This window comes from Ovis canadensis, chromosome 14 (genome assembly GCF_042477335.2).
Source record: "Ovis canadensis isolate MfBH-ARS-UI-01 breed Bighorn chromosome 14, ARS-UI_OviCan_v2, whole genome shotgun sequence".
NCBI lineage: Eukaryota > Metazoa > Chordata > Mammalia > Artiodactyla > Bovidae > Ovis > Ovis canadensis.
Window position 1 is genome coordinate 32,312,942 of NC_091258.1, and position 144,179 is coordinate 32,457,120.

The 144,179-nt window shown below is 42.2% G+C and overlaps 1 protein-coding gene and 1 pseudogene across 16 annotated transcripts; one reads left to right on the top strand and one right to left on the bottom strand.

The window, feature by feature from the left end:
• Nucleotides 1–6,100: 6,100 nt before the first annotated feature.
• On the top strand, nucleotides 6,101–72,996 carry CYLD (CYLD lysine 63 deubiquitinase). 16 transcript variants are annotated; one of them, XM_069552767.1, is made up of 19 exons: nucleotides 6,111–6,182; nucleotides 6,810–6,890; nucleotides 8,897–9,001; nucleotides 12,583–13,234; nucleotides 14,373–14,675; nucleotides 16,848–16,953; nucleotides 41,963–42,061; nucleotides 43,778–43,894; nucleotides 47,245–47,624; nucleotides 48,527–48,692; nucleotides 49,701–49,842; nucleotides 51,809–51,931; nucleotides 54,341–54,432; nucleotides 55,248–55,314; nucleotides 63,421–63,553; nucleotides 64,492–64,600; nucleotides 65,679–65,797; nucleotides 66,071–66,287; nucleotides 67,929–72,996. In XM_069552767.1, exons 4-19 carry the CDS (start codon nucleotides 12,731–12,733, stop codon nucleotides 68,111–68,113), a joined length of 2,862 nt encoding a protein of 953 aa, XP_069408868.1. In that variant the 5' UTR covers nucleotides 6,111–6,182; nucleotides 6,810–6,890; nucleotides 8,897–9,001; nucleotides 12,583–12,730; the 3' UTR covers nucleotides 68,114–72,996. The 16 variants fall into 16 exon arrangements, with proteins under 16 accessions (XP_069408879.1, XP_069408868.1, XP_069408871.1 ...); XM_069552772.1 differs by having other exon boundaries at nucleotides 6,122–6,182; nucleotides 6,810–6,870; XM_069552771.1 differs by having other exon boundaries at nucleotides 6,174–6,660.
• Nucleotides 72,997–103,895: 30,899 nt separating this feature from the next.
• Nucleotides 103,896–105,187, bottom strand: LOC138418707 (protein ABHD18 pseudogene; annotated as a pseudogene).
• Nucleotides 105,188–144,179: the final 38,992 nt, after the last annotated feature.

Genomic DNA, 144,179 nt, shown 5'->3' on the forward strand with positions numbered 1-144,179 from the left:
TGGCCTCACCCCGGTTACTCACACCCCTGTTCTCTGCACTCCAGCCACAATGGCCTGTCAACTGTTTCCTGACAATGCCAAGTGCACTGCGGGTCCCAGACCTTCACGCTTGCCTTTTCCCCACCATGGGAACATTCTTCCCTAGACAGCAACATGGCTGCCTTATTTACTTCTTGTCTTTGTTCACATGCCACTTTATCAAGGGAGCTGTTCCCTGAACAATTCACCAAAAATAGCAGTCCCCGACCTCCTCTTCTCCCCTGTTCTGCTTAACCCTGTCTTCTCAGCACGACCAGCTCATCGCCGTGGTTTCTTCCTTCCTCTAGGATGTCAGCTCCGTGAGAACTCAGGCCATGCTCACTGCAGCGTCCTCAGAATCCAGAATGATGGCTAGTACATTGCAGGTGCTCAGATATTTCGTTTATTTCTGGCTGTGCTGGGTCTTCGTTGCTGTGTTCGGGCTTTCTCTAGTTGCAGCGAGTGTGGCCTACTCGCTAGTTGCAGCGCGAGGGTTTCTCACTGCGGTGGCTTCTCTTGTCGTGGAGCACGGGCTCTAGGGCAATCAGGCTTCAGAAGCTGTGGCATGTGGGCTGTAGTTGCGACTCTCGGGCTCTAGGGCATGGGCTCAATAGTTGTAGCACATGGGCTTAGCTGTTCTGTGGCATGTGGGGATCTTCCTGGCCCAGGGATGGAACCCACGTCTCCTGCATTGGCAGGTGATTCTTTACCACTCAGCCACCGGGGAGGTCCTCAAATACTTGTTGAATGAGGGGAGAATTCATTTGCTGGAAAGAAGCAGAAATAGAAGGCAGATCATAATAATGAGTCACTTTCCCCATCGACACTTCTACTATCTCCTTCCTGAGGGAGGAAGGCTGCCTGGGACCTGGGATTATTCCTGATGTGTCTGCTGCTCAAAATGAGATTCCAGTTACAGCACGAAGATCTCAGTGGGAAGCATGAAACTTTCACTCTGTGTGTGCTTTCTAAATCACACAGAACTCATTTGTTATCAATAACAGCAAATAACTCTGATGGGAAGCATGGATTTATAGTTCGGTTGGATTCACTTAAAGATGATTAAAGCATTTTAATCTCTTTTATTTTATGAGAGAGCTTTAAGGTAATGGGAGTAAAAGCCCCCAGACGGAATGTTCAGTTGCAGCGGTCCCCAACCGTTTTTGGCACCAGGGACTAGTTTTGTGGGAGATATTTCCACAGACTGGAGTGGTGGGGGCTGGTTTCAGGATGATTCCAGGGCATTACATTTATTGTGTACTTTATTTCTATTATTATTACTACACTGTGATATATAATGAAATAATGACACACCTCACCATACTGCAGAATCAGTGGGAACCCTGGGCTTGGTTTTCCTGCAACTAGACGGTCCCACCTGGGGGTGATGGGAGACAGTGACACCCTAAGTCCAGATGAAGCTTTGCTTGCTCTCCCACTGCTCATCTGCTGCTGTGGGGCCCAGTTCCTAACAGGCCACAGGCCTGTACTGGGGTTGGGGACCTCTACTCTGTTATGTCTAGAGTCTGCCCTCACTAAGAGAGAAGCACATCCCTGAGATGGAGGGCTCTCGACTCAGCCATGATTGCAACACCATGCCGGTTTATCATGGAAAAAGCACTGGTAGGGTGTCTTTGCCTGTGCAGACACCTCATCCCACTTAGCCTCACGGTTTGTGGCTGTTGCTGTTCCGTCACTTAGTCATGTCCGACTCTTTGTGACCCCATGGACTGCAGCACGCCAGGCTTTTCTGTCCTTCAGTATCTCCTGAGGTTTGCTCAAACTCATGTCCATTGAGTCGGGAATGCCATCCAACCATCTCATCCTCTGTTGTCCACTTCTTCTCTTGCCCTCAACCTTTCCCAGCATCAGGATTTATTCCAATGAGTCAGCTCTTTGCATCAGGTGGCCAAAGTATTGGAGTGTCAGCTTCAGCATCAGTCCTTCCAGTGAATACTCAGGGTTGATTTCCTTTAGGATGGACTGCTTTGATCTCCTTGCAGTCCAAGGGACTCTCAAGAGTCTTCTCCAACACCACAGTTCAAAAGCATCAGTTCTTCAGTGCTCAGCTTTCTTTATGGTCCAACTCTTACATCCATACATGACTACTGGAAAAACCATAGCTTCGACTATATGGGCCTTTGTTGGCAAAGTGATGTCTCTTGCACATGTTCACAGGAGTAGTGGGGAAATGACTAGACCCATGGGAGGCTGGACAAAAAACTGGCAGTTTCCATTTACTGAGATGGGGGAGATGGAAGGGTTACTGTGGCACTGCAGAATATCAAGAGGTCGCCTTGGGTTGTGCAGATAGGCTGTAAAGTTTACCCTGGACTTGGTGAGGCTGGAAGTAGAGGGTAGCCTGTGGGCAGCAATTTGGGGCAGGTCTCATGATCACCATGACCAGTGCCATGAGAAGGTTTTGTTGAGTCCTGACTGGATGTTACTGTTAGTCACAGGTCCCTACCTGGTGACCGGGAGGGTCCCAGCTCCTGGGGGAGAGAGCTCCATTCAATTCAATGCTTTTGTTGGGTCCTGCTGTGTGCAGTAGAGAAGTGTGCAAGATAGTGTAGAATTACAGTAGTTGTTCAATTGCTAAGTCATGTCTGACTCTTTGTGACCCCATACATTGTAGCATGCCAGGCTTTCCTGTCCTTCACTATCTCTCAGAGCTTGTTCAAACTCATGTCCATTGAATCGGTGATGCCCTCCAACTATCTTATCCTTTGTCGTCCCCTTTTTCTGCCTTCAGTCTTTCGCAGCATCAGGGTCTTTTCCAGTTACAGTTACCACCCTGTTTAACACCCTTCAGAGGGCGCCCAATGCCCTTGAGTTAAAGACTAGCTTCCCCTTGCTCGTGGCTCACTAGGTCCTGCCTGACTGGCTCTTTCTTGTCCACACTTTCGGTGCTCGGCCTCCCCTTCCCCAGTTCCTCTAATATGTCATGTACCATGGTCCCTTTGCTTGGGGTGCTCCCCTCACCTTGACTACCAGTCACCATTCCTACTTTATCTTTTTAAAATTGTTTATTTATTTTTGGCTACACTGGTCTTTGTTGCGATGTGGGGGCTTCTCATTGTGGGGGCTTCTCTTGTTGCAGAGCACAGGCTGTAGTCCCGGGGGCTTCAGTAGTTGCAGCTTTCGGGCTCTAGAACGTGGGCTCAGTAGTGTGGCACACGGGTGTAGTTGCCCTGCTGTCTGTGGACTCTTCCTGGAAGAAGAATCCGTGTCCGCTGCATTGGCAGGCGGAGTCTTACCCACTGCGCCACCAGGAAAGTCCCCCACCTCGTCTTAAAGATGACTTCCTCAAACAGGTCTTCCCTGAGTGCCCAGTCACCTTTGACGTGTGCTTAGAGCAGTTCTCCTTCTGAGGTTTCCTCTAGTCTCCCTAATTAAGTGATTGTGTAATTATCTCTTTAAGGTCTGTCTTCCTTGCCAAGGGGCGAGCGAGGCTGGCATCTCTCTCTTACACTGCTGTGTCTCCTGCTACCGGCTCAGTAACTCAACCACCAGTTGCCTGAAGCCAGGGCCAGGCTGAGTGGAAGAGGCTGTGGGTGGTGGGTAGATGACAGAGGGGATCAGTGGGGCCTGGAGCCATTGGCAAAGACTCTGGGAAGCAGGTGGATTCTGACTAAGCCTTAAATGAAGGAGGGTTTGGAAGGCAGAGAGGATGGGCATGTCAGCTGGAGAATCCATTTAGAGATAGAAAGAGCCCTGGCTTGCAATTAGGAGGATCAGGGTCCCAGTTCATCTCATGGGTGACTGTTGACATGTTGTTTTCTCCCATTTGCAAAATGAGAGGCTGGCTTACCAAGGACTGCAAATAACAGCACCATGACACTATTCTCCACTTCATCCCCTGGCGGCCTTTCTCTTCCCTGTGAGCCTGAATACAGCTTAAGAATTATTTTCAACACAATATTCTAGGGGTCATTACCAATTGATGGGAAATGGTAACTGGGATAAGCCCTATTTATCTGGTCTGGCTTAGAAGACTGTCTCTTGGATGAATTTGAGCTCTGCCAGTGTCTGATTCAGGGAATCTGTGATCGGAGCGCTGACCACTGCTGGTAGGGAAGAAAGCCTTCCTGAAGCCTCCTACGGCTCAGCAGCATCAGCAGCCATCATCAGGATGTGAAGGGCTTCCCTGATGGCTCAGTGGTTAAAAAATTCACCTGCCAATTCAGGAGACACGAGTTTGATCCCTGGTAGGGCATACCCACTTGTCAAAGAACAACTAAACCCTTGCGCCACAACTATTGAGCCTGTGTTCTAAAGTCCAGGAGCTGCAGCTGCTGAGACTGGCATGCCCTAGAGCCCATGCTCCACAACAAAAGAGGCCACCACAGTGAGAAACTTGTGTACCGCAACTAGAGAGTAGCCCCTGCTCTCTGCAACTAGAGGAAAGCCCACACAGCAATGTAGAATTTGCACAGCCAAAAATAAACACAATTTTTAAAAAAAGGACACAAATGTTCTAGGCCAGGAGCAGCAAATCCAAATGCCTTTAGGAGCTGGCAGACAATGTAAGTGCCAGCAGGATCAAATAGGGAGTGGTGAGGAGTGTGGCAAACTAGAGAAAGTGAGAGTGCTTGTCCTGTCTAAAAGGATTCAGTCTTTCTCCCCACTCCACTGCCTCCTTCTCACTGTATGGTAAAGCAAAAACAGCCCTCAGGCTGTTCTTTTCTTCCAGACAGCCAGACTGTGATTTCTGAATCCTATTGACTTTTTCTTTTCTTTCTTTCTTTTTTTTTTTGAGAATCTCTATCTAGGGAACAGTGTTGCCTTAAGCCACACTTAAGAGTTAAACCTCTTGATTTCCATTTGATTGCTTTCTCCTTCAGTGTGATCATGTGGACATATAAGGATGGACCAAGGAGGGACAAGAGTGGATTGAGGTTTTCAAAAGATGTCCATTTCATTCTGGGTGTTTATGGCAAGAGAGATGGGTGGCCTGCTTGCCAGTACTGTTAGTAATCACTCATGTGACTTCTTTTAGGGACTAACTGGTTTAAATTCCCCAGACCTTCAGAAATGTCACTTTCCATTGAGGAAATTTTCCCTCTCATCATTAAACACACACACACACAAATACACACCCCACATGTCTTCCTTCCTCAGTATTAATCACCTTCTCCTATAATTGGTACTTAAAATGTCAAAGGAGAAGAAATTAATTAACAGGAGTATCCTGTACAGCAAGGCATGCTGCAAAGCTCTGGGACTGATTATAAAAAGCACTTCCTTAAATATTTTGAGCACTTTTGGGATTCAGAAACCTCCCTTCTAATTGAAGGATCTTTAACTACACCCCAAGTCCTGGCTGGTGGCCAGGGGTGCAGAGCCACAGGAGGCCGCGTGTGGAAATTCTTTCTCCACCTCAGGGAGACCTCCCTCCATACTAGGATAGGTGGCAACGGAGGTTCAGAAACAGCAGGGGCCGCAGGCAGAATCTGAGAGGAAAAGGTTTAACATTACTGAGTTACTGCTGTGTCAGGAACTTTACATACGATTTTTCACAACCATCCTGTAAGACAGGCAATCCGATTATCTCCATTTTACAGATGGGGAAATTGAGGCTCAGAGTGGTTGTGAGTTCCCCAAATCAAGCGGCTACTAACTGGAAGCGCAAAGGATTCAAACTTAGGTCTCGAAATAAAGCTTTGCTTTTTCATGGAATCTTGAAAGCGGCTTCCCACTCCAGCTACAAACTCTCAACCTTTAGGAGTTTTGACAGCTAAGCCAAAGACAAGACCCATACCTGGGAGGTGGAGCCGGGAGATGCCCAGCGCCCCGCCCGGCTCCAGTGTCAGCCAATGGTGCTGCAGCCTCCGCAGCCTTTCGTCCAATCAGTCAGAGGTCCCCGCCCCCATCCCCCTCTCTTCTCTTCCCCGCCCCTCCACTTTCCCTTTGGCTCGACCGAGCTTGACGGAGCGGAAAGTCCCTTCAGTCCGCTCCGGGCCGGCAGCCATTGGAGGAAGGTCTATCATAGGGCGGCCCAATCAGGGCGTGCGCAGGAATGCAGTACGGGCTGCGATTGGTTGGAGCGGCTGTTGCCCCTCCGCCCCCGCTCACTCTCTCCCTCCCTGGGCGGTTCAGAGGCGGGGCAAGTGGGGGCGGGCCCAGGTAGCAGGTTTGGCTGCGCGGGGGCTCTCGCGTCTGAGGTAAATACTAGGGCGGTGGGTGTGGGACGGCAGGGCCAGCCGGGGAAGCGGGCTAGAGAGACTGGGGAGGGGGCGACGCCCCGCCCCGCGAGGTGAGTGAGTGAGCGAATGAGCGAGCGGCCAAGCGGGCGAGCGACGGGTGACCCGGCCCCTCGGGCGTCCCTCGCCGGCCTCTGGGCGCCTCGAGCTGCCACCGCGGCCGTCGGGCCCTGGTCGCCGACCCGTTACCTGCCCCGGCCCTTAGCCGGCCAGGCCCGCGGGGTGCTGAGCCAGCTGACGTCAGCCTGGGCTTCCCCACCCCCGGGGCTTCCCCACCTCCCCAGGCCTTCCTGAAAGGGCTCTGAGTCGTGGAAGCGTGGTCACCGCCGCCGGGACCTCTCGAGAAGCGAGGACTTCGTGTGGGAGCAACGCAGGAATCTGTCTCTCCTTTTGAGCCCCTCATTTACAGATCGGGAAACTGAGGCATCCGACGGCCCGGGTTGGCATCGAGAGCGCGGGGTTGTAATCTTACCATCGGTGCCTTGGGGGTGTATCGGTCGATCGGTTTTGGAGTGTTTGTGGCTCCCGTCCAGGAAGGGCAGTAGGGGTTCTGGCCTCGTTAATGGCGTGTTATGCTTTTTCTTTCAGTTTCCCCCTTTCCAGGGTGAGAATGCTTTTACACAGCAACCTGGAGTTCTTTAGTTGAAAGGTGCGCTCTGTTGAAGCAAGGTATTCATTCTTTTCCTCCTCCTCCCCAGCCGCCCACCGCCCCACCCCTCTTTATTGTCATTTAAACGATCTCTGGGGAAATCGTGAAGTCCTGACGGAAGATGGTGTTCCTGGGTTTGGTTCTCAGCCGGGTCAGCTGCCCACTTATTCATGTACTTGGCATCTTTTCTATTCCGCCCCGTGGCATTTGCATGTTTTAGGATGATTGTCGTCTTCCAGCCACCAAGCCTTTCAGTCTCTCAGCCCCCATCACGCCTGCCCCCATCCTCTCCCCATGCTCCCTGGAAAGTTACATGGTTAGCTTAACTAAGGAGCATTGCCTGCCTTGCTTTTGATTTAGAGCTAATAGGGATCTTAATAAGATTGTCCCTTTTGCAGTCATTGGCTCCTGGAGAAAAATCCAGGCCTTGAGAGAGGGTGTTCATTCAAGCGTTGGTTTTCTGCACACCCCCTCACGCCCCGAGGAGACTGAATGGTTTAAGAATTTAGCTTGCTAGTTCCCTACTGGGTAGTGGGTGGATTTGAACTAGCACAATATTAGGTGAAAATGATTTGCTGGAAATTTTTGTGGAAATTCATATACTGTGAATGTTGATAATACCCAGAACATTCTCCAATGTTCGGCTACAAAATTTTACAGTACTCTTTGGAAGAAGCCTTTCTTTGGAGGGTAACTTTTGTGAAGAGCTGGTAAGATCAGGGCGCTTGTTATATAAAACAGCAGACATGCTGCAGGAATGATTTCTTGTGATCTGGACTGCTTGAGCTGTGATTTTGTTTAAGGAAGTCTACATAAGAAGACAAGAGTAATTATTCTATTCATCAAACTTTCAGTGTTTTGTTCCTTGTTTTCACTAGGTGATCTTAAATTTGTCAGGGTATTTGGTTTTATAGAATTGTACAACCACACGTAGACATCCAGATATGATGTGAGGATCTAGGAACCCAATTTCAAATGAACCTCAAAACAAGTTCTCCTATTTGTGAAATTGTCCTTATTTATTTCCACTTAAGTGTATAACAATGAAGTGGCATAAAGACTGACCATTCATTCGTTGAGTCAGAGAATTAGAATTATTATTTATCTAGGAGATTAGGTAAAAACTGTTAAATACTCAACTCCTGAGTCTTCTTTTAAAAGAAGCTTTTAATCACTTAAATGATTAGGATGAGGAAATAGAAAATTTGACTTTCACTATTATCACCTGAGTTAACCAATCATTCATTCATTTCTCCTGTACTGAATGTCTAACATACTGTCAGGCCCTTGTTTGGGCAGTGGAAATATAAAGATGAAGGACTTAGGGAATTCACAGTTTCGAAGTGCAGTGGCCAGGTTTAACTCTGGTAAGACCAGAGTGTTCCTGGTTCTTTTGACATGAATATGTAGATGTGGGAGCCAGACTTTGTTTTAAACCTCATAAATCCCACTTGTTTTAGGGACTGAATATGTGTGTTCTTGGGTCACAAGTTATTATGAGGAAAACTGACTCTTTTCTGGCCTGGTCGCTTTTCTGGAATCTCTGCTGTTTAGGACTGTACAAGCTTGTTCTTTCAGTGAGAAATATTCTCTTTTAAAATGATAATTATTCTAGTTATCTAGAAGAATTTGGAAAAAGTCCTGTATATCTTCTTTTTTGGAGGGTATTCACACTAACCTCCATACTTCTTTGCCATTTATAATTATGGGCAGCTTTTGGTATTATAATTTTTATTCTGATGTATATAGCCCCTTGTTTTTAAAACAAGACCAGGTATCTCAGGAGATGCAGAATGTTATTGAATTGTATGTTTTTGTTTTCTTTAGTGGAGTTCTTTGAACAGTAACCTGATAACTTGAGACTCAAAATGATATTGTTTCTTCTAGATAAATTAGCTGTTGTCAGTTTTATGTAGTTAATGTTGTTCATCTGTGCTGTATATTATCTTTTAGAACTAATTTGGAACTTTAGTATTTTCATGTAAAACATATTTCTTGATCATCTTCTTTTCATTGCCTTTGATAGGAAACTGATATTTGTGCCTTTCCACCATCATCTTGGTTTAATGACTTTATTGTAATACAATTAAATTCTCCTCTACTCAGGATCCTGGCCCATCAACAAGCTTAGGTAACCACATATATTTTCAAATCTGTGTGACCTGAACCTCTTCTGAAATGTCAAAAGAAAGTCCTATTCAGCATGGCTTCAGGGTTAAAAATACTACTGTATTACAACTCTTTGAGAATGTTCATGCAGCACTTATAGTATTACTCAGTTTTCCAGCCTGAAATAAGTACAATGGTATTAAGATGAATTGTTTCAAAGTAAAGTACAGTATATTGTTAGAGGTAATTTTTAAACAGTTAGGCCTGAAAAGTAATAAGAGAACAAAAATGAGGGCAGCCGACATATCTTACATCTTCTGTATTTTTCAGTTTCGACCGCTGTGCTGAGTGCATAAAAATACTAAGCTAACAAACCTTGATTGATAAAGAACTCACTGACAGTGTGATTTAAATCTTATGTGGTCTTGAGTCAGTTTTTACTGCTTGGGGTTCTTAAGACTTAAGTGTTGTGCTTGTCCCAGTGAAAGAAGAATGTTGGCATCATATTCATTTCTTCAGTGGGAGAACAGTCTTTTATTAGCATATTCTGCTGTAATGCCAGTATCATGCTCCTGCTCAGTTGTGTCTGACTCTTTGTGATATCCCATAGACCGCAGTCTGCCAGACTCCTCTGTCCATGGGATTTCCCAGGAAAGAATTCTGGAGTGGGTTGCCATTTCCTTCTTCAGTAATGCCAGTTTACTGAGATATTAATGATCATTAAATTTGTCTTATATATCTCTAGTAGAGCCATGAAATTTCCTGTTTAACTTTATCAGTTAAAATCAGGAGAATCAGTTTTTAATATGATAGTTCCAAACCTATTCTTTTTTCATGTATCCTTTAAAAGAGGAAAAACCACATTTTTGGGTAATGTGGTTATACAAAATGTGGTTTTTATTTTTGGATAATGCTTTTTAAATATTTTGCAACTTTCATTTTGGCTGGTCTGGTTGTCTAACATGACAACTATTAATGAGTTTGTTCACTCTTACTTATGCTAATATAAGTCAGAAAAAAGTTACTGCTCCTTGTGTAGTTCACTTTAAAATATGGTTCATAATAACTGTTGTTAAATTGCCCACAACCTTCTTATAAACCAAAGTAGTTGGTTTAACTGTGTACTGGCTCTGAAATGATTTGCAAAACTTTTGTAATCAAATTGATTTGAAATAGGGTGTCCTAATGCCTTCCACATAGTAGTTTAGTTTTGTCTTGGAATATTCCAGTAGCACTGGTAGTTTTTGTTTTAAATTGTGACATGGATTATGAAGCTGGAGAATCAATCCAGCAAGAATTGTTGGCATATACTAATTATTAAGATTCAAAGAATTTTTTAATTTTAATATTTGAAGGCATAATTTGTTGGAACTAAAAAAAATTCTTTTCAAAACAGAATTGCCATACTTTAAAAATAATTTTGACCAAAAATATTTAAAAACATTTGAAAAAGAACAATGCAACTTCACTTTTTTAGGAGTTGCTTTTTGACCATCTCATCCTACCTGGAGCAACAGAAATAATGCCTGTGAAATAAAGCCTATGCGCTTTACTCCTAAAGACCTGTTCAGAATTTATGTATTCCTCTTTTTGTTATTGTTTTATCTTTTTAACACACAACCATATTTCATTACCTGGCTTCTCAGAACTGATTAGAAATAGTAAGCTGGAAAGCTGTAAAAGAAGTCAAGTGCATGTTGCAGGAAACCACAGAAAATGGCTGATGGCAAGGGAAAATGGTAGAGTGTAAATCTAGAGAAGGAAGATGCAAGAACTCAGAAAAACCATAATATAAAACCTCTTAAAAGACAAACATCTTTTCATAGTGACAGCCACATACAGTGATTTAAATATATGTCAGTAACTCAGTGCTCAAGATAAAATTGAGACTATTTCCTTGTTGAAAAATGCTGACATTTAAGAAGAATTTTAGTCTGCAATGACAAAGACTGTATTTGGAAACTTTTAAGGAATAGAGCCAAATTAAGGTTTGGGTCACTGTTTGGGTAGCTCACCGCAGGAGTTTTGTTTATATGGTGCCAAGATAAGGGTTTCCACAGGTGTCTTATATAAGTAGCAAATGTAAATTGGTCCTGTTTCTGCTGAAGTAGTGCCCTCAAGTGGAATTAAGACAAACACGTTATAGAAAAAGAGAAAATCACTTTACGCTACCTGCCTTCACTAAATGTTGTGCATATACTTCAGTGATGTTGATTTAAAGAACAGCAAAGCCCTTTACCCTGGCTAGGGCAGTCTTCATGTCTCATTCTAGCTTGTAGAGGGCCTTTTTGTTAATAAAAACTTTACATTATAGAAAAACCTCATTAACTACCGATGTGTTGTAAAAGAAATACTATTCTGTGTGTAGATTTGCCAGGTTTTGATTTAATCATTAAGTTAAATGGCTAAACTTAAAATTTGGTTCTTTAGTTTTAGGAATATTTATTTTTTAACTCCAAGAATAAAATAGATGAATATGATATTGCTGTCACCTGCTGCCCTTATCCTGAATAATGGAAATGAATATCACCTCCTCACAGGAGGATGGAATAAATACTGTATTTAGAAACCAAATAGCCACATGCATGTGACAGAGAATACCTAAGGACCATCATTCTCAGTAAGATAATGAATTAACATAACGAATTAAAGTCTTTACTTGAATTGATGAAATTGTATAGTTTAAACCTGTGATTCAAGTAGGGTTGAGAAGGCTATTTTAATTGTGAAAGATGAGTATCCTTGTAAAAATTTCAAATGAAAATTTGAAAGTGAGAAAAAACAATCTTTTCTTCCTTGTCTACATAGTTAGACTTGTGATATAAAAACATTTTATGCTTGATACTATACTGCAGTTATATTTCTTCCTTATGTAGTAGTCCAAGTTTTGATGGCTACAGAATTGGTTTTTTAAGACATTGTTCATATAAGCAGATTTATAATATCTGATCTTTATGATTGAGAGAGATTAAATGATAGCTATGATTAATATGATTAACATTTGCTTATTAAGGACAAAATGTGTAAGATAAGAAAATGAAGCTGAGTTAGAATGTTCCATTATCAAAATATGGCACACAGATAAATGAATTGTGGTTGAAGTTTTAGAATGTGATTTGATGATATTTTTATTGATAAAAATGTTCAACATAATTGTGATGGGTAACTTTTTACTTAAACTACTTGTATAGAAATAATAGCCTTTTTGATTTGTGTGTTTTGTCCAAATACAGCAGCTTATTCATTTAAGTTAGGCAGAGGCTATTAATTTTACTTTTTAAAGTTTAAAAATGTCAGAATATTTATATAAGATTATATTTTACTAGAATCTGAGTTCATAAATTTCAGTGCCTTGGAAACAAATATTATTGTCTTGTCTTTGGAGATAATTTACAATTGAATCTCCTTTATTAAATATGCAAGATTACAGTAGATACAAGTAATATAGTATGTCTTTTAACCTCTCAAGATATTTTTGAAAGTATATCATTCTGTGTATGTGTGTGTGTTTTTAGTAGCTGAATGAAGAATTTAAAAAGTCTTTGACCTTAATTTTAGCTCATGTAGAGTGAAGTGTAAAGTTTCTCTTTGCTTGTCCTCCAGGCATTTTGATTTGCTGTCTTTTTTCAGCATGGACACCAAATTGCTAAAAACATGCTTTGGGACTGCCAATGAATTTGTCTTTTGTGGTTTTACTACACACTTAGTAATTCCCTTTTTTTTGAGTTAATATTTTGGAGTTAATATCACAATGAGTTCGGGCTTATGGAGCCAAGAAAAAGTTACTTCACCCTACTGGGAAGAGCGGATTTTTTATTTGCTTCTTCAAGAATGCAGTGTTACAGACAAACAAACACAAAAACTCCTTAAAGTACCAAAGGGAAGTATAGGACAGTATATCCAAGACCGTTCTGTGGGGCTCTCGAGGATTCCTTCTGCCAAAGGCAAGAAAAATCAGATTGGATTAAAAATTCTAGAGCAACCACATGCAGTTCTGTTTGTTGATGAAAAGGATGTTGTAGAAATAAATGAGAAATTCACAGAGTTACTTTTGGCAATTACCAATTGTGAAGAGAGGTTCAGCTTGTTTAAAAACAGAAACAGACTAAGTAAAGGCCTCCAAATAGATGTGGGCTGCCCTGTGAAAGTCCAGCTGAGATCTGGGGAAGAAAAATTTCCTGGAGTTGTGCGCTTCAGAGGACCTTTATTAGCAGAGAGGACAGTATCGGGAATATTCTTTGGAGTAGAATTACTGGTAAGTTTGATAAGTCATCTTAGTGGGCTGTGTATTTATGTGTGTCTGTGTCTGTGTGCACATACATTTTTCTTTTTCCTTTTTTGAATACAAAATAAGTTTTCCCAGAATTCTATATTTTTTAATGTTCGTAATCCTGAGGATTTCCTTTCTAATGGTAGAGTAAGATGATACAAAGATGATGCTTTGAAAACTTTGAAAAGCTACGTATAGTAGGAAATATGCAAATAGATCATGTAGTTATTGAAGACTTTGATATCTTTGAATGTTAAAAATGAACTCTTAGCAATTGTAAACAAATTACTTAAAATTGTTAATTATCCTGTGACATTATCTGTAGGTTTCTTAGCTTTTCTTAAAGTATACTATTAAGTAACAAAATTTGGATATATAAGTTGTAGCAATTGCAACTGGCTTATATTTGTCCCTGATAATATATGTGAAATCATGTTGACATTTGTTTGCACTGAAAAGAAAACCAAGAACTCAGTGATAATGTTTCCAAAATTAATATTCTCAAGAATTTAAGTGTTAGTTACATTTTGACATTCTTGCAAATACAATTTCATGCCTTGTTTGCTTTTTAAGTTTTTTAAGCAGAGATTGTAAAACAATTGGAGAATTGAATCCCAGCTATGCCATTTACTAGCTGAGTTACCGGGTTATTTAACCAAACTGCTCTCTAAATCTGCATCCTCATCTGTGAAATAGTGATATTAATACACAACTTGCAGTGTTTTTGTGATATATTGATTCAGGATTTAACATGGTGACTGGCACATAGTATGTGCTCAATAAATGGAGATAACACTACTGTTAAAGTAAGTTTTTCTTTTTATGACAAAATTTTTGTTAAAACCACAATGTAAAATCCAGCCCAAGCCCAAGCTCTCTCACAGTAGAGTTATTATTTAAAATTATCATGTAATTTTATTTCAGCATCCGATACAGTTTCTTCCTTATTTTTTGAATGCCCTATATTCAATGGCAACTGCTAATAATTATATTTCTTATATGTGTTGCTTAGAATTTGTTCAGTGATTTCTCTGAAGTCCACAGAGTGCATCTTTTTTCTTAGGGATCATCTTTCTCTATCAGTCACTCATTTTTTTTTTTCTCTCTCTCATTTAAAAACTAGGAAGAAGGTCGTGGCCAAGGTTTCACTGATGGGGTATATCAAGGGAAGCAGCTTTTTCAGTGTGATGAAGATTGTGGAGTATTTGTTGCGTTGGACAAGCTAGAACTCATAGAAGATGATGACACTGGATTGGAAAGTGATTATGCAGGTCCAGTGGATACAATGCAAGTTGAACTACCCCCCCTGGAAATAAACTCCAGAGTTTCTTTGAAGCTTGGAGAAACTATAGAATCTGGAACAGTTATATTCTGTGATGTTTTGCCAGGCAAAGAAAGCTTAGGATATTTTGTTGGTGTGGACATGGTAAGAAATTTTGAATTATATTGTCTTTGTTGTATACATCTGTTAGTTTTATAACCAATTTAGGTACAGCTTAAACACTTTGAATACTTGAAATAGACTAATTTGTAGTAATTTTAAGAGCGTGTTCTCATTTATCTTTAGTAAAGGAATGTTGATATGGGATAGGAGTCTAGTTGTAGAATTATAGTTACTCATTTTTCCAGTCTGAATAAATGGAAATAATGTTTTCAGGCTTTAAATTTGCTGTGTAATAAACAGAAAAAAACCCCACCAGAATATATTGCATTATGTCTTAGTTTTCTTTATTTTGAAAAGGTTTTTTTTTTTTTTGTAATCTGTGTTTCTCTTTTTATAATATTTTGCTGAATTTTACTGACCTGATTTTAATGATTTAGTATAAAAGTCACTTATGGAAAATGCCTGAATAGAGGAAAGGCACATTGCTTTAGAGGAAAACACAATTCAGTGCCTTCATAGGGTGTATTTCACTCAAAAAAGTTTTTTGTTTTAATTGTAAAATTTATGAAACATAAAGTTTACCAATTAGCCATTTTAAAGTGACATTAAGTACATTCACATTGTTGTGCACCCGTCACTGCTGTTCATCTCCAGAACATTTTCTTCCACCCAAAATGAGACTCTGTACTTACTAAACAATAACACCCCGTTACTCACTCCTCTCAGCCAGTGTTCTTCTGACAACTAGAATTCTTTCTGCCTTGGTGTATTTGCTTATTCTCTTTGCCTCATATAAGTGGAATCATACAGTATTTGTCTTTTCATTTGTGTCACTCATTGTTAATGTTACCTTACAGTCATAATTGTTAATAATGAATACATCTCAATGTGGCAAATTGGACAGTACATGTGGGATTAAGAGAAGGAGAAGAAAAAGGCTTGAGAACATTTTTTATCATAGATTGAAAATATGGACAAAAATTTGTTAGGTATAATGAAGAAAATTCATGCGGAATTATTAAACACCAGCAAGAATTGGGAGAGGTTGTGAGTAATAGACTTTTGTACTCATGGTGCTTTTAGTGATTATTTTTGTCTATTCAGTTATACTTTGGGTAGGATATGAATGCTCTAGTGTAAATTTCTCTTACACTTTGCTTGGAAATCCAAGGAAATTCTATTTGATACCCATCAGTTAAACAAACCTCACTCTGTCGTTTAGATAAACACTTACTGAACATTTACTATGTGAAAAGTTAGAGCCAGAGTTAAATACATAGGTCCCTTGGAATAGCTAGAAATATAACACATTTTAAACCATTAATCTTTAAATATTCAGAACTTGTTTAGAAAAGAGAGTGTGGGCTGAGCAGGGGGAAGGTTGGAGAAAGAGGGCCGTAGGTCATTGGAGTTAGTTTCCTTTTGCTTTAGGTCATTTAGGCCTCAAACTTGGCAAAAGCCATTTAGGCCTTTCTCTCCTTAGATGGCAGTGTAGGTAGCATCTTGTTTACTTGGGGCATCTGCTGAGCCGTTGCACCATCAGCTTCTCCCCCTGCCTCTGTCTGTCTTCCAGTTGGCTTGTGCAAACATTCGTTCCAAACCCCCCTAGTGCAGTCCTTGAAAGGAAAGTTCTGGCTAACGCAATAGTGTTCATCTCCTTCTATTTCCAGTGCTATTTAGAATGCTGTCCACATTGGTGCTCAGGGAAGTTGTCTGACTGGCCTGTCTTCCTAATCTAGCTCCATGAACAGCACTGGACAAGTTGGTGCTACACTGGAATATAAAGTAATTAATATAAAGATCTCCATTTGGAAGGGAATTCTTGCAAACTCATAAAATGACAAAGAACAATTGAAAAAATAGACTTTGTGTCTACAGAAAAAATTCCTATCTATATAGGAAATCAAATTGAACATTTATGTAAGTGCGCAGGGAATGTGAAGGAGTGATTAGAGCAAGCTAGGGTTAATTAGGGGCAGCTTTCTGGGTGAAACGGTGTATGATTACGGCATCTACCAGTGTAGATGTATGTCATATAGACTATTTATTGTCTAGTCAAGTATGATGAACACTTTTGATCCTTTGCTCACCAGGTGGGTTTCTGTGGCTTGATTATTCTTGGATCTCATCTTTTAGAGGATCCTCTTGTGGAAAATATGCTTTCATATTTGTTTTACTGAGGAGGATTTTAAAGTTTATTCTGTTGATTTCTAGGATAATCCTATTGGCAACTGGGATGGAAGATTTGATGGAGTGCAGCTTTGTAGTTTTGCAAGTGTTGAAAGTACAATTCTCTTGCATATCAATGACATCATCCCAGGTATGTTTTCTTTGTGTTTTATATATTGTTAAGGCAGAGCTTCTAAGACATACTCAGTTATGAGGATATAAATATAAGCTTCAAGATGCATTTTTGGAACTTGACCTTTATATTATGGAATTGTTATTACATAGGATATCTTTCCTTACCCCCAGATAAAAATACTTAAATATTTTCATTTCTGAAAGTATGTCAATATGGGGTACCTTTTATTTGTTATCATTCACTTTTTCATTGCTTGTTTATTTTAACCCTTTCTGATAATTGCAAGAGTCAGAAAATATAATAAACTGCTACCTGTTTGAGTGAGAGCCTGGTTTCAACTAGAAGCCTTTTAGTAGAAGTTGGTCATTTAAGTATAATCTGATATATTGTGGAGAGGATTCTTGCTGGATACCTCATGAGATCTCTTCCAGTTTCAAGGTGGTATAATTGATCTGACTTCGTGACTCTGTAATCAGAAACAGATCACTCAGCTTTTACATCTTAAAAATAATCTTCAGTTCAATTCAGTTCAGTCGCTCATTTGTGTCCAGCTCTTTGCAGCCCCATGAACCGCAGCATGCCAGGCCTCCCTGTCCATCACCAACTCCTGGAGTTCACTCAAACTCATCGAGTCGGTGATGCCATCCAGCCATCTCATTCTCTGTTGTCCCCTTCTCCTCCTGCCCCCAATCTCTCCCAGCATCAGAGTCTTTTCCAGTGAGTCAACTCTTCACATGAGGTGGCCAAGTACTGGAGTTTCAGCTTTAGCACCATTCCTTCCAAAGAAATCCCAGGGCTGATCTCCTTCAAAATGGACTGGTTGGATCTCCTTGCAGTCCAAGGGACTCTCAAGAGTCTTCTTCAACACCACAGTTCAAAAGCATCAATTCTTCGGCGCTCAGCTTTCTTCATAGTCCAGACATGACCACTTTCTTTCACATCCATACATGACACTGGAAAAACCATAGCCTTGACTAGACAGACCTTAGTCGGCAAAGTAATGTCTCTGCTTTTGAATATGCTATCTAGGTTGGTCATAACTTTTCTTCCAAGGAGTAAGTGTCTTTTAATTTCATGGCTGCAGTCACCATCTGCAGTGATTTTGGAGCCCCCCAAAATAAAGTTATCTCAAAGAAGTAGCACCTAATGGCTGATGTCAACTAATTAGTAAATTCTTATAGTTAGCAGCATCAGCATCACCTTCTCCCTGCTCTTAGTGGAATTCTAGTTAGAAGCTAGTCTACTAGTAGTATGTTAATCATGAAACATACAGAGGCAATCAAAGTTGGCGATTCTCATTAAACATTATGCAGCTATGAATTGTCAGAAAGCCTGCATTCAATAGCCACGAATTATGAATTTCTTGGATGACTTCTACATTCTTGACAGAGTTATTAAGGTAGGTCTTCAGTTTAGTTCAGTCGCTCAGTCGTGTCCAACTGTTGGCGACTCCTGGAGTCCACCCAAACTCATGTCCATTGTGTTGGTGATTTCATCCAACCATCTCATCCTCTGTCGTCCCCTTCTCCTCCTGCCCTCAGTCTTTCCCAGCATCAGGGTCTTTTCCAGTGAGTCAGCTCTCTGCATCAGGTGGCCAAAGTATTGGAGTTTCAGCTTCAACATCAGTCCCTCCAATGAACACCCAGGACTGATCTCCTTTAGGATGTTCTGGTTGGATCTCCTTGCAGTCCAAAGGACTCTCAAGAGTCATCTTCAGTGTCACAGTTCAGAAGCATCAATTCTTTGGCACTCAGCTTTCTTTATAGTCCAACTCACATCCATACATGACTACTGGAAAAACCATAACCTTGACTAGATGGACCTTTGTTGGCAAAGTAATGTCTCTGCTTTCTAATATGCTGTCTAGGTTGGTTATAACTTTCCTTCCAAGGAGTAAGCGTCTTTTAATTTCATGGCTGCAGTCACCATCTGCAGTGATTTTGGAGCCCAGAAAAATAAAGTCAGCCACTGTTTCCATTGTTTCCCCATCTATTTGCCAAGAAGTGATGGGACCAGATGCCATGATCTTAGTTTTCTGAATGTCGAGCTTTAAGCCAACTTTTTCACTCTCCTCTTTTACCTTCATCGAGAGGCTCTTTAGTTCCTCTTCTCTTTCTGCCATGAGGGTGGTGTCATTTGCATATCTGAGGTTATTGATATTTTTCCCAGCAATCTTGATTCCAGCTTGTGCTTCCCCCAGCCAGCCCTAAGGTAGGTCTTAATTATCCCCATTTTGCTGATGAAAAAAAACCTGGGGCTTAGATAGGGATAAGATTTGCTAGGATCAACTAAGATCCTACTTGATTTTGGTAGAGCCAGAATTCAAATCCAGGCTTGTCTGATTATAAAGCTCTGCTCTTTTCAGTACCTCCTCACCCCAAGTCCTGTGTGTTTACTTGGGATATGAAGACCTGTATAGAAGAACATACTTGTCAGCTTCACATGTATACTTGCGAATATTGTTTCTATGGAGATGTATTTTGTCTCTGAGTCTTTAAAAGCTGACTTTTGCTATATCAAGAATCAGAACTGAACAAAATGGTTTGGGGTTTTTTTGCTATCAGTGTTATTGATGATTTTGACATAGGACACTTTTGAGTACCCCACAGGTCATTTCAGGTCCTCAGTTTCGTTTTTTGTAAAAATGAAAGGGTTAATTAATACTAGATGATTCTTGAGATTCCTTCTAGCCTGTATTCTTTGCCGTTCCTAATTCCTTGTTGACTGGGCAAGTAATAAATGCTTGTATTGCTGAGTTAGAAAATGCTTTCTACGTTAGCTTTTAGCCTTGCAGCAAGAATACATTAATTAGTTGGAGAAATGAGATTCAAATGATAAATTTGTTTCAATTTTGCTTTGTAAAAGTCTGACATACTTTATTTTCCTTGATTTCTTTAAAATCAGGTTTTAATTTCTTACATATTGGGTTCTTAGCTATTTGTTTGCTTCCCTTTGGAAATGAATGCTTTATATTCAAGGGGGAGCATACATGTGCTTGATATTTTATCTAGTAATATTTAATTTACCTTTTCATGCCTGCTTGTGGAAAAACATAGTTTGTGATATTATAAATTGAAATGCCTTTTGATGTTACAATAAATGTTTATTGTCTAAAAAGCAGTTTTCCAAAGGCTTGTTCCTTCATCAAATGTTATTAAACCCTTACTTAGGGTTTTTTTTGGGGGGGGGGAGTGTTGAGGATATAGTAGGAAACAAAACAGATAAAAGTTCAGAAATGGAGCTTTTATTCTAGAGAGTGAAGACAGATAATGAATGAGATATATGGTCCATTAGGAGCTTTCCAGGTGGCTCAATGGTAAAGAGTCCACCTGCAAATGCAGGAAATGCTGGAGACGTGGATCCCATGGCTGGGTCAGGAAGATCCCCTGGAGAAGGAAATGGCAACCCACTCAAGTATCCTTGCCTGGGAAATCCCATGGACAGAGGAGCCTGGTGGGCTACGGTCGATGGGGTCACAAAGTTTCGGACATGACTTAGCGACTAAATAACTGCAGTGGTCAATTAGATGCTGATTGAGTGGAGAATGGTAAGCAATGTAAGGGGAAAGGATCTGCTAGGATGTGAAGGGTGGGATTTTGTTTTGACTTTATGTAGAGTAGTCCCTTGGACGTGGGGTATCTCTTTATGGCTGCTCCAGCAAAGGGCAGCCACTGCTCCTTACCTTGGACGTGGGATATCTCCTCATGGCCTTCGTTCCTGACCTTGGACCAAAGAAAAGCAAGGAGAGATAAGAAAGCCTTCCTCAGTGATCAGTGCAAAGAAATAGAGGAAAATAATAGAATGAGAAAGACTGGAGATCTCTTCAGGAAAATTAGAGATACCAGAGGAACATTTCATGCAAAGATGGGTTCAATAAAGGACAGAAATGGTATGGACCTAGCAGAAGCAGAAGATATTAAGAAGAGGTGGCAAAAATACACAGAAGAACTGTACGAAAAAGATATTCATGATTCAGATAATCACAATGGTGTGATCACTCACCTAGAGCCAGACATCCTGGAATGTGAAGTCAAGTGGGCTTTAGGAAGCATCACTACAAACAAAGCTAGTGGAGGTGATAGAATTCCAGTTGAGCTATTTCAAATCCTAAAAGATGATGCTGTGAAAGTGCCACACTCAACATGCCAGCAAATTTGGAAAACTCAGCAGTAGCCACAGGACTGGAAAAAGTCAGTTTTCATTCAAATCTCAAAGAAAGGCAATGCCAAAGAATGCTCAAACTATCACACAATTGCACTCATCTCACAGACTAGTAAAGTAATGCTCAAAATTCTCCACGCCAGGCTTCAGCAGTACATGAACTGTGAACTTCCAGATGTTTGAGCTGGTTTTAGAAAAGGCAGAGGAACCAGAGAACAAATTGCCAACATCCACTGGATCATTGAAAAAGCAAGAGAGTTCCAGAAAAACTATGCCAAAGCTTTTGACTGTGTGGATCACAATAAACTGTGGAAAATTCTGAAAGAGATAGGAATACCAGACCACCTCACCTGCCTCTTGAGAAATCTTTATGCAGGTCAGGAAGCAACAGTTAGAACTGGACATGGAACAACAGACTGGTTACAAATAGGAAAAGGAGTACATCAAGGCTGTATATTATCACCCTGTTTATTTAACTTATATGCAGAGTACATCATGAGAAATGCTGGACTGGATGAAGCACAAGCTGGAATCAAGATTGCCGGGAGAAATATCAATAACCTCAGATATGCAGATGACACCACCCTTATGGCAGAAAGTGAAGAAGAACTAAAGAGCCTCTTGATGAAAGTGAAAGAGGAGAGTGAAAAAGCTGGCTTAAAGATCAACATTCAGAAAACTAAGATCATGGCATCTGGTCCCATCACTTCATGGCAAGTAGATGGGGAAACAATGGAAACAGTGGCTGACTTTATTTTTCTGGGCTCCAAAATCACTGCAGATGGTGACTGCAGCCATGAAATTAAAAGACGCTTACTCCTTGGAAGGAAAGTTATGACCAACCTAGACAGCATATTAAGAAGCAGAGATGTTACTTTGCCAACAAAGGTCCATCTAGTCAAGGCTATGGTTTTTCCAGTAGTCATGTATGGATGTGAGAGTTGGACTGTAAAGAAAGCTGAGCAGCAAAGAATTGATGCTTCTGAACTGTGGTGTTGGAGAAGACTCTTGAGAGTCCCTTGGACTGCAAGAGATCCAACCAGAACATCCTAAAGGAGATCAGTCCTGGGTGTTCATTGGAGGGACTGATGTTGAAGCTGAAACTCCAATACTTTGGCCACCTGATGCAGAGAGCTGACTCATTGGAAAAGACCCTGATGCTGGGAGGGATTGGGAGCAGGAGGAGAAGGGGACAACAGAGGATGAGATGGTTGGATGGCATCACTGACACAATGGACGTGAGTTTGGGTAAACTCTGGGACTTGGTGATGGACAGAGAGGCCTGGTGTGTTTTAGTCCATGAGTCGCAGAGTCGGACACAAGTGAGAAACTGAACTGAACGGAACTGAGGGAAGTCCCAGTGAGCTTCTCTAATATGTTGACATTTGAGCTCTTCACATGAAGGTGATTTGAGGGCTTGGCCAGCTTGAGGAATAGCAAGGGGTTCATTGTAGCTTGAGTGAGGGACAGTGATAGGAGAGGTAGTGAAGCTAGACCATGCAGGGCCAAATGGGCTGGTGTATGGATTCTTGGCTTTACTCTAGGGAGCTGGGGAGCTAACGTGGATTTTGCACAAAGGACAACTTATGTAACTTCCATTTGAAAATGATGGCCCTGGCTGCAATTTAGAAGGCAGAGACAAGGAAATCAGGAGGGGGACTGTTGCAGTTATCCATATGAGAGACAGAAGATGGTGGCTTGGATTGGATTGGTGTGTAATAGCTTGTTTAGTTTAGCCTGTTTTAAAACTTACAATAAATAAAATCATAGTGGTTGTATTCTCTAATGATTGCATTATTTACTTAAAGTATATTTTGAGATTCTTTGTGGTGAATAATGGTATTAGTAGGCTGTTTATCTTATTGCTTCATAGTATATTTCATTGTGTGAATACTTCATGATTTAATAACTCATTCTAATGTCAATGGTTGTTCAGGTTTTGAGTATTTCCATATCCTCATCAACACTTGGTACCCATTAAAATTTTTGCCAATCTGATACCTTTGAGAAATGGTATTTCAGGGTGGTTTTAATCGTAGTTCCCTCATCACAAGTAGGGTTGAATAATTTTCATATGTTTATGGAAAATTTATGTCCTCTAATAAATACCTGGTTATGTCTTTCCTCAGTTTTTTGTTGATTTGTCTATTTATTGATTTGTGAATTCTTTATTTTAAAATTTTAATAAAATATTTTTCAGCATTTTATTATGCAATTTCAAACATAGAAAAGTTGGAAGAATTTTATACTGAACATCCCTATTCCTACCACCTAGTTTCTATAATTAACAATGTATAATACTTGCTTTATCATATTTATCCATCCCTCTATCCATGCACATCTCCATCTTTTTTTTGGTAATGCATTGCAAAATAAGTTACAGACCTCAGTACACTTCATCCTAAATACTTCAGTATGCGTATAATTAACTAGAGATAAGTATTTAAGGTTTTCTTCCTTTTGAGATGAAAGACCATATGGTAATAAAATATACGTTGTATTGTTGGAATTTTGACCAATGCAAAAACCCTTGAGTTTAGTAACTATCATGTTACTCAAATAGTTTTTAATAAGAAATGTATTTGCATATCTCAAATCAAAATAATGAAACAGTATAGTAGGATGTCTTGTTTCCATTCTATCTCCTCTGCTCTAGTTGCCCCCTCACTCCACTCCTTGCCACCCACCAGTGGGTGAGTTATTAGTTTCTTGAGTTAGTTAGTTATTAGTTTCTTGTATATCTTTTTAGAGTTTCTTCATACAGTATAAGTACATATTCTTTCTTCCCTTTTTAGGCATGAAGGATAATATTTATTCTGCACGTGCTTTATTCTCTTTACTTTTTATCTTGGAAGTCTTTGTATATCTGAGGGTCTCATTATTTATAGTACATATTTTCCATTGGTATTGTGGTTCCCTAATTTATTGATTCTTATTAATAGATATTTGTATTGTTTCTAAATTTTTACTATGCACAATGCTGCACTAACCTCATACATATATATTTTCTACATGTGCTAGCTTACCTGTAGGATAAATTCCCAGAAGTGGGTTTGTTTGGTGAAAAGCTGCATGCATTTGTTTTGTTCTCAGTTCAGTTCAGTCACTCAGTCGTATCCGACTCTTTGCGACCCCATGAATCACAGCATGCCGGGCCTCCCTGTCCATCACCAACTCCCGGAGTTCACTCAGACATACATCCATCGAGTCAGTGATGCCATCCAGCCATCTCATTCTCTGTCGTCCCCTTCTCCTCCTGCTCCCAATCCCTCCCAGCTTCAGAGTCTTGTCCAGTGAGTCAGCTCTTCACATGAGGTAGCCAAAGTACTGGAGTTTCAGCTTTAGCATCATTCCTTCCAAAGAAATCCCAGGGCTGATCTCCTTCAGAATGGACTGGTTGGATCTCCTTGCAGTCCAAGGGACTCTCAAGAGTCTTCTCCAACACCACAGTTCAAAAGCGTCAATTCTTCAGCGCTCAGTCTGTTTTGTTCTAGATACTGCTAAATTGCTTTTGGTAGTCGATGTAACAATTTGTATTTCTGCCAGCAGAGTGTAAGGCTGATTTATTTTTTATTTTGCTTTTTATTTATTTATTTTTTACTGAATAGTTGATTTATAGTGTTGTGTTTCTGGAGTACAGCAAATGATTCAGTTTTGCATGTGTTTGTGTGTGTGTGTGTGTGTGTGTGTATATGTAGACACTCATATTCTTCTCATTATGTATTATTATAGGATAATAAACATAGTTCCCTGTGCTCTACAGTAGGACCTCGTTGTTTATCTGTTTTATGTAGTAGTATGTCCCAAACTCCTAATTTATCCCTTTCTCACGGCCTTTCCCCTTTGGGAACCATAAGTTTGTTTTGCATGTCTGTGGGTCTGTTTCTGTTTTGCAAGTAAATTCATTTGTGTCATATTTTAGATTCTGTGTTTCAGTGATACCATTATCACAGGTGTCTTTTTCTTTCTGATTTGTTAGGTTGATACAAAAGTAATTGAGGTTTCATACTGTGAATTTCAAGTCATTATAACTAGCCTCAAACACATCTCTATTAGTCAAAGTAGGAACCTTTACAATAAACACATTTTTGCCAACAAGAAGTAAGTTTTTTTATTCCTGTAGCATAAAAATCTGAGCTTCAGGATTTGAGGAACTCTTGGAAAGCATTTTCTATCTCTTGCTGGTTGTGGAAGCATTCTGTCTGCAAAAAGTTGTCGAGATGATTGAAAAAGTGGTAGTCAGTTGGCGAGAAGTGAATATGGCAGATGAGGCAAAACTTCGTAGCCCAGTTGGTTCAACTTTTGAAGCATTGGTTGTGTGACATGCGGTCAGGTGTTGTCGTGGAGAAGAACTGGGCCCTTTCTGTTGACCAGTGCTGGCTGCAGACATTGTATTTTTTGGTGCATCTCATTGATTTGCTGAGCATACTTCTCAGATATAATGGTTTTGCTGGGATTCAGAAAGCTGTAGTGGATCAGACCCATAGCAGACCACCAAACATTGACCTTGACTTTTTTTTGGGTGCAATTTGGCTTTGCAAAGTGCTTTGAGGCTTTTTCTTGGTCTAACCACTGAGCTGTACTTTCTATTCTGTCTGTTAATGCTTCAGCACCACATTGTTTTAATGATTCTTTGTATTTTCATTACTCTTTTTAGTTTTCTAGATTGTCTCCTAAAAGTTTAATAATTTTTCTTTTCACATTTCAGTTGATAAAATAGCTAGATATGATCTTGTGTAGGATATGAAGTTTGTATTCCTAATTTTCTCTACCATGCTTGCTGAGTATAAATGAAGTTTGTCATGTATATATGTGGATCTTTCTGTGTCATAGCTTTAGAAGAAATCTAATAGCTGTAAGAGTACATTTCTCTTTTTGTTTCTTTTCTTAATGAGTGTCTTCATTTTTTTAGTCCTTGAGTCTTCAGTGTAAATTTAACAATCAGCTTCTCAAATATTATAAGAGAGTTCTGTTGGGATTTCGATTGGAGTTGCACTTAAACTGTGGAACAATTTGAGGAAAATTGACATTTCTGTTATATTGAAACTTGATACATGAACATTGTATAGCCTTTCATTTATTTAATCTTTCTGGTAAAAATTTTCTCCATTTCTTGCATGTATGCTGATACATTATCAAGTAAAACATATTTTCTAATAGTTTTTTGCTGATATGTAGAAATTAGTTATAAAAACGGTTGTATTGAGATATAATTCACTAGTTTAAACCATACAACTCAGCATATTTTAGTGTATTTACAGATGTGTGCAGTTATCATAGCAATGAATAAGGGAACATTTTCATCAGCTTACAAAGAAACCTTGTACATTTTAGCTATAATTCCCTTATCTCTCCATCCTCCGCTGTCCTAAGCAACTGCCAGTCTGCTTTCTGTCTTGTATGTTTGGCTATTGTAGACATTTCGTATAACAGAATAACTTAAGATGTGCTCTTATGTTAACATAAGATGTGACTTTGTTCACTTAGCATAATATTTTCAGGGTTCATCCATGTTATAGTATATATCAGTATTTCATTCTTCTTAATGCCTGAGTAATATTCCATTGTATTAATATATCACAGTTTATCCATTTATCTGTCAGTGGACATTTGGGTTCCCTCCATGTTTTGGCTATAATGTATTGGTATAATGTTGCCACACACATTCCTGTACAGGTTTTTGTGTGGATGTATGCTTTTATTTCTCCTAGGTATATATCTAGGAATGGAATTGCTGGGTCATGCGTAGCTCATGTTTAATCATGTATGTACATGCCAGACTGTTTTCCAAAGTGGCAACACCATTATACAATTTACAGTGTTGTATGAAGATTCTGCATAATGGCTTCCCTGGTGGCTCAGTCATTAAAGAATTTGCCTGCAGTGTGGGAGACCTGGGTTTGATCCCTGTGTTGGGAAGATCCCCTTGTGGAGGGCATGCAGCCCTCTCCAGTATTCTTGCCTGGAGAATCCCCATGGACAGAGGAGCCTGGTGGGCTGCAGTCCATGGGGTCACAAAGAATCGGACACAATTGAACGACTAAGCACAGCACACAGGAGGATTCTGATTTCTTCACGTCTTTGTTATTATTTGACCTTTTGATTCTAGCCATCCCATTGGTTGTGAAGTAGTATCTCAGATGATTTTTGTTTGCAGAATTTTGTTATAAACAATCTTATCAAGATCTTTTTTTCACAATTTATCTGTAAATTAATTTTTTAGTAGTAAGTCATCTGCAAATACTGTTTTACCTCTTCCTTTTAATCCTTATATCTTTCATTTTTAAAATGTGGTTTGTTATTCTAGTATCCCTGTCAATACAGTATTGAATGGCATCTTCACCTTGCTCTTGATCTTAAAGTGAATGCTTCCAGCATTTCGCTATGAAGTATGATGCTTATCACAGGATTTTATTGTTGTTACTGTCATTTATCAGGTTATAGAAGTTACCCATGATTCCCCAAGAGTTTTATGATGAGGGGATACTGAATTTTATCAAACTTTTTTCTTTATCTATTGAGATAGTCCTGTGTTTCTTTTCTTTTAATCAGCTAATTTCCAGTTTGCTAATTTTTATATGCTTTAAAATATTTAAAATATTTGCATTGCATGTTTAAAACTTTTTTTACATAGTGCCATGGAATAGGCCTGTGCCAAGAAGGACCTGTTCCTTGGAAAGTGTTGGGGTAAAATTTAAAAAAAATTAAAAATGCACATTTAAATTAAAATAATTTTTTGTTTGATAAAATACATATAACATAAAATTACCATCTTAACCATTTTTACCTGTACAGTTCAGTGGTATTAAATGCATTCATAATTTTGTGTAACAGTTATCACCATCTGTCTCCTTAACCTTTTTCATCTTGTAAAACTCTATGCCCATTAAACAATAGACCCCCATCTCTCCCTTACCCTTAGCCTCTGGCAGCTGCTTTTCTTCTTTCTGTCTCTATGATTTGGACTTCTCTTAAGTACCCCTCATTTAAGTGGAATCATACAGAATTTGTCTTTTAATGATTGGTCACTCCACCCTCCCACTCTGTGGTAACTACCGCTCTACTCTCTGTTTTCCTTAGTTTGTCCTTTTCAGATTCCATATATAAATGAAATCCTCTTCAAAAAGTTAAAAATAGAATTACCATACAGTCCAGCAAGCCCACTTCTAGAGGTATAGCTGAAGGAAATGAAACAGAATCTCAAAACAATAATTACACTTCTGTATTCATTACAACATTATTCACAGTAGACAAGATTTGGAAACAACCTAAATGTTCATCAGCAGATAAATGGATGAAGAAGATGTTGTGGAATATTACTTGGTCAGAAGAAGGAAGGAAATCCTGCTGTTTAGGACAATGCGAATGGACTGTTGAGGGCATTATGCTAAGTGAATTAAGTCAGAGAAAAAAGTCTTAATGGAGGATTCTCACTAGCATTTACTCAAAAAGCCATGTTTTGCCAGACCCCCCAGCCACTGCCACTTCCAAGTGGCCACTGTGGCAACTGCCACAGCACGTGGGCAGAACCCCCTCTCCCTCTCCTTGGCAGGAGGGAGTGTACCCAGCCTGCACTGGGGCCAAGAGCGGCTCCTTGGGGGCTTCCCTGGTGGCTCACATGGTAAATATTCTGCCAGCAATGCAGGAGACCTGGGTTCAATCCCTGGGTTGAGAAGATCCTCTGGAGAAGAGAATGGCAACCCACTCCAGTATTCTTGCCTAAAGAATTCCATGGACAGAGGAGCCTGGTGGGCTACACAGTACATGGTGTCACAAAGAGCTGGACATGACTGAGCGACTGACACTTTCACTTTCAATCCTTTCTAGATATATTAATTTTCCATTTTAGTAGTTAAAAAATTATTTTTTCTTTGACTTTTTGTGGATTTATTCAATTTTTTAAACCATTAATTCATATGCTTAGCTTATTAATTTTTAGTATAAAGCATCTAAGGCGATAGATTCCATAAAATTTGATATGTAGTTATCTTGTTACCATTAAAATTGAAGTATTTTGTAATTTCCTTCATGATTTTTTAATGTAATTCATGAACTCTTTTAAAATGTACTGTAAAAATTTTCAAATGTCTTGCTTTTTATTTTCATTGTTATTCATTTGCAATTTGATTGCATATGGTAAGAGAAAATGATACCAATACTTTGGCATTTGTTGAGGCTGACTTTATGGACTGGTACATGATCCCAAGCTTCAGAAATGTTCTCTGTGTACTTGAAAAGAATGTGTTTTCTTCAATTGTAGTTGAATGTATTTCATGCATATTTTATGTGTCCCTTAGGTCAAGCTAATTTATTATGCCATTCAAATTTTATGTTTCATTACTGAGTTTTTAATTGTGAAGTCTAACAGTTACAGAACAAGGCACGTTAAAACGTCTAAATATGATGATGGATTTGTTAATTTCCTCTTGATTCTGAGTGTTTGCTTTAGTTTTGAAATTGTTATTAGCTGCATACAAGTTGAGGATTTGTAGGTACCTAGAATTTAGAATTTTTATACCTTCCAGGTAATTTGAGCTATTTCTCATTATGTGGTTACTATTTCCATCTCTAGTAAGTTTTGTTTTTGACTTAAATTCTGTTTTGTGTGATATAGATAGGTTTTCTTTTGGTGAGTATTTTCCAGATATGTTCCTTTTTTTTGGTATGTCTCTTACTACCACATATAGTTGATTCCTTAATATAGTTTGACCGTTTTTATATTTTAACTGAAGATTTTAATCTATTAATATTTATCATCATGACAATTGGATTTATTTCTACTGTCTTGTGTGTTTTGTGTTGGTCCTACTTTATCTGCCCTATCCCTAACATGTTTTTTTTTGATCAAGATGTTTCCCCCTCCCCACCTTCTTTACTTCATTTTCCCACTGTATCCCACTTGGTTGGTTTTTATGCCTGTCATTTTTTTAAAAAATCCAGTCTGATGATCTCTGTCTTTTCATTGTTGTGGTTAATCTATTAACACTTAAAGTAATTATTGTTGTTATGGGTTTCAAAACCCAGTAATATTTTATTATCTGTTTTCTGTTTGTCCCCCTATTTTTCATTCTTTTCATATAGTAATTTTCTACCTTTTTAGTAGATTATTTGAAAAATTTTAAGAATTACACGATATTTAATCTATTGGCCTATAAGCTATACTTCATTGTCATATTGCTTTTAGTGGTTTCTCCAAGGATTATAATATATATTCTTAATGTTTAAGTCTAGTTACAGGTAATATTGTGTCACTTATATATACTTACATAAGATGTAGAAACCTTGTAACAATGTAAATCTAATTACTTCTTATTCTTTGTGTTACTAATCATCATGTACATTATATCTATGTACTTAAAAAATGCTCAGGAAACAGTTTTTGTTGAAATAATCACTTATATTTTAAACAGTTAAAGATGCGTATCTGTTTGTCATTTTCATTCATCCTGAGGAACTTCTTTGTGGTGTTTGTTGAAGTGAAGTTTTCTAGAAATGAATTTTTCTTAATTTTCTTTTGTCTGAGAATGTGTTTATCTTGCCTTCATATTGAATGATATTTTGAGTATATATAGAATTCTGGTTTAAATTTGATTTTCTAGCCTCCACAGTTTCAGATGAAAATCATCAATAGCTTGAATCATTGTGCCTCTGTATGTAATATAGTATTTTATTTTTCTCTGGGTATTCTGAAGACTTTATATTTGGTTTACAGTATTTAACTGTGATGTGCCTAGCATGGTTTTATTCATCTTTATTCTGGTTGGCATTTGCTAAACTTCTTAGATTTGTAAATTTATATTTTTTAACAAAGTAGAAAACATCTAGCCATTTTTCCTTCAAATGTTTTTTTCTGTTCCTTTCACTCCTCTTCCTTTCTGTACCTTCAGTTAGATATATGTCATAATTTTTGATACTGACCCTTATGCTTGAGTTTCTGTTAATTTTTTTTTCAAATTTTAGTCCCTCTGTTCTACCTTCAGTTTTATTCAGTTCCCCTTCTTTTATCCCCATTGTTTTCCAGCATATTCAATACATTATTTATTGAGACACTTGTATTTTTAAGTTTTTAAAAGTATTTTAAGGCTTTTCCATCCAGTTCCTTGTTTTAGTTCTCTGATGAGATAGTCCTGTCTTCTCCTTCACTGTAAGCATATTTTTCATGGTTTTAATAGCCTCTTTAAGATTCTTTTCTGCCAGTTCCAACATCAGAATCATCTATGGATTAGTATCCATTGCAGTTTTTTTCTTTTGAGACTGTCATGGGTTCCTCCCCCCCCCGCCTCCCCCCCCCCCCAGTATATTAAGTAATTTTTAAAGATTTTTGTTTTACTTTTAGCGTTAGTACAGAGCTTTCACCTCCAGAAGACATTTTGCTCTGTCTGGAGGCATGTATGGTCGTCACATCTGGAGTAGGAATGCTGCTTGAATCTAGAGGGCAGGGACAGAGACGCTGCCAAACATCCTACGATGCAGAGAGCAGCACCTCTGATCCTCACAAAAAAGGTCTGGTCCAAAAAGTCAGCTTTGCTCAGGATGAGAAACCCTGTCCTAAAGAAATTCATTGAGTGATGCTAATTTTATAATGTTAGCTTTCTGAATAGCTAAGGGGAATCCCTTGTAAAATCCATTTTCTTTCATTGTTTATTCGTACAGGGATAACCAATTCTCTGCTAATATTGTTGTTCCAGAACCACATGGATAAATGTAATTTAAACTTGTCTTACCAAAGCAAATATCTCCATAGGTTTTCTTCTTTCTTCCTTTTTTTCTTTTTATTTCCAAAGATTACATTTGAGAGCTCAAAATCATATTAGTATAACCATCCTTTTTACCTACTTTATTGAATTTCTTTGAATTTTACGTTTTACAACTAAATATAATCCAGTAAATCAAGTAAGTTGGGAGGCTGGGGAAATCATTAGTTTAGTATTATAATTTAAGGAAGAAAAAGTACCTGAAATATGACATTACCTTATGTATAATTGATTGTGTTTTTCTGTTTGCTGTAGAATAAAGATTAGAAATGCCCCCACCCCCTTTTTTTAAACTCTAGAGCATTCTTTCTGTATACTTTTTCCATATCTCGATTTGGTTTGAAATGTAAATGAACTTGGGTTCTATAGTAACACTGAAGAAGAAAAGAAAAGAAAAAGCCACCATTTCTATTTTTCATGTGATGGAATTATGTATAAGCTGACAAAGAATTAATCTTTAGTAGTATTTATCTTCAAAAGCATTTACAATTATATTTTATTTAATTAGTGATGTAGGATTAAAATAATCAAAATTGCTTACATAAATCTCTTGGAAATCACTTGTCAGGCAAACTGTAATCTTACAGATCAGTGGCTATCATTGTCATTGTTACTGGCTCTCAGAGCAGTGACAAGCAAGGCAAATAATGCTTTTTTCCCCTTTTAAAGCTTGGTTTTCATGAACCCTGAATAGAAGATAATTAAGAATGATACCAGCTTTTATTACATAATACACCAATTATACTTTTTTGCCAACAAAATAAAGCCTGCGAATAGACTTTAAAAAGCAAAGTTGGCTAAATGAGAATTAGTTTCATTTATTTAAATAGGTCTTCATCTGTATTTCATGTCATCGTTAACACCCATTTCTTTAGAGAGAAAAAAATAGTTATAATGTCTCATTTAGTTCCTTATTTTTTTCTTGTCCAATTACCTTCAGTTGTAGGACAAAGTTATTTTCAGCCTTAAAAAAAGTTTTTGGAAGCAGTTTTACAGTTTATGAGATTGGGAAAGAATTCATCCTGTTCAATTGCTTGTTACAGTAGGCTTCTGAAAAAATATGTTTGACTAAAAATGCAGGCATCTTCAACTTGTAGAGCTTTTCCTCTCCCTGTTATTGTTTTAAAATGTTATTGTTTTAAAGGTTATGTTAAAAACCTCTAACATATCTAATTTGACTTTATATTCAGGTTCTTAAATCTGTTGTGATAAAGCATATCAATTAGTTCAGTTCAGTCTAGCTGCTCAGTCATGTCCGACTCTTTGCCACTCCATGGACTGCAGCATGCCAGGCTTCCCTGTCCATCACCAACTCCCAGAGCTTGCTCAAACTCATGTCCATAGAGTTGGTGCTGCCATCCAACCATCTCATCCTCTGTTATCCCCTTTCTCCTCTTGCCTTCAGTCTTTCCCAGCATCAGGATCTTTTCCAGTGAGTTAGTTCTTCACATCAGGTGGCCAAAGTATTGGAGTTTCAGCTTCAACATCAGTCCTTCCAGTGAATATTCAGGACTGATTTCATTTAGGATGGACTGGTTGGATCTCCTTGCAGTCCAAGGGACTCTTAAGAGTCTTCTCCAACACCACAGTTCAAAAGCATCAATTTCTTTGGCACTCTTTATAGTCTTTCTTTATAGCTTTCTTTATAGTCCAACTCTCACATCCATACATGACTACTGGGAAAATCAGTAGTTTTGACTAGATTGACCTTTGTTGGCAAGGTAATGACTGCTTTTTAATATGCTGTCTAGGTTGGTCATAGTATTTTTTTCCAACAAGCAAGTGTCTTTTAATTTCATGGCTGAAGTCACCATCTGCAGTGATTTTGGAGCCCCCCAAAATGAAGTCTGTCACTGTTTCCATTGTTTCCCCATCGTTTGCCATGAAGTGATGGGATCAGATGCCATGATCTTAGTTTTTTAAATGTTGAGTTTTAAGCCAGCTTTTTCACTCTCCTCTTTTGCTTTCATCAAGAGGCTCTTTAGTTCTTCTTTGTCTTCTGCCATAACAGTGGTGTCATCTGCGTATCTGAGGTTATTGATATTTCCCTTGACAGTCTTGATTCCAGCTTGTGCTTATCCAGTCCGGCATTTCGCATGATGCACTCTGCATATAAGTTAAATAAGCAGGGTGACAGTATACAGCCTTGATGTACTCTTTTCCCAATTTGGAACCAGTCTGTTTTTCTATGTCTGGTTCTAAGTGTATCAGTCAGTTAGTGCTAATCAATATCAATTAGAGCTTCCTCTAAATTTCTGCTTTTTTTAGTCTAGTCTGTGTTGTCTTCTTTAGTTTTGGGGGTTGGGAATGTAAGGCTAATTTTATTTTTTAGATTATGTACTACATTCACATTTGCACAGAATTTTCAAAGGGTGTATAAAACTTTTTCCTCTTAACATTGCCCCCCAACTACCTATTTTTCTTCTGTATCGTTCTTGGTTAATTTGTTTCTTTGTTGTTCAGTGTTTGCATGTTTTATGCATTTTGGGTACCTTGTTTTTATTATCTTAACAAATTTAATGAGTTTTAATTGACATAAAGTGCACATACTTTAAGTATATAGTTTGATATGTTTTTTCTATGTCTGGACCTGTGAGACCTTTACCACAATCAAGATAGTGAGCATGTCCATCACCCCAAGGTACCCCTTTGCTTCCTCCCTCCTCTGCCTGTTCCCTCCTCCAAAATTCATGTAATCATAGGATCTGCTTTCTGTTGGTATGCATTTGTCACATTTCCTAGAATTTTATATGATGGAGAATTCAGGATGTTCTCTCTCTCTCTCTCTCTCTCTTTTTTTTTTTTTTTGGTCTGACATTTCATTCAGTGCAATTATGTATTGACTCATCCATATGTCTTTCTTGTTGCTGAGAAGTATTCCATTCTATGATGTAAAATAGTATGTATATATTTTTCTGGGCCCCTGATTCTTGCTAATGTTTGGTCTTTGACCCAGGTTCCTTACACAGAGCTCCTAAAGCTCCTGTAATTTCCTGAGTGGTAGGAGTGTCTGACACAGAGCTTCTAAAATCCTTTGGAATTTCCTGGGTGATAGAAGTGTCTTTTGTTCTTATGAAGTGATTTTTGGTGGGCTTCTAGAAGGGGGACTGGTCACTGCAGAGATGAAGCTGTGTTTAGAACTTTCAGCCAGAACCCCATCCTCTGGAGAGGGGAGATGAGCTGGAAACTGAGTAAACAATCAGGCGTGCCTATCTGGTGAAGTCTCTGCAAGCATCCCCATACTATGAGGTTTTGAGAGCTTGTCGGTTACTGAACCCATAGAGGTCTGGGAGGGTGGCATGCCTAAATAGGGCATGGCAGCTTTCTGCCTCTTCCCTATTTTTTGTCTGTGTGTATCTTCATCTGGCTGTTTACCTATATCATTTATTATACCCTTTATAATAAACTGATGAATGTGTTTCCCAACCCAGGGATCGAACCCAGGTCTCCTACATTGTAGGTGGATTCTTTCCTGGTGGACTGAGCCACCAGGGAAGCCCAAGATTACTGGAGTGAATAACCTATCCCTTCTCCAGGGGATCTTCCTGACTCAGGAATTGAACTGGGGTCTCCTGCATTGCAGGTGGATTCTTTACCAGCTGAGCTACCTGGGAAGCCATATCGTTCATTAGATTCTTTTTAATAAACTGGTGAATGTATTTTCCTGAGTTCTGTGACCCATTCTAGTAAATTGTTGAACTCAGGGAAGGGGTTATGGGAACCCTGATTTATAGCTGGTGGGTCAGTATTACTGGGGACAATGTGTTACTTGCAATGTGTCTGAATTGGGGGCAGTCTTCTGGGATTGAGTCCTTAACTTGTGGGATTTGCTACTAATGTAAAGAATCTGCCTGCAATGTGGGAGACGTGGGAAGATACGCTGGAGGAGGGCATGGCAACCCACTCCAGTATTCTTGCCTGAAGGATCCCTATGGACAGAGGAACCTGGCTGGCTACAGTTCATAGGGTCGCAAAGAGTTGGACACACTGAGTAAGCAGCAGGTGGATCTTGTCAGAACCAGATTGAATTGTAGAACACCCAGCTGGTGTCACACCTTAGTGTGGGGAAACTCCTCATATATTTGGTGGCCAAAAGTGTCAAAATTGTTGTGAGAGTGAGAGCAAAAGGAAAGATGATATGTTTTCCCTAATAGCATAAGGATATGCCAATTTGTTTCTTCATTCACTTGTTGATGGATATTTGGCTTGTTTATAGTTTGTGGCTATTGTAAATAATGCTGCTATGAAAATTCACATGTAAGTCTTTGTATGGACATAGTTATACATTTTTCTTGGGTAAATATCCAGATGTGGAATGGCTGATACTATCCTAGGTGATTGTTTAACTTTAAAAATAAAACGAAACAACAGCAACCTGCCAAACCTTCTTTCCGAAGTGGTTGTACTATTTTATATGCCTAGCGGCAGTGTATGAGAATTCCAGCTTTGGTATGTCCTTGCCAGCACTTGGTATGGCCAGTTTTATAAATTTTAGCTATTCTAATAGTTGTGTAGTGGCACTAATTGTAGCTTTAATTTGCATTTTCCTGATGACAAGTGATGTTGAACTTCTTTTCATGTACTTGTTTGTCATTTGTTTATCTTCCTTGGTAGAATACCTATGCAAATCTTTGACCAATTTCTTATTTATTTAATTTTGGGGTTTTGAGAATTCTTATACATCAGAATATAAGCCCTTTGTCAGATATATGATTTGAAAATATTTCAGATTATTATAGATTTGCATTTCAGATTATTACAGATTTACATGCAGTTTTAAGACATAATACGGAAGGATCTTGTGTACCCCTTACACAGTTTTCCCCAAAGGTAACATTTTATAGAATTAGAGATCACAACCAGGGTGTTGACACTGATGTAGTCAAGATACAGAGCATTCTCATTACCACAAGGATCCTTTATGTTGCTTTTTTATTGTCACTCTGTCTCTCTTGTCTCCATCCTCTCCTTAATTCTGGCATCCGCTAATTTGTTCTTCATTTCTACAGTTCTGTCAATTCCAAGAATATTACATAAATAGAGTTGTACAGTATTAACCTTTTGAGATTGGCTTTTTTCACTCAGCATAATTTTCTAGAGATTCAGCCATGTTGTGGGTATCACTGACTTACTCCTTTTTATTGCTGAATTATATTCCATGTTATGGCTATGCCACTGTTTATTTAACAGTTTTCATATTGAAGAACATCTGAATTGTTTCCAGTTATTAGCAGTTATAAATAATGTTTATAAATACTTGTGTAGAGGGAACACAGTAAACATAAAGTCTTCATTTCTCTTGTATGGTGTCCAGGTGTGCAGCTACTGGTCGTGTGGTATTTGCATGTGGTTTTTTTTTTTTTTTTTCCTAGCGTGCCTGTACCATTTCACATCCAACAAGCTATGAGTTATCCAGTTTTTCATGAGTGTTTGGTGTTGTCACTGTTTTTTGTTTTAGCTATTCTGAGATGTGTGTAATCATATCTCACTGTGGTTTTAATTGGATGGCTTATGATTGTTGATTATCTACTTTCCTGTATCAGTTGCTGTCTATGTATCTTTAGTGAATTGTGTTTTCATCTCTTGTCCATGTTTTCATTGGATTTTTGCCTTTTCACTGTTGAATTTTGAGACTACTTTATATATTCTAGATACTGGTTCTTTGTTGGATATGTGGTTTGCAAGTATATTTTTCCCCAGTCTGTAGCTTATCTCTTCATCCTCTTAGTAGAGTCTTTCACAAAGCAAAAGATTTTGATTTCTATGAGGTCTGATGTTTCTGGCTGTTATTTTAATTTCTTCCCTGTTCCCTTCTTCTTCTCTTGCTCTCTTCCTTTGGGGTTTGATGACTTTGCTTAATGGTATGGTAATATTCCTTTCTATTTGTCTTTGTATAAAGAGGTTTCTGTTTTTCATTTTTTTCGCCAAGTGTGTTTGTAATTTCTTATTGAAGCATTTATATCATGATTGCTTTACAGATCTTTGTCAGATGATCATCTGTCATCTCAGTGTTGGGTTTTATCTTCTTGACATCTTCCTGTTTCTTGATATATTGAATGATTTTTAGTCGAAACTTTGACAGTTGGGTAGTATATTCTGAGTGCCTAGATCATATTTCAGAGAAAGCAATGGCACCCCACTCCAGTACTCTTGCCTGGAAAATCCCATGGATGGAGGAGCCTGGAAGGCTGCAGTCCATGGGGTCTCTAAGAGTCCGGCATGACTGAGCGACTTTACTTTCACTTTTCACTTTCATGCATTGTAGAAGGAAATGGCAACCCACTCCAGTGTTCTTGTCTGGAGAATCCCAGGGACGGAGGAGCCTGGTGGGCTGCCGTCTCTGGGGTCACACAGAGTCGGACACGACTGAAGTGACTTAGCAGCAGTAGCAGTAGAAGATCATATTTAATCTTTGATTTTGCTGTTTCAGGTTACACGTGTCTTCTTATAGTCAGGTAGAGGCAGAAGTCCAGATTCCTCACGTGGCCTTTGTTGGAGTGGGTGGGGCCACTGTATTTGGCTGCAGTGCAGTGATTACTGTCTATAAGTTTCTGTCTTACTAGGATTTGTCTTTTCTTATTCTTTGACTAATGGGAGTACATCTTTGTTGGTTTTTGTTTTTTTTTTTTTGGTCTGTGCCTCTTGGCATTTCCAGGTTGCTGGCTTCTTCAGCTCTAAGTCTGAGTTGTATGAGACAATAAGAAAACCCAAGGAAATCTCGTGTCATTTCTTAGGTCCTGTGCTGCCTAGCTGATCTGCCTTCTCTTCTTCACCTTTCAGAGTCTTCTCAGTTTTGTTTTATATGTTACATCCAGAGTTTTTAGTTGTACTTATCAGGAGAAATAGAAAAAAGTCCATCTACTTATCTTTCCAGAAGATCAAATTGCACCTTAAAGAAAAAGAGCTCTAACAGTAGAATTTAGGGATGATTTCATATTAGTGTATCAATTGCATGCTTAATATTTTGCTTAAATTATTGCATTGTATTTCATTTTATAAATGTATCATAATTTTTTAACCAGTCCCCTCCTGATGGACATTAATGCTGTTTTCAGTCTTTTGCTTGTATAAATAGTGCTTCAGTGAATAATGTCGTATGTATATCACATATATGTATCAGATTTCATGTATCCACTATAGCTATAAGACAACTCATCATCCATATCATCTTAGGAAGCTATGTGTTCATTTGATAGAAGAGTCACTTTTTCCTGGAGGGAATTAGAGTTTTTCATTTTAGACAGGTCTCAGTGTAAAAAAGTCACCCTTGTATGATACATGCTACATCTGTCTTCCTACAATTTCCCTGGTGAATTCTAGTTCTAACTGGGGATGAAGTTAGGACAAATCCAGCTCTCTTTCCTTATAACAGCCCTCAGATATTCAAAGATGAATGTCTTTGACACCTATATCTTCTGTTCTCCAGCCTAAATTGAAGATACCCTCCGTCACACTTGGACAGCTAGAGGTGAACAAACTATCATCATCTGTATGTGGACTGATCGTTGCAGTAGAACAGGACTTATGCAGAAAGATTCGGGGACAGCCCCATCATAGTTTGAATTATATTTTCAGATGTAACCATAGTGCCTTCCTTGCCTGGAGTTGGTAGCATTTCTTAACTGAATGAATGTCTTATAAACTAATGAGTTAATGATTCCTGAACTTATGCTTAACTTAAATCCCCAGTTTTTTTCACATTTACTTCTGCTTCTGATTCTATACTTGTTTGTTTACTTTGGGGGATAGATGACAGGACTTTACATTTGTCCCTGTTTGACTTCATGTCATTAGAGCTATCCAGCTATCCAGTCTTCCAACATTTTCAGATTGTTTCGGATACTAATTCTGTTCTTTCGTGTTTTGTCTCTCAGTATCATGTCATCTGTAGTGCTTGTGTGCTGCCAATATACTTATCTGAGTATTTAAATGGGATATGTTATATTTAGATTTACATAAAAATATTCATAAAATCTTTAAAAAAGAGAATTTCCTGGAAGTAAACTTGCCTGGATCTGAGGGTATATGTACTTTACATTTGATAGTTGTTGCTAAGTAGCATTCTGTAGAAATTGTCAGTCTGAATCATCCTGAATGTTGTCTGCACAGGCAGGACTCCTCTCATATGAGACAAATAGAGCCCGAAAGGTTATTTTGAAGCACTAGATCATAGCATGCAACTCTGATGTTATTTTATGGACCTTCCAGGATTTCAAGAACATTTTTTGTAAAAAATTATTTAAAGTATAAGGAAAATATAATCTTACCTTAAGAAAATTTTTGTATAGTTGCTGTGTATGGTATTTGTTAATATGTTTGGTAATTGGGTTTTATAGTTCTTCATTCTACCCAAGTAAACTTAGATTTTCTTCAGTAGACTTTTCTGTCTATATTAAATTCTCATTTGGGTTTAAATTATGCTCTTGTGGCTGCTGATGTTAAGCAGTACATCAGTTGAGCAGTTTTTCTCAATTTAGTGGGTCATTCAAATTTGCAGACATTTCTTGTGCTTTGGTTGTTATTGTTCACTAGTTATTTGTTATGATTTTCAACCCAAGTTTCCCCCAAGGGATTTTTTCTTTTTCTGATAAATCAACAAGAGTGATAGGCAGGCTACTAATTTTATCATTCTGAATGCAGTCCTGCTGTCCATGCATGTACACACACACACACACATGCACACGCACACGCACACACACACATATAAAATGGGTACTTTTGGCTTCATTTCTTTTCTCAATGCAATGTCCATGTTGTTGTGTATTCTTTTTATTGCTGTGTAACATCCCACTGTGTGAACAGACTAGTTTATTCTTCTACAGAATGCATTGTTCCAGTTTTAGGTCATTATGAATAAGGCTGCTATGAACATTTTATACATGCCATTTGGTGAACATATTGTTTTATCTCTTCTAATATCTTTTAATCAAGATTATATTAATCTCTCAAAATTGTCTGCCAAATTTATTCCTCACTTTACCTTTTCATACTTACCTTTTCCTGAGATGATAATCTCTTAAAATTTATATAAAGTAAATGGCTGGATCATTAATATAAATGTGACAAGTCAGAATTTGTTGTTTGTTGTTCATTTGCTCAGTTGTGTCCGACTCTTTGTGACCTCGTGGACTGCACCATGCCAGGCTTCCTTGTGCTTCACTATCCTTCAGAGTTTGCTCAGACTCACATCCACTGAGTAGGTGATGCCATCCAACCATCTCATCCTCTTGTTGCCCCCTTCTCCTCTGGTGTTCACTCTTCCAGCATCAGAGTCTTTTTCAGTGAGTCAGCTCCTCACATCAGGTGGCCAAAGTATTGGAGCTTCAGTATCAAACCTTCCAGTGAATATTCAGGGTTGATTTCCTTTAGGATGGACTGGTTGGATCTCCTTGCTGTCCAAGAGACTCTCAAGAGTCCTCTCCAACACCACAGTTCGAAGGCATCAGTTCTTCAGCACTCAGCCTTCTTTTGGAGAAGGAAATGGCAACCCATTCCAGTATTCTTGCCTGGAAAATCCCAGGGATGGGGGAGCCTGATGGGCTACCGTCTGTGGGATCGCACAGAGTCGGACACGACTGAAGTGACTCAACAGCAGCAGCAGCAGCCTTCTTTATGGTCAAACTCTCACATCCGTACATGACAACTAGAAGAACCTATAGCTTTGACCATATGGACCTTTGTTGGCAAAGTGATGTCTCTGCTTTTTACTGCACTGTCTAGGTTTGTCATAGCTTTTCTTCCAAGGAGCAAGTATCTTTTAATTTCATGGCTTCAGTCACCATATGCAGTGATTTTGGAGCCCAAGGAAATAAAGTCTGTCACTGTATCCATTGTTTCCCCATCTGTTTGTCATGAAGTGATGAGACCGGATGCCATGATCTTAGTTTTTTGAATGTTGAGTTTTAAGCCAGCTTTTCATTCTTCTCTTTCACTTTCATCAAGAGGCTTTCTACTTTCTATAGCCTTAATGAATTTGTAAGACTACTATGAAAATGCTACTTTTTTGTTGGAAAGGGATTGTTGTTATTACTGTCATTATTTGCTTGATTGTTTCTCTTTTATAAGAATTTCCTTTTATCTTTTTTAAAAAAATATGTTTACTGTTTCAGAGAGCGTGACACAGGAAAGGAGGCCTCCCAAACTTGCATTTATGTCAAGAGGTGTTGGGGACAAAGGTTCATTCAGTCATAATAAACCAAAGGCTACAGGTACGGGTTAATAAAATACAGGTCTTATTTATATGATTTTTGATTTGCCATAGATTAAAAAATGTTGAAAAGTATTACTCCTTAATGTATATATATATTTTCTTCTTTCAGATATTTTTAGTAGTTTACTAAACAAGTTTATAGATGGTGTTGCTTAAGCCAAGACTTCCCAACCTTTTTTAATTAATGAAAATTTTCCTGTGAGGACCTGTGTCTTTTTCTGGTCCATATAAGCTGATTTTTGGAATCCCCTACTTGCAACATTTGTATATATAGCTTATGTGTGACTCAGTCACTTAGTCGTGTCTGACTCTTTGCAACCCTTATGGACTGTAGCCCTCCAGGTTTCTCTGTGCATGGAATTCTTCAGGCAAGAGTACATTCCCTTCTCCAGGGGATCTTTCTGACCCAGGGATCAAACCCCGGTCTCCTGCATTGCAGGTGGTTCTTTACTGTTTGAGCCTCCAGGGAAGCCCCTATATATAGTTTATAGTTGCACTGTACAAAATAATCTTTTATGGGTAATGTTATATAGGATAAAGTATACTAGAGATTATGTGAACTTTGCTAATAGAAGTGGCACAAGTTAAATTCCAAACTGCTAAGCAAAATTTTTGTCTTTCTCCCAGAAACTCCCTCACAGTACATGTAGAGTTCTTAGTTGTTTTTTGTTTCGCTTCCACATAGGTCATAGATTTATTAGGTGATAGTTATGTAAGCCAAACAGCTCATTTAAAAGGTGGCAAGAACTGTTCTAAACCCATATATAGATTAGGAAAAGATTATTTTTCCCTTGGTTTCAGTTCATTAAAAAGAAATTGTACTCTAAGAAATATTTTATGTGGCATTGGACCCTGAGAGACTTTGAATTAAATAAAATACATAGGCTGTAGTATTTTTTATGTTAACCTATGAATCTAGATAGATAGTTCAACTTGCTGCTCTCACTTAAATATAAATAGCCTAAAGATTTTAAGACACGTGTGCTACTTTTGTTGCAGCAGATTTTAGTTATAGGAATGAAGTATAGAGTTATCTGCTTTAAATTGAAAAAGAAATCAGATGTATATGGGTTCTAAAGACACCACTGCTCTCAACTATAGCATGTCCTCTTAGTACTAGGACAGGGGAATGTCTTGCCCTATCTGTAATATAGCTACGCTAATGTTTTCTTACATTTAATAAGTCTAGTGCATAAGAATACTGCTTCACTTTTCCAGAGACATGAAGAAACCCAGCAAGGAATTTGTTAACTAACAATTCCAAAATAGTTAAACTTTAAATCTTTTAAACTTAATAAGTAAAATTGATTTATATACATTTGAAGAACTTTTGAGGGCAGCTGTTTTAGAGTAAGAGGTTAAATTTGTGAACGAAGAGATTTGTCAGATGAAACTGGGGAATGATGATTTTTGACATTTGGAAAAAAGCCATAGTACATGAGGTGATTATTTTTTAAGTAGTTTTTTTTTTAAAGGTAGGCTTTTCTTTTATATTGTCTACTCTTATATTGTCTCTTGCACTGAACAATCTTTTTGATGTTGCAAAAATGGTTACCAAATTTTTCAAAGCTGAAGACACAAATAAAATATATTGTGTTTGCATACATCTGTTGGTTCTATAATTGTGATACCATATGCATATTAATTTCTCTTATGGAAAAACTTTCACATCATATTGGCTTTATTTTTAAAAGAAATTCTTCTTGTTCCATAGGATCTACCTCAGACCCTGGAACTAGAAACAGATCTGAATTATTTTATACCTTAAATGGGTCTTCTGTTGACTCACAACCACAATCCAAATCAAAAAATTCATGGTACATTGATGAAGGTAATCTGTAATTTTAGTGTTTTTTTTTTTTTAATAATGATTCTGTCCTTTTAACTTACCAGAGAGAAAAATAGCTTTTCATCAGTGTATGTAGTTTTTGGGAACAAAATGAGTAGACCATAAAACTTTCTTTATTGATAGTGCTGAATTAAAATATTGTAGACAGTTTGAATGACACTGCTATAAAGGTTATTGCAATATTTAGAAAATGTATCAGCAGCTTGTTTTTTTCACTTCATTCATCTGCTTAAGGTAGAAGATCTCTAGAATCAATTGAATTGTTTAAAGACTTCTTGCTCTCTTGATATCCTTAAACACTGCTTTTAAAAAACCCTACTTTCCCTTGGTTCCAGGATATCACTTTCTTCTGGTTTATTCTTTTTTTGTTGTTGTTGTTGTGCATCTGTTCAACAAATATTTATTGAATGCTTTCTGTGTTCCAGAAACAGATGTAGAATTTCAATCTTGATGAGCATAATAAAAGCATATGATGCATCCTTAAATTAGAAAATAGAAATAATTTAGTTGTAAAAGAACATTGTTTCTATCATTGTTTTGCTTATATAGTTTAAAAGCTATTCTCTGCAACATTTGATTCATTTATTTTAAAAAAAAAAAAAGCAAATACTGAGTATTTTCTTAGTGGCTGTGAATCCAGCCATGGAAAAGACTAACGAAGTTCCCAGTTATAGGCAGCTTATATTCTAGTTGGTATGATAGACAATAAATGTATAGACACATAAGATGATAATCAACTGTGACATGTGCCATGAAGGAGACACACAAGGTGATAGCAGCTGGTAGGAAGCCGGCTCCCAGAGGGTGGTTTGGAAAAGGTTCTTTGAGGAAATGATATTTATGTGAGATCTGGATGGTATGAATGAACCTACCAGAGAAAGAGCTTGAGAAGAGCATTCTAGGCAGAGGAAATAGCAAAGAACCTGAAGTGAGAAATTTTTATATCTGCGGAACAGGAAGTAGGGGCAGGCCAGAGTGACTGCAGCAGGGTAAGCAAGAAGAGGTGTATGAAACGAATCTGGAGAGGCAGGCAGGAGCCAGATCATCTAGAACCTAATAAGTATTGGTGAGAAGCTTAGTATTTATTGAAAGAATACTGGAAAGCCATTGAAGGTTTTAAACAGGGGAATGACACAAGATCACGTAAGATCTTTAAATTTTAAAAAGATCTCACTAGTTGTTGTGTGGTAATTAGATTGGCAAGTAGAGGGCGGAGAGACCAGGTGTCACTGGCTGCAGTGTGAGGGATGATGGTGGCCTCGACTGTGGAGATAATGGTAGAGGGTAAGAGTGTTGGACACATTGGGGATATATTTTGGAGACAGAAACAAGACTTTGCTTTATGGAACTGAGTGTTGGGCTTGGAGGGTTGAGAGTTTGGAAAAGAAAAGAATTAACTTTAAAATAGATCAAATATGAGTAAAGAATCTTAAATGAGTTAAAGTGTTAAGTATAGTAAATACCCTTGTAGTCACTACTCACTTTAAGAAAAAGAACACATTATCATTCCCTTTGAAATCCCCTTGGCACCTCTTCCTAGTGTCACCCCCTGCACTCTCCTCTGAGCTACCATCATCTTTAATTTAGTATTTATCATTCTCTTGGTTTTCATGATCTCTTTATGAGTTTGTCTATCTAAATAGCATACTGTTAGTTTTGCATGGTTTTGAGTTTTATATGCAAGGAATCAGACTGCATGGATATCGTGTTACTGTCTTCCTCAACATTATGTTCTTAAGAGTCATCCAAATTGTAGTATGTGATTATGATTTATTAATTTTCATTGCTGTATATCATTCCATTCCATTTCATTGCTGTGAAATATTTAAATATACCACAATGTAATTGTCTCTTCAGCCATTGATGGACTTTTGGATTGATTTTATTTTCTTGCTATTATTGACAACTCTGCTGTTAACATTCTTATCCATGTCTAGAGTATGTTCCTAGGAGTGGAACATAGGAGTAGGAACATGTTCCTACTATATGTGCATGGAATATGCACATCTCTCCTTTACTACATAGTGCCAAAGTGTTTCCCAGCATAGTTATGCCAGTTCACACTCACATCAGCTTTGTGTAAGGGTATCATTTACTTGTCATTCTCACCAATAGTTAATGTTCTAAGATCTTTGCCTTTTGAAGTGATATCTCATGTTGGTTTTGACTTTCTTTTATTGTGTTTCCTAATGAGGACAAAAATATTTTCATTGATTTGTTGGTGATTTATGTTTCTTTTTCTATGAGTTGCCTTTATGAGTCTCTCTTGGAAAGAGAAATTTTTTTCTGGTCTTTCTTAAAAACTTGATTTATAGACCCTTTTCAAATACTAATCCTTTGTCAGAAATAAGGATTACAAATATTTTCTCCTTATTTGTGGCTCTTATTTTTATTCTTGCTACAATGCTTTTTAGTGAACAAGTAGCTCTCAATATTATTGTGGTCATACTTGTCAGACTTTTCCTTTATGATTGTATACTCACGTTTAAGATATTTTCTCTACCCTAAAGTCACAAAGACCATTCTTCTTTATTCTCTTCCCAAATTTGTAGTTTTGCATTTGATGTCTTTAAGCCATTTGGAAATGGTTTTTTTGTAGAGTATGACAGAAGAGTTTCAATTTAATTAAAAAAATATAGATAATTGATTATCCCAGCACTGTTTATTAAGACGTTTGTTCTTTCAATGCTGATTGGCAGTGCCTGCTTGGCAATTATGTTAGTTATTTTAATGAAGCAGCTTTTGAATTTGGTCTCTTAATTCACTGATTCCTGTTTTTGTGTTTATTCTTTCTCCTTGACTACTTTTTGGGAGGTTATTCTGTTGTTTTTCTAACTTATTAAGTTCTATGCTGAGTTTATTAAAATTACCTTACCTTTTTGCTAAAATAAACTACAAAGTTTATACATTTCATTTATAAGTATTACTTTAGTTGTATTCCACCAGTGTTCATTTTTTCTCTTCCTTTTTTTCCTTTATTTTAAAAACTTACTTTATTATTTCTTCTTTGATTCATTAGTTAGAAGTGTCTTTCTTAAATTTTTTGCTGTCTTTTTTATATTAGTTTTTGTAACTTGATTGTATTTTGGACAAAGAATGTAACTTATACAGTTCCAATCAATGCTATATTTTTTTGGTTTGAGTAATTGGGAGCCATTCACTGAGGCAGAAAAATTTGGAAGTGGGGAAGGAGAATCAAGAGTGCTGACTTGGAGACAGTAAGTTTGCAGTGCTTATGAGAATCATACTAGAAGAGGTCTGGTGGGCAGTTGGACTTATGTATGTACATTATTCTTGGATATGTTTATCTAATTAAGAATAATTTTTTATAGTTGCTGAAGACCCTGCAAAATCACTTACAGAGATTCCTCCAGACTTTGGACACGCTTCACCACCACTGCAACCTCCTTCCATGAACTCACTCTCCAGCGAGAACAGATTTCATTCTTTACCATTTAGTCTGACAAAGATGCCCAACACCAATGGAAGTATTAGCCACAGTCCACTCTCTCTGTCAGTTCAATCTGTGATGGGTGAGCTGAACAATGCCCCTGTGCAGGAGAGTCCACCCTTGGCCGTATCTTCTGGTAACTCACATGGCCTGGAAGTGGGCTCGTTGGCTGAGGTCAAGGAGAATCCTCCTTTCTATGGGGTAATCCGCTGGATTGGTCAGCCACCAGGCCTCAATGAAGTATTAGCTGGACTGGAACTGGTAATTAATTTGACCTAAAAATTGTATTTCTTTTCCATCTGGGGTTTTGTACAGAATTTTCCTTATTATATTTTTTTGGTGAAATATTTTATTTGTCAAAAAGCCATCACTAGAGAAAAATTTTATTACGAATTGCCTGACTTCCTTTGCCACCAGTTAAGCATATGATCCTCTTGTTCGTGATGTTAGTTTGATGTATGTTCAAGGAATGAAAATAGATGTTTAGGCTAATGTGTTTAGGCTCATTATATTAAACAGAATACGGTAAGGAAAGCAAATTTTTTTTATCAGTTTTTCTTTTTCTTTTTTTTTCTTAACCTTCCTTCTACAATCAGTTCCAATGTTTATATCATTGACTTTAAGATTAATCACCATTTTAAGTGACATTTTGAAATCTTTCATTGTGGGAAAGATTTTGGAAATTAGAATATTGCTTGACATTTCATAATCAGGAAAGAGAATTTGAGTACACTTAGGTTTTATTTAAAAATGTTTCTTATCTTTTAATTTGTTGGTTTGCAGGCTATGGAATGCTAATTTTTCTTTTTGAGTGGTTAAAATAAATAGCTTTGTTTGCCCTTCTCTCCCTACTAGTTTTAATGCTTTTGGAAATGGTGCAGAAAAGTCAGTGAACCAGGGAAGGTTTAAGCATGTATTCAAAAGGGAAATACACTGAGGATTTTATGCTGAAATAAGGCATTAATTTCTCAAATTGTTAGTCATGGGCAGAAACACTAATTAGTCAACCCCCTTTTTCTGATGAAGTTCTCAGGACAGGTGTGACAAGGGAGTTCTAAGAAAAGGTTAACTTAGTTAACCCTAAGATAAACAGGTCTTAGTTCTTTGTATATGTCTTTGCAAGATGCAGAATAATGCATGTCTAAGCTTCTTTTTTTTTTCAGGAAGATGAATGTGCGGGTTGTACAGATGGAACATTCAGGGGCACTCGCTATTTCACCTGTGCCCTTAAGAAGGCGCTGTTTGTTAAACTGAAGAGCTGCAGACCCGACTCGAGGTTTGCGTCCCTGCAGCCAGTTTCCAATCAGATCGAACGCTGTAATTCTTTAGGTATTTGCCTGCCTTTCATTTATTTACCAATCTGAAATGATTCTAGTTCTAATCTCATGTCATTTTGCAGTAGATAGTAGTAACAGTGTTTCTTTCTTTCTTGCCAGTGTTCATCAGGCTTTTAAATCAGGAAAAAAAAAAGATTATTTGGTCCATAAGAAAGTTACATTTATTCTAAGAGGGGCCATTTAAGAAAAAGTAATAGCCAGGAAACTGTGCTTGAGACCTTAAAAATTGAGAAATAGTGGGATTTATTTTTCCCTTTCTGTTTCTTACAGACATTTAATTTTCAACAACATTTAATATTCAACAACTCAGGAGGTAGAGATGGAAATATGGCCTTTTTTGTATGGCACTGATTTTCATCTCTTTGTATTGTTCAAGTACGTTAGTCAGCATATCTTATCAAGAATGACTTTCTTCTCAGTGTATTGTCTAAGTACCTCAATAAGCATATCTTATCAAGAAGTCAGCATTATTAGAAGAAGTAGTTTTAACTGCTTGATGAAGGGCTGATCCTTTCATCACTTATAGTAGGTGGCAGTTTCCTGATACTGACCCTTTCCAGTTTTGTATCGTCATGGTGAAGCATCTTGAGGGTTAAACAGGTAAAAATAGGAAAATTATTTTTATGAAAAACATGTTTTCTTACAGTAGAAATAGTGCTTTAAAACTTTTTGTTTTCTTTTCCAACTTGAAAAATGAAACATCTTCAGACAAAATATTTGGGAAACAAAATAGTTTGCTTGGCAAAGATGCTTTTTTACATTGCTCAATATTCTAAAGTGTTTTTTAAATTGTGGAAGAAGTAAGGTTGAAAATGAATGTTAGCTTTTTTTTATAAGCCAGGCTGAATAACAATTAACCAAAACCTACCTTTAATTTAGTTTTAAATTGAGTAATAAATTGTGTGTCAAAATACAAAAAGATATTTTTAAGTGAGGAAATATGTATGGGAATATATACTAGATTAGCTTAAAAGAGTTGTTTTCGTTTTTATCTTTGCAGCATTTGGAGGGTACTTAAGTGAAGTAGTAGAAGAAAATACTCCACCAAAAATGGAAAAAGAAGGTTTAGAGATAATGATTGGAAAGAAGAAAGGTATCCAGGGTCATTACAATTCTTGTTACTTAGACTCCACCTTATTCTGGTAAGTTTAAAATTAATGCACTAGGAATATAATACCACGGGGGCAGGTATGTGTGTGTGTGAGAGAGGGAGGGAGAAGGAGGGAGAGAGATGGAGGAACTGCCAGCTGGCTCTGAATGGAGAAACTGGGGGCTCGGGTTCAGGAAAGACAGGGAGAAGGAGATCAGCCCTGGGATTTCTTTGGAAGGAATGATGCTAAAGCCGAAACTCCAGTACTTTGGCCACCTCATGTGAAGAGTTGACTCATTGGAAAAGACCCTGATGCTGGGAGGGATTGGGGGCAGGAGGAAAAGGGGACGACAGAGGATGAGATGGCTGGATGGCATCACCGACTCGATGGACGTGAGTTTGAGTGAACTCCGGGAGATGGTGATGGACAGGGAGGCCTGGCGTGCTGTGATTCATGGGGTCGCAAAGAGTCGGACACGACTGAGCGACTGAACTGAACTGAACTGAACTGAACTGATATGCTCCTGGGAAACTACTGAGTATTGTTTTCTGTGCCTGTATCCGAAAAATGAGTACAAGAAGTCATGCACTGAATGATGGATAAGAGGAAATGGTGGTGTTACAGGTGGAACAGATATTCTGAGTGTATGTGGGAAGGCAAAGGACTGAAAAGAATAAGTACAGGATCTTTGTGCACAAATCAAATAACAGGACTTTCCATAAGTCATTGACTGATTTGGGTGTTTGTTTTACTAGGTAGAGGCAATCATAAATCTGCTTTAAAGAATTATTTTCAGTAGAAGCAGTTGCCCTTGTTTATGTAGTTTATTCCAAAGTTGAACAATTTAACATGGCAAAAATTTTTATGCTCTGAAGATTGAACCAAGTATAGTGCTAGTTAAATTGAGCATAACCTGCCAGCTTGGTACAGCCATGTTGTAAGAAGTAGGAAGTTAATAAGATGTTAAAATTTCAAAGGCAGGAAGAAGAATAAGTGGAGGGCCATTTTGGGGGCAGAATATTTTCAGTCTCTCTGAAGTGTTGACAAAAGCAAGAATTGATGTAGTATTCTTCAGATTTTATGATAAAACTGTGTTAGCCAAATTTTCTTTTTTCTTTGATGTTAGCATGTAACTGCTGTTAGTCCCAATTGATTTAAAGTAATTTAGGTCTCTGCAAGAGGGTGTGATGAGAAAGAAGTATAATATCTAGAATGGGTTGCGTATTGGCAATGTTTTTACCTTGGGAGGTTAGTTTCCAGACTTTCTTCTCTGTTGTCTATTTGTTAACTCAGATCTGTAGGCTTTCTTTCAGTTTTGGCAAAGAACTTTTTACCCAATAGGTATATTTTTATCCTTTAACACTGTCAATCAACAGTTTACCTTCTTCTTCTCTCTCTCTTTTTTTAAAATAAACTAAGCAGCAGTATTTCTTTATTAAAGATTTACTTATTTATTTTATATTTTGGCTGTAGTGGGTCTTTGTTGCTGCATGCAGGTTTTCTCTAGTTGTGACAAGCAGGGGCTCATTGCAGTGCATGGGTTTCTCATTGTGGTGGCTTCTCTTGTTGTGGAGTGCAGACTCTAGATGCACAGGCTTCTGTAGTTGCAGTGTGTGTGCTCAGTAGCATTGGCTTGAGGGCTCTAGAGTACAGGCTCAAGAGTTGTGGCAGAGTGGCTTAGTTATTCCACCGCATGTGGGATCCTCCTAGACCACGGGCCAGACCGGCATCCCCTGCACCGCAAGGTGGATTCTGAACTACTGGACCACAAGGGAAGCACTGTAGTTTACCTTCTTGATATTAATATTCTCCTTATCATGGGAGGATTTCTGGGCCCTAATGAGTGAGCCATAGGAAACCTGACAGGGGTTTTGGTTGCCTGTATTAATGAAAAACACTGATTTGTATGTTATGTGTTCTCTCTCGTGATTTTTCTCTTCATATTCTTTTTAGTATGTGTTTCTCAAAAACGAGTGTACTTCCAGCATGAGGGAAAGTATTCTTTTTTATTTTTCAGCTTATTTGCTTTTAGTTCCGTTCTGGATACTGTGTTACTTAGACCTAAAGAAAAGAATGACGTAGAATACTATAGTGAAACTCAAGAACTCCTAAGGACAGAAATCGTTAATCCTCTGAGAATGTAAGTAAAAGATATGTAGTTATTTTTCCCTTTAGATGGTGTCTTATTGGCTGCCTCTTGGTACAGTAATTAACTTATTCTCTGCTTTCATTTAATGCGAAATGGGAGAGAATTACTTCTCTTGGTGAAGTATTAACTTTTAAAAAAACTTTTGGCCCTTGTACTACTTTAACATCTGACCAAAGTGTGGCACATAGGGCATGCCATGAAATGTTGAAACCATTTGGTAGCATACACTCAGAATAGCTGATATAAAGTACTTGGGACTTCTACCTTCTCCAACGCAATTCCTAAAATGTTCCCTGATAGCTCAGCTGGTGAAGAATCTATCTGCAATGTAGGAGACCCTGGTTCAATTCGTGGGTTGGGAAGATCCCCTGAAGGGATAGGCTTCCCACTCCAGCATTCCTGGGCTTTCCTGGTGGCTCAGACGGTAAAGAATTCGACTGCAGTGCAGGAGACATGGGTTTGATCTCTGGGTTGGGAAGGTCCCCTGAAGGAGGGCATGGCAACCCACTCTAGTATTCTTGTCTGGAGAATCTCCACTGACAGAGGAGCCTGGTGGGCTATAGTCCATGGGATTGCACAGAGTCAGACACAACTGAATGACTGAGCACAATCATGCTTATTAGCCTACTTGGTATGATCTGGTTTCTTAAACTTAATTTTATCTGAATGAATAGCAGCAAGGGAAATTTTTTATTTATGCAGTAGTGAATATTTAATAGTTTTGTATTAGAAATAGATGAGATATATTTTACTGACATATTTCTTGGTTAAAGGAAGATATTTGGGTCTCCTTCCACCTCCCTTAAAAAGGTGATGATTTTGGTCATTTCCTAGTTTAAGAATTTAAAATATGTCTTTCTTTGGCCACAGAGAGCAATTTGTAGTGGTAGAAGTACAAGACATCTGGTAAGAGCTTTTGAAAGTGGTGGGAGGAATATGGGATGATGTCACATTATAAAATTTAAACTATGAAGAGTCAGGGCTGTAGATCACAAAATAAATCCGTTCTTTCAGGAACACAGAGAGAAAGCTATGTAAAGTCCATATTAAACTAAACTTAAATTTTGTGACATATTTTTTAACAATGGAAATTAATAAATATCTTGATATAAGATTGCAAAATGCAGAACACTGAAATATAATGAGCATTCAGAAAGACCTATTATATAACATGACTAGGAAAGTATATTTATAGGTGAATAATTTTTCCACTTGTATCTTTTCTTTACCTTAAATTCTATTAGTGATGAAAAAACTATAGTTTTCACTTAAGATAATTATGAGTCTTGATTTTTACATCAATTATTTTATATTATATTTGTATAAATACAAATTTTTAAAATACTATCTATTCCTCCCCCCAGTGATTGATACTAGAACAAGACAAATTAAATCCAAAACTAAGGCATGTGACCACTTCCTTATTTCCTTATTTCCTTCTCAGTTCAGTTCAATTCAGTTGCTCACTAAAACACCATAAATCCATTAATAAACATTCTTCGAATATTGTTGTCCAACCCGTTAAGAATCATGGTTAATCAGACTTTGTCATCCTGTCCACAGCAAGAAACTTACCAAATGCCCTGTTTTGATCAAGATTCTTTTTGTCTACAGCAGTCATATCTAGGTTATAGCTGACTAGTTTTACATGGGACTGAATCTGTGCCTTCTCCATTTCAAGCTTCTCACAGGCAGATACCCTGTTTTTTTAACCTTACTCATATTTGTATTCCTGGTGACCAAAAGGTTAGATTACTGTGTAAGTGGTACGTGTTCAATATATGTTGGCTGCAAAGAGCTAATGAGTGAGTAAATAGTAGATAGGAAAAATGGTTATAAGATTATCTGGTACTGACTTGCCTTTATTAAGCCCATGGTGGCCTCTAAGGTGTCTTCTGAAGCCATTTTTAGAATTAGAATTTTGTCAAAGATTGAGTTTCCTGTATTCAGACAAAGATGAGAGAAAATGTAATTATGATAATTGGTTTGACTGCAGATTTTAGAATTTCACTTTCTTATGACTGCCCTTTCCCATTTCCCTTGGTAGCTATTTCATCCTTTAATATTAAAAGGACTTTCTCTCAAAATTGTATATTCTATTTTGTAAAGTAAATGTTTTAAATCCTTAAGGACATAGAGAAAACAGTCATCATAAATTAAAATTATTTTTTTCTTTTATTACTGTATAATAGTTATTTCAAAATTTTTAAACCTCAAGAAGCTTATAATTGTATTTTAAAAAATACTTATAAGCATATTGATTTATGACACTAGATTTATGTAAGAAATAACATGATTATTAAAAAATGTGTTATGCTCATTGTAAACCAACTATATACTTCAGTAAAATATTATGTTAATTTAATATGTATGCTAGAATTAATAGTTTTTTACTAACAGATATGGATATGTATGTGCAACAAAGATTATGAAACTGAGGAAGATACTTGAAAAAGTTGAGGCTGCATCAGGATTTACCTCTGAAGAAAAAGGTGACTTTTGATTTATAGGATTTGCTTTAAAAATAACTTGAAGGCATAAATGCTAATTTATTGGCTGAAATGTTATATCTGTGTAGTTTTGGGGGTTTTATTTTAAAATATAATTTTTCCTTTGTGATGTGCAATTTTCTTCCCTTTTTATAAATACTTTCTCTCTTCTAAAATGAGTGATATGTGAAATAATGAACCCCTTTAAGAAGCTGACTGGTTTTAGTATATTATGAATACATAAGGAGAATTTCCATCCAGCAATGATACTCAGAGGTGTTTTCTTTACTCTGGTGAAGAGTTGCGCTGAATTTCCCACAATTCCCACTTTGCTTTCCTTGTTATTAGGTGAGTTACAAATGACTGATTAGGATTTAAGATTATGGTCAGAGACAATGTTTAATCTGTTCATTAGCTAATGAATTTCCTCAGAGGTTCAACTCCTGACTTTGAATGTGTTAACAGTATATTGTAACCAACTTTAATATTTACAGTCTTGATAATTATTTAAATAACAGAAAAAATAAGGTCATACTTAAGGTTAAGTTCTTCCCCCCAAATTAAAATTATTTCCCTATATATGAATTATTATTTAAAATGCAATGAAGTTATAACAAACTTGGCACATAATACTTTCTCATAACATTTAAATATCCTTTGTATTTTTTTTTGTTAGGAAAACTTGAGAACTATTCTTTTCATTGAAATAATATTGATTATGAAATTGAATTCTATATAGGAATATGACTGTTTTAAATAAAAATAGAATGGTTTAAAAATTTTGTCTGTGATTTATTTGATTTTTTATCTTCTCCTAGATCCTGAAGAATTCCTGAATATCCTGTTTCATCATATTTTAAGAGTAGAACCATTGTTAAAAATCAGGTAATTTTAAATTGTTACATAAGCATTGGAAAAAAAGACAATCCTCATTTCCACTGCCATCATTCAGTAGAATTGATTTTCTTAGTGATTACTTAATATTGTGTTTGTTTAATGATCCTAATATTTAGGTTCCTACACTGCAAATTAATTTAAATCAGTCTTCTCCATAGTATCATACTTAACTGGAAGATCAAATCCAATATAAATTTATGCTTTTAATTTTAACCCCAGTAATAAATACTATTGTAAGTCATTTTCTTATTATACTGTATATAAATATATTTGTAATTTAAATTAATGAATCCTTTAAAGAGAATCTTATTTGAATTCAGTCAGACATGATGGGAGCACTGTTTCTGGCTACACCACTCAATTAATTTAGCTTTAAATTAGCTCTTTTATTTCCAGTTTTATAGCTTGGTCTTTTCCCTGTCAACTTGAATGAAAGTCTTGAATTTCATGCAGTGAAGTTCTTCATGAGATATTCTAAGTGGATGAATTTTCCAGGTTGAATGCTGGACCTTTTTACATTTTAGTGTGGGTTATTTTGCTGAAGAATCTTGCTAATATGCTATTTTGTTGTTCTTGTTCAGTTGCTAAGTCATGTCTGACTCTGCAACCCCATAACTGCAGCACACTAGGCTTCCCTGTCCCCCACTATCTCCTGGAGTGTGTTCAAATTCACGTCCTTTGAGTTGGTGGTGCTGTCTAACCATCTCTCTGCTGCCCCCTTCTCCTTTTGCCTCAGTCTTTCCCAGCCTCAGGGTCTTTTCCAGTGACTCGGCTCTTCTCATCAGGTGGTCAAAATATTGGAGTTTCAGCTTCAGCATCAGTCCTTCCAGTGAATATTCAGGGTTGATTTCCTTTAGAATTGACTGTTTTGATCTCTTTGCTGTCCAGGGGACTCTTTAGGAGTCTTCTTAGCACCACAGTTCAAAATCATCTCAAAAGCATCAATTCCTCAGCACTCAGCTTTCTTTGTGGTCCAGATTTCACATCTGTACCTGACTGTTGGAAAAACCATAACTTTGTTTGAACCACTGTCAGCAAAGTGATGTCTCTGCTTTTCATTACACTGTCTAGGTTTGTCATAGCTTTCCTTCAGGGAACAAGTATCTTTTACTTTCATGGTTGCAGTCACCATCTGCAGTGGTTTTAGAGCCCAAGAAAAGAAAATCTGTAACAGCTTCCACATTTTCCCCTCGGTTTGCTATGAAGTGATGGGATTAGATGCCATGATCTTAGTTTTTTGAATATTGAGTTTTAAGCCAGCTTTTTCACTCTCCTGTTTCACCTTCATCAAAAGAGTCTTTAGTTCCTCATTACATTCTGTCAATAGATTGGTATTACCTGCATATCTGAGGTTGTTGATTGATGCTTTTGAACTGTGGTGTTGGAGAAGTCTCTTGAGAGTCCCTTGGACTGCAAGGAGATCCAACCAGTCCATCCTAAAGGAAATCAGTCTTGACTGTTCGTTGGAAGGACTGATGCTGAAGCTGAAACTCCAATACTTTGGCCACCTGATGAAGAGAACTGATTCATTTAAAAATACCTTGATGCTGGGAAAGATTGGAGGCAGGAGGAAAAGGGGGCAACAGAGGATGAGATAGTTGGATGGCATCACCTACTCAATGGACATGAATTTGAGTAAGCTCCAGGAGTTGGTGATGGACAGGGAGGCCTGGCATGCTACAGTCCCTGGGGTTGCAGAATCGGACACTACTGAGCGACTGAACTGAACTGAAGTTGTTGATACCTCTCCTGACAATCTTGATTCCAACTTGTGATTCATCCAGCTCAGTATTTCACATAATGTACTCTGCATATAAGTTAAATAAGTAGGGGACAATATACAGCCTTCTCGTACTCCTTTCTCTATTTTGAACCAGTCAGTTGTTCCATATTCAGTTCTAACTGTTGCTTCTTGACCTGCATACAAGTTTCTCAGGAGATGGGTAAAGTGGTCTGGAATATCCATCTGTTAGAGAATTTTTCAGTTTGTTGTGATCCACATAGTCACAAGCTTTAGCATGGTCAATGAAGCAAACATAAATGTTTTTCTGGAATTCCCTTGCTTTCTCTATGAGCCGACAAATGTCGGCATTTTGATCTCTGATTCTTCTGCCTTTTCTAAATCCAGCTTGTACATGTTGAAGTTCTTGGTTCACATACTGTTGAAACTGCTTGAAGGATTTTGAGTGTAACCTTACCAGATGTGAAATGAGTGCAATTGTACAGTAGTTTGAATGTTTTTTGGCATTGCCTTTCTTTGGGACTTGCTGGGGTCCTGCCCTGGTGGATCCAGGGAATTCGAAGGGGAGACGGCGTAGGTGAGGAAAACTTATTTATTTAATTAGAAATATAAACAGAGATTAGGAAGAAATAGTGTAGTAGGAAAATTTAGTGGAGAAAAGAGGCTGAATAATTTGGTTTACATGGAGAACCAATAAAATCTCAGGACAAGAGATTTACACCATCTACGTTAGGCTACTGGCGCCCGTTTGAATATCGGAGAGTGCCCCACCTTGGGCTCCTTCTCTCACAGATCTTAGAAGCTGGGGCAAGTAAGTAGACATGGCAAGCCTCCACGCCCCAGATGGGAATTCAGCCAGAAAATAGAGTAAGAAAAGAAGACATGGGGTAAACCAGTCTTTCCAATGACTGGCCCCACCTCTATTATCTGGAAAGGCCTTTTATACCTTTTTTTGTACATAGAGATCAATGGATAATATAAAATTATGCAGCATCAGCAGCCCTCACTCTTATCGAGACCAGGCTTTCTCTTTGCATACCTAGTTGTATACACAAGTTTTAGGTGATTTACATCATCTTCTGGCCAAAAGGCCAATTAACATTTTACGGCCCTTTTCTGATAAGGGTTTGTCAACCAGAAGACTTATTTTTGTTGTTCTTCCCAAAGTCTGGTGCCACTCTCAGAAAGCACTAAATAAAGTTACATTATTACATAGCAAGAATACAACAATTTATAACAAGTAAAAGGAGTACAGTGATTTATAACAAAGAGAAAATTAATTAACTCAAAAGTCTAGTATTGCTAACATCAAAACTACTATATTCCTGTTTCTGCATCCGTTTACATTAATATCCTCCCAGGTGCCTAAAAGATAAAGGATATGGAGGCCTGGTGGCAAACATTAACTCAACAAACTCTTCACAAAACTAATTCTTAGCTCCAAAAGGCTCTATATCTTTAAGATGTTTTAAGCTTCGTGCCTCTCACGGTTGGGGGCTGTAAACAATCCACAAGTTTAAAGCAGACCGGTCAGATAGATTAGAAGGCCATCAAAGGGGTTTTAAGCCGAAACATTCTTTTTATATGCAGGAGACTGTTAACTGGAGCTTTGAATTAACTCTTTCCAGAGAAAAGGTGGTAATGTCAGAAGAGTATAGTATAGCAGACAGTTAACAGACAGATTTTGGTTTTGGGGTAGATGCTCAGGAAAACCCAGGGGAACCCCTGAAGCCTGACTTCCCTTGCCCATCAGGCCTTTCCGCATGACCTTGTCATGGGTGGGATCTCCCATGCTGGCTCCTGGCAGGGACCAGAATGAAAACTGACCTTTTCCAGTCCTGTGGCCACTGCTGAATTTTCCAAATTTGCTGGCATATTGAGTGCAGCGCTTTAACAGCATCATCCTGTGGGATTTGAAATAGCTCACCTGGAATCCATCAACTCTATTAGCTTTGATTGTACAAACACTACCTAAGACCCACATGATTCCACACTCCAGATGTCTGGCTATAGGTGAGTCATCACACCGTCTTGGTTGTCCAGGTCATTGAGACCTTTTTGTATAGTTCTTTAGGATGGTTTTGGTCACCGCTTCTTGTACAGTGTTACGAACTTCTGTCCACAGGTCTTCAGGCACTCTGTTTACCAGATCTAATCCCTTGAATCATCATCTCCACTATATAGTCATAATGGATTTGACTTAGGTCATACTTGAATGGCCTAGTGGTTTTCCCTACTTTTCTTCAGTTTAAGCCTGAATTTTGCAATAAGGAGCTGGTGATCGGAGCCATAGTCAGCTCCAGATCTTGTTTTTGCTGACAGCATAGAGCTTCTCCATCTTCGGCTGCAAAGAATTTAATCAGTCTGATTTTGGTATTGACCATCTGGTGATGTCCATGTGTAGAGTCATCTCTTGTGTTGTTGGCAAAGGGTGTTTGCTATAACTAGTATGTTCTCTTGACAAAACTCTGTTAGCCTTTGCCTTGCTTCATCTTGTACCCTAATGCCAAACTCGCCTGTTAACTCTAAGCTATCTCTTGACTTTCTCCTTTTGCATTCCAATTGCCTATGATGAAAAGGACATCTTTTTTTGGCGTTAGTTCTAGAAGGTCTTGTAGGTCTTCATAGAACCGTTTGACTTCAGCTTCTTTGGCATTACTGCTTAGGGCATAGACTTGGATTAAAATGATGATGTTAAATAGTTTGCCTTGGAAACAGCTGAGATCATTCTGTCATTTTTGAGGTTGCACTTCCTTAAAAGCTAACACAGACAAGGATTCTTACTCATCTCAGTGTCTCAAGTGATTTTCTTTGATGCCAATGTTGAGTTAATGAGTAAAAAGAAAGGAAGGAAGGGTTGATGGACAATACTGCAGTTATAATTTGATAATGTTTTGGAAGTTCTGGCTAATGAAATAAGACAATATATTTATCATCTCTTCAAATATGGTGATAACTATATGTATACCTGGGCTTCCCAGGTGGTACTAGTGGTAAAGAACTTGCCTGCCAATGCAGAAGATATAAGAGATGCAGATTTGATCCCTGGGTTGGGAAGATTCCCTGGAGGCGGACATGGCAACCCACTCCAGTATTCTTGCCTGGAGAATCTCATGGACAGAGGAGCCTGGCAGACTAGAGTCCCTAAGGTCACAGGAGTAGGACATGACTGAAGTGACTTAGCATGCACATATGTATACCTAGAAAATCCTAGAGAATTGAAGAAATTGTAGTATTAATACAAAAATTTGTAATTTGGCCATGTAGAATAAAATCATGGAGAAATCAATTGTATTTGTTAATCACTAGCAAATATGAAGAAGGGATAATTCCATGCTTCATGAAAGTATAAAATTCTAAGGAATCAATTTTATTGAGATAGATTTTTTAAAAAGTTGTCCATAGCTAAAAAGTGATTTGATTAATTAATGAGAAAGATTATATTTAAGTAGAAAGATTAAATACGTTTAACATGTTAATTTTTATAAAATAATTTGTACATAATCAAGATCTTAACTTTTTCCCCCCTTTGGAATGCTGTAAAACAATTTTAGAAATCTCTATAAGATGTGAAAACATTGTAGTGTTTTTTAAAAACAATTCTATTATAAGCTATAAAGATAGCACAACAGACATTAAAGCAGTGTGATACCAGTACACAATTAGAAACTGAATAGAAAGAACTGAATACAATAATAGTATAGCCATATAGATATGGCTGGGAGAGGATACCTCACTGAAGGCAGTATGCACAACTAAAGAGAGAACTGCTCATTTAGAAGATAGATCTGAAGAACTTACCTAGAATGTAGCCCAAAGGGACAGAGTTATAAAAAGTAAAGGATAAAAACAAAGAAAAGAGACATGAAAGACAAATTCCAATTGTAGTTCTCAGAGGAATCACTAGAGATTAGGGAAGCAGCAACAGCTTGAGAGATAATAACTGAAGATTTTACAGAACTTTTGACACACTTAAATTCTAAGAAAAAAGATGCACAAAATTCCTGAGCAGAAAGAAACAGGACTAAATTACCAGTCAGAGACTTATTACAAGGTATGCTTTAGTAACATAAAACCAAATTTAGAATAAGGGAATGTTATGCAAGAAACAAGGAAGTCAAGCAAGAAATTGGTAAAGGTAGGTATATCAAGCTTTCATACTTAAAAACAGTAGCAACGACTAATTGTGTGGGGGGTGCTAGAGTGAAACTGAAGTTATAGCCACCAAGGGGAGAATCTAGTGGATAGAGGTGAAGCCCTCCAGGAAAAATAATGGAAAAAATCAGCATCAGGAAGCAGATATAAGGGAATCTTCAGGTTGTACTATTGAGTACCTCTTACTATAGAACCATAGAACTGGGGATTCTTCTTTTATTTTTTAAATGTTTGATTGAAGTATAATTGCTTTACAGTGTTGTGTTGGTTTCTGCCATACAGCGTGAGTCAACTGCGTGTGTGCCCTAAGTTGCTCAGTCATGTCTGACTCTTTGTGATCCTATGGACTGTAGCCCACCAGGCTCCTCTGTCCATGGGATTCTCCAGGCAAGAATACAGGAGTGGGTTGCCATGTCCTCCTCCAGGGGATCGTCCTATATAATCAGCTATATGTATACATATATCCTCTTCTTCTTGAGCCTCCCTCCCACTCCCTCCACCACCACCCACCCCTCTTGGTCATCACAGAACATCAGGTTGAGCTCTCTGTATTATACAGCAACTTCCGAACTGGGAATTCTTATTACATGGATATGTTATATTCCATATTACTAGATAATCCAGAATCTGTAAAAAATTTGAGTCAACTACCCACTATGGTCTGTGTTACAAAGATAGACCTACAAACCTGTGAATACTTTTATCTCCTCCCTAGACATCTGTTTTCTTTTAAAGTTAATACAACATTTGTATCCTTCTGCTCTTAGGTTTTTTTTGGGGGGTGGTGATAAACAGAAATGTAAGGTGTGTGGTTTTGTACAATACCATCAATTTTGCTCTAATTCTTATATATGTGTTTCTCAGTGATGAGCTAATCACCCTAGGATATTATTAATCTTCTAGAACTTCAGTTATGAGGTGTGAGTAGTTGCCGCTCCCCTCCCCCTCTCATTTTCTGTCCAAATATCACAAAGCTGTTGGTATTACATCCTCATTTTTGATTCCCATCTCATGGTTGCCTCTCTGTGCTCCCTCCAACCACCATCCCTCTCGTTTATTACTATTAATATTTCTGAGTTTTGTAACTGCTCACCTCTACTACTTCTGCTTTCTTTGTTTCCAGTCTTATTTTTTCTGTTACCTGTTGATTCTTTTTAATGCTTTTTGACTCTCACAGAAAAATGCTGGCATTTTATTGTCATCAATAATAGATTAAAATATTGGTACAGCATAACCTTCAGATTTCTTGGTTATCTTTTTTTTTTTTTTTTTTGTCGTGGAGTCTCAACAATTTCTACTTTGTTACCAAATAAGTTGTCTTTATTTCAGGGTATAAGTTGCTTTGGGAAACAGGGTTTCTGAGATTAGTGTGTATGTTAATATTTTTCCCTAAAAATCTTGAAATCTACTTATAAATCTGATTATAAACTGCCTGATTCTATGCCCAGAAATTCTGCTAAAAAGGGTAAGTAGTAAATTTAAAGATTATTGATTCTTTTGGTACAGTTAGTCTTGAATTTTCATGCATTCTAGTAAAAATATTTAGAAGGGAAAATATGTAAGGTAACACTGAGATTTGCATACAGTGGGTCCTAACTTGGTGCTTGTTGAATTAATGAGTGACCATCTAATAGTGCAGAGAAGAGTGAGCGGTTGTTTTACCTGGGTTTTACACCTGGCTCTGCTTTTGACTTGCTGGGAAGGATGATCCTTCACCTGATCTCAGGGCCTTCATTTTAGAAATTAAAAATTTCTAAAGGTCTAGAAGGTCTTTAGACCATCTGGAAGGTCTCTAAGGGTTTGTCCCATTCAGCCATGTATGAACTGACTTTCCTGTTAAAGGCATTAAATGCAATTTACTGTTTTCTAGCTTTGAACAGTAAAGTTGAACCAATGATATTAGCTTCTGGTTATCATTATTCACAAGTGCTTTTTGATTGCAGATGTTATTACATTATTTTTTTCCTAATCACTAAGGAAACTTTCAGTATGAAAACTAAAAAAAATAATTTGTAAGTTCTTATGCACAAGTACATTTAATTATTTTATCTAAATGATTGTCTTTATCCCTGTTGTTCTGTCAGAGTTGCAGATTTCTGTTCTCAATAGTTTTTGTGTTCTCAAATGCCCCTAGAACCACTTCACTTTCTGATGCATTTCATAAGGAAATTATCTGGCTTTTTCCTGCATATTTTTAGATCAGCAGGTCAAAAAGTACAAGATTGTTACTTCTATCAAATTTTTATGGAAAAAAATGAGAAAGTTGGAGTTCCTACAATTCAGCAGTTATTAGAATGGTCTTTTATCAACAGTAACCTGAAATTTGCTGAGGTATGTGATAATTACTTACTATATTTTATATTCAAGTCCTTAGGCTTCTTAAGAAAACCATTACTTCAATAACTATTACTTTTAACACACTGAGAACAGTTATAAACACAAACTGTTAACATAAATTTAAAAATTATGCCATGCTTCAACTTTGTCCTTGTAGAAAATACTTTAAATTGAACTTAGTAGACAATACTAAGATTGAACTTTTTAGATTTTTGGTGCCAAAGAAAATATCAATCTGATTTGTAACTTGAAAACATTTAAGTAGCTTAGAGCAAAAAAGATTGTGAGGGTTTCTGTTGTCATTTCACTCAATTTCACATTTTATCCAATTTAATAGTTTGCTCAAGCATATCATCCAAAGGAAGGTTTACTTTTCCTCTGTCAATGAAAGACAAAACTCACTTATTGTAAATGAATAAGTAATATAATTTACTTTTCTTTTACTGACTATCTTCATGATCTTAGTAGCACACACTGTGGCTCATTTTCATTGTATCCATTTTTAAAGGGTTGTTCTGATAAAACCTTAATAGCTACCATTATTTATTTGTTGAAATATAAGGAATAGTGTCCTTCAGTGATGAATTTCTTAATTATACTTGCAAAAACAATTTTTCTGAAACCTTTTGAAAAATATAAACCCAAAGTAGAATGTTACTCTGCACAGTCATCATATTCTTTGAGACCCCAGGTGGTTGAACTGCCGGACCTGTGTGTCCATGTGTCCATACATCTTGGACTACTTGAGGCTTGTGACTCTTTGGTGCTCTGCCTTTATACTCTGTGTTCACATGCAGATCCCATTTTACAGGCCATCCATGTTATGTTGGAACCACTGCTTGGTTTGACAACCATGACTATTTTGGGGGAATTTCAGGGAAATTTATCAGTGTTTTGATTCTAAAATTATATATATCCTTTTTTTTTTTAAGGCACCATCATGTCTGATTATTCAGATGCCTCGATTTGGAAAAGACTTTAAACTATTTAAAAAAATTTTTCCTTCTCTGGAACTAAATATAACAGATTTACTTGAAGACAGTAAGTATAAGATTTTTTAGTTTGTTTTTCAACAATAGTCTATCAGGTCATTCACATTAATTGTGAATATGAGTCTGCTAACTGCTGCTAAGTTGCTTCAGTCGTGTCCGACTCTGTGCGACCCCATAGACGGCAGCTCACCAGGCTCTGCCGTCCCTGGGATTCTCCAGGCAAGAACACTGGAGTGGGTTGCCATTTCCTTTTCCAATGCATGAAGGTGAAAAGTGAAAGTGAAGTCGCTTAGCTGTGTCCGACTCTTAGCGACTCCTTGAACTGCAGCCTACCAGGCTCCTCCTTCCATGGGATTTTCCAGGCAAGAGTACTGGAGTGGGGTGCCATTGTCTTCTCCGGAATGAGTCTAACAGGATACAAGTTTTCTTAAAGACAGTTTGCTGTCTGAAGAGCTTGGAAATATTACACTAGAAATTTGTTCTGAAAAAAATCAGACACGTAAATCAAGATTTCGTATGCAAATATATTTATGAATAAGAAATTAGAAGCACTCTATATGTTAACTAAAGGAGAGTGGTTAAGTGAATTACAGTGTATCTGTACAGCACAAGTACTGCTATTCAAATTCATGTTTTTGAAGACCAGTTTTATATGAAAGTGGTCATGATGTAATGTTAAGTGAAAAAGTATGTTGATATTGTCTACAAGAGGAGCTACACACACACACACACACACACACACACACACACTGAGTTATGTTAAGTATGCAGATATAAAGTTATAAGAGAAATTACAAGAGTGGTTATCTCTTGCTAACTGAAATTGTAGATGCTTTCAGTTTTCTTCTGTATGTTCTCTTGTGTCTTAGCACATTCATCAGTAGAAGTTTTATAATCAGGGGAACACTCTAGAGTTGTTTTTTTTTTTAAGTCATTTGGTCAGAGAAAATGTCTTTAAAAATATTCTGAATCCTAGGAAATCCAATTTATACTTTATGGGGAGGGATAGACTTTATTGAGTCCATGAGCATTATCCTTTTTAAAACTTAATTTTTCTTTTTAATCTTTTAAAATAAAAGAATGCATTGTAAAAGACCCCTTAACTCCCCCCACCCCACCCTTTTCAGCCCCCAGGCAGTGCCGGATATGTGGAGGGCTTGCGATGTATGAGTGTAGAGAATGCTATGATGACCCTGACATCTCAGCTGGCAAAATCAAGCAGTTTTGTAAAACCTGCAATGCTCAAGTAAGTTTGACTTCACTTAATGGATATTCTCTTAATAAATAATAAATCATTTGTAGTTGAACCAGATTTCAGGTTTTGAAAAGTTTTCAAAATCATAATTAACTTTAAAAAATTCATAATTAAGGGGTATGCTTCTTCTGTTTATTTGATGGATTTCCATGGGGTACTCAGTTGCCATTTATAGGGACATATTCCATTAGAGTAAGTGAAGTCCATTCCCTTCAAACATTGAGTTTGGCTCCTTAATGGCTTTCTTTTCATTTTCTGCTATAGGTCCACCTTCATCCCAAGAGGCTGAATCATAAATACAACCCAGTGTCACTTCCCAAAGATCTGCCTGACTGGGACTGGAGACACGGCTGCATCCCCTGCCAGAAGATGGAGTTATTCGCTGTCCTCTGCATAGAAACAAGCCACTATGTCGCTTTTGTGAAGTACGGGAAAGACGACTCTGCCTGGCTATTCTTCGACAGCATGGCTGATCGGGATGGTACTTTACAGACCTTTCTTCCACACGTGGCTATATTTGAGTTTGTAGTGGGATAGTTGTAGTGGGCTAGCCTGTTCTGAGTAACAAAACAGCGTTCAGGATTATCTTGGTGATGCATTAGCAGCCTTGCTACGAAACTAAGGAATAGTATTGTTGTGATAATTTGACATGCATAGAGTCTTTAAAAAAAAAAAAAAGAATCAGATTTTTTTCCTTTAAGGCTGAGAGTTTTTATTTCTACTTTGTTGTCCTTGACTTTTGAGCTCCTCTCATTTTCTATACTATAGTCATCATTTCTTAAGTACTTCTGTGCCAAGCTCTCTGGAAGGGACTTTAGGTCATTTACCTAAATCCTTGCAGAATGGGAGTGGTTCCTGTTTTTGTCTTACTAAAGCTGAGATTTAAGGTGCCTAAGGTCTCAGAGCATGTATTTAATTCAGTCTTTCTAAATTCAGTGCTTATGTTCTTTTATATACTAAACCATGTGTCTTCTAAATGACAAAGCTAAGAATAGAAGTAAATGTCTTCTTTGGAAAAATAAGCTTATTCTATGTATAATGTCTTTTCCTGAACTGGGGAATATACTGCACCTTCTAGGCTGCTTTCTAGGATGTTTAGTCATTATTTAACAAATACCTAATGAGTGCATGTGAAGTGCCCAGGGCTCTAGTAGGTTTCAAAAATGAAGCAGTTGTCAAAACAGCTGTACTCCTGCCTGTATGGAGTTTACAGATTAGGATCAGCCCTAGGCAAAGTTGTGGGAATATGACTTCCATATCCCTCCAGTTCTTCCATACCCCGTTTTTCCTTTAGCCACTCTCACACTCCAGGACCCAAGTCTTCTGGTGTGGTCCCCTAGTGACCTAGGACATCCCCTTGTGGCCGCCTCTTGATCAGATGCCCAAGCTCTGCCTCATGGGTTCTCAACATTTTCTCAGCATTCAGACATTTGATATAGCACAGCTCCATCTGTAAATATGTCCCTAGCCCAGTTAAAATTTGCATTTAAGCATGAAATTCAAAAGCACAGGGGTTCCAGATATTTTTAGAAAAGCCATTGGGAGGCTAAAGCAGAAGAACCTTTCCTGGGGTCCCTAAAACCATGCCTTATATCCTCATGCTGTCTAGTGAAACGTGAAACAGAACCTTGATAGAGTTACACAAATATGTTTTTTAAACTTAGGGGAATAAAATAGTATTCATTTTACTAGATGTACTTTAAGCTACTAGATCTGCTCTAAACTGGCCAGGCTTATGGTAAAGCAAACAGGGGTGCTTGTGTCCAGGAAGGGGTTTGGGAATGTGAGGAGTTGAATGTGTGTGCACATGTGTAGGTGACATTATTGCTTGACTGAATGCACCGAGAAACCTGGGAAGTAAATTTTGGACTTTGCTCAGGATATATATCTTTTGACCAATTATATTCACTGTTGGTCCCAGAATCCTTTCAGAAACCAAGAAGTGAGAGTGTCAAGAATTAAACAGAGGACTTCTAGAAATCAGAAGTAAAATGAGGTTTTTCTGATCCTGGAAATTAGCGTTAACTAAATTACAGAATTTTAAAGTTACTTTGGTGGGGCAGGGCAGCGAAAGTGTTTGTAACTTCACTGCCCTCAATACGGCTCTTCCTTTTCTCTATAGGTGGTCAGAATGGCTTCAACATTCCTCAAGTTACCCCATGCCCAGAAGTAGGAGAGTACTTGAAAATGTCTCTCGATGATCTGCATTCCTTGGACTCCAGAAGAATCCAAGGCTGTGCACGAAGACTTCTCTGTGATGCATACATGTGCATGTACCAGAGTCCAACCATGAGTCTGTACAAATAAACAGGGTCATCTGGACGGGTGCAGAAATCAGATACACAGTTTCCACGTTGCGTCTCACTTGAGCTGGCAGTTCTGTTCAGCGTCCATTGCCGGCAATGGATGTCTTTGTGGTGATGATCCTTCAACGCAGGATTCCTGCGTTTAAAAATAAATTGCTTTTGTGTTACTAAAGTATTTAATAAGCATTTTGCACTCTAGAAAGTATGTTTGTGTTGGTTTTTTAAGAAGTCTAAATGAAGTTATTAATACCTGAAGCTTTAAGTTAAGTGCATTGATCATAAGATATTTTTGGAAGCATAAAATTTTAATTGTGACAGTTTAAAACCTCTTTTAGTCCATTGAGAATGTAAATAAATGTGTCTTCTTTATGGACCAAGATTATGAAATCATTTTTCCTTTGTAGCTAATTGCTGCCTTGAGGAGGATATACTTTGGTTTTATTGAGTCTACTTTCAATCCAGCGATTAAAGTTGTTTTGAGTTTGATTTGTTAATTCTTCCCTTTCTAGTGCCGATTCCTGCATGTCTGCAACCTGAGTTTCTGTGTTTCTGTGGTAGTGGTCACAAAAGTATTTAAATTTCCTCAGTGGTGTTTTCTATTTGTTCTGGTTTTGAGATAAATGAGTGATTTTTGTCATGAAATGTCCATTTTTGATGTAGTTTTCCTGGGGTATTCACATATACAGCAATTGAAGCTCTCCATTCATAGTAGGAACTGTCAGCTAACAGCTTTCTTTTCTTTTTTAAAGACTCTATTATGAGTGGGGTACAGTAAATTTTATTAAAGAGTTTGGGTGATAAATATATTCCTATACAAATATAAGGTTAATAGGAAAATGAATTGGTCATATAGAATCACTCATTGGAATTTCTCTGAAGAGATGTATTGGCTGTCTCAACCTCTACTATCTTAGATAAGACCATCTAGAACTTAGATCAGTCCCTGCATTAAGTTCAGTCTGATATCCCTTGAGATAATGACAGTTAAGAACCAGATATTTTATTGAAATGTTAGCAGCAGCTTTGCCTTCCTCCTGATTCAATAAGTAGAAAATGGATGTTTTTGTAGCTAATACCTGTAGTGTGTATCTGTTGTACACTAGCAGCATAGGTTGTCCGTGTCAGTGCTGTGGGACGTGTTGTGTGGCGATGGTGTCTCTGTGGAATGACTTCCTAATTGCATGGAAAGGCAGAGGTTGTCATGTGTGTCTAGCATATGACTTCATAAAACACTGAATGTCCAAAAGAAGAGAAAGAATCTTTGCAAACCCTGCAATTATTTCTTTTTAAAGTCGCATTTACCCTTTGGTTTTGTCATTCCATTTTCCTAGTATTTATTAGCTAGGATTCATTGTTATGAATCATAATGTACAGAAAATTTTGTCATACTTTTTTCATTATGAAAAAAGTACATAACTTTTGCATGAAGTTTTGCTCAGTACCTGGGTGACTGGTGATCTGGATACTAGGTCCAGAGAGATTGGGACCAGCCCCACCCCATCACCCTGGGGTTAATGAGGCGCCTGGGGGGCAAGATGCCTAAGGTTCTCTCTAGCCCTGACTTTCCACAAGTCCAGTCACCCCTTAATCAGTACGTGTTGGATGAATACATGGATGTAGGAGCTTATCAATGTGATTTTAAAAGGCTCTCTAGAGAAATGATTAGGACTCTATATCTAGGTAAGACTGGATTTAACAGTTAAGAGAAGACAGTTCCTTTCCTGTAAAAATTAAAACACAAGTTGAAGGTTAGTCCTGCTCAGCTCCTCGTGGCAGAAGACTTGAAGAGGACTTGTGGGGTTGTACGCTTATTTCCCGTGGGTAGGGTGTGGAGGCACTTTCTAGTGGGAGGGACCTCTTCCATAAACCATTTCTAGGACAGTTTCTTCAAGCAGAGCTTCCTGTTCTTTTAATATTAGCTGGGGAGGGAGCACCCAGTAAAGGGATGCAGGGCCCACTATGATGGTTCCTCTAGAGGTAAGGGTCCTTCCAGGCCCTGGTGTCCCCTCTCCAGCACCGCCCCCCACACCCCATCAGCAGTCCTTTCTTGTTGCTGCTCCCGCAGAGCCCTGTGTGTCAGGTGGGCACAGGCAGGGCTGGGCTGTGTGGCACCAGTGACTCATGTGCCTGTCGACTTACTTAATTTTTAGCCTTAAATTTTCTTTCATATTTTTCTATTGGTCTTTTAAATGTTTCTGTTATCCTTTCTTCCATATCCTATGTACAATCAAGATGGCAATATAGTAAAATCATCTTATTTATAAAACAAGTCATGTTCCCCCACCTCCATTGAATACACACGTGTGTGTTTGTGTGTGAGAATTTATATATATGGGAGGGGGGGAGGGAGGGCATCCATTTCGTAATGTGTTCAGCACATTGCTATCAGCTTTATGAAGGAGTTTGACTCCAACCACAAAAGAATGTTTTGTAAAACTGGAAATACACATTGCAAACCAAGAGAGACAGAAACAAAACTCAATAATGTAAAATTGTTACAATTGCTAAGGATAATTTCCTTAGAATAGTTGAGGATTTTTGTAATTCATATTTGCCAAAAGTTGTAGGTAAATAGCTTCTTTCTATCCCATGGATTCACTTTTTTTTTTCTTTTCACCTAATTGACATAATTCAGGAACAGGGAAAGACGTAATTATCTTATGCATTGTCATTCAGATTCCTGTTGTGGGAACATGGCACCTTCATAAATTCAGAGATGTTACTGTTGTCTTCTGATGGATCTCGATATCCAGCTAGATGACCTTGCATCTGTGTCGATGATTATAGGCCGAGGTGTGAGAGAAGACAGAATTAGGCCTTAGCTGAGGGACTGCCTGCCAATAAGTATTTCTTAGATGCTTGTCACCTAAGATTGTGTCAAAAGGAACATGAGACATGGCACCTGTCCTCGAGCAGATCACCACCTGCTTCCAACAGCAGAGTGTCTCCTAAAGGCTTCTTGGCCTAAGTGTAAGGGCGCCGGGGTGGGGGGCTCTGGGAGGCAGTGAGATGCGACAGAAGTGGTGGACGAGGGGACAAGAACTGGTCCAGCCCTTTCTCTGTTTCTTGGGCAATGTCTTGACTTCTCTGGGCCTCAGTGTCTTCCTCTGTATGGCAAGGGGGTGGGACTATTGAATCTTACAGGAAAGAAAGACAAATTTCTGGGTCCTCGGCCATGCCTGCTGGATCTGACTTCACAAACGGTAGACCCTATTTCCTAGACCCCAAATGTCCATCCACCCCCACCCGCCCCACCACAGGTGACCCTGAGAGTGATCATCAGCCAGATTTGGAAAACACTGAACTGAAAGATCTCGAAAATACCTTTTCTTTATGTGATTGTGTGGTCATAGAATGTTGTTGTATTAATTACTCCACATACATGTGGGTAATTGTATATTTGTCATATTGTTTCTCTGTTTTTACATGTGAATTCATATTAGAAGTGCATTTTAGGATCAATGCCTCAGCCCACTGTTTCCTAGAGGTTTTAGCCATCTTAGGAACCCTCTTGAGACTGAAGAGGATGTTACGTACCTGGACATTTACCCTTCACTTAATTTCTGTAGGGGAAATTGAGGCTCTGGAAACCAAAGAAATGGAAAAATTAAATTGTTATGCAAAGTTAAAGAAAAAAAAGTAGACTTAACTAGCTGCTACTTTATGATGAAAATTTTAACCCTAATATGGGAAGATTTTTTTGTCATAAAGTAAAATGTCCTTGTTCAAGTAGGGGGACTGTAGGTTCATAGTGAAAAATAAGACTGCGTTTTCTAGGGGGATGGTGATGTTAACACACCCACAATTCTTCAATGAAAATAATACTTGAATTCCCCAAGGCAAGTGAGGGTGGAGAAGGAGGAGAGCATATTAAGATGGAAATATTCATATGAATACTAAGATGCAAGAGAGGGTGGAGGATGGAAGGCCATCCTGAGAGCAGGTGTGGTACCTGCTGGGGCTGTAAAGGTGGGTTCTCCTCTGCCTCCCAGGCTGTGTCACTGCTCGGAGACTGGGACTTCATAGAGCCAGGCTTCTTGCAGCAAGTCAGCGTTGCATTGTCTAGTTTCCTTTCAGAAGCTTTATTGGAGGAAAAAGAGGGGAAAAAAAAGACTCTTCATCTTAGTCTAAATCCTGAAACAGCCGAAGGGTCTCTCTTGAGTTTGAAAGTGGTGGTAAAAAGCTAACCAGCACATATGGCCAAGGATAATGAAAAGAGGGAAAAGAAAGACATCCCTTCTTCCTGCTCGCAATAAATGTCAGTATTTGGAGCAGGTCATTCAAGAAATCCATTTGCCTTCCTGACTGTCTTGTCAGTGATGCCATTTTTGTTTACTGTATTTGAAAGTCTTCTTATAATACAGGTTGCGGGGAAAGGCCAGGTCCAGAGGCATCCTCCTTTGGAGCTCCACAGACTCAGATGTAATTCTCTTGCACTTTAAAACCCTGTCCACTTCTGCTTTTTATTTTTTCAAGAGATTGTGTGGGAGACTCAACTGTTCTTGGTTTCATTTTTTAAAATGGCCTGTAGTACTCCAGAAAGTATTAGTATCCTGTCATAAACATTCATTAAAAGAAAAAAATCCTGTTTGGAACTTCCCGGGGGAGTCATGGTTGTTAGGAAGTTGGTATAAAGGAGCACATTTTATATTGCATTTCCCATATTTGGTATCTTGTTCATTTTTTTTTTTTTTGCCTGATGAACATTCTATATTTATGAAGACATTCTTTAAAAGTAAAACCACATAAAATATCCCTTTATTATCAGATTGCTCTGATTTAGCCTTAATTTTGTTAAATTTTTTAGAGATGATTGAAGTGCTGCTGTGGAAAGAAATGTACTATATACTATTTCTGTATCATTAAAATTAAATTTTTATGGTTGTTTTTCCTTGATTTCTTTGGGGAAGGGTTTTGGGTTATGGGAAGACTGGAATAGAGGAACATTGCTTTAGGAAAATGCAGTACCAGGCACACCTGTGTCTTCATCAAATCTCTGTCATCATTGTGCTTGTTTTAGAAAACAGACTTTTCCTGGGAGATGTGCCAGTGGTCTCTGGGTTCCCTCCTGGCATCATGATTTTGTGTAGTTTCTTGAAATAACTTGGCACCACCAAGCTCTGATCCTAATTAAAGCTCAGTTCTGCCAGTCTCTAATCCAACCAAGAGTTGTTCATCTCTTAAACTGGGCCAAAGCTGTTGACTATAGAATAGTGTGTCTTGATCCCTCACAGCTGCCAAGGAGACAATTAAAAACACTACTTTTCTGTATAATCCAGAGAGATGATTACATGATGCTATATTAGGTAACTGATATAATAAGTTTTCTTCAGGAATTACTGCTTATAGAGTTTCAGTCCCTTGTTATGCCAAGGTAGGAAAGCTAGAATGGTCCGAGCTGGCAATATTTGTATTAATACAATACATTCAAGAACTTTCCTACTTAGAAACCCACAGCCAAATGACGTATTGGTGATAATGAAACTTGGCCATTTGAACATCATTCTGATTTTCCTTTGTTCATACTCAAGGGTTGGCATGCTTTTTCATAGATCCCATCCCTTCTAATTCTCTGTGGGTGTGCTAGTGCCACAGTGATTGTTCAGATACTTGTGCCCACCTGTGGGTGTGGGCAATCAAGACCAGACCTTGTTGGAGGCGGGCTGACAGGCTGGCAGAGGACGATTGCCTCTCTAGGCCTCTTCTCCTGGGGCCTGGTCCCTGCTCCTTTCCTGACTTGCTGAGGCCAATTGTCCCTCGTCTTCCTGAGGAAGGGATGCGTGGCCTCCAGCAGCATTTCTCGGTTCTGGCTGCACACTGAATTCATTCATGGATCGAGGCTTTTCAGATGCCTCAAGCATGTGCCCACCCAAGCCACTAGGATCTGCAGATGGTGCTCCCGAATCCAAGTTCCTGTGCCTGATGCACAGTGAGGCCAAACAAACCGAAAAACAGGAGTTTGGAGCAGAAAAAAGTTCATTGCAGGGCCATGCAAGGAGAATGGGTGGCTTGTGCTCCCACAAAACCCCAAACTCCTGGAAGTGTTTCAGCAAAGCAATTTAAAAAGCCACGTAAGGTAGGGGCAGGTCACAGGGTGTGCGATCAGTTCATGTACAATTCTCTGACTGGGTGACAGGGAGGATTACATCATCAGTCTTTAGGCACCAGAAGGTCTGGGGGCTATGTGCTCATGAGCATCAAGCAGTGATTTTTTTTTCACTTGGCAGTGGTTTTAGCATCTGAAAAACTCAAAGTCTGCATCAGATACTGTTATCTGAGTACTTCATAGAGGAGCTAAAGCAGAGGAAATGGGGAGGGGGCTGTCCCAGGAAGTTTCCACAGGGTCCTAGTCAGTGACACCACCACCAGGCACATGGTCTTTTTCACAGCTCCTTATGTTAGTCCAACATGCCGCTGGGCCCTGCAGCCACTTGTCAGGGCCAGTGGAGGTTTCTGAGGAAACATAACCCACTTGTCATTCTCCGATGAAACCTCTGCTCTGATAAAGGGGATTATGGACGTGGACAAGCTCCAAAGAGGAAGGAGGAAATCTGTTCCAAAGCTCCTGACCTAGACTGTTGAGGAAGAGCCTTGGGACTCTACGTGGGACATATTCTGAAGGCCAGAGAAAGGATTCAGAAACAGGGTGAACCTCACTATACCTGAAGAGGGCTTGAACGAAGATATACTTCAAGAGGCATAAGGAAGATGCCGTTCTGCTCAGGAAGTATTCAAGGTGTCTATAAGTGTAAATGTTATAAAAAAGAAAACCCACCAGTCTGATTAGGTAGGAGGCTGAGTTCTTGGAAAGGGATTCAGTTTTTTTGGGGGGGATGAGGTGGGTACTATTTTCCAGTAGTCATGTATGGATGTGAGAGTTGGACTGCGAAGAAGGCTGAGCGCCAAAGAATTGATGCGTTTGAGCTGTGGTCTTGGAGAAGACTCTTGAGAGTCCCTTGGACTGCAAGGAGATCCAACCAGTCCATTCTGAAGGAGATCAGCCCTGGGATATCTTTGGAAGAAATGATGCTAAAGCTGAAACTTCGGTACTTTGGCCACCTCATGTGAAGAGTTGTCTCACTGGAAAAGACTCTGAAGCTGGGAGGGATTGGGGCAGGAGGAGAAGGGGACGACAGAGGATGAGATGGCTGGATGGCATCACTGACTCGATGGACGTGAGTCTGAGTGAACTCCAGGAGTTGGTGATGGACAGGGAGGCCCGGTGTGCTGCGATTCATGGGGTCGCAAGAGTCGGACACGACTGAGTAACTGAACTGAACTGGGGTGGGTACTGCCTTCACACTGTGGACAGTCAGGTCTATGTGAGTTGCCACTTTTGAAGGGATGGATTTTATTGGAAGGGGGAGTAGTCTGAGATCCAACTGAAGTAATTCAGTGTGTGAATATTGAACTGGACATCATAAACATGGAGTAATTCACCCAGCAGTGACCTCCATCTCAAAAGCGCCACTGAAATTTGCAGGGTGGGTCCAACTGCTTTACCCCTTCCCTAGGAGTTTATGAGAACCCTCAATTCTATGCATCAAACCACTCCCTTAGAACTAGGTCTCAGGTTTGTTTCAAATACTGCATTTTCCAAAGCAATTTGAGGTTGAACTCAGGTTTTAAGAGTTGGATGGAAACTGACTTCCCCAGGGAGGACTCCCGAGTTCCTCTCTGCCATCCACCCTACTTGTGAGACACTGAATGTGACCTCCGAGGTCAAACCTTGCAGGTCCCATTTGAGGCAGGCACAGTCTCCCCAGCCTGTGGAATAAATGAGGCCAGGCCTTGGGCCATGATGTATGGCTTCTTGGCTGTGTGTCCTACACACTTGAAGACAGACAGGTGAGGCTGCTCCATAGAGTGTGCCTTGATGGGGTTATTGATATTGGAATCTCTATATTTCATTTGTTTAAATATAATTTTTAATTGGAGGATAATAACTTTACAATCCCAAAGAAAGGCAATGCCAAAGAATGCTTAAACTACCACACAACTGCACTCATCTCACATGCTAGCACGGAGAAAGCAATGGCACCCCACTCCAGTGCTCTTGCCTGGAAAATCCCATGGATGGAGGAACCTGGTAGGCTGCAGTCTATGGGGTCGCTAAGAGTCAGACATGACTGAGCGACTTCACTTTCACTTTTCCCTTTCATGCATTGCAGAAGAAAATGGCAACCCACTCCAGTGTTCTTGCCTGAAGAATCCCAGGAACGGGGGAGCCTAGTGGGCTGCCGTCTATGGGGTCGCACAGAGTCAGACACGATTGAAGTGACTTAGCAGCAGCAGCGGCAGCAGCAGCACATGCTAGCAAAGTAATGCTCAAAATTCTCCAAGCCACACTCCAACAGTACGTGAACTGTGAACTTCCAAATGTTCAGGCTGGATTTAGAAAAGGCAGAGGAACCAGATATCAAATTGCCAACATCTGCTGGATCTTCGAAAAAGCGAGAGAGTTCCAGAAAAACATCTACTTCTGCATGATTGACTATGCCAAAGCCTTTTTCTGTGTAGATTGCAACAAACTGTGGAAAATTCTTAAAGAAATGGGAATACCAGACCAGCTGACCTGCCTCCTGAAAAATCTGTGTGTAGGTCAAGAAGCAACAGGTAGAACTGGACATGGAACAACAGACTGATTCCAAATAGGAAAAGGAGTACGTCAATGCTATATATTGTCACCCTGCTTATTTAACTTATATGCAGAGTACATCATGAGAAACACTGGGCTGGAGGAAGCACAAGCTAGAATCAAGATTTCTGGGAGAAATATCAATAATCTCAGATATGCAGATGACACCACCCTTATGGCAGAAAGTGAAGAGGACCTAGAGAGCCTCTTGATGAAAGTGAAAAAGTTGGCTTAAAGCTCAACATTCAGAAAACTAAGATCATGGCATCCAGTCCCATCACTTCATGGCAAATAGATGGGGTAACAGTGGAAACAGTGGCAGACTTTCTTTTTTGGGGCTCCAAAATCACTGCAGATGGTGATTGCAGCCATGAAATTAAAAGACGCTTACTCCTTGGAAGGAAAGTTATGACTAACCTAGATAGCATATTAAAAAGAAGAGAAGTTACTTTGTCAGCAAAGGTCCATCTAGTCAAGGCAATGGTTTTTCCAGTAGTCATGTATGGATGTGAGAGTTGGACTATAAAGAAAGCTGAGCGCCGAAGAATTGATGCTTCTGAACTGTGGTGTTGGAGAAGACTCTTGAGAGTCCCTTGGGCTGCAAGGAGATCCAACCAGTCCATCCTAAAGGAGACCAACCCTGGGTGTTCACTGGAAGCACTGATGCTTAATCTGGAACTCCAGTACTTTGGTCACCTGATAAAAAGAACTGACTCATTTGAAAAGACCCTGATGCTGGTAGGGATTGAAGGTGGGAGGAGAAGGGGACAACAGAGGATGAGATGGTTCGATGACATCACCAACTCAATGGACATGAGTTTGAGTAAACTCCAGGAGTTGGTGATGGACAGGGAGGCCTGGTGTGCTGCAGTCCATAGGGTGGCAAAGAGTCAGACACGACTTAGCGGCGGAAGTGAACTGAACTTTACAATGTGTGGGAGTTTCTGCCATACACTAACATGAAGCAGCCATAGGTATACACATGTCATTTCCCCTTTAAACCTCCTTCCCACCTCCCTCCCCATCCCATCCCTCTAGGTTGTCACAGAGAACACCTCTGGGTTCCCTGCCTCAAACAGCAAATTCCCACTGGCCATCTATTTTACATATGGTAATGTATACGCTCAATACTACTCCCTCAAGCTATCTCACCCTCTCCCTCCCTCACCTGTTCTTTGTCTGTGCCTCCTTGCTGCCCCGCAAATAGAATTATCAGTACTTTCTTTCTAGATTCCATGTATATGTATTAATATACAGTATTTGCTTTCTCTTTCTGACTTACTTCAGTCTGTATAATAGGCTCTAGGTTCATCCAGCAGAACTGATTCAAATGTGTTCTTTTTTATAGTTGAGTAATGGAATCTCTGTATTTTAAACAAGTGTGTGTTTTATTCTTTCTGGCCTCTGCGAAATGTAGACTGTTTTGCTGAGATCTACTTCCAAGCTACGCCCTGTATGTTACCCCTGGGGGGTGGGATAGGCAGCCGCAGGAAAGACTTAAGTCCCGTTTCAGGTTCCTGTGCAAGAGGTCACGTCCCCAGAGAGGCCTTCTCAGACCACACTGGCCTCTGGTGTGCTGGTAAGTGTTTAACAGCCAGCTCTCCAGGGAGAAAGCAAGCCTGGATCTGTAGTGTTTGCCAATTTTGAGGTGTAAATACTCTCAGTGTGGCTGACTGCAAGCTGCCAGTGACATCCCTGAAGGTGGTGCTTAGAAGAGATGCAGCTGGGATTAGCACACAAGTACATAGCGCTTCCACCGTGCAGACAGAAACAGCTGAGCGCAGACCTCAGTTCATACCGCTGAGTATGGCGGGGGCGACCAAACCCAGCTCCTTGCTTGTACTTTTTCCTGGCTGTGCTAGATCTCTGTGGCTGCTCGGGCTGTTCTCTAGTTGCTGCAGGTGGAGGCTGCTCCCTAGCTGCGGTGTGCTGGCTTCTCAATGCTGTGGCTTCTCTTGTTGCGGAGCAGGGTCTCTAGGGTACTTGGACGTCAGCAGTTGCAGCATGTGGACTCAGTAGTTGTGGCTTCCGGGCTCTGGAGAACAGGCTCAATAGTTGTGGCTCAGGTGGTTAGCTGCAGGTGGGATCTTCCTGGATGAAGGATCAGACCCATGTCTCCTGCACTGGCAGGCAGACTCTCACTGCTGAGCCACCAGGGAAGTTCCCATCGCTTGTTTCTGATAACATTTTATTTCAAGACAGTCATGCCCATTCATATGACATACTTCTGGCTGTGTTCATGCGCCAGTGGCAGAGTTCAGTAGTTATGATAGGCCCTGTATGCCTCGTAGAGTCTGAAATATTTACTATCTGGTCCTTTAGGGAAGAAGTGTATTTATCAATAGATAACTGTTACATGTAAAATAATTAGGAAGGAATGAGTTTTAAATAAGACTTAATGGTAACTTTAAAATATAACTTAATTGTAAGTTTATATAATTTAACACTAATAATGGGTGTTTTAGGAGAGGGTGATATGTATGCGGAGAGTAACATGGAAACTTACAATACCATATGTAAAACACATAGCCAATGGGAATTAGCTGTATGACTCAGGGAACTCAAACAGGGGCTCTGTATCAACCTAGAGAGGTGGTATGGGCAGGGAAATGGGAGGGAAGTTCAAGAGAGAGGGGATATTTATATTCCTATGGCTGATTCATGTTGATGTTTGACAGGAAATAAAATTCTGTAAATCAACTCTCCTTCAATTAAAAAATAAATTAAAAAAAAAAAGAATTGACTCATGGAATTCCTGAAAATTGAAGGACTGGTTTTGTGGGCCGGTGGGACCCAGGTCCAGCTCAGCACCAACATCCTCTAAAATGCCCCTGCGGGCACTTTTTGCCCCTGAGGCACCTCTCCTGGGACCTAGTGGTTTATCAAGGTCTGTTTTTGCACTAGAAGCAGGGTTTTTCCTTCAGTTCCTTCAGTTCTCTTTCCTTAGCACCTTGAACAGGGCATGGCACGAGTAGGTACTCAGCTATTTGCTCAATGAAAGAAGGAACTTTCTACAGCTTTTTATGTATAGAAGCCATGCCATTCACTATTGTTGATGTGGTCAGAATCAGATCAGTGTCTTCGTCTCTTTTGAGAAAATACAAGAGGTCTCGGCTTCTGGTTCCCCACATAATGCTTCCTCTCAGAAGTGGAGACATCGTGAAACTTCCCTCATAAGGCCTGATGAACTCGAAACTGTATACATTCAGACGGCCTATCACAGCCTGGTACGCGGTAACCCCTCAGTAAACGGCAGCCGCTGGTAGCAGCAGCTGTAGTGATGATTGTCATAATAGAGAACTTGAGAGACAAGTTGCAATCTAACCAACATGTCTCTTCCTCTCTTTGCCCTCCACGATCTTATTTTCACGACATATTCTCCAGTCTCTTTACTGCCTTTTAAGATTTAACTGTTCCTATGCCTCTGGTCCTCCTGGTGCAGCACCGCCATCTTGTGGTCATAGTAGGTTATGTGACCGTCCTAGGTCTTAACTCCCAGCTAACAAGAGTTTGGGTGAACTCCGGGAGTTGGTGATGGACAGGGAGGCCTGGCGTGCTGCAATTCATGGGGTCGCAAAGAGTCGGACACGACTGAGCGACTGAACTGAACTGAACCCCGCAGCCAGCTCCCAGGTTTGGGAAGCAGCAGGTGATTTTTTGTTTAAACAAATGTGTCAGTCAAGGCTACAAATTACACCCAGGAAGGTCTAAGCTCTCTGTGATGTTTCTTCTTGTGACTGTCCTCTGTCTCGGTCTTTCCTTTACTCTTCTCTCCATCTGTGTTGAGCGTTCAGTCTCCTTTTACAAACGGTATTTAAAATGAGTTAGTGCCATCTGCTGGGGGAACGACGTAAGGTCTGGTGTGAGCGCTTCTCTAGGGGACCTGCCACGAAAATAGCCTACCAATCAATCCCTAGCTTAATGGGAAGAAAGTAAGTAAATCATAGGGTCCTGATGTCAAGCCCCTAGATTGGTATGTGTTTCTCTTTTTGTTGTTGCTGCTGCTGCGTCGCTTCAGTTGTATCCGACTCTGTGCGACCCCATAGACGGCAGCCCACCAGGCTCCCCCGTCCCTGGAATTCTCTAGGCAAGAACACTGGAGTGGGTTGCCATTTCCTTCTCCAGTGCATGAAAGTGAAAAGTGAAAGGGAAATTGCTCGGTCATGTCCGATTCTTAGCGACCCCACGGACCACAGCCTGCCAGGCTCCTCCGAACAAGGGATTTCCCCCGCAAGAGTACTGGAGTGGGGTGCCATCGGCCTTCTCCGTCTCTGTGTTAGAAACATTCTTCTCTGGGGGTCCGGAGTGCAGAGGAAAGACTCTCAGGGTGAGCTGCACAGCTACTGAACTAACTTTGCGACAGTGGAAGTTGTCAGGGTCTCAGCATGAAAATCAACCAGACTCTCATCGGTGTTTCCCAAGAGTGGTTTGTGGACCACTGCATCGGAGTCATCCGGGGCCTTAAGAATGCAGAGGGCCCGCACAGAACTACAGGATCACGTCTCAGCGGGCAGCCCTGGCAGCGCACTCTGAACACCTCCCCCTCCGCCCCACTGAATGAGTCTTGCACTCGCTTTGCGTGTGTTTGAGAAACGCCACCCTAGATCCTGCCTCTGTGGAAAAGACCTTTTTTCCCCAGCAAAATCCAGAAAGGGTTTGCATTTAGGTGACGTCTTGCATAAACTGCTTTTTGTGTGAGCGAGAGGGGGAATTGCTTGCAAAATTGCGGCTCCTTCCTTCACTCCGTTTGTCGTGTGGGTTTAGTGGGGGCAGACCCAAAGGCCTGGACCAACTCGCGGCATGCTGCCGCAAGTCCCATCTCCCCAGCTCGCACCCACCGTCTCCCCAGCTCTGCTTGCCAGGTGGGATAAGACCGGTCCACACTCCCTCACTCAGGTGCAGCCCTGCAGCCTGGACCTGCTGTTCCCTAGCGGGGTCACTTCACAGAAAGCCCAGGGCTGTGTTGGAAAGATTCCAGACCCAGGGGTCGCCCCCTCCCTGGTTGCCTTTCTCTGGCCTGCTTCTCCATTCCTCAACATAGTCTCTGCTGTCCTCTGGCACTCAGGGGCTCTGCCACGTTCCAAGCCGCACCCCCACACTCACCTCTAAGGATGTCTAGGCCTGCTGCACGCACAAATCTCTCCTCAGCCCAGTGACTTCTTCTGCTTTATTTCCTCTTCAGTTCCCTGGCTCTGAACAGTTACACACAGGTTGTGAGTCATGTGGGGGTTCCATCCACGTGCACAATTTTTCAAAAGCCTGAATGTTTTCCTTCTACCTGGCAATGCTATTGCTCCGCCATTTTTCTCAGGATGTGATTACCAGGATGCCCAAGATTCGCTGTAAGACCACAAATGCTCTGCTTATAGTGTGGCTACACTTGAGACGCTTAAGTGTGTAGGGCTCTGATCAATTTCTGGTATAGATGTTTGGAGTATTTGGTGGTCGTTGATGATACTTCTGGAACATTTTTTTTTTAGTGACATGAGCCAAATTCCACAATGTATTAGGAGAAAAAAGTAGATGATGAAACACGCTTTGTAATAGATCTAATTTTGTTCATACAAAAGTCTGTATAAATGTACTAAAAGTTAGCAGTGAATATACTGACTGCATAGATTACTGTGACCACAAAAGATTCTGACATTTTCATCTTTTTCTTTTATCAGTATCATACACATCAAAACCCGTGTTTGACTGAGTGACAGGATACGCAGGGAGGTGGCTAGGAAGGGCCACATATCAGGAGATAACAGGAGTGACAACGTCTGTGAGCTGTCAATCAGATACTGCTGGGGCATTTGGGAGCTTGGGTGGTGATTCTGGAAGTTATTGGCTCAGTGGTAAAGAATCTGCCTGCAATGCCAGAGACATGCAGGAGACATGAGTTTGATTTCTGGGTCGGGAAGATCCTCTGGAGTAGGAAATGGCAACCCGCTTCTGTGTTCTTGCCTGTAAAATTCTACGGACAGAGGAGGCTGGTGGGCTACATACAGTCCATAGGGTTGCAAAAAGTTGGACACGACTGAGAACACGCATGTAGCGTGATGAAGATACTTGTGTGTCCACCAGTTTTCAAGTTCTCTTCTGGCAGTCCTGGAGAGAAAAGACTGCTCTTGGGGAACGGGAAGGGAGACTGGAGGGGCCATGGAGGTCTGAAGGCATTAGGACCCCACAGTGTGTGAGGCAGCAACAGGCCAATGACCGGATCAAAACAGAAGCTATTCCCAGACCAGGAGGACCATTCTGGGCGAGGGGATCTTGAAGGGAAGACAAGGAACTGCGAGGATCACACTGGGGACACCGAGGCAGCCACTCAGGCATTAGGTGGCCAAGGAAGAAAACAGTGTTCAGGTTGGCTTGGTGTAAGCAGGCTTGGCTGAAATCGGGCCCCGCCCTTTTCACTCCATTCTCCGCTTGGTGTTGTCCTTCGTGCTGTTGCCAGGACACTCACAGCCTTCATCTTCATTCCCTAAACGCATAGGATGGAGAGGTTCGCAACCCACTCCAGTACTCTTGCCTGGAAAATCCCATGGATGGAGGAGCCTGGTAGGCTACAGTCCATGGGGTCGCTAAGAGTCGGACACGACTGAATGACTTCACTTTCACTTTTCACTTTCATGCATTGGAGAAGGAAATGGCAACCCACTCCAGTGTTCTTTTCTGGAGAATTCCAGGGACGGTGGAGCCTGGTGGGCTGCTGTCTAGGGGTTCGCACAGAGTCGGACACGACTGATGCAACTTAGCAGCAAAAGGTTAAAGTAGGCGTCTACTGTGGTGCTCCTGAAAATATAAGCTGGCTTCTCCCAGGGCCTGCAGGAGAAAGTGCCAGCGGGCTGGGTCCCTCCGCAGAGCCTGCTGCCTGCTCAAGTTGGGGAAGGGGGAGGGAACAAGGGAGCCTCGCCCTCCCCAAAGCCACGCCCCTTCCAGCCTCCTGAACAGGGGGTCTGGACCAGCAGGGCTGGGGAGGCTGGGGGAGGCTGAGATAGGGTCGTTTGGGCCAACGCAAAGGGCAGTGGTGGGCGGGAAAGAACCACAAGGACTGGACGTGTCCTTGTGGGTGTCAGAACAGGCTGGGGGCAGTTGGGGCTGGAGGAGGAGCCGCCACAGAGCTCTGCAGCCATGGGGTCTGGACACCCCCATCGAGACGAGTCTGTCTGCTCCCTGAGTCTCAGTTTCCCCATCTGGTGAACATCAGGTCCTGGGTTAGGTGCTTCCTATCGGTACTCTCCCATTCTTACAAGAATCTTACCCCTAGTTCCCAAATGAGGAAACTGAGGCCCAGACAGAGCCAGTGGGACTTGAATTCAGGGCTGCCTGGCTTCGGAGGCAGGAGTGGCCCAGTGTTTGGAGTCCTGCTCCAGCCTGCCTGCAGAGAGGATGCCATCGTCCCCGCCACAGAGGGGTGCTTGGGGGCACGGCGCTGAGATATAGGATTTATCCGAGGATCTGATGATGGAGGGAGGCTGAGGACACCCTGCCCACCGTGGGCATGACTGCATCTGGCTGTGGCCTTTTTTCTTCTTTCTTATTGAGATGCACCTTGTTTAAGCACATGTCTTCTGTTCAGGGTTCCATGGATTTCAAGCATCCCTACAGGCGTCGGGTCAGCCTCCCAGGTTTTCTAGCGTTTGGCCCCTTTGCTCCTCCCAGGCAGTTCCTGCCCACTTGCCCAGCAACAATCACTGTTTTAACTTCTGTCACCCTGATTCGTTTTGCCGGGTTTGGGGCTCCACCTAAAGGGAGACAGGATCCTGTACACTCAGTGCAGCGCCTGTGATTCTCACCCATTTGCGTGTATCCGTGGTTCTGTCATGGCCCTGTAGGGCTCTTTGTGTAAATACACCATAATTTGTTTATTGGTTCTCCTGCTCCCGGATGTTTGGGTTGCTTCCAATTTGGGGCTGCTGTGAATAATGCTTCTGTGAGCCTCTTGAGCATGTTTTTGGTGTGTGCTTGGAAGCCCTTCTCCTGGGAACACCTAGGAGCAAGCCTGCTGGTTTATAAGAGAGGTGCGAGCTGAACTTCAGACTGTTTCCAAAGCAGTTTTGATTTCTACTCCCTCCTTGTTTTCTTTATAAAACCAGAGTAAATGTAATTAAACAAGGAGGCCATTGGTCTGGGGCGGCTCTTCTACCTTGGTACCTAAACAAATCTAAGCCAGAGTGGTGAGCTCTAAGTCAGAAGATGAACGCCAAGGACGACCAATCACAAACAACCAACAAGGACCACCAATCACAAACAGCCAACAAGGACAACCAATCAAAAATAGCCAATGAGCTTGGCTTTCCCAAACAAGGCACCTGTGATGCTGTCGTCAATCAAATCATTTCTTTGCTTCCTTGGCTTCTCTGTAGAATCCTGTTCTCAGCTTCTAACCCCTTTTGGTTTGATGCTGATTCCAATGCTCAAATAAGCTGAAATTTTTTTTCACATGCCTTAGTTTGCTCTTAAAACCACTTTCACTGAAGTCTAATTTACATACAAAACTTTCAGTAAACACTTGGATGAGTTTTGACAAACATTTTTTCATTAAAGTTCAGTAACTTTAATAGTCACCTCCAGCTCAAAAGAAGTGTGTGTGTGTGTGTGTGTGTGTGTGCACTGCGCTTCTTTTTGAAACTCAGGCCTAATGTAGAATAAGAAAACCCTCCACAAGTTCAGGGAGAAGGCGATGGCACCCCACTCCAGTGCTCTTGCCTGGAAAATCCCATGGATGGAGGAACTTGGAAGACTGCAGTCCATGGGGTCACTAAGAGTCAGACATGACCGAGTGACTTCACTTTCACTTTTCACTTTCATGCATTGGAGAAGGAAATGGCAACCCAGTCCAGTGTTCTTGCCTGGAGAATCCCAGGGACTGGGGAGCCTGGTGGGCTGCCATCTACGGAGCCACACAGAGTTGGACATGACTGAAGCAACTTAGCAGCAGCAGCCACAGGGTCAAGTCTGCAAGCAGGCCTTTCCTGCAGTCTGCTGGACACAGGGACCACCTGGGTCACTGGCGTGATGAGGAATGGATCAGACCCTTCATTTTGTAGCTGGATGCCCTGAAGCCTTCAAAGAAAGGGCATGCCCAGGGTCATGTGATAAATTAGGACAGAGCTGGGTTGGACCCCAGGTCTGGGCCAGTCTTCCTCCTACCCCCTGGGTAGGCCACTGTCTGCCCACTGTCTGCTGAGCTGAGCTGAGGTGTGGGGAGCAGCTGAGTGGGGGTTGTGCTGGGTCCCCAGCCCTGCAGACCTTGGGGGATGTGGGCTTGTTCCTGCCGTGCATGCTGGGCCTTCCCCAACTTGCAGGGAGTGTGTGTGTGTGTGTGTGTGTGTGTGTGTGTGTGAGTCACTCAGTCATGTCTGACTCTTTGTGACGCCATGACCTGCCTATGAAATTATCTAGGTAAGAATGCTGGAGTGGATGGCCGTTTCCTTCTCCAGCAGATCTTCCCAACCCAGAGATTGAACCTGGGTCTCCTGCATTGCAGGCAGGTTCTTTACCATCTAAACCACCAGGGAAGCTCTGGTCAGGGAGTGGGTTGGTCCAAAGGCTGACCTTTTGACAGAAGCAGCCTCAGATGCTCACCTCTAGCTCCTGGGTTGTTGTGTGAGGCTTCTCAGTTTCCCCACCAACAAGGACTCTGAGGCCTGAGACCTACCTTATTCCTTCCTCTCACTCCTCACCCACCTACCACTTCCTGCCTCAGGTTGGCACAGGAAGAATTCAAGACTTTCCCTACGGGAATGCTCTTCTCACCTGCCTGAGTGCAGAGGAAGGCCGGGCCTCAGAGCTTTTTCCTCTCTTATTGTCAAGGGGCCCCCTCCTCAGGCATACCCAAGACTCCTGGGACTTAGCCAAGCTTTGTTCTCATCTGTTGGCTCCAGTAGGAGGGCGACCAGAGGGCGACAGGCTTCTTGTCCCTGCCCTCTCATTGTCCCTCCCAGGAGGACCCAATGGGAGGCACGTTACGTCCCCTGGAGGGTTGGATGGTTCACATGAGGTTATTTTCACAGGCATCTCCAAGCTGACTGTTCTTTTGTACACATGCTGTTTTAGTTGTCAGAACTTTTCTCTTCTGGTCCCCTCAAATGTCAGGGTTAGGAAGAATTTCCCCCACCCTTCCCCAGCTCCACCAGAAGAATCTGGGATTAGCGGGACTTGTCCTGTGGTTTCCCATTGCAAACATCCAACATGGTGGTGTTGGCGCATCTAGTCTATAGCAGGGAGAGGGTCCACTCAGGGACAGGTCCACTGACCTCGGGCCCCAGGCTCGCCTAGATGCGTGTGAAACCAGCCACACCCAGCCTGCTGGGAGCCTGGTCACCATGTGCTCCTTGATGACCTGTCCCTCTGGGCTTCAGTTTTTTCACCTATAGAATGGGAGAGCTCTCCTAGACCTTGGCAGTCAAGTGCACTGCCTATAGGGACCAGACAGGTAATGAAAGAAGTGTTGAGGTGATAAAGGGGATGGGAGAAGCAGGCCCAGAGAATTCCGATTTTTCTCAAAGTCGGGAATTTCCAAGAGAAGTGAGATTTCCCAAATTTGTTAAAATCTGGCCACCAATTCGTTAGCTCTGGCTAAGACATCCTATTCCAGATCCTCTATTCTGCCACTCCGAGTCTCCATTCCCTCTGCGCGGGGCGTTGGCTGGCGGTAGCGGGGTGGGAAGCCCAAGCTCTGGGGACCGAGTTTCTGACTGCCTGCATCTCCCCCCTCCCCAGCACACCAGCTGTCATATCACAGGCACCCTTTGTAGGAAGATCGCCTTCCTTTTGGGGCGCCCAAGCTAGCATATGAATTTTTGATCAGATTGCCTTTTGAATGAGTTGACTGTCATGAATAGTAGGGCAAAGGGCGCCAGCATTGTGTCTTAACTATAACTGTTCCAATTAATTATGGGTTTAATTAGCATACATCGAGAGCAGCCTGGAAAATAATACTTCATGGGTTACAGATGCCCCGGCAGCTGTTACATGAAGTGTGATACCGGGTTGGGGTAGAGATAGTTATTAATAAATTACTCCCATTGTCAGAGACCCTTATTTATACAAATTAGCAGGGGATACATAATCAAGTTTAACTGTATAATTTATAATAATTGATTTCATTTTGACTGACCACTAGTCGCTCACCAAATACCCTCGGAAGAAAAATTGCTCTATTAGGGTAAGTTTAATCCTAAACATAGCTAATGAATCCTATTACTTTAAGGTCATATTTGAAGCTTTTGTTAATTGTCAGAACCATTTTAAATTGATTAGAGTTAAATTAAATCAATGTAATGTTTAGAAAAACAATATTTCTAATGGATGAGGCCGGGCTGACCTCGAATAAACATATTTATCAACCGATTCTCGGTGACGAGCAGGGGAACAGCTGGGCCCATAATTCACACTTGTCTATAATATGGGAAATGTCACCAGGCAATTAGTTATGTCAGGTAATGAATAGGGAGCAGGGGGATGCCCCTCTGGCAGCTGGGGTGGACAGGGGTAGAATGTTCTGGACGGTAAGCGGCGACTCACCATCTCACGGCTTCCCTTTCCCCAGCCTGAGCACAGGGCTCCCCAGCTGCCTCAGTCACCCACTCTGGGAATTCACCTGGCTCACTGGCACTTGGGCCCCTCCAGCTCCCTCTCTCAGGCCCTTGGACTTCCTCCAGGAGCTGGGAGGCTGGCCCTTGGCCTGCTCTTCACCTACTCACCCTCAGGTTTCATTTAAGTAGGGGAGACATCCCTTGATCCCGTCCCCCCAGCCACCAGGCTCCACCAAGTCCCCCAAGTATGGGTTCTTGGGACAACAAGGTACCTGCCCCAGCCGTCATTTTATACCACGTGACACTGATGGTAGCTGATTCCTTGCAAGCTCTGTGGGAACCATAGTATTGTTTTGCAGTGGGTTCCCAGAGTCTCATCCAGAACAGGAACTCCAGGAGGACTTGCTGAATGAACGGAGGGATGGATGATGCAGGACAAGGTCGCACTAGCCTGTGAGTTCTGCTAGAAGGAGAGGGGAGTACTGTCTACCACTTTCTGAACACTTACCAAAGCCAAGTGCTTTATATACATCCAGCTAGTTTTGGGGATATTCCCACAAGGTGGGCAGTGGTACCTCCATTTCACAAAGCAGGTAATTCACCCAAGGTGTCTCAGCTAAGCAATACGGAACCTGAATTCAAACTCAAGTCCAAGAGAATCCAGGGTCCTTGCTGGAATTTTCATCTGGTCAGGAGGGCTTCCTGTAGGAGGGAGTGTGGAGAGCCTTGAAGAAGTGTTTGGACTCCTGGAGGGGGCTGGGCAGATGCTCTAGGCTAACTGCCGAGGGAATGAGATCAGGACAGGAACAGATGTGGAGGAAAGTGGTGGTGGCCTCCTGCTACTTTCCAAGCCCAGAGTGATGATGACGGTGGTGAGATGATGGGCAGGGTAGAATTCCTGGGGAAGGTCTAGACCTGCTGCAGGTCCTTGGTTGGAAATGCATTCATCATGCTGATGCGGGCAGTTCACTCTGGCCTCAGTGTCCAGGGCTGTGAAATGGGTTCCTAGCCACGCAGCACTCAGAGGAAGGGCCTGGAAGGCAGCCCTGCCTCTGTCACCCTGGCCAGGCAGGTCAAGGGAATTCAGTGTGGGCAATGGAGATCTTGCACTTTAGCTGCTGCTTGGGACCCTGGGGGCAGGGCAGAGGAGGCAGGCAAACTGGGGTCTTTCAAGCCTGCTGAAGCCTGAAAGAGGACTGCCTTGAAAAGGCTAAGGTGCCCAGGCTAGGAAAAGCATCAATTGGATCCCTGCCTGGGGAGACAGCTTGGAGATTCAACAGTATGCAAGTTCATCAGGTCCCCTGAACTCGGCAGTTTCTAAAGCTGTTGGGTATCCGCCACTGAGAAAGGCAGTCCAGCTTCATGAGGCCCTTCCCCAAAGATGAGAAAACTCAGGCCTAGAGGGGCGACACAGCTTGTCCCCAGCAGCAGAGCTGGAGGTGGGCTACACTGGAAATCAGGTCTCCTGCCTCTGACCCTTCCATCTCTGCCAGGCCTTTCCCCTCCCACTGCATCTGGCTGGCCCTCTGCCCACTGCTGTTGACGACCTGGACTGCTGGTGTGGCGGTGGGGGGAGTACACAGGGACCCCAACCCCGACCCCCCCCAGCACCCCACACTGTGCCAATGGCAACCACAGCTGATGGTTATTGCCTGCTTTACTGGTGTCAAGCAACATTCTGAATGCGTCCCAGGCCCTGTTGTAATTGATCTTCACAAAATTAGGGAACATTATATAGCACAATCATCCCAGTCTTGGGGTATTTCACCTAAGGCACAGAGAGGTTAACCTCCTGCCAGAAGCTGCACAGCTCCTAAGTGTCAGAGCTGGGATTTGAACCCTGGTCTCACTCTGGGGCCTGAACTCGTCATGCTTGCCCAGGACTTCCCCCTCTGCCATGGAAGATTGAGACCTGGGAATAATTTCTCATGATCTCATGCAACCTTATCCTTGATCACAGACTCTTAAAATGACTATGAGTTTTTATCATCAAAAACCATTAAAAAACAAATGTAACCCAAACTGGAATAATTTGGATGATAAAATAAATAGCTGCAGTATTGGATTATAATCCCCCAAATGAAATAAATATACATGAATCCACAGTGATACAAATAAATGACTGACTACATTAAAACATGGGGGGAAGGGACAAGTCTCTTAGAAAATGCCAAATAACACGTGTGGCTGCTGGCAGCTCTGGAGCGGAGCGTCTCCTCTCCCTGTGTGCGGGCTGGACTCTGGGACTCCCATCAGAAGAACAGAGTATGAACAGGAAAGAACAACCATGCTAGCAGGGAACTGGAAGACAGACTGACCAGCTGACCAAGGCTGACCTCACCAGGGGTAAACGTCGTATCATGGAACCTGATGTGGTGTGACAAGTGGGGCATGTCACCTCCAGGCCATTTGTCCCCCACACCGACAACCCAGACTGACCACGAGGAAACAGAGGAAACCCAAACTGAGGGCCGCTGGACAGGATAGCTGACCACAATTCTTCAAAAACGCTCCCGTTCATGAAGACAAGGTAAGTCTGAGAAATTGTCACACACTGAATCTAAGGAGACGTGATGCCTAATGTGACAGGGACCTTGGATGGGAACCTGGATCAGAAAGAGGACATTTCTCTAAAGATCAGTGGAATCTAAATAAAGTCTATGAGATGGTCCCACTGGCAGTCTTTTAGCTTGGACGAATGTACCATAGTTACGTGGACCTTAAGGGGAACTGTGTCTTCTTTGCAAATCTGTCAATCTAAAAATATTTTCAAATGAAAACTTTGTTTAAAAGAATCACTAATATAACCGTAAGGTTAAGCTTCATGCATGTTCAGTCATGTCTGACTCTTTGTGACCCTATGGACTATAGCTTTCCAGGCGCCTCTATCCATGAGATTTTCCCAGCAAGAATACTGGAGTGGGTTGCCATTTCCTCCTCCAGGGGACCTTCCCGACCCAGGGATCTAACCCATGTCTCCTGCATCTCCTGCACTGGCAGACAGATTCCTTATCAGTGAGCCACCTGGGAAGCGCACCATAATGCTAAAAAGACGCCAAACAGTATAAAAGTGAAAGACAAGCTTCCCTTCTCCTGTGCCTCCTTGCTGCCCATCCCCTTCCCTAGTGTTGAGCATTTTTGCCAGTTTCTTATCTCCTTCCAGAAGTATCTTGTCATGCGTCTACACAGGCAGCTCATGCATCAGCAAACATCACCACTTTGGGGTCGTAAATGGGACACACTCTGAACGTGGTCCCTTGCGTTTCCTTCTTCGTGGAACTATCTAATGGGCCTCCTGATTTTCCCACACAGCTGCAGGGTGCTCTGTTGTCTGTCTGTGCCATCATTAGTTAGCATTAGGGTGGTTTCCAGTCTGTAGCTTTTTCTTCTCCTTCCTTTTTAAAAACCATTATTTAGTTATTTTAAATATTTATTTATTTGGCTGCATCTGGTCTTAGGTGGGATATTTTGTTGTGGCATGTAGGAGCTAGTTCCCTGACCGGGGATCGATCTGGGCCCCCTGAATTGGGAGCTTGGAGTCTCAGCCACTGGACCACGAAGGAATTTCCCTCCCCCGCCAACCCCACTTTCTTTCTGTTTTTAGAGATTGGAATATGGCAAGAAAGAAACCACTTTCTAGTGTTTGATAATGTAATACACTCCTTCCAGGCAGTCTGGAAAGCCTGGCCAGTTGCCAAGTGGTCATCAAGGGGAAGAGCTTTTCTTTATGAACTCCGAGTCCTTCCACGCCGCTCACCTCTGTCATCGGAGGGACACGTGTGTCGCTCTGAGCAGAGGTGGCTGAGGTGGGTGGGAGCATAGCTGGGAGAGCGGCTTCCAGGCAGGTGGGCAGCTGGCAGGGCAGCGGGGCCACAGGGGAGAGAATCCCGCTTGTTACGGTGGCCCCTGTATTGATCTGTGTCTCCAACAGAGAAAGGGCTCTTTGGTCGACATTCTCCAGAGGCAGAAAGAGTGGGCTCTGACATCTCCCTACTGGGAGAGAGGGTCTGGGCAGCGGCAGTGGATATACGAGCATGTATCTGAGAACTGAGGAGGCTCTGCTGGGCGTGGACTGTGGGCCCAGGTGGTGTGGGGATGGGCTGGTCTTTAAGGATGAAGTTGGTCTGTGTCTCGGGAAACTCTCCCCTGGCGAAAGGATTTGATGGCAACCGTAAACTGCAGCCTTTTCTCTGCTGTGTAGAGGTGGTAAACTCAAAGTCTGCGTGTTTGAAAATGAATGTGAAAAGTTGTCTGTGTTCCAAAAAATGGAAACTTTCTCATGTTATCTGGACCTCCAGCTTTTCTTGAAAAACTGGGAACTCTGGATATTTAAGTGGAAGGGCAACCAAGGGCTGGAGCTGAGCACCTAGGACAAGCTCTGTGCTCTGCCCCAAACTGATCACATTCCCCAAGGCCTGGTCACCAAAGATAATTGAGTTTGTAACCCTTGGCATAAAGAGAGTGGTTGCCAGGGTCCACAGGCCTGTCCTATCTCCCAGGAAAGATGAACACCAGTCTCACTTTAAGGAAAAGGAAATCTCAGAGCCTAGTGTACTAAAGTACTTAACAGGAAGAGAAGGGAGCACAGAAGGGGAATTTTCTGAGCCAATCACCATACAGGACCCTTCATGGACACACAACGAATTTTGCCAACAGCCCATTTTACAGATGGGAAAACGGAGGCTCAGACAGATCAAGACAGTATACCTGCTATCTGGGACAGGGTCTGGCTCCTTAATAGATATTTTTCAGGATGAATGCATGAGTAAATGAATGAATGAATGAATTCCTGAGTGACTGAGTGTGAATTGTGTGACGGTTGAACACATGACTATCAAACTCTGTGAGTGGGGAGGGGGTGTGCCGTGTGGAGTGGGCAAGTTTGCTCTTGAGTCTTAACCAGAACTCTTCCAGCCTAAATAGCCCTCTCCCCATACTGGTTTCCCACCCTCCTTGGGCTTTGGTGGGTTGCCAGGTAATCTGATGTTGTTGAGGTGTTAATGGTGATTCTGGCTCCTTGGGTCCTCTGCCAGCTGAAGGATTTGCCTTTTTGATTTGCCTTTGCTTTAAACATTGTTGTGGAAATAGTTGTAGGTTAGACAACTATAAAAAATGAGGAGAAAATATCATAGAAATCTAGGTTTGTGTATTCAGATTGTTCCACAGGTGTCTTTAAGTCTCACCACACCTGTTCATGGTAACCAAGACATGTAAGCAGCCTAAATGTCCATCAGCAGATAAATGGATAAAGAAGATGGTGATGGCTTCTGACTCCCATAGTTCAAGTTTAAAGGGTTGGGCATTTCAGACAAGGGGAAACTCCGATTCCTGTCCAGTGAAGAAGCAGTAACTGGATAAGTCTTTGCCCTATTAATAATGCTTTACACATAATTCTCATTTTGTATACGTCATCATTCTATGAGCCAGGTATGATTAATATCATTTTGCAGTTGAGGAAACTGGGTCCCAGAAATTAACTACTTGACTGTCTCTTGTTCACATTTGTAATTAGTAAGGTTGGAGCAGAAACCTCATAACCAGATGTATTTGACCCCATAGTTAATATTGTTAATCATTTTGCTAATAAGGGTGTGGAGATGGAGATGGCACGAAGGAGATGGCAATGGCAACCCACTCCGGTGTTCTTCCCTGGAGAATCCCAGGGATGGGGAGGCTGGTGGGCTGCTATCTCTGGGGTCACACAGAGTTGGACATGACTGAAGCGACTTAGCAGCAGCAGCAGCAGCAGGACCATGAAAGATGGAAGATTATTTTCCTTTTTTTTAAGGATAGGTAGTGTGTTAGGGTGTTCCTGGTGACTCAGTGGTAAAGAATGAGCTGGCCAATGAAGGTGACCTGGGTTCAATCCCTGGGTTGGAAGATGCCTTGGAGAAGGGAAATGGCAACCCACTCCAGTATTCTTAACTGGGAAATCCCATGGACAGAGGAGCCTGGAAGGCTACAGTCCATGGGTTCACAAAGAGTGGGATAAGACTAAGCGACTTGAGCATGGAGCCTGAGTGTGTTAATTAGCTTGGGCTGCGATGGCCCCCCACTCCAGTGCTCTTGCCTAGAAAATCCCATGGACGGAGGAGGCTGTTGGGCTGCAGTCCATGGGGGTCGTGAAGAGTTGGACATGACTGAGAGACTTCACTTTCACTTTTCACTTTCATGCATTGGAGAAGGAAATGGCAAGCCCCTACAGTGTTCTTGCCTGGAGAATCCCAGGGAGGGGGGAGCCTGGTGGGCTGCCATCTATGGGGTCGCGCAGAGTTGGACACGACTGAAGCGACTTAGCAGCAGCAGGAGCAGCCATAACAAAGTATCATTTCTGATTTAGGCCTTCATTCTGCTTGGTTCAACTTTGTTCCCTCTGCTTGGAATGTACCTGACCACAGATAGATAGTTCCTCTGAGTCACCACAGACCCTGAAATTCTACTATAAAACCCTTTAGGAAGGGCTGGGAGGGGTAAATCCTACAGTGGTTACAGCTCAGCACTGTCTTTTGTAAATGGCATTCGTGATGAATTGGCTATTTTCAATTTCAGTTTCTAAAGGTGCAGAGAGACTTTTTAAAAATTGAAGTATAGTTGACTTACAATGTTGCGTTAACTTCTGCTGTACAGCAAAGTGATTCAGTCATACGTACGTATGTATTCTTTTTCATATCTTTTCCGTTGTAGTTTATCACAGAATATTGAATATCATTCCCTGTGCCATACAGTCGGACCTTGTCATTTATCTGCCCTATAGACAATTGCTTACATCTGCTAATCCCAACCTCCCACTCCATCCCTCCCCCAATGCCTTCCCCTTTGGCAAGCGTAAGTCTGCTCTCTATTTCTGTGAGACTGTTGTCTTGTAAATACGCTCATTTGTGTCCTGTTTTAGATTCCATTGGAGAAGGAAATGGCAACCCACTCTAGTATTCTTGCCTGGAGAATCCCACGGACAGAGGAGCTCGGTGGGCTACAGTCCACGGGTCGCAAAGAGTCGGACATGACTGAGCGACTTCACTTTCACTTTAGATTCCACATATAAGTGATACCATACGATATTTGTCTTTGACATTTCGCTTATTGTTATAGTCTCTAGTTGCATCTCTGTGGCTGCAAGTGTCATTATCCACTCCTTTTTACGACTGAGTAATATTCCATTGGATGTGCACCATGTCTTCTTTATCCATTCATCTGTTGATGAACATTTAGGCCGCTCCCTTGTCTTGGTTATCATGAACAGTCAGTGCAGAGAGGCTTAAAGGCACTTGTGGAGTGATCTGAATATGAAAACCTAGATTTCTATGATATCTTATCTTCATTTTTCACAATTGCCTTACCTACACACCTATTTCTACAACAATGTTTAAAGCAAACTACTGTCACAGAATCTTCAAATTAGATACATTCACATTACTTGAAAAATTTTTTCCTGCTCAAATTTCATGGGTTGACTAATACTTAACGCCTATTACAGCAACTTGGGCATACATGTGTGGGAGAATATACACAGTCGTCACCATCCAACTCAATCTGTGATCAGACTTGAAGCTTCTCAAGTGTTTATAGGCACAGGAATGATCTGGAGTCTGGTGGAAATGCAGGTTCTGACTCTGCAGCCCTGAGCTGGGGTATGTGCAGGTGTGTGTATACGTCTGTGTGTGTACATCTGTGGCTCAGTCATGTCTATTTGTGACTACTGTAGCCTACCAGGCTCCCCCGTCCATGGGATTTTCCAGGCAAGAATACTGGAATGGGTGGCCATTTTCCTCCTGCAGGGATCTTCCTGACCCAGGGATTGAACCTGTGTCTCCTGCATTGCAAGCAGATTCTTTATCTGCTGAGCCATCAGGAAGTCCAGGCTGGGGTGTGAGATCCTGCATTTCTAACATCGTTCCCCCCAGCCCTCCTTGGTTCCCAACAGGCAATGCTGAGCCTGCTGGTCTGGGGACCACACGCTGGGGAACCAGGCAGACAGAGCAGCCTTTCAGCTGCGGCCAACAGTCACTAAATTGTACAGTGTGGAGAGAGGCTTAGGAGAGGTGCCTGGAGGGACAGCTGCGCTGAGCTGGTTTCTGCATTCCTCGCCCTCTCCCAGCTGCTCAGTCCAGTGCTGGGCTTGGGACCCTGCAGAGTAAATCGCTAAGTGACCATAAGCTTTGTGAGAAGAGTGTCTGCTCAATGCTTGGCAAGCAGTTGAAACTCCTTAAATGTTTTATTTTTGTCAGTTTTATTGAGGTGTAATTTACATAGAGTAAAAAATCACTTTAAAAAGTGCACAGTTCGATGAGTTTTGACAATATACACAGTCATGCCATAGGCACAATCAGGATATAGAATGTTTTCTGGATCAAAAAACTTCCTTTATGTTCCTTTTAGTCATTTTCCTTCTGACCCCCTAGTCGCTGGCAACCACTGAGTTATTTCTGTTCTTATAGTTTTGCCTTTTCTTGAATATCAGATAAATGAAAATGGGTCTGGCTTCTTTCACCTACCATGATGCTTTTGAGATTCATTTGTATTGTTGCCCATATTAGTGATTCATTCTTTTTCTTGATAAGCAGTATTGCATCACATCTATTCACTGGCTAATAGATATTTGGTTGTTTCTAGTTTAGTCTAACATAAATAAGGCAGCCACAACACTGGAATGTAGGGCCTTGTGCTCAAATAAATTATTTCCACCTAGGAGTGGAACGGCTGGATCCGAAGGTGAGTATATGTTATGATTTTATCAAAGACTGGCAAAATGTCTTCCAAGAGAGTTCTGGCTGTGTCCCATTTTCACCATCACTTGGATTTTTAATCTTTTTTAAAAATTTAGTTATTCTTATGCTGATGTATTAGTATCTCGTTGTGGTTTTAATTTGAATTTCTTTAATGACTAATAAGGCTTCCCAGGTGACTTGGGGTAAAGAATCCCCCTGCCAAATCAGGGGCCACAGCACACACAGGTTCGATCCCTGGGTTGGGAAGAGCCCCTTGAGGAGTAAATGACAACCCACTCCAGTATTCTTGCCTGGAAAATTCCAGGAACAAAGGAGCCTGGTGGTAAAGAGTCAGACATGACTTTGCATGCGTGCATACAATGAGCAATTATGTCGAACATCTTTCCACGGCTTATTTGCTATCCATATACCTTCTTGATGTAGTTCTGATTTTTGCCCAACTAAAAAAATGGATTCTATGTCTTATAACTGATTTGGAAGAGACTTTTTATGTATTCTAGATACAAACATTTTATCCAGCATTTTTCAATATGTATTTTTGAATATTACCCTTCTCCCAACCCTGGAGTCTTTTCGTACATTTTCCCCTCACGCCTGCACCCCGACCCCATGAAATTTAATGCCAAGGATATACTGCATATCTGTTTATGCCCCATTGCTCTTTGGAGGGACACATTATGATATTTAAAAGGTTTTTAGCCCCCTAAGAACAAATTTTGCCCCCTTTAGGGTGATATAGCCTTCACTGCGGAGAAGGCAATGGCACCCCACTCCAGTACTCTTGCCTGGAAAATCCCATGGATGGAGGAGCCTGGAAGGCTGCAGTCCATGGGGTCACTGAGGGTTGGACATGACTGAGCGACTTCACTTTCACTTTTCACCTTCATGTATTGGAGAAGGAAATGGCAACCCACTCCAGTGTTCTTGCCTGGAGAATCCCAGGGACAGGAGAGCCTGGTGGGTTGCCGTCTATCGGGTCGCACAGAGTCGGACACAACTGAAGTGACTTAGCAGCAGCAGCAGCAGCAGCCTCACTGAGACTGTATACTTTAATCAGATAAGTATTTTACAAATATTTGCTCTCCATTTGTGGCATGACTTTACATTTTCTTAACACTATCTTTTGTAGAGCAGAGTTTTAAATTTTGATGAAATCTGTTTCTTTTACAGTTTGAGCCTTTTCTTTTCTATCTAAAAAGTATTTGTCTAAACCCGGGTCAAAAATGTTTCTCCTATATTTTCTTCCAGAATTCTTATGTGTTCATCTTTTACATCTAGGTTTATGATCCATTTCAAGTTACATTTTTGTATATGGTACAACATAATAGTCAAGGATCTTTGCTTTTGAGATGGATGTCCACATTTCAGGCATCATATGTTGAAAATGGGCTTCCCAGATGGCACTAGTGGTAAAGAACCCACGTGCTAATGCAGAGATGTGGGTTCAATCCCTGGGTCGGGAAGATCCCCTGGAGGAGGGCATGGCAACCCACTCCAGTATTCTTGCCTGGAGAAGCCCCATGGACAGAGGAGCCTGGCAGGCTACAGTCCATAGGGTCACAAAAAGTTGGACCTGACTAAAGCAACTTAGCACACAAGCATGAAATTTGAAAATACTATTATTTCCCTATTTCATTACCTCTGATCCTTTGTCAAAAGTAAATTGATTATTTTGTGTGGGTCTATTTCTGGACTCTTAATTCTGTTCCACTGATCTATCTGATATCATTATGCAAATACTATGTCATCTTGATTATAGTAGATAGCTTTGTAGTAAGTCTGAAATGACCATGATTCCTCCAGGCTTGCTTTTCTTTTTCAAGGCTGTTTTGGTGATTCTAGGTCCTTCATTTTATATCTCTTGATGAAAGTGAAAGAGGAGCGTGAAAAAGTTGGCTTAAAGCTCAACATTCAGAAAATGAAGATCATGGCATCTGGTCCCATCACTTCATGGCAAATAGACGGGGAAACAATGAAACAGTGGCAGAATTTATTGTCGGGGGGCTCCAAAATCACTGCAGATGGTGACTGCAGCCATGAAATTAAAAGATGCTTACTCCTAGGAAGAAAAGTTATGACCAACCTAGACAGCATATAAAAAAGCAGAGACATTCCTTTGTCAACAAAGGTCCATCTAGTCACGGCTATGGTTTTTCCAGTGGTAATGTATGGATGTGAGAGGTGGACTATAAAGAATGCTGAGCACTGAAGAATTGATGCTTTTGAACTGTGGTATTAGAGAAAACCCTTGAGAGTCCCTTAGACTGCAAGAGATCCAGCCAGTACATCCTAAAGGAAATCAGTCCTGAATATTCACTGGAAGGACTGATGTTGAAGCTGAAACTCCAATACTTTGGCCACCTGATGCAAAGAGCTGATTTCATTTGAAAAGACCTTGATGCTGGGAAAGATTGAAAGCAGGAGGAGAAGGGGATGACAGAGGATGAGATGGTTGGATGGCATCACCGACTCAGTGGACATGAGTTTGAGTAAACTCTGGGAGTTGGTGATGGACAAGGAGTCCTGACATGCTGCAGTCCATGGGGTTGCAAAGATTCGGACATGAATAAGTGACTGAACTGAACTGAACTGATGACAGAAATCAGAGCTACCATTTTCCAGGGCCAGAATCAAAATATGTGCTATTTTCCGCTGGATGTACAGGCATCCTCATTTGTGATGGGTAGGTGTCATGGGTTGAATGGTGGTCCCTTTCTGCCCCTGCCCAAAAGATACATCCACTTGGAACCTAGGTACATGACCTCATTTGGAATAAGGATCTTTGCAGATATAATTAAAGTTTCAAGATAGGATCATTTTGGTTTAGGGTGGGCCCTAAAGCCAAAGGTAAGTGTCCTGAGATAAGAAGGGAAGACACATTAGGGAGAAGGCGACGTGAAGATGGAGGCAGCGGTTGAGGTGATGTGCCTGCAAGCCAAGGATTGCTGGCAGCTACCAGAAACTGGAAGAGGTGAGGAAGCTTCCTCCCTGAAGCTCTCAAAGTGAGCACAGCCCTGCTAACACCTCGAGTTCAGACCTCTCTCCCCCAGGACTGTGAGTGAACAAGTTTCTATTCTTTCAAGCCACCAACTTTGTGACAAATTGTTAGGGCAGCCCCAGGAAACTAACATCCTGTGGAAAGGGTGATGATGGAGGAGATATTTTGCTAGATCAGAGAGTGCAAGCCATGTACATGACACTGTGGTAAGCTGCCCTAGTAAATACTGCATTTCAGCTATTCCTTGGTTGAGTTTTTCTCCCACCATCTGGAAAGAGAGTTCTGGCATCTCTACTTCATTTAATGTGAGCCATCAGTTTTTCTGAGCTTTTAAGAAAATTTTAAATTTGTATTTATTTATTTATTGGCTGTGCTGGGTCTTTGTTGCTGCCTGCCAGCTTTCTCTAGTTGCCGTGAGCAGAAGCTGGGGCTACTCTTTGTCGCTGCAGGCTTCTCTTTGCGGTGGCTTCTCTTGCTGCGGAGCACGGGTTCTAGGTGCACGGGTTTTCAGTAGCTGCGGCTTGTGGGCTCTAGAGCACAAGAGCACTAGGGCTCTAGAGCTCTAGCAGTTGTGACCCCCGGGCTTTAGTGGCTCCCAGGTATGTGGGATCTTCCCAGACCAGGGATCGAACCTGCGTCCTCTGCATTGGCAGGCAGATTCTTAACCACTGGACCACCAGGGAAGTCTCTTTCTGAGCTTTCTGATGCTTTAATGGAAAGTCCCATTTCCTGTGTCAAAGGAGAGAGTTCACTTATCAACAAATATTCCCTCTATATCCAGCTTTATCTTCTGTGTGTTCCTCCCAGCATTGTGACCAGCATCCCCCGGACCCATTCCTGGGCACCCTCTGCCAGTCCTGCGGGGACCTGTTCATGGGCTCCTGCAGCTCCTTTAGCTTTTCAACCCCACGGGCCCTTTGCAGGCTTGGCGCAGTTGACTCACGATCAGATCCGACCCTAGAAGTTTTCTGGTGGTCAGTGAAGGAGGTGGTAGCAGACTGTGAAGAGGACCAGCACTGTCTTACAAGCCCCATTTAAGAGAGGCTTTTCCCATAATCTCCTCATCACTATCCAGGGAGTGGGCCACTTCTGCAGACTCAGAGGCTTCAAAATTTTCTGGTGCATGTATCCCGATGACCCTCGCCCAAGTTTCAGAGTCCTACGCCATCCTCACCAGGGTCCCGACTCGGTGCAGAAATCTTGCTTAGGTTGGCAGTTGAGATTTCTCTGCGGTTTGGTTCCTGGTGGTCAGCTCCTTCTGCCTGTGATGCTGTCATGAGGGCTCTCGCTGTCTCATGGTGTGCTCCACCTTGTGACTGGTCCCCCCGAGCCTGGTTTTTCCTGGAAGGCATTGATGGTGTTCATCAATGGGCTCCCAGTCCCGCAGTCTAAGTCCATCTTACCCCCATACCACTCCAACCTCAGAACTCTCGCATGAGGCAGTGCACGCGCCATCCACATGGATCCTAGCCCCAGGAGCCCCGCAGGTGGGCGCCTTGGTAACTGCTGATACTACATGTCCCAGACGGTTGAAGACTCCCAGTGGGGTTGTCATGCTAGCTGGCTAGCAAATTTAGAATTGCATTCCCTAAGTCTGTTTCCAAGGACGACTCAGTCCCAATTCTGTCAGTTCAGGTTCCCTAGAAGCAGAGCCTGAGATGAGAACTCAGGAGCACAGGATTAACAGAGAGGGTTCTCTTCTGGAAAATCCTGTAGGGGAGGGGATCAAGTAGGAGAAGCTGAGAGAAAGAGCTGCACGAGGAGGTACCCTCAGAAAACTCAGCCTTGTCTGAGACACGGTGATGGGTGGGAGCTCTGGGCATAAACCACGCTGCAGCTGTCCCTCCTCAGGGCTATGGGCTGCCTTTGCTGCGTGCTGCGGTTTAACTTCCGGGGCAAAGGACCCGCCATCAGCTGAGGACAATTCTCCAGAAAATGGGCTGCTGGGGGCCATTCCCAGCCTACTTCATAACAGCTGGGGTCCAGAAAGGGGCTCTGGGAGAGCACCAAAGCATCCCAGAGAGCTCAGCTAATTCAGAGTTAGCATAATTCAAGATGAATTGTTTTGTGAGGTGGATATACTGTCTTCTGGAGTGCAACTCTATCACGATAGTGAATTTTTTTCCAGCAATATTTCCCATAGTTTACAGAGCACACACTCCTAAGTTAGTAGCACATCATAGTAATTGTTTGGTCCTCAAAATACTTTTATTGCCTCTGTTCTCTACCCCAGAGTTTTCTATGTTTATGTGTATGTATGTTGGGGGTATTTTAGCTACAAACATAGTGCTACCACTCTAATAATGCTTGGAGGATTTCGTCAAGAGATTAAACTATATAATTTTTTGCAGTAATTAAAAAAAATCTTTATCGGATTTGTTATAATATTGGTTCTGGTTTTCTTGGGGCGGTGGCCATAAGGCATGTGGCATTAGTCATCAAACTTACTGTTGGCAGTTGTGACGGGAGAACCGCTGCTCAGATTGCAACAGTATTGACAAAGGACAGCGGGTCCTTTTTTCCACCTGCTGAAGAGGCTGCGCCATGTTGTATTCATGTAAGTGTAGTTTCAGTTTACTTTGCCCTAGTTTTGAGATTCTACCATTTCTGATTAGTTTTTGGGCTGCACCCCACAGACCTGCAGGGTTTGTAAATGCCCAGTCTGTAGACCAAAGAGAGTCCAGAAACAGGGACAGAGGCAGCAAAAGTTTATTTAACAGGGTGTCTGAAGCAGGGCTCCTGTCCTGGAGCCACGCCCTACCATGCACAGCAGACAGCAGGCAGAACGTGGCAGCAATCTTTACTGCCCCCGGGGAGAAGGGGTAGTATTTATATTCCCCATTTATAGGGGGATCTGACGTCAGGTTGGCTCATCAGTTACCATGGAAACTAGAGGCTGGGGCAGGGGCAAGCAAATAGGCAGTTACTGATGAAGCCCTATAATTAAGAGGATTAGAGAGTTCTGTGAGTGAAGCAGGGCCTGGCCGAGCAGGGGGTATACAGAGAGCAAGAGAACAGACATCTTGAGTGGCCTGACCATACAATTGTTTCACATGAGGGCAATTTCAAATTTTGTGTGTAGAATTTTTTATATTACATGATTTCAAAATGACATCATTCTGTGGTAAAGAATGTGGTAAAGAACCTGCCTGCCAATGCAGGAGACGTAAGAGACACGGGTTTGATCCCTGGGTCAGGAAGATGCTCTGGAGGAGGGCATGGCAACCCACTCCCAGTATTCTTGCCTGGAGAATCCCATGGACAGAGGAGCCTGACGGGCTACAGTCCATTGGGTCATTCTGCTGCTACTGCTGCTAAGTCACTTCAGTCGTGTCTGACTCTGTGCGATCCCAGAGATGGCAGCCTACCAGGCTCCCCCGACCCTGGGATTCTCCAGGCAAGAACACTGGAGTGGGTTGCCATTTCCTTCTCCCATGCATGAAAATGAAATTGAAGTCGCTCAGTTGTGTCTGTATTCAAATGTATTTAAAGATAATAGTTGACTGATTTGTAATACTGAATTCCAGGCTCAGTTGACAGCAGGTAGAGTGTACAGTATTGGAGAAGGAAATGGCAGCCCACTCCGGTGTTCTTGCCTGGAGAATCCCAGGGACAGGGGAGCCTGGTGGGCTGCTGTCTATGGGGTCGTACAGAGTCGGACACGACTGAAGTGACTTAGCAGCAGCAGCAGCAGAGTGTCTAGTGCTGTCTGCTTGTTCTTCACATCGTCAAAGAATGAAGCTCCTTTTGTAAGAAACATGATGGCTCCACTGGCTACATACAGTGATCCCATTAGTTGGTGTATTTATGGAGGAAGCATTCAAATGCATCATAGATGGCTCACCTGAAAAGTCCTTGTTTAAAAAGATAAGTACTAATATGACCCCCTTCTAGATATCCGATTTCACAACCAGGCCAAATCTCTTGTAGACTTTGAACTCCTGTTGTGGAATATAGGCATCTTCTATGATGAGGCTTGGGTCAACTGGAACTGAGAAATTTGCTACATGAGTACATTCCTCCGTAACTCCTTTCATAAATATTAAAGATTCTTTCTGAAGATCCTTTCTCCTTTGTTCTTTACTGAGTAGGTGGCATGACTGAGGACTGCAGCTTGTGTAGCTACTTTTGTTGGTTGAAAGTGTGTGATTGAAGCAGTCCATCTTGGAGGCATCTTGTAATAAGAGCCCTTCTGATGTGGCACTGATAGGTGTTTTACTAGATTTATGGCACTCAATGGATTTTGGGGACACAACTTGGTCCGTCACATCTAAATTTAAAGTTCTAGAAGCCAGATCAAGGTTAGTTAGCTTGTCTGCACTGCTAGGGAAGCATTTCACGAACTCTTGTCCCATTTTAAAAGAACCTTTTCCACAGTATTCAAGCATGTGAATAATTTCTTCTTCATAAACTGTCTGTGTATAATATTGCTTTTCTAGTTCCCTCCAATTAATTGATTTACTTAGCATGCCCGTATTGAAGAACCCAGATGCTGTGGACCAAGACAGACATGGAATCAATGGCATGGGCTTAGGCCAGTTGGATACAGCTAAGGAAGCCCTGTGTCCTCCCATGGATATTCCGGTCATTCCTAGAGGTCCATAAGCCTCCCTCTGTAGCCAGTGCAAGAGAGCTGCAGATTCTAAAACAAGAGCTCCTCCCATCACAAAAAGGTCAGACATGTTTTTTAAGCTGGACCTTATCTGGTCCTTGGGTTTCCTGTAGCCATAATAAGGGTTTTCTAACAGCAAAGAGGCCATTCGGGCTTCTTTAATCATAGGACGAGCCGTCAGTGTTTGAAGTCTCCAGTAATGATGATCTCCTGTTCCAGCAAGATGAATGCATACAGGTCTGTATTTGCTGTTCCACTCTTTAGGCACAATAAATTAGAACCTAGCAGTAACAGATTCAATTGGCATGATATCAGGCACATAATGGGCCATGGGGGAAACAAAGTGTCCATCTAGGATCTTACAATCTGATTGCTCTTCAATCTTATCGATGTACACTGGATAATCTCTTGAAACCAGATTCTGACATCTTTCTTGATTTCCAATAAACTTTCTGAATTCAAAGAGCCTTTTGAGATCCTCTGGCCTTCCCCATCCTCTGATAAAAAGTTTTGTAAGGAGCAGTCTCTGGTATAGAATATCTAACTTGTCACACCCATCAGTAGCAAACAAACATTCAGTGGCCGCTTGGCGGACGCCTGCCGTCCAGCTGGCAGAGACTCCCAGCCCCGCAGCTCCCTAGGCTCCTGGGACTCGCCGTCCTCCTGAGCCCCAAAGGCAGTGACAACAGTCTCCCCAGGAACTGAGAAGTGAGAGGTACTCAGTTTTGAATTACAATTAGAATTGGGTCATTCTAATTCACATCAAATACAACACGTGGTATTGCCTAATGCTTTTCTGCATTTGTCTTTCGTGTCTTAATCTGGTAAGAGTTTACTTTTATACATGATGTGAGGTAGGGATCTGACTTTTTTCCTCCTTCAAATGAAGAACCGGATATCATATCTTGCCGGGGTCCAGCCCCGGTGGATCCAGGGTGATTCGAAGGTGGGGACGGAGTCGGCGTCTTTGGAAAAATACATATTTAATCACAGATATAGAGAGATTAGAAATGGATAGTGTAGTAGGAAGATCAGTGGAGAAAAAGAGGCTGAATAACTTGGATTACGTGGAATAACATCCATGCTCCAGATGGGAATTCAGCCAGAAAAACGGGAGCAAGAAAGAAGCGACATGGGGGAATCAGTCTTTCCGGAAACTGATCCGATTTCTTTATTTTTGGGTTTGCTTATATACCTTTTGTTACACATAGGGATGAATACAGAGTCACGTGGGGGTCAGCAGTCCTGACCTTTATCAAAATCAGGTGCTTCACATAAATATATTTAAAAAAGGTCTTAGGGATATTACATCATCTTCTGGCCATGAGTGAGACCTGCTGGCATTTTATGATCCTTTCTTTCTGATAACCAAAAAAACTTATTTCTTCCAAGGGTGTTTTTTCTTAAACCAGGCACCACCCTCCAAATAAAGTTACATTCCTATAGGGTGAGGGTGTAGTGAGTTACAATCAAGAAAGGAATTTATTCAACCCAAGGTTAACATGATTAGTCTTAAAGGTTAATACTTATTTCTTCCTATATGCTAGTTATATTCATTATAAGGGTAGGGAACATGGAGATTTAGCAGCAAACATCAACCCAACAAATGAAAATCCTTTCACCAATGCTCCCCTTAAGATCTATTTAGTCTTAAGATATGATAAAGTTACATTCTTACACAGCAAGGACACAGTGATATATAACAAAGTACAGTGATCTATTACAAAAGAGAAAATCCATTAACTCAAAAAGTCTAGTATTGCTAACATCAAAAACTACCATATTTCCTTTGCTATATTCCAAATACATTGATTAATATATTCCCAGGTGCCTAAGGATATGGAGGCCTGGCGGCAATCATTGACTCAACAAGAAAGTCCTACGCTAATTAAGACTCTCAAAATACTCCAAAACTCTCTGTGCTGTTTATGGTTGAGAGGTAGTAAACAGTCATGTGCCTAGTGGCGGCAGTAAGGATAATCCTGTCACACAAGCTAGTCTGTCAGCAGAGAGGTTTGACCTGAGACATCCTTGTCCCACCCAGAGCAGGGAATCAGCAGCAATTATTGACACAATAAATGAAGAGACCCTTCACCAATATAATTCCTAACCAACTATACTAATAATTTCTAACTCCCCAAAAGAATTTGTCTTTAGTAAGTCTAAAACATCTCGTGCCTCTCAGGTTGGGAGGCTGTAAACAATCACATGTGGCCGGACAAACCTATACAGGGGGGCTAGATAACCTTCAGAGGAGTCCATAAGCTGAAACACTCTTGTCACGCCCAAGAATTTTTATTGCCTTGGAGCTGCACGTTTACTCCTTCTCAGAGAGAAACGGTTATGGGGGAGAGCCCCCCGTAAAGTCAGAGGTGTAGGTGAGAGCGTAAAACAGACTCTGGTTTTGGGGTTAGATGCTCGGGAACAGGGGGTTTCCTGAGGCTTGATCACGCCTTTGCGTATGCCAAGCCTCCTTCCTCATGACCTTTGCCATGGGCGGAATTCCTCACGCTGGCCCCCAGCAATATCTCATTCATTTGAAAACTCCATCATTTTCCTGATTTTCTCTGTATTCATGTGTACATTTCTGGACTTTCTATTCTCTTTCTTTGGTTTGTCTAATCCCATCTGCTTCATGCTCTTTTGAATACTTCATGGTCTGTTTTCATATTTGGTAGAACAAACGCCCAAACAATTTGGTTTCCTTTTCAGGCTTTTCCTGGTTATTCTCTTGCGTTTTCTCTTTCAAATGAAGTTCAGTTTGGGCTCATCCAGTTCCATAAAAATTCCTGTAGGGGTAGTGATTGGGATGGTAGTGAATTTACAGTTTAATTGGAGGAGGCCTGACATCTTTACAATATTGAGTGTTCCCATCCAGTCCATGGTTGTGCCTTTCCACTTATTTAGGTCTCCTTTTATGTCCCACAGTAAATTTTTATAGTTTTCTTCTCATAGGTCCTGAACATTTCTTGGTAGCTTTAGTCTCAGCTATTTTATCTTTTTGGTTTTCATTGTGAATGAACTGGAGGGTTTCTGGGATTGTACTTTTGTCAGGACAAGATTCTTTAGGTTTGGTGAAATGTCTCTAGCTCCTGAGTGAAGGTGACTATACCTCCCCTTGGCAGATCAGAGGGTGAGACTGCCTGTGGAAGTCGGTTCACCTTCTGCGCGCGCAGTCCCTGCGTTTTGACCTGAAATGCCGCTGCAGCCTTCTAGATACTGTACAGGGACAGGTGGGCTCCACTGGCTCCAATGCAGGTTCCGAGCGTGCTAATTCTAACTTCTCTCGTGATCACTCCGCCCCTGGCTTTCGGCGCTTGTTTCCTCTGAACCCGAGGCTCCTTTGGGTCTCTCATCCCCTGCCTCAGCGGCTCCGGCTATGGTGCTTTTCACTGAGGATTTGCCCACTCCTCTCCACCCTACATGGTCTGCCTCTCGTCTTCTAGAATTGTAGACACGTTCTTGTTTGTCCAACCTAGTGATGGACTCGCTCTTCCTTTTTCTTTTTTTATAGTTTAATTAATTAGGCAATTATTGGCTGAGCTGGGTCTTTGTTGCACAGGTAATTCTCCGGCTGAGGCAAGCGGAGGCTGCTCTCTAGCGGCAGGGCACCAGCTCGAGAGCACTCATTGCGGAGGCTTCTTCCACGGCAGGGCACCAGCTCGAGAGCACTCGAGCTTCAGTGGTTGCAGATCCCAGGCTCTAGAGCACAGGCTCTATGGTTGTGGCACTGGGGCTTAGCTGCTTGGCGTCATGTGGGGTCCTCCTGGATCAGGGATCGAACCAGTGTCTCCTGCATCGTCAGGTAGATTCTTTACCAATGAGCCACCAGGGAAGCCCCACTCTTTCTTTTTATTGTTTTATTTTATTTTTTATTTTAATTTAAACTTATTTATTTTAATTGGAGGCTAATTACTTTGCAATATTGTATTGGTTCTGCCACACATCAACATGAATCTGCCACGGGCGTACACGTGTTCCTCTTCCTGAACCCCCCTCCCACCTCCCTCCCCGTACCATCCCTCAGGGCCATCCCTGTGCACCAGCCCCAAGGATCCTGTATCGAACCTGGACTGGCGATTCATTTCTTATATGATATTATACATGTTTCCATGCCATTCCCCCAAATCATCCCACCCTCTCCCTCTTCCACAGAGTCCAAAAGACTGTTCTATACATCTGTGTCTCTTTTGCTGTCTTGCCTACAGGGTTATCATCACCATCTTTCTAAAATATGACTTTTCAGGGATTAGAGGCAAGAGGGCAGGGAGACAGGAAAGCTTGATGTGTCTCCCGGATCTTGTTGTTTTGTGTGTTCATTTTTCTTAACTCAGAAGACCCTGAGATATGCTATCATGGTGGCAACGGAGCAGAGAAAGGTGAAGATGCAGGGAAGCAGTTATGACTGATGCTGAGTTCAGCCCCTTTGAGGGGCTGAACTCAAAGGTCGGGGTTGATTTCAGACAGGCAGCATGGGTCAAGGGCAGGCAGAGGTGTAGGTGTGCCTGCAGGTTTGATGGTAGAGGATGAGCCGTATTCTCGTTGACTCCTTCTGTATTTTGTGAGAGCCAAGATGTGAGGTTACCATGGGGAGAGAGAGATGGTTGCAGAGAGGAGCCAAGGGTTTCTGGCGAGAAACGAATCATTACTGTGGGGAGCATAAGAGGGGGCCAGACAGGGAAGGAGGCTTCCTGTGTTGCACTGGAAGCCAGCCCTTGGGTCAGAGGGGCAGCCCACAGGCACTGCCCCCAGCCAGTCCTTAGCCACTCTGAACGGGGTGCTGGTTTGGAAGCTGGAGAACTTGGGTTCAGTTCAGTTCAGTCGCTCAGTTGTGTCCGACTCTTTGTGACCCCATGAACTGCAGCATGCCAGGCCTCCCTGTCCATCACCAACTCCCAGAGTTTTCCCAAACTCATGTCCATTGAGTTGGTGATGCCATCCAACCATCTCATCCTCTGTCATCCCCTTCTCCTCCTGCCCTCAATCTTTCCCAGCATCAGGGTCTTTTCAAATGAGTCAGCTCTTCACATCAGGTGGCCAAAATATTGGAGTTTCAGCTTCAACATCAGTCCTTCCAATGAACACCCAGGACTGATCTCCTTTAGGATGGACTGGCTGAATCTCTTTGCAGTCCAAGGGACTCCCAAGAGTATTCTCCAACACCACAGTTCAAAAGCAGCAATTCTTCAGCACTCAGCTTTCTTTATAGTCCAACTCTCACATCCATACCTGAGCACTGGAAAAACCATAGCCTTGACTAGATGGACCTTTGTTGACAAAGTAATGTCTCTGCTTTTGAATATGCTATCTAGGTTGGTCATAACTTTCCTTCCAAGGGGCAAGCGTCTTTTAATTTCATGGCTGCAGTCACCATCTGCAGTGATTTTGGAGCCCAGAAAAATAAAGTCTGACACTGTTTCCACTGTTTCCCCATCTATTTCCCATGAAGTGATGGGACCAGATGTCATGATCTTCATTTTCTGAATGTTGAGCTTTAAGCCAACTTTTTCACTCTCCTCTTTCACTTTTATCAAGAGGCTCTTTAGTTCTTCTTCACTTTCTGCCATAAGGGTGGTGTTATCTGCATATCTGAGGTTACTGATATTTCTCCCGGCAATCTTGATTCCAGCTTGTGTTTCCTCCAGCCCAGCGTTTCTTGTGATGTACTCTGCATATGAGTTAAATAAGCAGGGTGACAATATACAGCCTTGATGGACTCCTTTTCCTATCTGTAACCAGTCTGTTGTTCCATGTGCAGTTCTAACTGTTGCTTCCTGACCTGCGTACAGGTTTCTCAGGAGGCAGGGCAGGAGAACTTGAGTGGGATCTGGTTGATCTTTTCCACCTGTGACTTTCTTCACAGACCCAGGAGGTCCAGGACCCAGAAGATCTGGGTTCAAATCCTCCTGTGACTTCTTGTAAGCTGTGAAACCCTGGGAACACTGCCTCCCTTTGGAGCCCTTCTTTTTCTTCAGAGGTCACGGTGACACTGACCTCATGTGGTGGCTGTGACTGACACCTGGCATAAAAATGGCATGTTCAGAAATTCTGGGGACATTGTACTGAATTGGGCTGTAATGATACTTATGTCTGTACTATGCAAGTGTGCTAAGCTGCTTCAGTCATGTCCAGCTCTTTGTGACCCACGGACTGTAGCCCGCCAGGCTCCTCTGTCCATGATATTCTCCAGGCAAGAATACTGGAGTGGGTTGCCATGCCCTCCTCCAGGGAATCTTCCACAGCCAGGGATTGAACCTGCATCTCTTACCTCTTCTGGTTTGGCACATACCTTTCTAGAATAAAAAAATGTTGCTGAGGTCAAATTTGGGAAGAGAAAGACTGAGATGGGTAATACCGCCACCCTCTGGTTAAACTGTGACACTGGCTCTTATTTCTGCCTACTTTGAGGCCCTTTCCCCTAATTCCTTGGTATTCCCTCAACTCCATCAACTCTTCCATCCTCCATTCACACATCAGTCATCTACACCTTTGAAGCAGTATCTTAGACACTGGGTCTGGAAGGGACGCAGAAGGTCTTCCTGCCGATTCTGATGCTCTAATCACTCTCCTATCCCTGGCATCCATCTTTAATGTGAAAGCCTCTCAGGGCCAGGTTCCTCCGGAAGATAAGCTGAGAAATTTCCACCCAAGCAGAAGACTGTGCTGCTTGTAAATGGCATTTCTGTTTGAGACAGGGTGGGTTCTCTCCACAGGCAACTATAGATTCTGCCAGCCCCTAGAGGGGGTGCCTGTGTGCCCGCTGGACAGGGTCTGGCTGAGCTGTAGTGATAGGGCTTCATCTGCTTTGGGCATAAGTGACCTTATCCATGGGCTTCCCTGGTGGCTCAGTGGTAAACAATCTGCCTGCAGTGCAGGAGCTACAGGAGACGCAGGTTTGATCCCTCAGTTGGGAAGATCCCTTGAAGGAGGGCATGGCAACTCGCTCTAGTATTCTTGCCTGGAGACTCCCCATGCACAGAAGAGCTTGGCAGGCTACAGTCCATAGGGTCTCAAAGAGTTGGACACAACTGAAGTGACTTAGCATGCATGCACGCAACCTTATCCACAGAAATCTTTTCTCACCGAAGTTTTATCTGGAGAGGGCTCCAGAATCAACTTTCTGGATGAGTCAGGAGCATTGCGGGCTGTGTCTGTACCTCATTCACTCCTAGAAAGCAGAAAGTGTTCAAACAGAAGTTGGTGTAATTGGCGGGGAAGGTGGGGTTTAGGTCACTAAGACTTCCCCAGAAGAACAAAACTATACCCAGTGCAGGCAGGTTGGAAAACTTCAGTGTATGACTTGTTCTTTCCCCCAAATTCCTCTTTTCCCCGTATTTCATTTTTTTCCAGAAAACGTGTGATTTTATATGCTTTTCTCTGCATGTATTAAACAAATTGCACAGCTGAATAGCTTTTCTTAAAACCTGGACATTCACCAAAAATAAGTTTGCCAGCACAGACAATTAAGCTTTCTTCTTTGAACAATGGAGTGACTGACTGGCACATTTGAAATGCAAGCCTGTTTTTTTTATTCCACTGTTCATCCTTCAAGCTGATAAACAGCAACAATGGGAAACAGCTGGGACAGGAAAACATTTGAGTTTGTATTTTCAAAGCAAGCAAGAAAGAAACCCGTCAGAGTGGGCCAGATCCCGTCTTCCGCCTGAGGGCGAACCGGCATTTGGGGAGGGAAAAATACTATACATATTTCTAATCAAACATTACATATTTATTAATGTGCAGCTGGTGCATTGTATTCCGAGGGTTGGTGGTGGGGGGTGTCTCCCCCCACCCCCTCACCATCCGCCTTGTTCCTCTAATGTGTCTTGTCTGGCAGGCTGGTATTGTTCTGTTACTGACATTACTTTATAAGAATCCAGAACTGAGTACATTTAATAGGAGTCATGGAGACAATCGCTCTCTGAGCAGTTCGGGTCCCTGTGACGTAGGTGCCATCTGAGCCCGAGTGTCTGTTCTGGGAGCAGGACAGGTGGGCAGTGGCCTAATTTTTAGGCAGGTGCATGGGGGATACTGCATATGGGGAAGCCCCCAGTACCTCTGCTGCTTCCCCAACATCACACACTGGGGTCCCTTCTACGAAGGCCATGCCTCCCACCCACGTGTCTGTGTCCTTTCTAAACGTGGGAGCAAATTTCTTTTGATGCTCACGGAGATTAAACTTGCCATGCATTTCATCGAAAGCAAGGGTTGCATCTGTTCATTAGGTGAGGAGGCTCACCTTGTCAATTCCCATTGAGCGCTGGCACGAGCGATCACTTTATCATCATTTGTCAGCAACCTCGACAGGTTTTACTCAGCTTTGATTCCTCCCGGGCCCTGCTGTCATAACTTCATTGGCCTCATGGTAGCAGCTGGGCTCCCTCGTGTAATCGTCTAATAGATTGACTTTGCCTTAATATTGGTAATACGTTAGATGCAAAAGAATGCGCAAGACAGGCAAAAACATTAAAGCCCAGACAAGCCACATACTCCTGTAACAACCCCAGCTCCACCCTAAACTCATGGCCCCATCCATCTTTGGAAATCTCATTATTCTGAGGAGTGGAGGGAATCTGTCTCTTAGAGCTTGGAAAAACCCGAGCTGAGATTTCAGTCTCCCTCTGGTTTTGTGGTCCAGGAAATTTAGGAGGGGAGGGTGGAAAGGGCTCTTGGCCAGGGATTGGGTGGGTGCCCTTGCCTTCTAGGGCCCTGCTGTGGTCTTGCTCTTCCCATCTTCAGTAGATGGGAAGTGAGCAGGATGTTGGGGCTCTTATACTCCGGTTCACACTGGCGCCAAGCAGCAGTGGAGATGAGCTAGTGGGCCGGGAGGGGACTGTGGCAGGCTGGAGGGCACCGCCACAACTCAGTCACCAGCAGCTTGTGTATTGCCGGGGTGAATGCTAGCCTGTCAGACCTAGAGGTTTAGATTTTTACAGAGGAACTGGAATTCTGAATTCATTTTTTGGCCACAACCTGCGGCATGCAGAACCTTAGTTCTCTGACCAGGGACTGAACCCGTGCCCCCTCAGTGGAAGCATTGAGTCTTAACCACTGGGCCACCAGAGAAATCCCTGGAATTCTGAATTTTTAGGTCATCTGTTTTAACTTTTAGTGTTGGCGCTGAATTAAAATAAATTGAGAAACCCCACTCCATTGATAAAATAAAATATCTGCTGGTTCTGATTAAGGATGATGATGGTGATGAGTGACAGTTGACATTAATATTGTTGAGTCCTTGTCACGTACCAGGGTCTGTTTGAGGCAGGTTTTATCCTCACAACAATGCTGTGAGACAGGTACTGATGCTATCCCTGTTTTACAGGTGAGGAAGTGGAAGCTCCATAAGTAACTTGTCCAAGGTCACTATCCTTGCTGTCCAGCTTATCAGGTAATTCACTTCCAGGAACTTGGAGATCTACTGACAAGGGACACTGGGCCTGTGTGGAAATATGGCTTGTGTCTGAAGATAGATTTCCTGGCAGAGGACGACTTATTTCAATGTTGCATTTAGAAAAACAAAAACAAAAAACCTATGTTGTCCTTAAACAATAAAACAAAACCTCTTTTCTGGAATTTTCCACCTCAGTATTATCACTGTCTTCCAAAATCCTGAGATTTCATTAAGTAACAGGGGATAACCAGGTTAATTTCGAAGTTTCAGGGCAGAGGTTAAAGGATGTGCTTGTGATTTCCTGACTTTATCAAAACATACTTTTATTTATAGCCTAGAACTCCTCCTCAGGTTTGATGAAAACTCTAGCTGCCTGCTCTGCTCCTCATAACACAGCTCTTGGAAATCCTGAGTGGATGTTTACCTGAAATTTACTAGATCCTTATAAATATTTGTGGGATGGATGGGTAGTGAATTCAAAATTTGAATGTAGAGTGTTTTGAACAAGAATTTCTTTTTATTTTTTGGCTTCTGACTGTGCTTAATTTTTTCCTGTCATTATCTCTGATTGTCATTCTTTGGACCTGTTTTCACAGACCAGCGTGCCCATGTCCATTCACTTCCCTGTGCTTCAACACACACCCAAGCACATGCAGACTCAGCGTTTACACGTGAGAGTCGTGAGACTGAGACTCGGTCTCAGTCGTGTCCAACTCTTGGTGACGCCATGGACTGGGACACGCCAGGCTCCTCTGTCCATGGGATTCTCCAGGCAAGAACACTGGAGTGGGCTGCCGTTTCCTTCTCCAGGGGATCTTCCCGAACCAGGGATTGAACCTGGGTCTCTGGCATTGCAGGCAGATCCCTTAGTGTTTGAGCCACCAGGGAAGCCTCCAACACAAATGTGGGCACACTTACACGTGGGCCAACACAAACGTGCAAATGCACGTATGTGTGTGTGTGGTTCAATATACACATGCACACACATGGCTCAGCGTGTAAATGTGCACATGCTTACGTGTGACTCAACATCCATGTGTGTTACATGCTTGGAGTGGTTCAGATACACCTGTGAGGTGGGAGTTTCATTGAACCCCTGAGTGAGCCCGAATCCTGCCCTGGCTTAGAAGTGATGCAATAAGTGTCTATTGCAGAGGGAAGAGGGTAGGGAGCCTGTCCTCTTCCTCACCTGAGCCAGCATCTTCAGCTCCCCCAGAGAATGTCTGATGTTGGCTGATAAGCAACATTCGCAGAGGGCGGTGGAAAATACTTACTGGTCAATATAACATTCCCTAGAGAATACCTGGGCTGTGCGGAGTTCCACCCAGTGAGTTCCAGCCTTGTAGGTGGGCGGGTGAAGGGAGGTGGGATTTTCTGGGGTGTGATACGGAGGTGGATCACACATTGGATGTCCTTTGTGCCAGAATGTGCGTGTAAACTCACGCGATGCAGTCGGTGCCCACACACGTGTGCAGGCCACTGAGGGACACCTTGGAAAGGGAAGAGGGGACAAGTATAGGTTCCCTTTCCTACACCTGTCCAGGTGTGATGCGCCCTCTTCTGGCTGGGCCGGGGAACAGCGGCAGCCTCGAGCTGATGGGGGTCCTTACGTGCCCGCAAGCCCCCGCCTCAGGAGGTTGCCTGGAGGAACAGCGCTATCTCCTTGGGGAAGCCGAGGTGGGTCAGAGCCTTGGTGGGGGGGAGTCGGTATCTTTTCACCAGGCCCGGCATTTCACTCAAGGGAGTTTGTGGGGGCCCTGTCTTTTTTGGTAAAGAAGTGGCTGATATTCAGGCAGGTGGCCGGAGATCTTAGACTGTGGAAGTTGGGGATGAGGGGGCTCCTGTCCCTCTACACCCACTTCCAAGGCAAGGATGGAGAAGTGGAAGCAGAGGCTGATGGGGAGGTGACAATAATTGAGGATAATAACACTTGTTGATAATGCAATTTGAGCGCTGACTATATATCCATTCCTGTGCTAGGTGCTTCTGGGAGATAATTTCTAATCTTGACAGCCACTCTGTGAGTTGGTATCTTTAGCAGCCAGCCGGGTTCAATTTTCAGATGATATAACTGCGGCTCAGAGATGCCAAATCAACCCATGCAAGGTTATACAGCGTGGACACACAGAATCAGTGCTGAAACCCAGGACTCCAGGACTCCGCAGCCCTTTTCTGTCCCCAGAAGAAGCCCACCCATGAGATACTGCCCACTGCTGAAGGCAGTGTCGAAGTTCTGTTTCTTAGAACTAGAAACAGCCCCTCCTGCTGTTTCTAGTTCTAAGACTGGCGGAAGGGAAAACTTTGCGCCCTTACCAGTCCTAACCAGCACCCCACAAGCCAGAGTAGTTCCTCCACTGCTTGGGGAGGGCGGGCGAACCCAACCTTTTCCCAATACTTTGTCGTTTCTGGGAGGAGAGAAGCGGGAGCGGCCCCGCGTGCTTGCGGTCCGGCGTTCAAGGTTATCAGATAGCTCGGGGCTCATTTGCATGGCGGGGCGGTGCCGCGAATGCCCAAGCAGCGCCGGGCGGCGGGGCGCGCAGATAAGGTCTGGAAGCCCAAGTTTCGGGAGTTGTTCTTGCATTATCGTCGGCTTCCTTAAGCTCGGATGAATATGTAAATCTCTCCCTGCCGCCGCCTGGTGCCGCAGTAACGGGGGGCCGCCTCCACCGCCCGCAATTCCGAGGGTAAAATTGATTAATATTTGTTTTCAAAATGACACGCGGTGATGTATGGGCCCTTTTACAACTTAAATTAATACTTTAAAGAGATGAATGGTCTCTACAGAGGGTGTTAAAGTTCAAGCCCAGGGAATTTGCATATTTATATTACAGCCAACTGATAGTAATTGTGGGAACGGCCTCTAATGCTGTTCGTTTGTCATTTTCAGCGGGGTGCGCTGCAGCCTGGGACCTCATTAACTCCCCGAGCCGCAGCCCCTCCGCCCCTCAGGACACGGACTGGCGGCTGGGCGCCGAGGGCCTGTGTCCAGGCCCTCGTCCTGCCTCCTGGTCCAGGAGGCGGAGACCCTCCCAAATCCCGCATCAGGCCTGCAGTGCGGGAGACCCAGGTTCGATTCCTGGGTCTGGAAGATCCTTTGGAGAAGGAAATGGCAACCCACTCTAGTATTCTTGCCTGGAGAATCCCATGGACAGAGGAGCCTGGCGGGCTGCAGTCCACGGGGAGGCAAGAGTAGGACACAACTCAGCGGCTAAACCACCACCACCAAGACACACAAGCAGGGGTGAATGAAGACAGGTGCTTTGAGTCTACAGACCCACAGCCCGTTTGTCTGAAATCTGTCTGTAGTGTAGCCAGAGTCTGACCCCTTCTCACCATCTGTGATGTCCTGGCTTTCCCAACCACCTTCTGCTCTCACCCGGGTCCTGTGGTCCTTCCCTCTTAGTGAAGGGCCTCCCAGAGGCTTATCTCAGGGAAGGGTTTGGGGGCAAGTGATTCTTTGGGAGGTGATCCAGGGAGAAATGGTAGGGAAGGAAGGTGCGTTAGTTCATGTCAGACTTTTAGCGACCCCATGGACTGCAGCTCGTCAGGCTCCTCTGTCCATGGAATTCTCCAGGCAAAAATACTGGAGTGGGTTGCCATTCCCTCCTCCAGGGGATCTTCCTGACCCAGGGATAGAACCCATGTCTCCTGCTTGGCAGGTGGATACCTTACCACTGAGCCACATGGGAAGCCCTTCTCACCATAGCCCTGCTCAATGTCTGATGTAGAACATGTTTATTTATCTTATTTGTTTGTCTCTTGCTCTAGAATGTAAGCTCCATAAAGGCATGGACCAGTCTGTTCACTGCTGTATCCCCAGCAAGTATAACAGTCCCTGGGGGTGTAGTGGACACTCAAGAAACTTGTATTGCATGAATGGATGGAGGTGGACCCAGCAGAGGCTACCTGGTGGGATAGCCAGGGTCAGATCAGAAGAGGAGGCTTGGCAGGCAGGGCCAGGATCACAAACGTGTGACCTGTGCAGGACCCATGCTTAGCAGGGCTCCATGCTCGGTTTTAATGCTCTGCTGTTGCTGTCTTAAATTTTTTTTAATAATCTTGGGGTAAGGGACTCTGTGTTTGCATTTTTCTCAGGCCCCAGAAATTATGGAGCCAATCCTGCAGGCAGGGCTGTTGTTGTTTAGTTGCTAAGTTGTATCCGACTCTTCTGTGATCCCATGGACCATAGCCCACCAGGTTCCTCTGTCCACAGGATTTCACAGGCAAGAATACTGGAGTGGGTAGCCATTTCCTACTCTAGGGGATCTTCCTGACCCAGGGATCAAACCTATATCTTCTGCATTGCGGGAGGGTTCTTTACCACTGAGCCACCAGGACAAGCAGGGTAACGGGAGGTTAATCATTGTACAACCAGGCTAAGCGCTGGGTCTGGGCAGGGACTTTGCAAGGAGTTTCCAGGTAGAGCTGCCACCAGTCACGGGCTCTGTCTCCAAGAGGGGTTTGGGAAGGCAGAAGGGTGGCACGAATGGTCTCAGAGTGTGGGAAGCCTGCCATACAGCACAAACACTTTGTGCAGTTCTCATGCACGTGTACTTCATACAAGCCCACTCCTTCACACACACATAAGGACAGAGGCAGGGGCTTGCACACTTTTGGATCAATTACTTGCAACATTGGCCCCCTTTCTCCACCATCCTGGCCGTGTGATTTTTGCAACTCCTCCTTTCACTGTGACAAGTAACAAGGTCAGAGCTTGGTGGGCACACCCCTCAGCACCTGCTCAGACAGACTGGGACAGACTGAGTCAGTCCTCAAAGGGGCAACCAGTGGGTAAGGAGGGCCCGTGTCACCAACCAGATGGTGAATGGCACACACACACGCACACACAGAGCAAGACTAGGACAGAAGGCAGATGGCACTGGGGTTCTTTTGAAGTGGAAATTTCCGTATAAAGTTGCAAGAATGTCCAGTGAATGCCTGTTTACTGCCACCTGTATTTACCGGTTGCTAACATGTTGCTACCTTTGCTTTCTCTCTCCTTCTATCGGTGTATAGTATTCTTGTTAGAGGAAGTACTGAGTGAAACTCCCACCCTGACCAGGTACCACAGTAGCCATTTGTGTGAGTTATTTTACAACAGGAGGTCCTGGTAAGGAGCACAGAACTAACAAGCCCCAAGAATTCCGGAAAGCTCAAAAGGAGACAGGAGACACCAGTGCACATGTCCTATGAGCCTCCCAGAATCCTCCTCGCTGGCAGCCATCTTGGCTGAGTGACGGGTGTGTCTCCAGGAAGGACGCTGAGTCAGAATGATTGTCCAGAGACACCCCGGAAACTAATCCCATCACCATAAGACCCAAGACTGGGAGCCACTTGGTAGAGCAGTCCTCCTGGTTTCCCTTACCCTCCTGCTCTCTGCCTGGCGCGCCTTCCCAATCAAGCCTCTTGCTTGGTCAGCGCATGGGTCTCCTTGGGCAATTCGTTTTCAAGTAGACAAGAGCCCACGCTCTGGCCCTGGAAGGGGTGCCCCTGCCTGCAACACCCTTATGATTATTGCTGCCTCCTGTGAGAGAAAGTACGGGTTAGGACCCTTCACGCGACTCCATATTTCAGGGGATATCTGAACACAGGCACTTTCTTTACATGTCCAAGTATAATAATCAAATTTAGGAAAGTTAACACTGACATCATAGTGTTATCTGGCACTGTCCTTATTCAACGTTCACTGTGTCCATAGACAATATCCAGCCGAGAAGCAAGGCTTGCATTTATGTGTGTGTCTCCCTGAATCCAGACAGCGCCTCCGCCCCCACCCTCCCTGCCCCTTTGTCTTTCACAACAGTGAGGCTGAGGCTTTTGGGACAGCTGCTTTGTAGAACACCCCTCCATTTGGGTCTGATTGTTTCCTCCTGATTCTATTCAGGTTATGCACTTTTGGCAAGAAGCTGGATACCTGATATCGTGTGAGAGCATCCTTCAAGGCTGTGGCATGCTGGCAATGGTCAGGCTTTTTGATCATCAGCTCAAACATCACTCCCCAGACCACCTTCTGGCCCCAGGCCCCCAAGAGCTATTCTTCCTTAGAGTTCAGTCAGTAGAGTAATGTAGCTAAGAGGCCCAGTTCCGGATCCAGGGTCCTGGACTCAAAGTCCAGTTCGAACACGTCCACTGTGACCTTGAGTACGTTACTTCACCTCTCTGGGCTTCACTTTCCTCTATTTCATAATGGAGATAACAGTCCCTACCTTTTATGCTTGTTATCTGAATTAAAAGTGCCAATACATGTCATGCATTTGGACAGCACCTGAAATCGTGTTGATGGCAGTTAAAAATAGTTTAGCAAAGATTTCTGGCCCTTGCCTTGTGGAAGCTTGGTAAAATTATACTTCTTGTCCCCTTGAAGTTGGGTGCACAGAAGTAGCTGCGGCCAATGAACTATTTGCAGGAAAGATGGGTGTCACTTCCTGGGCCAGAGTATTCAACTGCTGGTGTAAGACTCCCCTGAACTCTTTCTCTCTGGCACAGTGACTGGCAACTTTTGAATGGATGGAAGCTGCTTCACTTGCCCAGGTATTTTACAAACTAGAATAAGCAGCATCTCTTCCTTCTGCAATGAACAAGCCAACTTGCAATGAACGAGCATGAATAAGCAATAGACCTTGGCCACTGAGATTGTGGGCTTGTTACTGCTGCATACGCTAGTTTACCCTGACTAATACAGTACGACATGGATGCTAGATGTCATCCCCATCATTATTCTTAATACTGACATTATTGTTTCTTGTGCCCATCTCACTCAGAGCCTTGCTGCTGTGCTATGATGCTCTCCCTTCCCATCTCCAACTGGGAGTTTCTCAAGCACTGGCTCCATATCCTTCTGTCTCCAAGGTCCAAAAATCTCAGCTCAGGACCAGTCAGACCCTTTCCATTCAGCGTTGTGTGTGTGAGTGTTTAAATCTGAGTTATAAGTAGCCTTTAACTGGCTTTGTTTCGATTTCAGCGTTTCTAATCGCAAAACAATAATGTCGCATCAGCCAAAAAATAGAGGACAAAAACAAAACAAAACAAAACAAAAACAAAAAATAGAGGACAGAATTCATTTATAGTCTCTCACATTTTAAGGGTCTTTCCGTGCTCTCATTTGTCCTTGTGAATGTATGGTTTTTAAGGTTGCTCTTTTGCCAGACAGCCTTTTTCTCCAGATAGGAAAAAAGCCTCCTGCTTTTTGCTCCATATAGAGTACTATCAGGAGGGCACTTTCCACAAGTTTATAAGACCTGTATTCTAGAGCTTGCATATATTCCATGGAGTGGATGAACCTCCAGTGGTTTAGAGGGGCTTTTGCTTTTTTGACATTTAAACATTCTCCAATTCTTTGCCGTTTCAGCCAGCACTGCTATGAACATCTATTCTATGGGCTCTTCCCTCTCACCCACTATGTCTTCAGGAAGGGTGCATCATATGAGCACAACATTAGGCATGCCCCCCCCCCAAAAAAAAAAAAGAAATATCACAGAGTCATTTCAATGACTGCTCAGCCACCAAATGATTGAATAATGGTACTAAAATAAGTGCTGCCACTTTAAACTGCCTCGTTTTCTTTCTCATTTGATGAGCTGTTTCCCCATCTTCCAGCCCTTCACCCAAAGAGTCTTGCGATTGGCTATTTCCTGTTTTCACTTGAAGCAAGGGTGGACTCAGCACTGCTTCCTGCCTAGATTCATGTAACTTTGTGCCTGTTGACTTACCCCATGCTTTGCTTTCTTAAACTGCTTCTTGGACTTCGTTTCCACCCCAGCATTAGCAGCTGGCTTTTTAGCTTGGGACTTGTTATTATGGAGAAACGGACTTTTATCTTTTCACTAGAATTATCCCATATGGATAAAAATGAGTAGCTGCAACCAGGATATGTGTCTTGGTGCTGGGCTGTTACCTCCTGCTCTGTGCTGGGTGACCCAGGAGGTCTCTTTGTGTCCCAGGCAAATGGCTGTGTCCCCAACACTCAGCTCAGGGCCTGGCCTGGAGCAGATGCTCAGTGACTGATTGTGGAATAAATCATTGGATGAGAGGAAAAGGCTTCTGGAAGGAGCATCTGCACTGGGTCTTGGAGTCTGGGGAAAGGAAAAAGGGAGGATGAAGAGAGAAAGCTATTTTCAGAAGGGACCTTGTTAAGTCCACATCACTGCTGGGTGTGCGGCTGTGTTTCTTGGTTTCAGTTCTATTGAAGATTGAATAGAAAGACCATTCATTCACTCATCAAATACTATTTAAGTGCCTGATATATACCTGGGTTTATCCTAGGCAGAAGTTCCAGCCCACATGAGGCTGACATTCTCCTGGGGGGACAGACAGTAACTAAGGCAAAAAAAAGTTCCACACAGCACGTTCTAAGTGAGAAAAAATGCCATGGAGAAAAAGAAGCGGCACCAGCCATGCTCCCACTTCTTATTTTGTTTTCTCTTTGGCAATTTCAGTTCAGTTCAGTTCAGTCGCTCAGTCGTGTCCGACTCTTTGCAACTGCATGAATCGCAGCCAGGCCTCCCTGTCCGTCACCATCTCCCGGAGTTCACTCAGACTCACGTCCATCGAGTCGGTGATGCCATCCAGCCATCTCATCCTCTGTTGTCCCCTTCTCCTCCTGCCCCCAATCCCTCCCAGCATCAGAGTCTTTTCCAATGAGTCAACTCTTCGCATGAGGTGGCCAAAATACTGGAGTTTCAGCTTTAGCATCATTCCTTCCAAAGAAATCCCAGGGCTGATCTCCTTCAGAATGGACTGGTTGAATCTCCTGGCAGTCCAAGGGACTCTCAAGAGTCTTCTCCAACAACACAGTTCAAAAGCATCAATTCTTCAGTGCTCAGCCTTCTTCACATCATTTAGTTTGTTTTAAAAGTGATGCAGGAAAATATGAATATATCCTCACAGTAAGAAATTCATACAGTACAGGGATAGTATGGAGGGCATCAAGGGAAAGTGTTTGCCAACACCCTGTCCCAGCCTGCTCTCCACCCCAGAGGATCCATTCTTCCAGATCTTTCTCTCTGCATTTACATCAATACCCATTTACACATTCACGTCTTGGTTTTTCTTCCAGGACTCCTGTGATTATATTAAATATATTGCTCTTGCTTTTTTTTTCCCTCAGCAATATTTCGAGGATCTTCTTTTCATGTCAGAACATACCACCCACCCCGTCTTGTGAAGTGCTGCAGAGGATTTCAGAGGAGCGACGTCTGTGATGGATTCAACCACTTCTGCATGGAGGGACCTTCCATCTGTTTTGAGCCTGTTGAGATCACGGATGCTTGGGTGTGTCTCGGTGGGTGGGTGAGAGCATTCTGGTAGGATGGAGACTTAGAAGGGGAATTGCTAGATTCGAGAAGGGGAATTGCATTTTTGACACACGCTGCAAAACTGTACTCCAAACAGACTGCCTTAATTTCCTCCTGTGCCCAGAGGGTCTGTTTGCCCAAACCCCTACCCAGTCTGTACCTCTTCCTTCCCCATGGGCCCTCCTGCCACTAATCTTTGCTCCTCTTAGGACCCCCTGGACTGCAGCCTGCCAAACTCCTCTGTCCATGGGGTTTCTCAGGCAAGGATACTGGAGTGGGTTGCTATTTCTTTCTCCAGAGGATCTTCCTGACCCAGGGATTGAGCTCGCGTCTCCTGCTTGCCAGACAGATTCTTTACCACTGAGCCACCAGAAACAGTGCTGCTAACAGACATCTTTGTGGCCCTGAAGGCTCATGTGGGCTCATGTCCACTTCACAGAAGGTCTGAGTTGGAAAGGCCTCCTGAGACCGCCCAGTCCATCCTGCTCCCTGTTGGGATGGGGAAACTGAGGTCCAAGGAAGAGATAGGCCTTCCTCTTACAGAAGAGAATGTACTTCCTTGTACCTTCCTCTGAATGTACAACATGTAAAGGGCAGCCTGGGATCAGAACCCCAATCTCCTCTCTTTGCTCAGAGGACAAGCATCTACACAGGCTGTGCAGACTCATATTTTTGTGAGGGGTGCTAGAGTATGATGATGGTGAGCACGGGCTCTAGAGCCAGATAGCCTGGAGTTAAATTCCAGCTGTCAAAGCTGTGTGACTCAGGGCAAGCTGCTGAACTCCTCTGATCCTCAGCATTCTTATCTGTAAAATGGGTCTAATGGGAGCCTCTATCTTAGGGGCTTTTGTGAAAACTGTCTGAAATCAGACATGCAAGTTGCATGTAAGGCAAGGCGTGCACACTATGGATTCTATTTATTCCTCTTGCTCATGGAGGAGACATGCTATTCATTCAATGATAATTCTCTTGGTACTTACCCCATGCCATGCATTGTACAGAGGCACAAGAGAGGAAAGAGTGAAAAAGAGCAGGATTCGCCAAATTCAAGGTCGTGAGTATTTACCCTTGGTTTTCTTCTGAATTTTGTATTGATAGTTTTGCCCTTACATTAAGATTTTGATCCATTTTGAACTAATTATTATATATAGTGATAGGTAAGGGTCTAACTTCATTCTTTTTTCCTGTGACTGTCCAGTTGTTCTAGCACCATTTGTTGAAAAGATGGTGGATGGTCTTGGCACCCATGTCAAATATCAGTTGATTGTAGATGTGATGGCTTGTTTCTGGACTCTCAGTTCTAGCCCATTGACTTACATGTCTATCTGTGTGCCAGTACCATGATGGTCTTGATTACTGTAGCTTTGTACTAGGTTTTGAAATCAGGGAATATGAGTCTTCCCATTTTGTTCTTCTTGGCTCAAGATTTTTTTTTTTACTATCCACTAAGGTCCTTAGAAATTCTCTATACATTTCAGAATCAGTTTGTTAATTTCCATAAAGAAGTCATCTGGGATTCTGATGGGGATTGTACTCAATCTGCAGATCAGGTTGACAGACTGCTGTCTTAACAATGTTAAGTCTTCGACCATAAACATCGGCTGTTTTCCCAATTATTTAGATCTTTTAAAATGTCTTTCAACCACGTTTTACAGGTTTCAGTGTCCAAGTCTTGCACTTCTTTGGTTAACTTATTCCTAATGATTTTACTCATTTTAATGCAATTGTTAATATGATTTTTAAAGAATTTTCACTTTGGATTTTTTATTGCAAGTATATAGTAAGACAATTGATATTTATACATTGATCTTATGTCCTGCAACCTAATGAACTCTTTTATTATTTCTAGTAGTTTTTAGTGGATTCCTTAGGATTTTTTAAGTATGAGATGATGTCATCAGTGAATAGAGATAGTTTTTACTTCTTCCTTTTCAATCTGAATGCCTTTTATTTCTTTTACTTGCCTAGTTGCCTTTGCTAGAGCCTGTAGTATAACATTGAATAGAAGTAGTGAGAACACACATCCTTACCTTATTCTTGATCTTACAATGCATCCAATACTTTACAGTTAAATATGATGTTAAACAGTGGGCCTTTTGTAGATGCCCTTTAACAGGTTGAGGAAGTTCCCGTCTATTACCTGTTTGTTGGGTCTTTCTACCATGAAAAGCTGTGAGAGTTTGTCAAAAGCACGCTGTTCAGTCGCTCAGTTGTGTCTGACTCTTTGCAACCCCACAGACTGTAGCACGCCAGGCATCCCTGTCCTTCACCATCTCCTGGATCTTGCTCAAACTCATGTCTATTGAGTCAGCGATGCCATCCAACTATCTCGTCCTATGTCATCCCCTTCTCCTCCCGCCTTCAATCTTTCCCAGCATTAGGGTCTTTTCTAATGAGTCAGCTCTTCGCATCAGGTGGCCAAAGTATTGGAATTTCAGCTTCAACATCAGTCCTTCCAATGAATATTCAGGATTGATTTCCTTTACGATTGAGTTTGAGTCTAGTCAAAGCAGTCCAAGGGACTCTCAAGAGTTTTCTTTAATGCCATAGTTAAAAAGCTTCAGTTCTTTGGTCCTCAGCCTTCTTTATGATCCAACTCTCACACCCACACATGACTATTGGAAAAACCATAACTTTGACTAGATGGACTTTTGTCAGCAAAGTAATGTCTCTGCTTTTTTAATACGCTGTCTAGGTTTGTCATAGCTTTTCTTTCAAGGAGCAAGCATCTTTTAATTTCATGGCTGCAGTCATCATTTGCAGTGATTTTGGAATCCAAGAAAATAAAGTCTGTCATTGTTTCCATTCTTTCCCCTCTGTTTGCCATGAAATGATGTGACCAGATCTTAGTTTTTTGAATGTTGAGCTTTAAGCCAGCTTTTTCATTCTCATTCACCTTCATCGAGAGGCTCTTTAGTTCCTCTTTATTTTCTGCCATAAGGGTGGTATCATCTGCCTATCTGATAAGATCACTGATATTTCCCCTCACAATCTTGGTTCTGGCTTGTGTTTCATCCAGCTTGGCATTTCACATGATATACTCTGCATATAAATTATATAAGCAGGGTGACAATATATAGGCTTGAGGTACTCCTTTCCCAATTTGGAACCAGTCCATTGTTCCATGTCCAGTTCTAACTGTTGCTTCTTGACCTGCATTCAGGTTTCTCAGGAGGCAGGTAAGGTGATCTGGTATTCCCATCTCTTAAAGAATTTTCCATAGTTTGTTGTGATCCACACAGTTAAAGGCTTTAGCATAGTCAATGAAGCAGAAGTAGATGTTTTTCTGGAACTCTCTTGCTTTTTCTATGATCCAGCGGATGTTGGCAATTTGATCTCTGGTTCCTCTGCCTTTTCAAATCCAACTTGAACATCTGGGAGTTCTCAGTTCACATACTGGCTTGGAGAATTTTGAGCATTACTTTTCTAGCGTGTGAGATGAGTGCGATTGTGCGGTAGTTTGAGCATTCTTTGGCATCGCCTTTTTTTGGGATTGGAATGAAAACTGACCTTTTCAAGTCCTGTGGCCACTGCTGAGTTTTCCAAATTTGCTGGCATATTGAATGCAGCACTTTCACAGCATCATCTTTTAGGATTTGAAAGAGCTTAGCTGGAATTTCATCACCCCCACTAGCTTTGTTCATAGTGATGCTTCCTAAGGCCCACTTGACTTTGCACTCCAAGATGTCTGGCTCTAGGTGAGTGATCACACCATCATGGTTATCTGGGTCATGAAGATCTTTTTTGTATAGTTTTTCTGTGTATTCTTGCCACTTCTTCTTAATCTCTTCTGCTTCTGTTAGGTCCATACCATTTCTGTCCTTTATTGTGCCCGTCTTTGCATGAAATGTTCCCTTGGTATCTCTAATTTTCTTGAAGAGCTCTCTAGTCTTTCCCATTCCTTGTTTTCCTCTATTTCTTTGCATTGTTCACTTAGGAAGGCTTTTTTATCTCTCCTTGCTATTCTTTGGAACTCTCTATTCAGATGGGCAAAAGCATATTTTATGTCAATTGAGATGATCATGTGATTTTTGTTTTTTATTTTATTGATATGATTTATTACATTAGTTAATTTTCAGATGCTGAACCAAACTTGCATTCCTGTGATAACTCCAAGCTGGTCATGCTGTATAACTCTTTTTATATGTTGCAATATTTAGTTTGCCAATGTTTTTCTTGAAGACTTTCAGATTTATGTTCATAAGATATATTATCTGTAGTTTTCCTTTCTTGTGGTGTTCCTTCTGCCCCTGGCTTCTGGAAATGCCCAAGAGTTCAGATTAGCCATCAAGGCCCCCATGCCTGGGCCAGATTATCAGCCTCTGGGAGGGGCACCAAAGTATTTTGCCAATCTGTACACAAGTGCCCAAGGAGATAGGGCTCACTGACGCTGGCTGAGTGCTGGACCCTTTTGTGAGTATTCTTCCATTTGAACTTCTCAGCACCCTATTACGAGTATTATTACTCATTGTATGGATGGGGACACGATATGGGGTAAATCTGTAGACTCCGTAACAGATGCTTTTGATGCTTTCTCATTATATATGTGGAATGAGCTGAATGTTTATGCCCCCCTGCAAATTTATATACTGAAAGCTTAGCTTCCAAGGTACTAAGTTTAGGAGGTGAGGCCTTTGGGAAGTGATGAGGTCATGAGAGTGGAGCCCCTATGAATGCAAGTTGTGCCCCATAAAAGAGGCCCCAGAGAACTCTCCTGCCCTTCTGCCACATGGGATCACAGTGAGAGCACAGCGGTCAATGGACCAGGAAGTGGGCTTTTACCAGACTGAATCTGCTGGTGCTTTGAGCTTGGACTTCCAGCTTCCCAAACTGTAAGAAATAAATTCGTACTGTTTATAAGTCACCCGGTTTATGGTATTCTGTCACACCAAACTGAATCAACTGAGACAGAATGTATAGTTAGATTTATTTCCCTTTCTTATTTTTATCTTAAAGAATAATGTAACAAACATCCCTACTCCTACGACTCAGCTATTAACCATTTCTCATATTTGCTGACAGTGTGCTTTTCATTAAAGAAATAAGGTATTACAAATAAAACTATTTATCAGTTAACCACCCCCTCCCTCCTCCCCAGAGACCATGATCCTCACTATTTTCATGGTTAATCTTCTAGACAGAGCATTTTTGTACTTTCCCATGTGTAAATATGTATCCGATAATAGCACATACTTTTTTGCAGTTATGTTTTTAATAATTTTTATTTCATAAGCCCAAATATTTACATAACTGCATCAATTTGGAGTTTTTATTTATTTTTACCAGAAATGGGATTATTTTTATACATATTTTCCTGCTTTTTGTTTTTCTTACTCTTCAGTGTCTTGAAGAAATCCTTCTAATTTTGCCATTGCTCTAATCCATTCTTTTTTATGGCTGTGTAATATGAATATATCTATCCATGAATGATTTGATGAGCAGCTTGCATCTCATCATGGTGAAGAGCTGTGTGACAGGCACATGTATTAGGTATCAATGTTTTTATTTTGTAAGATATATTTCTTAGAAAGAGAGGGCCAGGTCAAAGAATATATGTATTTTTACATGTTAATGACTGTTTCTGGAAATAATTCTCATAAAGCTGAAATAATTCTCATTTTCTAGATTTGAACTAGAGAACCCAGTTTATCACAACTTCCTGGCAGTAGATGTTATATAACTTAAAATATATAATCCAAACTATTGGTTTAAAAATAGTATCCTCTTATTATTTCAATTTACATAGCCCAGAGTTTGAATCTTTTCATTTTTTTCTGTTTATTTTACTTTACAATATTGTATTGGTTTTGCCATACATTGACTTGAATCCGCCATGGGTGTACACGTGTTCCCTGTCCTGAACCCTAACCCCTCCCACCTTCCTCCCCATGCCATCCCTCTGGGTCATCCCAGTGCACCAGCCCTGAGCACCCTGTCTCATACATCGAACCTGGACTGGTGATTCATATCACATATGTTGTTTATTGGCATTTTGGACTTGTTCTGCTGTGATTTGCTTATTCATGTACTTATCCCAATTTAAAATTTAATTCCTTCTATTTTTAACACCTCATTGGCATATTATAAATATTAACCTTCAATTTTCTATGTTGCAAGTATTTCCCCAAATCTATTACTTGTGTAAGTTGGTTTTGTTTGTTCTGTTCAGTTCAATTCAGTTCAGTTGCTCAGTCATGTCTGACTCTTTGCCACCCTATGGACTGCAGCATGCCAGGCCTCCCTGTCCATCACCAACTCCTGGAGTTTACTCAAACTCATGTCCATTGAGTCAGTGATGCCATCCAACCATCTCATCCTCTGTCCTCCCCTTCTTCTCCCACCTTCAATCTTTCCCAGTATCAGGGTCTTTTCCAATGAGTCAGTTCTTCCCATCAGGTGGCCAAAGTATTGGCATTTCAGCTTCAACATCAGTCCTTTCAATGAATATTCAAGGTTGATTGCCTTTAGGATTGACTGATTTGATCTCCTTGCAGTCCAAGGGACTCTCAAGAGTCTTCTCCAGCACCACAGTTCAAAGCATCAATTCTTTGGTGCTCAGCTTTCTTTATAGTCCAACTCCCCATACATGACTACTGGAAAAACCATAGCTTGGACTAAATGGACCTTTGTTGGCAAAGTAATGTCTCTGCTTTTTAATATGCTCTCTAGGTTGGTCATAACTTTTCTTCCAAGAAGTGTCTTTTAATTTCATGCTGCAGTCACCATCTGCAGTGATTTTAGAGCCCCTCAAAATAAAGTCTGTCACTGTTTCCACTGTTTCCCCATCTATTTGTTATCTGATGCCAAAAAACAAAGTTTTAATTTTTATATCATCAGAATATTTTGATGACAAAAAATTACTTTTCTTTTAGCGCTTTGGGGTTTTAAACTTCAGAAAATCACCAATATTTATTTTTGGAGTGGCTCAAAAGACCAGTGCAATAGTGTACTTCTGGGTTTGTTATGTAAAACTGTCAGGAGCCACCAAACCATTTCAGCCTGTTGGGACCAATTCAAAGATAGTATAATTCATTGTGTAAGTATTTATTCAGGACTTGCTATTTATCAGTTTCCATAGAACCATACATGTATTATTCACTGACTCTGAAACATTCTGTGATGTGGTACCATCGTTATTTCCAATTTATAGGTAAGGAATCAGAGGTACAGTGTGGTCAAGTAGTACCTTAAGATTACAAAGCAGGAAAGTGGCAGAGCTGGCTTCCAAATCCTCACACCTTTGCCTCCCCCACTACCCTGCTCTGGAGCCTATGCTCACAACTGCTGGGCACACAACTAAGTAGCAAGCTTGAGTCTGTGCAGGCCTAGAAGGAGATTCTGACTCTAACAGAAAACAGGTACCCAGAGGGTGGTCCCTGAGAATGATCCAGAAGGCAGCAATTGTTGCACTTAATGATGTGGCCACCCATAAAGGATCATGTTTTTCTCCCAGTGTTCAAGACTCAACCCTCCTGCTCATTCCCGAGGTGGAGACAGTTTCCCAGCCTCACGACTGGGCAGCTCACCAGGCTGTGGGTAAGCCTCTTGGGGTGGACCCTTCCTTAGTCTTGGCTGCTCTGGGCTCGGGGCCTTCAATTCTAGGGCACAAAGCTGTGCTGGGCTCGGATCCTTCAATTCTAGGCCCAACCCTAGAAATGAGAAAAGGCTCAGGACTGGGAAAAGAAAGGGAGAGGGTTTTATGTTCCTCTAGCGAGAACTCCAAAGCAGGCCCCGGGTAGGTAGATGCCTTTCCTACAGCAAGGATATTAATCCTCACATCATGCCTTTTAAGTGGGTGTTGCTGGCACCATTAAAAAATGTATATGATTCAGGGGGCCCAGAGTTCCATTCTTGGTTCAGGAACTAAGATCCTGCATGCTGCAACTAAGACCCAACACAGCCAAATAAATAAATAAACATTTTTTAAAAATAAAAATGCATATTTGTTTGTATTATTATTGCAAGCTTAACTCATTCCTTATATAATTTGGTTAAGCAATATGTAGGTATATTAAGTAAAAGATGAAATACATGCTTCCCATTCTATGCTCCCACAGTTTATTCCCATCCTTGATGATATGGGATGTATCCTTTTAAGCTTTCCATAATACAGGTGGGGGCTTCCCTTGTGGCTCAGACAGTAAAGAATCTACCTGCCAATGCAAGAGACCTGGGTTCGATCCCTGGGTCAGGAAGATCCCCTGGAGAAGGAAATTGCAACCCACTCCCGTATTCTTACCGGGAAAATTCCACAGACAGAGGAGCCTGGTGGGCTACAGTCCATGGGATTGCAAAGAGCTGGACACGACTGAACATCCACAGATAATACAGGTACAAACATACACACATAAAGTTTAAAAAAAATTTTTTGGCAGAATATATCTAACATAAAATTTGCTGTTTTAACCAAATTTGAGTGCACAGTTCAGTAACATTAAATCCTTTTACAGGGTGGTGTAACTATCACCATCATTCCATTTCCAGAACTTTTTCATCATCCCAAACAGAAACTCTTGTATCCATTCCATTACACAGTAATGCCACATGCCCCTTTGCTCTCCCCCCTGGCAACCACCATCCTACTTCCTGTCTCTATGAATTTGACTAATATTATTCTTTGGGTTTGATCCCTGGGTTGGGAAGATCCCCTGGAACAGGGCATGGCAACCCATTCCATTATTGTCTGGAGAATCCCATGGATGGAGGAGCCTGGCAGGCTACAGTCCATGGGGTTGCAAAGAGTCAGACACAAGAGAAGCGACTTAGCATGCATGCTCACACATTCCTACTATATTATATTTATTACAGGGAGTTCATGATTCATTTACATGGAATCATACAGTATTTGTAGTTTTGCGACTAGCTTAGTTCACTTAACATACTGCCTGAAGTTCAATCGCATTGTAACATGTGTCAGAATTTCCTTCTTTTTAAGGTTGGGGGATATTCCATGGTATGCACAGACCACATCCTGCTTATCTATTCATTTACCAGTGGACACTTGGGTTGCTTCCAGGTTTCAGCTATTCTAAATAATGCTGCTATGAACATGGGTCTACAAACATCTATTCAAATTCCTCTTTCAGTACTCTTGGGTTTATACCTAGAGGTGGAATTGGTGAATCAGTTGGTGGTTCTATGTTTAATTTTTTTGAGGAGCTGCCATATCATTTCCCACAGTGTCTACACCATTTTACATCCTCACCGGTGACGCCCAAGGGTTCCAATTTCTCCACATCCTTGCTCACCCATCTTCTGGTTTTGTTTTTTGGATAATAGCTATTCTAATGGGTGTGATGAGACATCTCATTGTGACGGCCATAGGTTTTAATTTCGCAACAATGGTGTCATACAATGTAAGTTGGTTACCAAACGTGCACTTAGAAACACAGCATGGTACCTTTTTATGGCAGCATATGCCAGTTGCCTCTTTATTATTACTATTCTCATGGTTCAGATGAAGAAACCACGGCCTGGGGAGTTCAAAGAAGAGAGCAGACTCCTCCTCCGGGGAGGGTGGGGGGCAGACGCTGTGTCAGTTACTGGGGCTGGGTGGTAACAGCCTGTCCTCCAACACTGGCGCAGAACGAGCCTTCGCTCATAGGAATGGGGATGTTTGCCTCTGCTCCAGCCTCAGAAGGAGATCTTCAAGGCTGCTTTAGTTTCTGCTGCTGCCACAACAAATTATCCCAAATGCAGAGGCTTAAAACCACACCAACTGATTTTCTTACCTCCTTATCAGTCAGAATTCTGGTGGGGACAGCTAAGTCTCTGCTTAGAGTGTCCCAAGGCTGAAATCAAGGGGACAACAGGACTGTCTGTGCTTCTTAAGAGCCTCTAGGGGAGAATCCATTTTCTTGCTCATACAGGTGGTTGGCAGAATTCAGTTCCTTGTGATTGTTGGACTTAAGTCCCCGTTTCTTTACTGGGATGGATGCTTCAGCTTCTAGAGGCAGCCTGAATTCCTGGTGAAGTGAAGTGAAAGTCGTTCAGTCCTGTCTGACTCTTTGTGACCCTATGGACTATATACAGTCCATGGAATTCTCTAGGCCAGAATACTGGAGTGGGTAGCCTTTCCCTTCTGCTATTCCTAGAGGGTAGCCCTTTTCTCCATTTCCAAAGGTAGCAACAGCAGGCCTTGCTTAAATCCTTGCCTTGCTTAAATCGCTCCTCCTTCTTCCTCTGCTGCGCCCCCTCTGCCAGTCTCTCCTTGTTGGTCCCTCCAGCCTCTGGGGAAAGAATCTTTGCTTATACAGACCTGTGTGATTAGATGGTGGGGGGGGTACCTGTGTAACCCAGGCTGCTCTCTCTCCCTCTCAAAGCCCACAACCCTAATTCCATGTGTAGTTCTTTTGCTGTGAGATGGAGAATATTCACCAGCTTTGGGGACTAGCACATAGAAATCTTTGGGGAGCCATTCTCCTGCTGGGATTTGGTCTCAGCTGAAGGCTCATTTACACCTGTGGCTGCTTGTTGATGCTGGCTGTTGGCTGAGATGTAACTGGGGCATTCAGCTGGGACATTCCCATATGGTCTCTTCATGTGGCCTGGGCAGCCTCACAGCACCACAAGGGTGAGTGGAATGAGAAATGAGAGAGATAGACAGAGAAACAGAGAAAGGGACAGAGAGAAGAGAGACAAAGACTAAAAGAGACAGGAGCGATATCATTTTTATATCCTAGACTTAGCAGTCATATAGCATCACTTTTGTCCCTCCAACCCTTGATAAGAAGTGACGGGTTCTTCAGGAGCCCATGGGACTACAACTATTTTGAAAAATATAGCCAACCATCTCCTCCTAGATAGTAATAGTCATAACCACAGTCATAATAACAGCAATAGCAATAGTAGGGGTATTCTTTGAGTCCTTATGAAGTGTCTTGCTCTGTTCTAACCAATTCAAGGGCATCATCTTATTTGAACCCTCACACTCACCCTAGGATACAGTTACTATCATTATTTACATTTGCATATAGACACAGAAATGAAACTTAGGTGGAAACTGAGGCTAAGATAATCGCTGGGTTTGGGGGAACAGATCTCTGAGGAAGCAGACTTGGTGATGGATGCTAGGCTTGGGGAGGTGGAGGAGAGAAAGCCTGCTGGGTGGGGTCTGGGATAAGAGTGATGGGTACGTCCTTGGGGTTCCAGTTTGGGCCAGGCTTTGAGGGATGGACTGGATTAGGGGCAGCAGTGGTGGTCAGAAGGGTGATCTATGTTTAAGAGCACAGGCTGAATCAAAGGCCTGGAGGTCAGACGTCCTGTGATGAGTAGACAGATGTCCAGGGGTACAGGGAGGAGTGGGATGTTGGGGAGAAGTGGTGGAGGGCCATAAGGTTGGCTGGAACGTGGGGACTGGGAAGCTATGGCAGCTGTGAGAGTAAGCAGGATGGCAAGGTAGGCTTTTCTGTTCCAGACCCCTGGCTGAAGTCTCTTTCTTTCCAAGCAACCCCTCCCCCACTTCACCCCTTCTCGGTCCTAGGGAGAGATCTATACCCTCAGTGACCCACTTCTGAAGGCCAGCTGGGCAGTGGGCCAGCAGGGAAAGCACAGTGAGCTGGGCTGCGGGGACCCCACCAGGGGTTTCCTCCTTCCCCTCTCAGCTGGGAGACGCCAGTCCCACTCACTGTGCTCTGGGGTTGGCTGCAGGGCTGTGTGCAACCACCCAGGTTCCGCATGGTTCTCTCTCCTTTTTGTAAGTTTTTCTTTGGGACTGTGTCTCTATTTTCCTTTATGGCTCTCATCTCCTTTTCCCTACCCTCATGCATTAACATGTCTTTGCCCCAAGTCTGAGCCCCTTTACGGATGAAGAAGCTGAGGCACTGAGAAAGATTTCTTCAGAAAACTTGATGTCAGGGCTCTGGGGGCAGTTGGTGTACTGAATCCAGTAGGGCTTTCTGCTGCCAGAGGGAAAGCCATTCAGCAAAAACTCACAATACTTGCCTGGGCTAGCACTGGCTTGGAGGGCAATTAGGTGCATCCCCTAAGGAGTCTGGCTGGGCATTGGGATACATTGCTTAATTCCTCTGTGCCTCTGTTTCTTCATCTGTAAAATGGGAGTAACAAAAGTATCCACTTTATGGAATTACGTGAGGATTAAATGGGATGGTGCCTGTAGAGTGAGTATTCTGGAGAGTTCCTGGCCCCAACCACAAACTACATAGGTAATTGTAAATAAATGTAACATCTTACACACATTTGGGCCTGTTGGTTAAAGCATAGGGTTTAGAGTTTGACCCACACTCACTGTTTCCTTAACTGTGTGCTCCCAGGGATGTCATTTCTCCTCTCTGAACTTCAATTTCCCCAAAATAGTGTTAAGTGAGATTTGGAATAATGAGTGGGAACCTGCTATAAAGCACAGGGAGCTCAACTGGCCCCTCTGTGATGATCTAAATGGGTGGGATGGGGTAGGGTGCGTGGGAGCTCCAAGAGGGAGGGGATATATATACACATATGGTTGATTCACTTCACGGTACAGCAGAAATGAACACAACATTGTAAAGCAATTATGTTCCAATAAAAGAAGAGAATTAAAAAAAGACATTGTGTAGCTAAAATGCCCAGCAGATAGTGAGCACCCAATGACCGGTCCACTGGGCCAAGCGCAGCAAGAGCTGCAGCCCTTGTCAGCAGAGAATCAGGTGCTGGTGGGAGGAGTCCCACTGGAGCATCAAGGACCCCTTTGCCTGTCTTCCCCTCACCTCATTCCCAGGCTAAGAACCCTGACATTGGAAGTGGCCTTCAGGTATCTGTCCCTCATGGCCCTCTCCCCTTTTGTCTCTTCTGGGGACTGCTTTCTCCATTTCCAGGTGATTCTGGTAGGACTGCCAATCAAGGGCCCTGCCTTTCTGCCCCAGGGCAGACCATGTGATTCCAGCCAGCTAATCAGGAAATCTCATCTGCCTGGAAACAATAATTGGCCCGGAACTGGGCACGTGATTCAGGAAGGGCCAATCAGAGTTCCTCTGGGGGAAAGTGCTAGTGGTGCTGGGAGAGGAAGGCTCTTGTGAAATTAGAAGCTGTGGATCATCAAAAAAGCAAGAGAGTTCCAGAAAAACATCTATTTCTGCTTTACTGACTATGCCAAAGCCTTTGACTGTGTGGATCACAATAAACTGTGGAAAATTCTGAGAGAGATGGGAATACCAAACCACCTGACCTGCCTCTTGAGAAACCTGTATGCAGGTCAGGAAGCAACAGTTAGAACTGGATATGGAACAACAGACTGGTTCCAAATAGGAAAAGGAGTATGTCAAGGCTGTATATTGTCACCCTGCTTATTTAACTTATATGCAGAGCACATCATGAGAAACGCTGGACTGGAAGAAGCATGAGCTGGAATCAAGATTGCCAGGAGAAATATCAATAACCTCAGATATGCAGATGACACCACTCTTATGGCAGAAAGTGAAGAAGAACTAAAGAGCCTCTTGATGAAAGTGAAAGAGGGGAGTGAAAAAGTTGGCTTAAAGCTCAACATTCAGAAAACGAAGATCATGGCATCTGGTCCCATCACTTCATGGGAAATAGATGGGGAAACAGTGGAAACAGTGTCAGACTTTATCTTTTTGGGCTCCAAAATCACTGCAGATGGTGACTGCAGCCATGAAATTAAAAGACGCTTACTCCTTGGAAGAAAAGTTATGAGCAACCTAGATAGCATATTGAAAAGCAGAGACATTACTTTGCCAACTAAGGTCTGTCTAGTCAAGGCTATGGTTTTTCCAGTGGTCATGTATGGATGCGACAGTTGGACTGTGAAGAAGGCTGAGCGCTGAAGAAATGATGCTTTTGAACTGTGGTGTTGGAGAAGACTCTTGAGAGTCCCTTGAACTGCAAGGAGATCCAACCAGTCCATTCTGAAGGAGATCAGCCCTGGGATTTCTTTGGAAGGAATGATGCTAAAGCTGAAACTCCAGTACTTTGGCCACCTCATGCAAAGAGTTGACTCATTGGAAAAGACTGATGCTGGGAGGGATTGGGGGCAGGAGGAGAAGGGGAGGACAGGGAATGAGATGGCTGGATGGCATCACTGACTCGATGGACATGAGTCTGAGTGAACTCTGGGAGATGGTGATGGACAGGGAGGCCTGGTGTGCTGCGATTCATGTGGTCGCAAAGAGTCGAACAAGACTGAGCGACTGAACTAACTACTAGTTCAACAAAGACCATCCTCCCCATCACTTGGAACAAGCCTTCTTGTTATTTTAAATGCCACAGAGGAGACAGAACTGACACCTGGAGAGAGACACAGGTTCTAAAGGATAGAACCTCTGGATCCAGCCATGCCTGAAGACGGCATCAGGCTCCCAGTTCGATAAGCCAATCAGCTTATCTTTTTCATCTGAGCCAGATTGGATTAGATTCTGTGACTCAGCCCAAAGAGTCCCAAATAGCATAGAGTCACACTTGGTGCCCCTTCCTCCTCCATCCATACACCAGTCATCCTCCGGGGTCATCTCCCTCCCTAATCTTGCTTCTCTCCATCCCCTGGTCTTTCACTGTAGTTGAAGCTTTTAGCCTACTTCTTTCCAGTGATCCCTCAAAGTAGGGGGTGAGATGAGAGAAAGGAAGACACAGTGGAAGGAGGAAATGGAACAGAGGCAGCAATATACCATTTGAGTCAAGGGAGCCTAAGGAATGAGGATCCACCTGCGGCAACCCCACAGATTTCCACAACCCCTTGGGTTTGTGAAGCTAACAAGCCACTTTGATACCTACTGTCCTTCACTGGATCCCTGTGGCGGCTCTGCAGTTACCCTGCTTATTTACTTATTTTTGGCCTCACTGGATCTTCACTGTGGGGTGCCGGCTCTTCGCTGCAGTGTGCAGGATTCTCTAGCTGTGCTTGTGCTCCGTAGTTGCAGTGCTTGGGTTTAGTTGCCCTATGGCATATGAGATCATAGTTCCCTGACTAGGGATGGAATCTGTGTCCCCCGCACTGGAAGATGAATTCTTCTTTAACCACTGGACTACCAGGGAAGTCCCTAGCCTGCTTATTTTAGAGAGGAGGAAAACCCGACACAGAGAGGGTGAGTGTTTTGTTCAAGGTCACACAGGTAGAAAGTGGCAGAACCGGGATGAAACTGGGTCTTCCGGCTTTAAACTTCATCCTTACAAACCCTCAGACCATCAGAAAGGAAAGGCTTCCAAATATGTAGATAAGAGAGACTGAGATGCAGATAAGAAAGAGACTGGGTGGATGTCTGCCTAGTAGAGTGGTGATTTACAGGTGTGAACGTGTACGTGTGTGCACACACACATGTACACACACACAGACAACAGCCCCTCTCATTTACGTGCTCAGGGAGTGACTAAAACCATTCAGGGTGATGGTGATGAAGCAGAGCCACTGCCAGGAGCATAAACAACAGACATTTAAGACAATATTTCAAACAATGAACAGTGCTGGCCGGCTTCCTATGCAAAGCCTAGTCTCCTTCCTTTCCTGGTGGCACAGGCCTTCTTCCCAGAGCCTCCACGCTCACTCCCAGCCTGGCCTCCTGAGCACTGCCCATATCTCTCAATAATGCACGTCTGCCACTATTTCCTGATTCATCAGTTTTAGACATTATCTATCGACTTTCTGCTATGATTGATGAGGACTGTGCTCACGGGAGGACGACGTTCACACTCACGCCTACTCCACTCACACAGCATCCCAGTGTTAATTTCCAGCGCTTCCAGTGCTTACCTTCCTAACTTTGAAGATGCTATCTCCCCTTCTGTTTCTTGGTTCTGCAGAGCTGGCTGCCCCTCCTGTAGTTTCCAAGCCCTTGTTGGTCAGAGGAGGCTCCAGGATCAGGCCTTGCCTGCAGCTCCACAGGCCCCTTCCAAGGCCCAATCACGTGCCTGTGGGGACCAGCGCTCATGGCTGACCTGGGCTCCTGGGTCTGTGTTCCTCTTCCCATCACTCTGTCCTTCCTCTTGCGTTCAGTCCCCCATCCTAGGCTCTGCTAGGGTCCCCTAAGAGGGGGTGGATATCAGCGTGACCAGGAGTCCCTCCTTTGGACATTCAGCTTCTTGGGGTCCATGGCCAGATGGTCTCTGAGGTTGCCTCCTCATCTTTCCCAGTCAGCATTTTGAAACAGAAACGAAGGTCTCCAGGGGGCTTTCTCTTATGAAATTATCTGGCTTCATTATGTCATGAGAAAAAGAGAGAATCCAAACACACCGCAGACTGCCAGGCATTTGACAAGTGTCAGCAGCCAGAGCCAGGGTTGGTGATTGGGGAGCCCCCCTCCTCTACCTTTAGAATCTGAACAATGGGGCCTTTTGTGGCGGTTGTCGCTTCTGCTGGGCCCTTCTGAGTCACTGCATATTTTTATGTGTTCAGTAATATACAGTGTGAGTCATTCTCCAGCTTGGGGGTATTTTGGGACTTGTGCTGTTTTACTTACAATCACAGGAAAAAAAAATCAAATATTACAGAGGTGATAAAAAATACAGCAAATTCATATGACCCAACTTGGCGTGTTCACAATGCCAGGGCTGGGAAGGGAGCTAGTTGTGCCTGAGGTCACTGTGAAAGGTTTTTGAGGGTGCAGGGGGTGGGGAGTGTGGGCAAAGTTGAATGTCAAGCATGACCCCTTTTTGCTGAAATTGAAGAAAGGGGCAAAGATGACATCCCTTAGAAACTTTCTGATGCCGAAGGCAGAATGTGCTAGCCCCAAGTCCTGAGTGTTGGGGAAGAAAGCGGTGGTTCCTCCCTCAAAGAGAGCTGTGCCTTTTGGTCTTTAGGCTGGGTGTGCAGGTGGGAAGGGTTGGATGGAAGTGGGGATGGAGGAAACGGTGCTGGAGTTCTGCTTCCTCCAATGGTCGGAGGCTTCGATCTGTGGTGCTCTGACACCTCTTCTTGAGATGCTGGGGGCTCAAGTGGCTGGCTCTGGTGGGGGAAGGGCTGAAGCTGGTCCTTTTGCTTTGATAAGATTCATGAGGACAGGAAGGAACGTCAAGCAACCCTCTCTTTTTCTCATGACATAATGAAGCCAGGTAATTTCATAAGAGAAAGCCTTCTGGAGACCTTCATTTCTGTTTCCAAGCGCTGATGGAGAAACTGAGTCAGAGTGGGAGAGGCTCCTGGGAGGTTGTTATGTAGACCAGTGCCTAAAATGGGGATGAGCGTCACCTTCCCTCTCCTGAATGTTCCCCTCTGTTGCCATGCTGCCTCCCATGTCCCTGACCTTGGGTCACCACTCTGTGGACCTCAGTCTCCCCATCTGTAGGCTCAGGCTAGATTTGGAAAGGCTGACCCAGCCTGGGTGCTTTACTTCTCCGATGGATGTCTATTTATCAAGCTCTAGGCCACCAAGTTCGGGGGCCCCTTGTCTCCCTGGGAGCCCAAGTCTGCAGGGCACTAGGGGTCGGTTCTAGGGGGTGAGGCGTGGCCCAGGTACTAGGGGTTCCAGCATTAATCGCATTCCGAGCACATGCCTACCTCTTGGAGCTGCGGGGCCTGTCTCTTTCTATTAGTTTAACAAGCCCTGGTATTAATGAGATTGCTCTATAATTGAACCTTTTCACGGGTCCCTCGGTAATGAAATTATGCTAATTTGCATTCAGCACCACCAGGCATCCATCACGCGGGATCAGCCGGGAGCGGCCGGTGAGGCGGCGTGAATGCACCGCTAATTATCACCGAAATGAACAAACCCAGCAGTATTATTATTTCATCTTCTGCCCCTTCCCTTCCTCACTACCCGCCTCCCCCGCCCCATCCATATTTTTGTCTTTTCATCCACATGACTGCCCGGGAGCGGGGGAGGGGGGCGGGGGCCCCCGGGGAGGCTGCCGCGTCTCCACTGTGTGGCAGCACCCGCCCGGGAACCGCGAGCTGGAGCCGCTGCCTGTGTGCTGGGCGCGCCCGTGCGTCTGCGTGTGTGTGTGCACGTGCGTGGGAGAGCACGCTGTTTCTCAGCACACGTTGCACGTGTGCTGGTGTCGGAGTGTGTAAACACATCTGTGCTTGTGCGGCAGAATGGGTGTGTCCCTGTGGGGGGGGGGGTGTGCTGTCTCTGCAGGTCTGTCTGCTTGTGTGGGAGTGCACCCGCTTGTGATTGCATTGCCCGCGTGAGTCTCCTGGCCGTGGTGGACACTGTGTGTCTCTGATGTGTGTATGTCTTTGTTTGTGGGTGTACATATCTGAGCAGGAACCTCAACAGCTCTCTCTGCCTGGGGCACTGTGTGTGAGCCTGTGCTGTAGACATAAGTATATTTGTGCGTGGGGCAGGGTGTCTGATGGGTGTATGTCTGGGGTGCTTGGTGTGGTGTATGTCTAGTGTGGCCTGGGTCAGTGTGAATAGTACTGCCACTGTGCGTCTCTGTCCCTGTGTCATGTGTGAATTTCTGGGACTGTCTAGATGTGTGTGAACATGTACAGACTTGTGCATATATATGTCTGACCATGTGCCTATGAACATCCGGCTTTCTTGGGAAACCCAGTGGCCTGGGAATGGTGGCTGGCTGGAAGATGCCACACCCAGGGTGGGTCGAAATGAAGCGAAGGGTGAACCATCATGAGGAACCTTTGTTCCATTTGCTGACCCCCATGGGATCCTCCTGGGCTCCAGTTTTCCCAGCCAGGAGCTGAGAGTGGGAGAGACATTTAGCAAGTTTTTGAATGAGTGTTGAATTTTTTCAAATGTGTTTGATGAATCTATTAAGATGATCCAGTTGATTTTTCTCCTTTGTTACTGTGATAAGTTATATTGTATGCCTTTCAAATATTAAATCAGTCCTGCATATAAAGATGAATTGCACTTTGTTGCCATGATGTATTATCTTTTTACATATTGCTGGGTTCTATTTGCTAATATTTTGTGAATTATTTTAGTTTAGAAGAGGGAGATTGTACACATTGCACACTTCTATTGTAACATCTGAGTCTGGGTTTTTTGGTGGTTATCTTATTGTTTTTATTGTGTTAAAATACACGTAGCATAAAATTCAACATTTTAAATTTTTAAGTGTATAATTCAGTGGCATTGAGTACATACTCAATGTCCTGTGACCATTACTACTACGGAGTTTCAGAACATTTCATCGCCCTCGAGAAAACCCCATATACAGTTCAATTCAGTTGCTCAGTCATGTCCAACTCTTTGTGACTCTATGGACTGCAGCACGCCAGGCTTCCTTGCGCGTCACCAACTCCCAGAGCTTTCTCAAACTCACGTCCATTGAGTCGGTGATGCCATCCATCTCATCTCATCAGGGTGTCTGATGGGTGTATGTCTGGGGTGCCTGGTGTGGTGTATGTCTAGTGTGGCCTGTGTCAGCGTGAATAGTACTGCCACTGTGTGTCTCTGTCCCTGGGTCATGTGTGAATTTCCAACCATCTCATCCTCGTTCATCCCCTTCTCTTGCTTTCAATCTTTGCCAGCATCAGGGTCTTTTCCAATGAGTAGTTCTTTGCATCAGGTGGCCAAAGTATTGGAGTTTCAGCTTCAGCATCCATCCTTCCAATGAATATTCAGGACTGATTTCCTTTAGGATTGACTGGTTTGATCTCTTTGCAGTCCAAGGGACTCTCAAGAATCTTCTCCAACACCACAGTTCAAAAACATCAATCCTTCAGTGCTCAACTTTCTTATACGTTAAGCATCGAGTAAAGAACCCACTTGCCAATGCGGGAGATTTTAAGAGACCCAGGTTGGATCCCTGAATGAGGAAGATCCCCTGGAGAAGGAGATGGCAACCCACTCCAGTATTCTTGCCTGGAAGATTTCATGGGAAGAGGAGCCTGATGGGCTCTAGTCCATGGGTTTGCAAAGAGCTGGACATGACTGAAGCAACTTAACATCCCACCCCCTCCTGCTCCCTGGCCCTCGCAACTGGTAATCTGTTTTGTGTCTCTGTGGATTTGTTTGTTCTGGATATTTCATACGAATGAATTACACAGTAAAACTTACACAGTAAAACAGTGTGTGTGTTGGGCTTCTCTCATTTAGCATAATGATTTAAAAATCCATCTAAATTGTAGTGTGTACTTCATTTTTCTTGGCTAAATAATACCTCATTGTATGGATATACTATGTTTGGTTTATGCATCCATTAGCTTATAGATATTTGGCCATTTCCACCTTTAGGCTATCACAAATAGTGCTGCCATGAACATTTGTGGACGAGTTTTTGTTTGAACATTCGTTTTCAGTTCTTTTAGGCACATACTTAGGAATGGAAATTATGGGTCACATGGTTTAATAATATGTTTAACTTACTGAGGAGCTGCCACACTGATTTCTGAAGTGATTATATCATTTTATATTCCCACCAGCAATGTATGAAGATGCCAGATCATCACCATTGCTTGTTGTTTTCCAGTTTCCTTTGTTGTTGTTGTTGTTAATTATAACCAAGCTAGTGGGTGCGAAGTACTATTTTATTGTGATTTTGACGTGAGCTTCCTTGATGACTAATGACATTGACCTTCATTTAATATGCTTATTGGTAATTTATATATCTTTACAAAAATATCTATTCAAGTCTTTTGCCCACACTTTCATTGGATTGTTTATCTTTTGGTCAGTTAGTTACAAGATAATACTTACTGGATTACCAAACCCTTATCAGAGATATGATTTATAAATATTTTCTTCCATTTTGTAGTTGTTTTTTTTAAAATTCTTTTGATGGTGTTCTTTGATGGATAAAATTTTCTTGTATTGTTGTGGAGTCCTTTGGGTTTTCTACCTGCAGATAAAGATAGTTTTATGTCTCCTTTCCAATTTTAAATGCTATCTTGCCTAGTAACTCTGGCTGGAACTATTTCAATGTTGAATAGAAATACTGAAAGCAAAATCCTTGTCTTGTTTGTTAGTGGGAAAGCTTTCAGACTTTCACCTTTGATTATGACATTGGCTGTGGGTTTTTCATA

Coding starts and splice junctions, on each gene's coding strand:
- CYLD (XM_069552778.1), top strand. CDS start 12,731: ATGAGTTCGGGCTTATGGAGCCAAGAAAAAGTTACTTCACCCTACTGG. Junction 42,062..43,777: donor TAATAAACCAAAGGCTACAG/GTACGGGTTAAT, acceptor CTTGTTCCATAG/GATCTACCTCAGACCCTGGA. Junction 65,798..66,070: donor GTAAAACCTGCAATGCTCAA/GTAAGTTTGACT, acceptor TTTCTGCTATAG/GTCCACCTTCATCCCAAGAG.